Genomic DNA, 144179 nt, shown 5'->3' on the forward strand with positions numbered 1-144179 from the left:
TATTGTATGTACATATACATGCACATATATACTCATACATAAACATATGTTGAGAAATAGGAAGAGATAGCAACAGTGGTGACAAAAATACACTGTGAAAACAAAGGATGTTTTCAAAATATGAAATTAAGTTTACAATCTGACATTCATAAAGTCAGTAGATCATTTTAGTCAGCAGTTTAGACACAACTCAAGAAAGAACTGGTAAAACAAAATAAATTTTAGAAAATTGCTCAAAATGTAGCACAGCAACTTAAAGATTTAAAAAATACAAAAGAAAGGTTGTAAGATAAGGAGGCTGCATGGCTTGGTCCTTCCACAGGCACATCTTTGTGATCCCACAAATATCTGCTGCTCTTTGCCATTCTTCACACCTCAGATGGCCTTCACTGCCCTCCTCATCCAGAGTCTTCTTCCTGCCAGAAAGCGACATGATCACGGAAGCTCAGGGAATGATTGCAAGGTGAGGAAAGACAGAGGAGATTCCAAGAAATACTCAAACAACTCAATACAGCATGTCCCACAAAAGCATGCCAACATGTTTCTGGAATTTTCTGAACTACATGTTACTATAAATCTTTAACTTCAAGATGTTCACCATTCTGTTTATATATATATATAATTTTTTTTTTTTTTAGCGAGTTAATAGTTATCCAAATTGAAGATGATCTAAGTAAAGGTTCTCTTAGTAAAGATGATCTAAGGTTCTCTTTAAACCTGCCAAAATCCACGGGCAACTTCTACCAGCGAGTTAAATATTTGGTCATCCTTCAGTTAAAGTTGTTTCTGCAGTTGTTATAATGTAAGTAATTTTTACAGGAATTTACGGGCACTTAAACCCAGGTACTGTCTGTAACTGTGCTTTATGGGCAATGTAAATGACCCAGGCTTTTCTCCACTTTCTCTGTCTGTTTGCATCACAAATAATTATATATCAAAACCAGAGTTGTCTAGCACTTACTAAATTTTCTTTGCCTGATGCTGTAAGAAGATGGATGTGCTTTTGGGTGCTGGTGCAGTACAGGGATGGATGGCAAGAAGAGGGGTTTTGTTATCTCATCCGGGAGTGAGAACTGTTGCATTGCATAAAATCCATGTTAACTGACTTTTTATGGATACTGTTGATGGTTTTATTACAACTTTCAACGTCCCAAGGTAGAAATCATCTCAAAGAGATCAAAACAAGCTGTTAGCGATGGTGCTTTGGGGGCTGTTGTGGGCTGAATGTTTTCCCTCTCCCAGACTGATATGTTGCAGTCCTTCCCTTCCCCCAGAATTGTCTGTATTCGAAGATATGGCCTTTAAAGGGGTAATTAAAGTAAAATAAAGTCATACAAGCGGGGGCCTATTCTACATGACTGGTGTACTTACAAAAAAGGAGGTTGCCAACATGCAGATTGTGGGGTGACCATGTGAGGACACAGTAGAGATGGGGCTAAGGTGCCAACACCATGATCATGGACTTCCAGCCTCCAAATTTGTGAAAAAATATATTTCTCTTCTTTAAGCCACCCAGTCTGTAGTGTTTTGTATAGCAGCGCTAGCAGACTAAAGCTGATGACATACCTCACATGAGGTTTAGGGTGGGGCTTTGGGGCAGGTGAGGCCCTCCATCTGATGACCCTGGGGGTGAGACCTTCTGAAGCATGTGTCCTGGTCCCCACTCTGCCTAAGACAACTCTCCAGAGACCATATGGCACCAAACTCCTGAGGTCTTTATAAGTCTCTGGGAATTCCTTAGAGTTTAGCCAGACAGGTCCTTTTTCCATTCATTCATTCAAGAAATTCTACTGAGTGCCTATCACATTCAGGAAATTGTGTTAGGTTCTGAAAGGGAATAGCAACCAAAAAACATGATTAAGCACCCACTATGTGCCAGTGCCGTGTCAGGCCATTACAAGGAGGGTGCGTCAAAGTTTCTTCTTCATATAGGTGCTGAATTCATCTCCCTGGGAGACATGCAGAGTTGAATAGCATGTGGCTCTGGCCACCACTGGCTCACTATCTTCCTGTGGAAACGGATAAATCAAAGGTAACTCTAGCACAAGGCTGGAGTTTTAACAGAGGAGATTCATGCCTTGCAGAAGATGTGGGTTATCCCTTATCCAAAAACAAAACTACAACAAATTTAAAGCTCTTAACTAGCTTTTAATCATTATTCTAGGTAGAATCATCCCTCAGAACCAGAACAGGTTCAAAGAACTCCAGGGCTATCACAAGTCAGACAATATTTATAGACATTAAATAGAAATGATGTACAGGATGAGCTTAACTGGTTACAGCTTGGGGTTTTGCCTTTTTTAAATCAGTTGACTGCTGACGACTGCCTGAAGCTTGGCTGCTGTGATGGACTGAGGCTCAGCTACTTGTGACAAGAGTTAGGCTTAACTAAGTTAGGCTTTCAGCTAGTCTATGGACCAAGCCAGGTTACAGTGCAACACAAAAGAGATCAAATACAGAGGCATCGGCAGGCCTAAGTTAAATTTCATTTAACAGAGTAATATTTTGAACATTCCAGCAGAATACACAAGAGAGGACGAAGAAGGAACCTGAGATGTACTAAAAGAGCACCCCTACACGACGGCACAGGGCAAGGAAGAGCCAGATCCTGCTCTGAAGGATATGACAGGAGGTATATAGTCCCCAACAAGTTGACAGCCATGTGGAGCTTGAAACCTCACACAGGGAGGTGAGCGTCCCTGGATCTCTGTCATTTCTTCTGTAACATGAGCCAGTTGTACTAAGCTCCCAGCCTCCAGACTTGTGAGTTTCATGGATTAGTACAATTTAAGAAAATTAGGAGTGTGTGCAATGTGTTTCTATCTTTGCTGTGTCAGAACATTAAAATGTCTAGTACCTTCTATCCCATTGTGTTGGTCAGCGTACTACACCTAAGAACACCACAGATCCAAGGGTCACACAGCTCTGAGATTCTGCCCCCTGGGAAGGGCCATACAAACTATTTTTGATGATTTACGGTTTGTAAATTGGTGGCCCATGGGTTAAATAATCCAACCCGTGGCTGTTTTGTTTGGATTACAATGTGCTTTAAAGGAATTTCAATCAGATATAACATTGGAAAGTGGTTAGATGAATGTAAGAATCCATATTTCTCATTGTGTGTGTGTGAGTGTGTGTGTGTGTTTTACTGTCTGGCAATATTGCCTGGCAGTGATTGACAGGAACCACTTTTTCTTGAACGTGGGTGCTCCTAGACCCTCCCAGCACACTGTAGTCAACTAAGTTACCTGCCTGGTCCTCCTGGGCATTTAGCTGTAAGATCCTGATTTTAATTACTCCCAGTGAGTAATTAAAGATCTCTGTTCTTTTATCAACAAAATGGGAATTATATGAGGATTTAGTGAAGCAATGTAAATGAGTATTTGGAAACTATAAAGTGCTGGTCAAGTGCAAGGGCATAGTTCATAACTGATGGTGAATTTGAGTAAGGCAGACTTCCTTTCACAGGTTTACTGATCCAGGCACTTGGAATATCAGAACGCATAGGGCGGTTCCTTCCTTCAGGAAACTCCTGGTCTACTGAGAGTAGAGTAAGGTTGGCCAGAGAGGACAAAGAATACAGTGAGAATGATGGGCATTCAGGTAGTGTTTGCCTCTGAGAGAGGGACTAAGGCTAACAAGTTGGAAACTTCAAGAGAAAAGGGACCATTATCACAAATCTAAGTTATGGTCAATCTTCACTATTATTAACAGGGATTTTTATTATTCACAATTATTCCTTACCACTGACATCAACTAATGTAACAAGAAACAAGAAACTCCATTCACCAAAGGCTTACTGTGTATCATGCGTGTGCTAGGGGCTTCAATCAGTGTTCATTGAAAATATGCTGACTGAGGTCCAACTTTGTGCCTGAAACGCAGGGTACAGCAATGAACAGGAAGGCACAGTTCCTGCCCATCTGAGGCTGAATGGAGGAGACAGACATTAAACAATTACACACATGAAAAAATATTTTATTATCTGTGTTGTAAGGGCAAGAAAGGGGAAGTTCATGGTCCATCAGGCTATGTGACAGAGGGATCTCTAGCTTAGTCTGGGAAGGTCTGAGGAAGAGGCTTTTAGTATAAAATCTTACAGGTATATAGGAGTTAACAAGGCAACAGAGTGAACTACTGTGTAGGTAGAAAGAGCAGACTTAGATGTACTAACTATTTGGGGCCTTGAGAGGATTATCCCCATGTAAGAGATGAGAAAACTAAGGTTCAAAGAAACTAAATTAAGCCATAATTCCCAACACTGAGATTGGTTCCCAAGTCACATGTCAGATCCCCATGATTTTTCCAACACATATTCCTCCATCCCAGTTTGTCAGCCTTTTATTCTTTAGGGTTTAGAGCATTTCTTGTCATCAGGAAAGAGATGATTTACTGTGATGGGAACCTAGACATACTTCCTTATCACTACATCTGTTTAACTCCTACTTATCCTAGCTCCAATCACACATTTAGGCCAGGAGCAGTGGCTTCTACCAGTAATCCTGGCACTCTGGGAGGCAGAGGCTGATGGATTGCTTGAGCTCAGTAGTTCAAGACCAGCCTGAGAAAGAATGAGACCTTGTCTCTACTAAAAATAGAAAAACTAGTAGGGCATCCTGACTGGTGCCTGGAGTCCTACCTACTTGGGAGGCTGAGGTAGGAGGATCACTTGAGCACAAGAGTTTAAAGTTACAGCACTCTACCCAGGGTGACAGAGTGAAACTCTGTCTCAAAAAGATATTTAAAAAAGTAAAATGAGCATTTAAACATTAATGTCTGCATTGTCTACCCCAAACTACAAGCTTGGCAAAGTGAAGGAAGGGTTGGGTATACTTTTCCTCAATGTCATGTTCTTGGTAACTAGACTGATAGTGGGTATATAATAATTGTTCAGTTAGCATTTGTGGGGGGAAAAATTAGACAGATATAAGAAATATTTGCCAGAATTTGTGAGCAAAGATTTGGACTTGAGTTTTCCCCCAGCACAGACAAGAATGGACTGTGTATAATTTCCCACAAATAGAAGATCAATTTCCGCTGTGACAGTACAAGTGCATCTTGATGGGGGAAAATAAAGTCACGTGTTTGCCCCCAGCATAAAGTCATAGATTTTTGGCAGATGCATTCCACCATTTTGTCTGACAAGAATGTGTGTGTGTGTGCGTGTGCATTTCTCTAACGGTTTCCTTCTGTTTCTGTGGAAAAATGCCAAAATGGTGAAGAGAGGGGAGAATCAAAGAAAGAATTAGACACTGAATTTTCATTAGTAGTGATCAATAAAATTTCTTCATTATAGGTAAACAACTTCAGAAGGAGCAACAATAATAGCAGTAGTGGAAACCGTGATAGTAGTAATGGCAACAATGCAGGCATCATTTAATCCTGTCAACAACGATTAAACCCACAAGGCATTTATTAATCCACCTGTTGTATGTCACAGCATTTCTTTTTTGTAAAATCATTTCATTGAATTCGAATGACTGACTTGGGAAGTGGATAATGTTTCCCTTTTCTGGATGAAATAACTGAACAGAAAGAGAATAAAACATGGTAAAAATCACCCAGCTCAAAAATGGAAGGTACGTAATTTAAACTCAGGAAAATATGAAATTTTTTCTCTGTATTACTCTTCCTTTTTCTAAAGATGAGACTATTGTCTGGGTGTGGTGTTGCATACTTCCCTGTTGGTTAAGAGGCTGAGAGAAGACGATCACATGAGCCCAAGAGTTTGAGGCGATAATGGATGACATCACTGTACTCTAGGCCAGACAACACGGTGAGACCCTCTCACCAAAAAACAAACAAATAAATAAGATGAGACTGGTCATTCCTAGGCTGCTTTTTATTGTTTTCTGGTGAAGTGTCTTTGGGAAAGATGATTTAGTTTCCCCTTTGACTTCATTTCTCAATGATATTTATTTTTTATTGGGTTGAACTGCAGAGTAAGGACTAAAATGCTAGTTCCACAATCAGAGTAGTATTAAAGTATTAAAATCAGACTCACCAAATTATAGGACGTACATCTGATTAGTCAACCACAAAAATATAGTTCATCTGCTTATGTGGTAAGTTTAAGAACAGGCTAACAGTCTAACAGACCTGAATTAAAAATCCACCTGCACTATTTAATAGTTGCATAATTTGTAGCTAATAATTTAACTCCTCTGAGTGTCAGTTTCTTCTCCATAAAGGAGCTTAATAACATTTACCCCAGAATATTACTTGGAGGAATAAGAAAATCAATGTATGTACGATACTTCACCTGCAGACAGCAAGTACCTATTAGCTCATATCCTTTTTTTCTCCCATGAATTCTGTCTACAATTATCTGTCCCACCTTGCTGGACATCTTCTGGGAGCTGTTCCTCAAACAACTTTCATGTTTGTTTTCTTTAAGACTTTGACCAACAATGGACTACATAGTTTCTTTAACCTTTGTTGTCTGTAAAGCATCCCCCTTTTCTCCACAGAATGATTTACTCTATTTATTCCCCTATTGGAGGCAAAGAAAGATGTGAAACTTTGCCCACACTCATAGGAGTTACGGGAGAAGAAAGATGTTGGCTTATAGGAAGATGTGAACAGCTTAACTGTCCCAGTGGAGTTAGGGTGGGAGCAGTTGGGTAGAGGCTTCCCATGACTTGTGATGGTCTTTGCTGATAGTCCAGCATCAGGAGAATTCCAGCAGGCCAGTTTCTGGTTTAGTACAACATTTCGTAATGTAGAGGAAGGCACCTAATTATTCATGTCCCTTCTGACACGTTGCCTTCAAGTACTGGGGTATTTTCGTCCTTACACTTTGTCAAATATGGTTTTAATTAGCTACAACCACAAGAATACCAAAATGAAGGATATTCTTTCCATTTCCATGCCTGAATAACTTTGCAGGGACCTACAGGAGATTAGTTAGAACCTCTAAGGTGCAAAGAAGCCCATGGGAGGCAAGTGGCCACATGATTCTCAAACATGCCATGTGCCCAAGGGTGCAAACAAAAGGAAGCGTGTAGGTGTCTGCCCAGCTTCCAACTGGGTTACCAGCCCCGAACTCGCCATGGCTAACCCAGGCTCCATGGTGCTGGCAGAGTGAACTTCCAAATATTTAGCCATCAGCTTTTCCCTCTCTTCACTGACTACAAGGTTTGCTGCGCTACTCAGAAGTCCTCTAAATACATTGAATTCTTGATTCTTTATGCCCTGATCATTCCATTATTTCTGTATCAAAATAATTAAGTCTACTCATCCTTCAAAACCTCATTCAGATTCACCAATCACCTGTTAGAATCATCCCTGCCAGGAAACCTTCTATGACGCCCTAAACTGACTAGGCGCCTTCTCCCAGTATTTTCACATCCTCACATGGTCTGTCTAGGACATTCTGCATATATGACTGGATTGTAATTATTTACTTGTTTGTCTGTCCTATCAGACTGCGAGAAGCTTGAGGGTGGAAACATGGTTTTGTTTATTTCTATGCTTTCATGGATACCATGGGGCCTAACTCATGTGTAAGGACTTAGTATTATTAAAAATACATAGGCTTGAATTGGATAGATTTAGATTTCCATCTACACATTGGCACTTATTCTCCAGGTAACTGTGGGAAAATTACTGAACTGCCAATCCTCAGTGTGCTCATCTGTAAAATAGGGGTAATAGTAAGAGCTACTCTATAGTACTATTTTGAGGACTAAGTGAGATAATGCCAGCAAAGTATTTAGCTCAGTTCTTGGCACATGGTGACCCCCATTATACTTACTATAAATATTCATTTTAGTGCTCTGCAAATATGTCATAGGTGTATGGTTGACATGAACCATGACGGTAAATGGTTTTAACACAGCGGACTGATGCCAGAATTTGCCCTTTAACTCCACTGACCCAGGAATAACTCTGAGGCTTTGAGCTGTTCATTAAGACTTTATTAAAATTGTTTTAACCTTTGGTGGTTGCCAGAGCTAGACATGCCGGGGAGCTGAGGTTTGCCACAATGAGCTGTGTCCTCCCACGCATCCCCACCTCTGGCAGAGCCATAAAGGGGCCTCGGATGATGGCCAAGGGAACATACTCCTCACTCAAACCTGTGCACTGACGTGTCTTCTGGAAACTGGAAGAAAGGCTCAGCTGTTTGGCTCTTTTGGTGACACTGAGTCTCATAGTAGCTTAAAAATAACTACACATACCCACAAAAACCTGATCTGAACTTAAGTATGGGCTGGTCTGACCTCGCATTGCCCTACAGAGAAGGCATCCCTGACTTGCCCTACCTGCCATGTAGGTGGGCGTATCCTCAGAGACACCATGGATCCTACGATCTGGAAAAATAAATATCCCAGGTGTTCTCTTTGGAACCAAGGACTCAGTCTCAATGAGTGTTCATCTTGCTGGGCGCCAAAAAAATTCCTACCCAAACCAGAGTCTCATTCAGCCAATGATTGGTTTAGAGGACTCTTGAGTGTGATTTTTTTTTTTAAAGTTGAAACCAAGGGGTAAAAAGAAAGAAAGAAAGAAAGAAAGAAAGAAAGAAAGAAAGAAAGAAAGAAAGAAAGAAAGAAAGAAAGAAAGAAAGAAAGAAAGAAAGAAAGAAAGAAAGAAAGATTCTCTCTTTTCTTTTCTTGGTGTTGAAGATGAGAAGATTTGATTCTAAAAGCTGCTAATGGCTTCATAGAGAAATGATTCTTCTAACTCTCTCAGTTCAGCCTCTCCCCCATCTTTCTCAGTCACATCAGACAGAAACCAACAACTTCCTCTTTTGCCTAAGCTAATTCAAGTTGTTTTTCTTCACCTGGCTACAAAATATGTCCTCATTATGATGTAAGGGGAATGGACTGGGTATTGAATGAGGAGAGTCTGGTCAAACAGTGAGTTCTCCATGAACCGAAATGAAAGGAAGGACGGGACTCCTGAGGGCAACACACTCAGAAGTCTCACAGGAATCCAAAAGTGGATCAGATTGTGGATGTTGCCTCAGGCAGGGCATGGGCAGCCCATTCCTTTTCTCTGTCTCATCAATACCTACCTGGGACTGTGTTTCCTTGTGGTAGGACCTGCTTAGATGCTGCATGAACTCACCAAACTCAGTGCCTTTGCTCACACATTTTCCATTTTCAGGGGTCACTGCTATTGGTAAGCCGTAGGTTCTTCCTCCCTGTTTCTTTTTGGTACCACATTTATGCTCTTCTGTAGACCCTGAGCTGCTTTGAACCAGTGGTCGTACTGTCCTTCTCCCTGTCTTAGGGACTCAGCAGAGCATAAGGATGGAGAAGGAAGGGAGATGGCTCCCAAGAGCTATTGTAAAAATAAAAATCTCATCACATCTTTTGATTCTGGTGAGGCTGGTTCACATGTGGCCTTCTCCCTTAAATCTTGTCACATTGCAGTCACTGGGTTAATGCAGACCTGGGCGGAAGTGGAAGAGCTAGATAGGAGGAGGAAGAAAGACATGCAAGAGGTCTCGGGTGTTGTCTTGGCCTCTCAGTACAAATTTGGGTGTTAACTTATTTTGGACTTTTTACTATGTTTGTTCTAGGGATAAAAGAACCAAATTTCTTTTGTTTATCCGACTTTTAGAAGTGTTGTTATTTTAATTTAAAAGTTCTTAAAGAATATTGAATCCAATGATATCATAATTGAAAAGGAAATTCACACCACCAAATGTGGAAGTTATTTATTTTAAATGACCTTTCCTTTATGATCTGGCTCCTCCTTATCTCCTGAGGCTCACTGCTCACTGATCTGACCCACACTGTTCTATCACCTAGACTACCTGTGGTTCTCTTTCATGAGAACTTTGTGGTACTATTTCCCATCTAGAGTACTTACTGTTTCAGTTCCCTAGTGTTGCTGTAACAATTAACCATAGGTCAGTGTGGCTTGGAACAACAGAAATTTATTCCTTCACAGTTCAGGAGTCCAGAAGTCTGACATCAAGGTATAGGCAGAGTTGGTCCCTTCTGGAGGCTCTGAGGGAGAAGTCATTCCACTTTCCTCTCCTGGCTTCTTCTGATGGCTGCAGGCAATCCCTGGCATCCTTTGGCTTGTTGGTGTATCACTGGACCCTACCTTTGATTTCAGTATGTCTCTGTGTCTTCCCATTTTATTATTCTTATAACATCCTTTGTCATTGGGTATAGGGCCCATTCTAGCCCATTCTCATCTCTAGATTCTTACCTTAATTATGTCTGTACAGACTCTGACTCTCAATAAAGTCAAATTCTGAAGTTCTGCTGGACACATATTTTGGGGAGGCCATTATTTAGTTCACTATACTCCTTTCTTGCTCTCCTTTCCTAGTTACCTCCCACTTGCCTTCAAATATGTTTAGAAATTACTCTGCCTTGGAATGCTTCCCTGCCCTAAATCTGTGTTAGCTGCCCTTCCTCTGTGCTCCATCACAATGCCTTGTTTATTTCTGCTACAGCAGCAAACATCTTACATCCTTCTGTATTGATTAATCTGTATTACAGTCCTTCTGTATTGACTATTCTGGTCCTTCTCCTGGTCTGGATACTCCTTGAGAGTAGGGGCTTAGCCTCTCTTATTCATCCGCTGGCCCTAAAACTAGCATGGTGACTGGTGTAAAAGAGGTGCTCTGTGATGGTTTTTTAAAAGGAAAGAAGGAATTATTCTTATTTTTTTCTTTTTTTTTTTTTTTTTGTAGAGACAGAGTGTTACTTTATGCCCTTCGGGTAGAGTGCCATGGCATCACACAGCTCACAGCAACCTCCAACTCCTGGGCTTAAGCGATTCTCTTGCCTCAGCCTCCTGAGTAGCTGGGACTACAGGCGCCTGCCATCATGCCCAGCTATTTTTTGGTTGCAGTTCAGCCGGGGCCGGGTTTGAACCCGCCACCCTCGGTCTATGGGGCCGGCGCCTTACCGACTGAGCCACAGGCGCTGCCATTCTTATTTTTTTATTTTTTCAATGATTGGCTTCCCAAATGTCAGATAGTAGGTATGAGAACCAGGATGACAGTGCCCACAGTCTTTCACAATGATTAGACATTATCATGTGTATCAGTGGCAGGCTAGGAATAGACGGAGGTGCCTCATGTCACCACTTTTTATAGACTGAATGGTGTCTTCCCACCAACACTCATGAATATTGAAGTCCTAGTCCCCAGTGCCTCTGAATGTGGCTGTATTTAGAGGAATGGTGTTTTTAGAGAAGTAGTTAGGTTAAAATGAAATCATGAGAGAGGGCCTATACCCAGTATGACTGGTATGTTTATAAGAAGAAAAAATTTGGAGGCCAGGCGCGGTAGCTCACACCTGCAATTCTACCACTCTGGCTGAGATTGCCTGAACTCAAGAGTTTAAGACAAGCCAGAGCAAGAGTGAGACCCCCATCTCTAAAATTAGCCAGGTATTGTGGTGGGCTCCTGTAGTTCCAGCTACTTGGGAGGCTGAGGCAAGAGGATCACTTGAGCCCAAGAGTTTGAGGTTGCTGTGAGCTATGACACCATAGCACTCTACTGAGGGTGGCAAAGTGAGACCCTGTTTCAAAGAGAAAAAAAAGGAAGAAAACATTTGGGAATAGATAATTACTAAGAGAAGACCATGCGAAGACAGAGGGAGTTGTTGTGGACCATCTACAAACCAAAGAGAGGCCCCTTAGAAGAAATCGACTCCGCTGATACCTAGATCTTTTAAGCCTTGGGAACCATGAGGAAATAAATTTCTGTTGTTTAAGCCATCTAGACTGTGGTTCTTTGTTATGGTAGCTGTAGCAAACTAATATACCATCGAAGAGGAAAACCACTCCTGCTGTGCTAAAAAAAAAAGAACACATGAAATTTGGGGTCAGACAGAGAAGTTTCCTCCCTACTTGGGCAAGAGACTTAACCTTTCCGTGTCTTTTCTGGAAAACACAAAAATAAGAAATTCTTCCTTTAGACTTTTTTAGTGCCCTAGAATTCCAGTCTGCTTTGGGATGCATCTATTTATTTATTACACAATAACATACGAGGTGCCTTCTCTCTGACCCTGGCTGTTTTAGGGACTGACACAGGCATAGAGCAGTGACTATGACAGATATTGACAGGTTCACTGCTTATGTGGCAGTCACATCCTACTGCAGGGAACTAAACACAGCAGAAGTATAAATAAGAAACCTGAAGAAGTGAGCAGTGTGACAGTGAAAATCAAGGAGTGATGTGATAGGGCGTGGCTAGGGGTGGCAACTCCAGATTGGTGCCTGATTTGACTGGCTGTTAAAAAGACAAGAATGTTATCATCATTCACAGTAATTAACGACACCCTCAGACTAAACAGACTGTGTTTCTTCAAATGAAGCAGCTTAGTTCCATATCAGATGCACTGTCTGACTGCTGTGATAATGTTTTCCATTTTACAGAGTAATTTTTCCCATAGCATCTCATTAAGTCCTATTCACAACCCTGAGAAACGTGGGTCAGATAACAACTCCCATTTTCTAGGTTTGTAATTAAAGGCTATGGATTTTAATTGTCATACCTACCATCCATGCCTCACCAAGGACAGGGATCAAATCCAGCAATGCATTATTATTATAATTTTTATTTTTTTGGTCACGAGGTAGTGTGAATGCCACATCCACATTAAGTAAGAGAGAAAAAATATTTTGGAAAGGTTCCATACAGTTATTCATTTGGTGTGGATGCTGTTTGCATCTGTTTTGAGGTGTTGGGCAGAAAGACACTCAGTTTCATTTAAAGAACAATAAGTTCTCCTGAGTCAACACTATCTCCAGTCACCCACTAATAAGGAGCAGAGATAGATTGGAACCGTGGTCTGCTCGACCCTAAGCTCATTGCCAAGTTTGAGTCACAGACTGCCTCTTTGCAGTGTGGTCCTCCAGACCCAGGTTTAGATTTCTATTTACAGCACCTACATCTTTATGACACAATTTTTTTTTCTCACCGTACTAATAGCAACATGGTGTGGGTAGGGCTCTAAGATGACATTTTATAGCCCTTGTACTATTGACTGTTTTCACATCCCTTAGCATGTGTGTTATTGGTGTCTGTCGCCTTGCCCTTCTTCCTCAGGGGACTGTGGACTCCTTCAGGGAGGAACCGCCTCACATTCGTATCTCTACTCCCAGTTTCAACACTTAGCAGACACTCAATTCAAGAACAGAGTGACTTTCCAAAGTTCGGTGAAATCCAGCCATATACGAGGGAAGAATGCAACTACAAATAGCATACCATTCCAAATTGTGTTGCCAAAGGAATCCATGAAAATTTGTGAGCTTCTTCTACAAAGAGATTTAACTAAACCTATAGAACTCTTTTTCTGTAGTGATCAAATTTATGTATGCATGTATTTTTTGAGACAGAGTCTCATCTCTTGCCCCGGGTAAAGTACCAGGGCATCATACTTTACAGCAACCTCAAACTCTGGGGTTCATGTGATCCTCTTGCCTCAACCTTCTGAGTAGCTGGGACTACAGGCACCCACCATGACGCCCAGCTATTTTTTAGAGACAGGGTCTTGCTCTTGCTCAGGCTGGTCTCGAACTCCTGAGCTCAGGCGATCCACCCACCTTGGCCTCTCAGAGTGCTAGGATTAAAGGCATGAGCCACTGCATCCGGCCATCATCAAATTTTACTCTGTACAAGAATTTAATGTTGGAATATATTGTGTCACAAGGTGACAGAAACAAAAAAAGGGAGCAATCACAAAATGAACTATTTTGTGCAGTTACAATTTAATGCTGCATTTGACTGGATGATAGCTTTACAGGATTTTGTAAGGGTTGAGATTTAGTTACAGGTGTCCACTCTTTCAATGAAGATACCTGTCTCAGCATCCTTGAGAGGCAATTCTCCAGTACTTAGGGTCCCTGTGAATGACTGTGGGGACCACAGCTTCAAGAGTTAGAGCTTCCTGCATAGAATAGCCACCTTTCCCTTACAGCTTCCCATTTGCCTTTGTCCTGAGTAGTTCTGTCTTCTTATGCCAATTCTTCTGAGATCGGAAAACAAATGCCATGTCTGTCCTGAACCTCCTCTTCCTCAGTCTGTATAGCGCTGACTCCTGGAGTCCTTCTTACTGCAGACTGTATCAAGAGGCATTGCAGCAAGTTGGTTTAGAGGCTGATGTTTTGAGCCAGAATTAGAATATTGATTTAAAACCTTATTGGCTATGGGAACTTTGGAACATTTTTTCTGTTCTCTGACCTCTTTCATTATCCTCATCTATAAAATAAAATTAGTAATAGCATCTGCATCCCAATGCTATAGAGCTCCTGGGAAGAGGACATGAGTTTGAATATATACATACCTATTCTTAAAACTACATCTTACATGTGGCAAGTTCACAAAACGTTAGCTATTTTCTAAACCTTAGTCCTAGGAGGTTTTGAGGTGGAGATCTGTCAGAGGACCCCTTTAAACAAACGTTTGGTCTCTGCTGTATTTGTTTTCTAGAAAAAGTCAGATGCTGCAAGAATTCCCAAGTGCAATTTTAGAGACGGCTCCCAGGAGGTCCAGCAGACAATGCCTTTCCCGAGTCCCAGCACCGACGAACATTCTCCTGGTATAGTTCTGTCTGAGGCCTAAGTCATCTTAGTATAGCTGGGTAACTTTAGGGGAAAGTCTGAGGATCTTTGTGCATTCAAGGAAAAATTCTGTCTCCCAAAGCCTCAGAGAATAAGATTGGCTGGCCATTTCTCTTGATTGGATTGACGAACCTCAAAAAGAGAAATTATTTCACAGAACAAATAACCAAACTCTTCAACTTGGTGCCTTCTCCCATTCACAGAGCAGTGTGCCTCTTCCCCCACTCCTCATCTTTGCTCTTTTGTCTCCTTTTTTCTTTTAATGATTTCCTTAAAGAGACCATTCTCCCTCCATCCTCTCCCCGCAACTACGTTATCTACCTCATTACCTATAAATACCTTCTTCAACGTCCCCTATAAATAGGGTGACAATATAATATATCATCCAAACTGCGATACTTTTGACAGTGAAAAAAAAAGAACTATTAATAATTAAATCAGTATCACAGACAAACTGGCACTGTACCAGCCTGCTGGGTGGAAGATTGCCCTGTCTGTAAGAGACTTCCAGCCTCCCAACAACCAAAAGGTGGCATTTCTTTTTTCTTTCATTTTTTTTTTTTTTGCTTAAACCATCTTGTGCAGTAAATATTATCACATTTTCAAATAAAGAGATAGATGAATAAGTGAAGGGAGGGAGGGAGAAAAAAATGGAGGGAGAGGCGATGGGGGAAATGACCAACATCATTCAGCTATTAAGCAGGGGTTGAATTCGGGTGATTCCTCAAATCTCACATCCCTATGTATACATCTCAATGCAAACTTTCCTTGGTAAAGGGAGTCTTTCCATAAACAGGTTGCATATTATTCTAACAATGAAGTCAACACACTTTTTATCCTGGAAAAAGATACTCCTAATGTTCTCCCCTCAAATTGCATTTGTAAGATTCTGGTTCTTTGATGAAGCTAACTCATTTCGATCTGTTTCAAAAGATAGCTATTGCCTTTATACACAGGAGAGTATGCTGAAGGGAGGCGGGACTTAGTTAATTTTAAAAAATCTTCCCAGTTACACAGGTAATCTCATTATGTGTGCCACGGACCAGATGCTGGTGGTCAAAACATAAGCTAATAGATTAAAAGCCCAAGTAGCACTTTGGCAACGCAAGTTTGGTTTTCACTTTATTATTATTTTTAGCCACTCTTTCAAAAACCACTGCTACCATCATCGTTATCCGATTATCGCCGTCATTATTGTCTTTATCTCCCCATGGTTTTCATAGCACAATACATATATATTCTGGTATAATTTGGGCTACTCGAGGATATAGGGTTGTTTGACTTTGGAGGGGGGAGGAAACATTTGGCGATTTTCCAATTTGGGGGGAGACAGTTGAAAATCTGTTTGCTTTGCCTCTTCTGGTTTAGTTTTACACTGGCAGATTTATTGAATGTTCAGCAACAGTAAGAAACATAGTTATATTTGCCACTTTCATCAAAGGCTAAGTCTTTTTACTTTATTTATCTTTTCTATTTTTGTAACATTTGTCTCTGAGTTTTATTAAGGCTTTATTTAATTGTGTCTGGTGATAGCCTAATAAGGGATGAAGAAAAGGAAAAGAAATTTAATATGAGAAATGAGGAGAGTATTTTTTTTTTTTTTGGCAGTTTTTGGCCGGGGCTGGGTTTGAACCCACAATCTCAGGCATATGGGGCTGGTGCCCTACTCCTTTGAGCCACAGGCACCACCCCCAAGGAGAGTATGTTTTAATCTGAGGTTTCAGCACTGATACCTTTAGCATCACTTCCTCCAGGCACGTTTTACCTTGTTTGGGGAAATGAAAGAATGTTATGACATTAGTGATTTTAAAACTGTATTCCAAATACAGGAGTATTACAGAGGTGTTACTGAGTGTTACGGAGGTGTCCAATGGAAGAAAAGAGAATCCTGAAGGATCCTGGCCTGACCTGTTACTCACTAGGAACAGCTTGGATTTATTACAGAGATGGGAGTCCGTGAAAAACGTGCTGGTGTGTGTGTGCACGTCTGTGTGTGCAGTGGGGAAGGTGGGCCTACTGTGGGGTGTGAAGAAGAGATAAACATCACTTCCAAAGAAAACTAAGACAGGAAGCATCCTCAACTAGATGATTTCTAAGATCATACCAGTTATGACCTTTTTTAGTTTATTTCATGAATATTCTGGATTAGTTCTCTGCATCTTTATACATTAATACAGAAAAGACATTTAATTTACTCCAGGGTGAAAAAAATCAATAGGAAGCTGAAAAACTATAATTGCAAAAAGTTACACTTTGTGATTCTAAGTAAATGAAATGATCAAGGCAGAATAGTAGTATGCTTAGAATACGAATCAAACTTTCCAATCTTTTTACAATTTTATTCAAAATTCTAAATATCTGTGAAAGCAAAGCTGCTTGGCCCAAAGTAGACGAGATGTCCAGCAGTGCAGCCATCAGCTAAGGCTGGAGATTAGGGTCTTTCCATGGACACTTCCTTGTTGAGGGCTGGGTGGGCAGTTCTCAGGGAAAAGGCTAGTAAAGAACTCGGCAGAATTCCACTGCAGAGCAAGGATCCCTTCTTAATTTTATGCCAAGAGTCCCAGGACCTGCATATAAGCAACCATGTATAAAGTCCACACAGTTACCACTTACTGACCAAAAGTGTGATTGTGGGGATTAATCTGAGGGAATCCTCTGATTCCATATGGCTGGTGCAAAATACCTCAGGAGTGACCACAGTTTCAGAACATGTTTCCCAATTGCATTCTGATCCACTGAGTTTTATGTCTGATCCATGCTTAATTACATATGCATTCCCTAAGAAGCAGATTCTAAGATGAAGAGGGCCATGTTGGAAATTTATAGCAGAGTTTCTTGGGGTCAATACCAGTGGGGCAGGGAAAGAAGCAGTGTCTCTGGGCAGAGAGACGCTGGGCAATTGTGCAGTGGTGACAGGGCCTCAGCTGACCCCACAGAACACTCTGGGGCTGGAATGGCCCTGCAGAGTTGTCCTGAGCTGTGTCTGGAGGCTGGGCACTTATCTTACGTAGACAGGTCACTGGAGGCCAGGCACTTTGGGAAAGGGCATTGTCTTGATAGACGGTATAAGGGCAACCCTCTCCAGCTAAGGGCAGTCCCTGCAGAAAGCTGACTGCATAGGCTGTCAGCCAGTGGCATTTTCTGCAGCTGGGTAACAAGTTCTTTATTTCTGAAAAGGGGATGTGGACAGGCAAGTGCCCACTATAAGCCACAACCAAGTCATCCTACTACGCTCTTCATCCTCATATAGAGGAAGAAACCACACAGAGGCTTGAATCTGATCTGAGCTGTGCGATGCATCAGTGGGGCTTTGCTTTCCAGTATTAAAAGCTACTAGATGACCTCAAGACATACATAAAATATTCTGTGTCCCTTTGGGGTGTCTCAGGGTATAAAGTATGAAGGTCCCGGCCCTGAGTAGGAAATTAAAGAACGTGAGGGATGAAGTGTAAAGTTATAAAATCTGTACTAAGGTGTATTGGTTTATTTTAATTTGGTAGGGCTGCTGTACTACAAACAGAATGGCTTAGACACCACAGAAATTTATCCTCTCCTAGTACTAGAATCCAGAAAGTCTGAAATCGAAGTGTGAGTGGAGCTGGTTTCTTCTAGAGGCTGTGAGGGTAATAGGTGCCACGCCCCTCTCCCAGGTGCTGGCGGGGCTGGGAATCCTTGGCATTCCTTGGCTTCTGGGTGTGTCGCTCTAATCTCTGCTTCCGTCTTCATGGGGCCTTTCCCACAGCGTGTCTGTGTCTTCTCCTTTTCTGTCTCTTCCACTGACATTAGTCCCTGGGCTTAGATTACCCTAATACCCTAATTTTAACTTGATCATATCTGCAAAGATTCTTATTATAAGGTTGTGTTTTGATTTGCTAGGGGTTAGAATCTCAGTGTATCTTCTCCGGGGGACCAGATTCGACCCACAACACTAGGGAATGTGCTATTGCCAACCCTGCTTATCTTTCCCTGAATCCCCTATAGTTTGCATCCCCACCACCTCCAGCACCTGCCTTGAATGTACTCCAGTCCCGACTGCCATCATCCTGGAGTGCACTGTCGTAATCGCCTCCTAGATGGTTTTCCTGCCTCTGATCGCTCCTTCATCTAACACCTCTGGAATGTACTCCTTGCAAAATGCATTATTTTCTATACAATTAAGTCCATATTTCACCTAGGATGAAGGGTCTCGACCATCCTATTTGAACTTATAGCTGCATTTCTCACTGTGTCCCTCTGTCCCCTACATCGCATACTAGAAGCCCTCAAGTACTACTAATTTTCAAACAGTTTTATTAAGGTATAATCGATGTACAAAGAACTAAACCTATGTAATAAGGATACTTTGATGCATTTGGACCTATGCAAATACCCATGATATCATCACTACAATCAAGGTAACAGATATCGCCAACACCACTTAAAGTGTCCTTGTGTCTCTTTGTTTTTCTTTCTTCTTGTTCTGGCAGTAAAAACACAACATGATATTTACTCTCTTAACAAGTGGTGAAATGCACAACACAGTGCTGTTAGCTACAGGCCTAGTGCTGTACACCAGATATTTAGAATTAATTCATCTAGCATAGCTCAAACTTTATACTCATTGGAAACAAATCCCCACTTTTTTCTAAGTCTTCTAAATCTCAGACAAGTCAGAACATTTCTGCTTTCCTATTTTTGATCATGTTTTCTTCATAAGCCGTACAGGTGTAAATGTATATTCCTCACTGTCTTGTATTTTTAAAGTGAGCTTATCTTTCAAGGCTTGCTCTGAGCGCCATTTTATTTTAAACCTTTTGTAATTGCTCCTAGTTGACAGTACACCTCCTTCCTCTGACTCCTGCTGTGCAAGTTTATGGTGTTGGATTTGCCACACTCAGTTTTGTGTCATATTTACCTGTCTATAGCTCTGTCTTCAGCAGAGTATTCTAAGAGTAATAAAAAATTAGGGTGATGATATATTTGTCCCTCTATGTACCGTAAACACCAGCATTCAGGATTTGTTGATTTTTAATTAATATCATCATAACAAAGATTGCAATTTATTTTTTTCGCTGAAATGTTTTTGGCTTAAATTTATTTTTTTGATATTTTTGGATGATCAAAATATAAATTTAATCCATTCATGGGTCGATGGGGACTTGGGCTGTTTCCTTGTCTTGTCTATTATGAATTGGGCTGCAATAAACATTCTGGTGCAAATGTCTTTGTTGTAAAATAATTTTTGATCATCTGGGTATAATCTCATGAATGGATTAACAAATTGTGATATATGTACACCACGGAATACTATGCAGCCATAAAAAGATGGAGACTTCACATCTTTTGTGTTTACCTGGATGGAGCTGGAACATATAGTTCTTAGGAAAGTATCTCAAAAATGGGGGAAAAAAGTGTCCAATGTACTCACTACTACTATGAAATCAATATATAATCACCTACACACTCATATGAATGGCAAAACATAACTATAGTCCAGAAAGTAGAAGGGAAGAGGAGAGAGAAGGGAGGGGAGGGGGCATATGGGAGGAGGGAAGGCATTTAGGGGGACCTCACCTAATGTGCATGATGCAATGGTACATTTCAAAAGTATTAAGAAATGAGTATAATTGTGATGGATGTGTTACTTAGTTCAATGTAAGGATTTCACATTGTATATCGAAGCAGTACCCTTTGATATCAACCCATAAAAACACATACTGTATATCAAAGCAGTAACCCCATAAATGTATCAATGTACAAAGTTATGATTTAATGAAATATAACAATAAAAAATTAAAAAACACTTTCAGAGAGAAAAGATTGTAGAAAAAATATATATAAATGTAAGCTATTTTTATAATACATTATTTCTTTTTCTGCTAAAGAATAGTTAATCATTCATTCCCTTACCCCCAATTTTTTTCCCCTAAGAACAATGTGGATTTTATGTTAACATTGTTATAAAGAATGGGGATAGTTTAGGATAGAGAAAAAGAAAGAATTAGAGAATTTTGTTATTAAGACAGGGCAATCCAAGGTCATTCCTTAATATGTGCTTAAACTGAATTTTCCAAAGACAACAGCATTATACACACCCAATAAAATGATTATGAATAGCTGAACATCCAGAAGCTATTAAGATGATCCGGGCCAAGCAGAATACCCTAGCAATGTATATGCTGATAAAATGTTTTTGGGGAAATTAGTATGGGGCAGTGTGAATTGCAAAAATATGTATGACAAATTGAAAAGATGGGGCATTCTTCTCCTGAAGAAAAAAGCTTCTCTAATCAATATTACATAAAAAAGATTTTATTTAAAACCACAATCTTTATAAATATGGAATAATCGAAGGAAAAGAACTAAAACTATCTAAATCCCTTCATCAGAAGACAAAAAGTGATATGTCATTATATAAATAACTCTCCTCACTCGAAAATTTATTTTTAACATTCTTTCATTTCAGTATGTCAGTAAATCTATCCACATCATTTATAATCATTTTATAGCTTAATTGTGAGCTCTTACTTTGGACACTAATTTTTTTTCAGGGTACTATGATATAAGCCTCATGTATGTCTGTCTGAACATTTCCTATTTCAATCTCCATACAAAACATTCTCAGAATAAAGCTGCTTTGTTGAAGTTCTTACTTGGTTTAGGAATATCAGCCTATTTCATAAAAATTATTTTATTAACTAGTTCTCTACTCTGGGCAAAGCACTGTTCAGATAACTGGCAAGTATACTGAAGAATATAGGTGTAGTTTCTGCCTTTACAAAACTAACATTCTAGTAGAGTAAAGACTGGAATATATATATATAGATAGATAGATAGATAAATAGATAGATAGATAGATAGATAGATAGATAGATACAGATATTTAATTTCAGAATATTAGGGGTACTGTGATTTGTTTACATACTTTTTTTGGTACTGGTTAAGTCAAAGTTATAAGTATGTCCTTCATCCAGATATTCTCTTTTATAATAATACAAATACTTTGATATTTTCATTTTCTCACATTGCTCTGAATGTTGCCAGAGTCTAAGAAGAAATATATAATAGAAACAAGTAAAATATGAAACCAAAACACGTCCCAAGTTTCTAAGTGTAAAGTAAGGGAGAATATTTTAACATTCATTCTTTCAAGAGGGAGAGAAATGAAGGTTTTCTTTCCTCTCCCTAAAGACTAAGGTTAAATGAATCATTTACAAGTTTGCAAAAATTCCTTTTATTTACCCCAGAGCTTCCTATGTAACCCATCGTCTGAGAACCACTGTAAAACATCCTGGCAGCTGAATAATCATAGCAATAACATTTGCTGTATTTTATTTCACCCTCCAAAATCACTTGATTATGCATCTCTAGGGGGGTGTTGGTTAGATTTAATAAGCGAGATAGCAAACTTTATAGCTACTAGCCACATATGGAAGTGTAAAGTCAAGTCTTAACAGGTTATGTTGCAGAAGAGAGAGCACTGTAAAGTTCAAAGGACTACCATTTATCGGGCACCTACTATGTGCCAGTCGTGGTGTGGAGATGTTTTACATATTTTATCTTTTTACTTTTAAATAGTAACCCTATAATCTAGGGTTAATTCCTAATATTTGGAGAGTAATTAGAAAGATAAATTGAAGTGCCTGCATTCTGATAATCAATACATAATTAAAGCTGGCATTGAACACATGTTATTTAGTTCTAAACCCAGAATTGTTGGTTTCCTCAAAGCTGAAGGGAGAGCTTCCTCATAGGAGATACTTAAGCAGATATTGAGAGACACGAGTTGGTAAATTTATTTATTTATTTATTTATTTATTTATTTTTTATTGTTGGGGATTCATTGAGGGTACAATAAGCCAGGTTACATGGATTGCAATTGTTAGGTAAAGTCCCTCTTGCAATCATGTCTTGCCCCCATAAAGTGTGACACACACCAAGGCCCCACCCCACACCCTCCTTCCCACTTTCTGCTTCCCCCCCATAACCATAATTGTCATTAATTGTCCTCATATCAAAATTGAGTACATAGGATTCATGCTTCTCCATTCTTGTGATGCTTTACTAAGAATAATGTCTTCCACTTCCATCCAGGAGAATATGAAGGATATAAAGTCTCCATTTTTTTTAATGGCTGAATAGTATTCCATGGTATACATATACCACAGCTTGTTAATCCATTCCTGGGTTGGTGGGCATTTAGGCTTGTTTCCACATTTTGGCGATTGTAAATTGAGCTGCAATAAACAGTCTAGTACAAGTGTCCTTATGATAAAAGGATTTTTTTCCTTCTGGGTAGATGCCCAGTAATGGGATTGCAGGATCAAATGGGAGGTCTAGCTTGTGTGCTTTGAGGTTTCTCCATACTTCCTTCCAGAAAGGTTGTACTAGTTTGCAGTCCCACCAGCAGTGTAAAAGTGTTCCCTTCTCTCCACATCCACGCCAGCATCTGTAGTTTTGAGATTTTGTGATGTGGGCCATTCTCACTGGGGTTAGATGATAACTCAGGGTTGTTTTGATTTGCATTTCTCTTTCATAGAGATGATGAACATTTTTTCATGTGTTTGTTAGCCATTCATCTGTCATCTTTAGAGAAAGTTCTATTCATGTCTCTTGCCCATTGATATATGGGATTGTTGGCTTTTTTCATGTGGATTAATTTGAGTTCTCTATAGATCCTAGTTATCAAGCTTTTGTCTGATTGAAAATATGCAAATATCCTTTCCCATTGTGTAGGTTGTCTCTTTGCTTTGGTTATTGTCTCCTTAGCTGTACAGAAGCTTTTCAGTTTAATGAAGTCCCATTTGTTTATTTTTGTTGTTGTTGCAATTGCCATGGCAGTCTTCTTCATGAAGTCTTTCCCCAGGCCAATATCTTCCAGTGTTTTTCCTATGCTTTCTTGGAGGATGTTTATTGTTTCATGCCTTAAATTTAAGTCCTTTATCCATCTTGAATCAATTTTTGTGAGTGGGGAAAGGTGTGGGTCCAGTTTCAGTCTTTTACATGTAGACATCCAGTTCTCCCAACACCATTTATTGAATAGGGAGTCTTTCCCCCAAGGTATGTTCTTGTTTGGTTTATCGAAGATTAGGTGGTTGTAAAATGTTAGTTTCATTTCTTGGTTTTCAATTCAATTCCAAGTGTCTATGTCTCTGTTTTTCTGCCAGTACCATGCTGTCTTGAGCACTATGGTTTTGTAGTATAGACTAAAATCTGGTATGCTGATGCCCCCAGCTTTATTTTTGTTACAGAGAACTGCCTTAACTATACGGGTTTTTTTCCTGTTCCATACAAAATGCAGAATCATTTTTTCCAAATCTTGAATGTACGATGTTGGTATTTTGATAGGAATGGCATTGAATAGGTAGATTGCTTTGGGAAGTATAGACATTTTAACAATGTTGATTCTTCCCATCCATGAGCATGGTATGTTCTTCCATTTGTTAGTATCCTCTGCTATTTCCTTTCTGAGGATTTCATAGTTTTCTTTATAGAGGTCCTTCACCTCCTTCGTTAGGTATATTCCTAGGTATTTTATTTTCTTTAAAACTATGGTGAAGGGAGTTGTGTCCTTAATTAGCTTCTCATCTGGACTGTTAGGTGTACACAAAGGCTACTGACTTGTGGACATTGATTTTATATCCTGAAACATTACTGTATTTTTTGATGACTTCTAGGAGTCTTGTGGTTGAGTCTTTGGGGTTCTCTAAGTATAAGATCATGTCATCAGCAAAGAGGGAGACTTTGACCTCCTCTGCTCCCATTTGGATTCCCTTTATTTCCTTGTCTTGCCTAATTGTATTGGCTAGAACTTCCAGCACTACGTTGAATAGTAAAGGTGACAGAGGACAACCTTGTCTGGTTCCAGTTCTAAGAAGAAAAGCTTTCAGTTTTACTCCATTCAGTAAAATATTGGCTGTGGGTTTGTCATAGATAGCTTCAATCAGTTTTAGAAATGTGCCACCTATGCCTATACTCTTCAGTGTTCTAATTAGAAAAGGATGCTGGATTTTATCAAATGCTTTTTCTGCATCTATTGAGAGGATCATGTGATCTTTATTTTTGCCTCTGTTAATATGGTGGATAACGTTTATGGACTTGCGTATGTTAAACCAGCCTTGCATCCCTGGAATGAAGCCTACTTGATCATGATGAATGACTTTTTTGATGATAAGCTGTAATCTATTGGCTAGGATTTTGTTGAGAATTTTTGCGTCTATATTCATGAGTGAGATTGGTCTGAAATTCTCCTTTTTGTTTGGGTCTTTTCCTGGTTTTGGTATCAGGGTGATGTTTGCTTCATAGAATCTGTTGGGGAAGATTCCTTCTTCCTCAATGTTTTGGAATAATTTCTGCAGTACAGGAATAAGCTCTTCCTTGAATGTTTGATAGAATTCTGGAGTGAAGCCATCTGGACCAGGGCATTTTTTGGTTGGAAGAATTTTTATTGTTTCTTTGATCTCAGTGCTTGAAATCGGTCTGTTCAGGAGCTCTATTTCTTCCTGGCTGAGTCTGGTGTGATTCCAAGTATTGATCCATTTCTTTCACATTGTCAAATTTCTGGGCATAGAGTTTCTGGTAGTATTCAGAGATGATCTCTTGTATCTCTGTGGGATCAATTGTTATTTCCCCTTTATCATTTGTGATTGAGGTTACTAGAGATTTTACTTTTCTATTCCTCGTTAGTCTGGCCAATGGTTTATCTATTTTATTTATTTTTTCAAAAAACCAACTCCTTGTTTCATTAGTTTTCTGAATGATTCTTTTGTTTTCAATTTCATTGATCTCTGATTTGATTTTGGATATTTCTTTTCTTCTACTGAGTTTAGGCTTAGATTGTTCTTCTTTTTCCAATTCCATAAGATCTCTTGTGAGATTGTTGATGTGCTCTCTTTCTGTTTTTCGAATGTAGACATCTAAAGCGATGAATTTTCCTCTAAAAACTGCTTTTGCAGTATCCCACAGGTTTTGGTAGCTTGTGTCTTCATTGTTGTTATGCTCAAGGAAGTTAATGATTTCCTGTTTTATTTCTTCCTGCACCCATCTGTTATTCAACAGAAGATTGTTTAATTTCCATGCCTTTGGGTGGGGTCGAGCATTTTTGTTAGAGTTGAGTTTCACCTTTAGTACCTTATGGTCTGAGAAGGTACAAGGTAAAATTTCAATTCTTTTGATTCTGTTGATATTTGTTTTGTGTCCCAGGATATGATCAATTTTGCAGAATGTTCCATGGGGTGATGAGAAGAATGTATGTTCTTTATCTTTGGGGTGGAGTGTTCTATATGCATCTATCAAGCACAGTTGTTCTAGGGTCTCATTTAAATCTCTTATATCCTTGTTTAATTTCTGTTTAGAGGATCTGTCCAGCTCTGTAAGAGGAGTGTTAAGGTCCCCTGTTATTAGGGTATTATTAGATATTGTATTACTCAGACTGAGTAAGGTCTGTTTCAAGAATCTGGGAGCATTTAAATTGGGTGCATAAATATTTAGAATTGAAACGTCTTCTTGTTGTATTTTTCCCTTGACCAATATAAAGTGACTATCTTTGTCTTTTTTGACTTTAGTTGCTTTAAATCCACATGTATCTGAAAATAAGATTGCAACTCCTCTTTTCTTCTGAATTCCATTTGCCTGAAAAATTGTCTTCCAACCCTTGACTCGGAGCCTTAATTTGTCTTTTGAAGCCAGGTGTGTTTCTTGCAGACAGCAAATGGATGGCTTGTGTTTTTTAATCCAGTCAACCAATGTATGTCTCTTCAGTGGAGAATTCAAGCCGTTAACATTTATTGAGATAATTGATAAGTGTGGTAGCATTCTATTCGTCTTATTTTGTGAGAGTCCATTGCTTAGTTTTATCTTTTGCATCAGTGTGGAGGTTAGGTTCTGTCCTTTAATTTCTGAGTTTTTACTTTGCTGCTTATCCATTGTGGTGGTCAGTGTGCAGAACAGTTTGAAGTATTTCCTATGGAGCTGGTCTTGTTGTGGCGAATTTCTTCAATGTTTGTATATCCGTAAATGATTTGATTTCTCCGTCAATTTTGAAGCTTAGCTTAGCAGGGTACAGAATTCTGGGCTGAAAATTGTTCTGTTTAAGTAGATTAAAGGTAGATGACCATTGTCTTCTTGCTTGGAAAGTTTCATTAGAGAAGTCTGCGGTCACTCTGATGGATTTGCCCCTGTAGGTCAACTGGCGCTTACTCCTGGCAGCTTGCAGAATCTTTTCTTTTGTCTTGACTTTGGACAGGTTCATCACAATGTGTCTTGGAGAAGCTCCGTTAGAGTTGAGGCGACCTGGGGTCCGATAGCCCTCTGAAAGCAGTGTGTCAGAATCTTTGGTGATATTTGGGAAATTTTCTTTTATAATATTCTCTAGTATGGCTTCCATTCCTCTGGGGCATTCTTCTTCCCCTTCTGGAATTCCTATAACTCATATGTTGGAATGCTTCATAAAGTCCCATAATTCTGAGAGGGAACGTTCTGCTTTCTCTCTCTTCTTTTCTGCCTCTTTTATTATCTGAGTTATCTCAAAAACTTTGTCTTCTACCTCTGAAATTCTTTCTTCTGCATGGTCTAACCTGTTGCTGATACTTTCTATTGCATCTTTAAGTTCCCTAATTGACTGTTTCAGTTCCTTCAGCTCTGCTATATCCTTTTTATATTCTTCATATCGTTCATCTCTTATTTGATTCTGTTTTTGAATTTCCTTTTGGTTATTTTCCACTTTATTAGCAGTTTCTTTCATTGTTTCCATCATTTCTTTCATTGTTTTCAACATGTGTATTCTAAATTCCCTTTCTGTTATTCCTAACATTTCTTTATAGGTGGAATCCTCTGCAGTAGCTACCTCATGGTCCCTTGGTGGGGTTGTTCTCTGCTGGTTCTTCATGTTGCCTGGAGTTTTCTGCTGATTCTTCCTCATGAGTGATTTCTTTTATCTGTTTCCTTGCCCTAATTTTCCTTTCACTTCCTCTTGCTCTTTAAGTTCTTGTGCCTGTGGAAGTTGCGGCAGATTTAGGCGGATTGAACACACGCGACCACTTGCCGGTTTTCCACTGTTTTAGTCCTCCTCTTGGGGTCCAGAAGTCTCTCGCTGACTCCCTGTATCCTCTCAGGGGTGATGATAGGCAGATCCCACCAGCCAGAGATGCCTGGATTCCTATCTCCCCAGACTCACAGTGCCCAAATGCAAGGAAGCCGTTACTCGGCTGCCATCTTGCTCCGCCTCCTCGAGTTGGTAAATTTATTAAAGCATTTCTTGGCAATTAAGATAGAGAACTTCAAATTCTATTCTAATCACAAGATTGTCTATTTTTGTGATTGTCAGAGAGAGAGAGAGCGCCTTTGCACCAGCCCTTGCTACAACTTTTTATTCTGCAATAGTGAACCAATGTTCCAACTGTTACTTTAGCAAGAATGCATTCTCCATCTTTTGCACACAAGACTTGATACCCAGTTTCTCTGTGCTTCTTGTTTTTATTTATTTAGAAAGCCAAATTTTGCTGTTCACCATACATTTTCTTTTATACTATTTTCTTTCTTCTAGCTTATAGTTATATAAGCTATAGTTATTTTATGCTCTTCTGTTCCTCTTTTACACTCTGATCCTTGAAGAAAAAGTTTCTGATCCTTTGTCTCAAGGGCTTACTGCAGTGCTCAATATGAAGAAGAGATTCAAGGCTCATTTAATAAATACACTAAGCAGGTAGGTATTAATAAGGTGATGAGGTGGGTGCACCTGGAGAGTGCTCCAAGGCAAAAGAAGCAGTGTATATAAAGGGGCAGATACCTTTGGATGAAAGGGAAGATGTGGGTTAAAGAATATAAAGAGTTTTAGTATGTTTGTAGTGGAGGGCATTTATGATAGGCTGGGAGGTCAAACAGATAGATGAGTCTGTATCTAATAAGAAGAATCATTTGGAATTCACTTGAGGACAAGAGGAAATATCTCAGTGAAGGGTTTTTTGCACTTTTTTGGGGGGCCGGGGCTGGGTCTGAACCCTCCACCTCTGGCATATGGGGCCGGCGCCCTCTCCGTTGGGCCGCAGGCGCCACCCGCTTAGTGAAGGGCTTTTGGTAGTAGAATAGCAGAGTCAAATTACTGCTGAAGAAATCTCTCTCTGGTTACTATGTAGAATAGAAGAGGCACACTTGTAAATACAGAGATAAGTTGGGAAGTCATTGCAATTAAGATGAGTGCTGAAAATAATTTTAAAAAAGACTATCTGAGGCAGAATGAATTGACAGTATCAGATGTTGAAGAGGTGTCCTCTCTTGGTTTTTAGCAATGATGGTAAGCAAGAGGTAAGCACCAATGGTGCATCAAGAGTAACTTCCTTAAATGGCACGTGGAAGGTCATACCCTTCCATTGGGTTGGGGATGAAAGGGGAAGCACCATTACCCCAGTTTTAGACATGCTAAGTTAGATTTTATTGTACAAATCCAAGTTAGAGCTGTTTAGTAAGAAGTTGAATATGGAGTTCTCGAACTCCTGAAAGAAAAAAAGAGGGCAAGAAATTTAGACTTGAAGGTGATGCAAGTGCTCATTGAACTTAATCTGGATTAAGATATTTAAAACTTACTGAGATAAAACTGAATACATGACTGTTGCAAGAGGTTGTTTCTGGATGTTATATCAGAGTGACTAACTACTTTTATTGTTCCAAAAAGCCTTATGGGATGAGACATTCATTCCTAAGTCAGGTCATCAAATGCCACATTTGAGTACTCTAGAATAGAATCACATTGATTCACTTTAGTCACGTGGGTTATCTCCAGGGGAAAATGATTTTCACTTTTTAAATGTAGTAGGTTTGAGAAATAAAATTGTTCAGGGCAGAAAGGTCATGGGGAAGAGAAAAGAATCATTACATTCATAATTGGGATCCATGAATGGGTGACGCGATCAATCAATAAAACTTCACCTATTAACTTACTTGCTAATAGAAGCAAGATTAAAGATATCAAGGATCTACTCTCTGAAAAATGTAGACCAGAAGAGGTAAAAGATGAAGGATGGAGATTTGGAAATCAGCAGTATTGTCTGACTCTTCCCCCACCCCCCAGAGAGATCAACTGTACCTCCTACCCCATGCCAGTGTTTCTAAACAGTAAAACACAGCCAGAAATTGGATGGAAAAAATAGGGGATCTAAAAAGTTGAATCCAGAAAACAAACAAACAAAAATCTCATAAATTCAGTATGGCATACCAGGGATAAACACAAGAGGCAAATAGTATTAGGATGCTCATCAGTGAAGGGGGAGAAGAGAAAATGGGGAATGAGTGTCACACAGATCACCTGCTTACAAAAAGGTAAATAGAAAATTGGAGTAGAGTCAGAAGGTGTTTGCCTACAACTCCAAGGTTGTACAAACCAGCTGAAGAATCCCAAGGCTTTATGACAAGTGTGGACTGAAACTCCAGAATTACATAGGAAACCTGTCCCGTTGTGTTGCCCTTCTGCCCTTTGGCATTGATAGAAAATCCCCATTAGAAAATGTTGGCCTATAAAACTATGATCCAAGCATGTTACAAAGACAGAGGACGTTTGTTTAGCAATGAGGGTGGGAAGCTACTTTGACAAATGGTGTTGAGCTGGGCCTCACAGAGGTGAGAATGGGAACGGTAGTTTTTGTTGGCAGCTTGTTTAAAGCCCTGTGTGTCTTGCATGCTAAGGGAGGCAGAGAGATTTCCCATTATGATAGAGTAATGTAAAAGAAATCATATACCTTGGCAAGCCCTAAGTATTTTATACTCCCCTTGAGGCCAACAAGTTCCAGTGTGCACACATACACACTCTTCATGCCTAGGTTATTTACAAATTATTCTGAACTGTTTTGGTCCCTCCTCTCTTTTCCTCTTATGGTGTCAAGTCCATAAACAAACACTTAAGTATGTGATTCTTTGGAATTTGAAGTGTGCGGTCAATGGAAACCACTGCTTTAAATTCCCTGGAAACATGGCTCATAGATACTATATTTAAACACATTTCAGAGTCACCAGGTGGTTGGATTTTTCCACCCAAATTTTCACCTTGTGCTGAGTAATTCACACACACATCCCTTGACCTCCCAGCTTTTTGTAAGCAAATGCGTCACAATCCACATCACTCTCATACCCACTCTGTCAATAATGACATCAGAAGCCCATGGAGGCTTCTCTTCCTGGAGAGAGAGAATTTTCCATTTGTGTTGAGAATAAAAAGTAAAAGGAAAGAGGGAGTGGCCAGAGATAGTCACTCAGTCTCTCAGGGTAGACAGTGTAGGTTGAGGTGTGGAGCATAGACCTTGGATGTAGCACCCAGCATGTAACTATTCTGATGTTGAACACATTTCATTTCCCTTGCGAGCCAAAGACAAGATTTTCTTTCCATTTCAAACATCAGAGGAATATGCTTTGTGCCTAAGAATACCATGAAGACTGGGATGTTTTCTCTGCCCTTGATGGGGTTCATCTAACTCCGGTCTGCACCTGCATGTGCACCTCACACCATTCCAAGAAGCAAACCAGACCGTGGCTCGCCCCTCCTTCATAAAAGAAAATGAGCCTCCGGTCTCTGAGGCAGGAGTCTCTAAGGTTCAGCTGATGGATCTTCACCACTTTGAGCCTCATTAGTTCACATTCTGTGCACAATCACATCTACAAGGACAGGTAAAAGGAATGGCATGGAACCTTGTTTATGCGTTTCAGTGAATGGCAATAAGGCAGAATGTTTTTCAAATGCTCTGTCTGCTCACTTCCATATATAAAATAAATGAAGCATGGTGTGCCTTTTGGATCCATGCTTTCTGCTTCTTAGGAAGCACTGTAGGAAAAGAATGCTTCAAAATCTTAAAACATTTTTCATAGGTTAACAAAGCACAGGCACCAAAAGAAACATACCCTTGGAGATAATATAAAGTGAGTCTTCTTTTACTTAAATCTCAACTGTGGGAGAATAAGTAAAAGAAATTATTTCCCACAATGTTTTACACATATCCTAACTTCACGCCAGGATTAAATGTAGTTTATTGGGAAGAACTATTTCTATTAGTTCCCTTTGTTGTCATTGCTAGCTGTGTGACATGGAACAGATTACTTGCAACCTCTGGAACACAAGTGTTTCATCTAAAATGAAGCTATGCCAGACTTATGATTTTTTATTTTACATGTAAACAATATGTAGTGTTTCTCTGAACAGATTTAGTGAGGTATGATTGACATACAAAACTCTATAGGTACTTAATATATACTATTTGGTATGTTAGCAAATAAGTATTCACTCCTGAAATCATCATCATTATCAATGCCATAAATGGATCCATCACCTCTAAAACTTACCTCCTGTTTTTTTCCATTTGTAGTTAGAGCATGTGACATAAGATCTAGCCCCTTAGCAACGTTTTAAGTATGCAATGAATACAGCACTGTTAATCATATGCCCTAGGTTGTCCATCTGCAGAATTTACTTGTTTTTCATAATTGAAACTTTGTACCCTTTGAGGGGTATGTCTCCCTTTCACCATCTTCTCAGCCCCTTGGAACCAACATTCTTTTTTTTTTTTTTTTATTTCCATAAGTTGACTTTTTTAGATTTGACACATTTAGATTTATGTCGTATTTCTCTTTCTGAGTCTGGATTATTTTCCTGAAGGATAATGATCCCAAGGTCCTACCATGTTATAAAAAATGGTAGAACTTCCTTCTTTTTTAAGGTTGAATAATAACCCATTGTATGCATATATCACATTTTCTTTTCTTTCTTCTTTTTTGAGACAGAGTCTCACTATGTCACCCTGGGTAGAGTACTGTGGAGCAACCTAACTACCTCCACACAACCTCACAGCAACCTCCAGCTCTTGGGCTTAAGCTATTCTCTTGCCTCAGCCTCCCAAGTAGCTGGGACTACAGGTGCCCACCACAATGCCTGGCTATTTTTTTGTTGCAGTTGTTTAGTTGGCCCAGGCCAGGTTCAAACCCACCACCCTCCATGTATGTGGCTGGTGCCATAACCACTGTGCCACAGGTGCAGAGCCTGTATCACATTTTCTTTACGTATTCACCATCAATGAGGATTTAAGGTGTTTTCATATGTTGGCTATTGTGACTAATGCTGCAATAAATATAGGAGTGTAGCAGTACCCAAATTTCAATTCCTTCAGATATTTACCCAGATATGGGATTGCTGAAACAAATGGTAATTGTATTTTTAATTATTTGGAGAAACTGCCATGTTGTTTCCCACAGTGCTGCACCAATTTGCAGCCCCATCAGCAGTGTACAAGAGTTCCCTTCAGTCTACATCCTTGCCAGCACTTACCATCTATCTTTTTGATAGTAGTCATTCTAGCAGGTGGTTGTCCTTTGTTCTTTTAAAAATGGTCATCCCAACAGATGTGAGGTGATACCTCATTATGGTTTGGACTTGCATTTCCCTGAAGATTAGTGATGTTAAACAACTTTTCATATAGCGTTTAGCTACCTGTATGTTTTCTTTGGAGAAATGTCTATTCATGTGCTTTGCCCATTTTTAAAAAATTGATTTATGTGTTTTTTCACTATTGAATTATAAGAGTGTCTTACGTATTCTGAGTGTTAATCCTTCACCAGATATATGTCCTGCAAATATTTTCCCTCATTTCACAGATTGCATTTTTATTTTGTTAGTTGTCTTCTTTGCAGAAGCTTTTAGTTTGATTTCATACAATTTGTCTATTTTTACTTTTGTTATTTGTGTTATTAGTGTCATAGTCAAGAAATCATTGCTCAATTCCATGTCCAGAAGTTTATTTTTTTCTCTCTTTGTTTTGTTGAGTATTATTGTTTTATGTTTTAGGTTTAAGTTTTAAATCAACTTTAAGTTGATTTTTGCATATGGTCCAAATTCATTCTTTTGCATGTGGATATACAATTTCCCAACATTTTTTCTAAAACAGACTCTCTTTTTCCCATTGCATATTCTTAGTGAGGTTGTAGAAGTTCGGTTGACTTTATATTTGTAGGTCAAATTCTAGGCTTTTTATTCTGCTCCATTAGTCTATATATCTGTTTTTATGCAAGTGCCATGCTGTTTTGATTACTTTAAATTTGTGATATGTTTTGAAATCTGGGCACATAATACTCTAGTTTTTTTTTTTTTTTATTGCTCAAAATTTCGTTGCTCTTTGGAGTCTTTGTGATTCCAAATACAGTTTAGAATTATTTTTTCTATTTCCGCAAAACATGCTATTGGAATTTTGATAAAGATTTACTTGAATCTATAGATTGCTCTGAGAAATATGGACATTTTAACAACATTAATTTTTCCAACTTAGAAACAAAAGATTTCTTCAGGTTTATTTGTGCCTTTTAAAATTTATTTTCACCTTGTTGATTAAATTGATTTCTAAATTTTTTTTTAATGCTATTATACATGGAATTGTCTTTTTTAAATTTCCTTTTCAGATAGGCCATTGTTAGTGTATAGAAATAGAACTGATTTTTCTGTGTTGATATTTCCATGTGGCAACTTAACTGAAAAGTTGCTTATTAGTTCTAACAGTAATTTGGTGAAGACCTTAGGGTTTTTTACATACAAGATCATGTCATCTGCAAAAAAAACCAAATAAACATCTGCAAATAAACAAAATTAAGATGACATCATTGTGTTAATCTCAGAAATCAAGCTATAAAGCCATTTGGAGGAAAAGCATTAAAAATTGCTGAAACAACAAATAAAAAGACTCAAAGGTGAGAGAATGACTGAGGCAAAGTTGGTTGAAATGGAGAGAGAAGCAGATAGTACTAGGATAGAAGGTGAAAAAGGCAATGAGGGAAAGAAAACTCTATAGCCCTGTAGCCACATAGGCAATGGTTTGGGTATTTATTTCACTCTCTGAGTGAGAAGATTTCCCTTTGAAGGGTCTGAGTAGCAAGTGCCATGATTTAACATTTTTAAAAAAGCTACGCATCTACCCAGAAGGAAAAAAATCCTTTTATCATAAGGACACTTGTACTAGACTGTTTATTGCAGCTCAATTTACAATCGCCAAAATGTGGAAACAGCCTAAATGCCCACCAACCCGGGAATGGATTAACAAGCTGTGGTATATGTATACCATGGAATACTATTCAGCCACTAAAAAAAATGGAGACTTTACATCCTTTGTATTAACCTGGATGGAAGTGGAAGACATTATCCTTAGTAAAGCATCACAAGAATGGAGAAGGATGAATCCTATGTACTCAATTTTGATATGAGGACAATTAATGACAATTAAGGTTATGGGGGGGAAGCAGAAAGAGGGATGGAGGGAGGGGGGTGGGGCCTTGGTGGGGGCAAGACATGATTGCAAGAGGGACTTTACCTAACAATTGCAATCAGTGTAACCTGGCTTATTGTACCCTCAATGAATCCCCAACAATAAAAAATAAATAAATAAATAAATAAAATGCTACGCTCTCGTATTTATTGCAGCAGTGTTCACAATAGTCAAGATATGGAATCAACCTCAGCATCCATCAGTGGCTGAATATATGAGAAATATGGTGTAGAGATACATAATGAAAAGTGTTTGGCCTTAAAAATAAACGGAAATCCTGTCATTTGTGTGGATGAACATAGATGAGGGATGGCATTAAGTGAAATAAGGAAGATCAGAAGGAGAAATGCTGCACAATCTCACTTACATGGGGAGTTTAAGAAGGTTGGATTGACAGAGGCAGAGTGAGGAGGATGGTGCTTATAGAGTTTTGGGGTGGGAGGATTGGGGAGATGTCAGTCAGAGGATACAAAATTTCGGTTACGAAGAAAGAATAAATTTAAGTGGTCTATTGTACAACATGGTAACTGTAATTAATAACAATGCATTTTGTTCTTGAAAACTCAAGGAGAGTAGCTTTTCAGTGTTCTCACCACAATAAATAAGTATATGAGGCAATTCATGTTAACTACCTCAATTTAGCCATTCAAAAATACATAAATATTTCACATAATGCTTTATATGGTAAGTATAAACAATTTTGATTTATCAATAAAAATATTTTTAAAGACTCCTTTAGCTGCCAGTTTGAGAAGACATCGAAGGGAACAAGTATAGAGGCAGGTTAAATAGAGCACCAGTGATTCAGCTGAGAGCATATAGAAGTTTGGACCAAGGAGACAGGTAAGGAAGTGGTGGTGAGAGGTGATGTCATTTGAGAATTATGTTAGAGAGGCAGACGAGAGATCACAGGTTTACAAGGTTTTGGCCTTAGGAAAGAAAAGAATGGGGTTTTCGTTGGCTACACTGTGGAAAATTATGGATAGAGTACATTCTAGTGTAAGGGTGAAAGGGCAATGTTATACATTCAGTTTTGGAAAGTTAATTTTTAAATGTGAATGGGAGATTTCTGTGATGACTTTCATAACTATGTTGGCAGACAGTTTTGAAAGTCTGGTGTTCAGGTGCGATATCACCCTGCTATAGATAAAATATAGGAGTCATTGCGGAGATGACATTTGAAAGGCCTGAAATTGGATGAATTTAACTGGTGAGTGAGTATAGATGAGAAACTATCCCTGAATTGAGTCCTAGCCACTCAATGTTTAGAAATAGAGGAGTTTGGGAAGAATCTTCAAAGCAGACTAAAGAGTGACCAGAAGAGAAGGTAGAAAACCAGGTGAACCAAGTGTCCTGGTAGATAATGACGGAAGGGTTTCAAACAGAAAAAAGAGATCAGTACCATCAAATGTTGCTGATGGGGAAAGTAAGATGAATATTGAGAATTTCGCATCAGAGATAACAACATGGAAGTCCTCGATAAGAATGGTTTTGATGGAATATTGTGGGTAAAAGTTTGACTAAGAGTTTAAAAGAGAATGGAGGGGGAGAGATCGGTAACTCAAGTTGTTTTTTTTTTTTTTTTTCCCATAAATGGAAATAAACCAATAGGGAGTTGACGGAAGGAAAAATAGGCTGAAAGGTTTTCAGTTATTAATGAGAGAACTAACAACAATTTTGCATGTTCAAGGGAAAGACCTTTGAAAGAGAGAAAATTAGTGATGTAGGCAAAAGGAGGAGAGATTGCTTGAGAAATGTCTTTGGCTAGAGGAGAGAGAGAGGATAGGGGCTACTGGGTTAGTGGAAATCTTGGTCTTGGCTAAGAACTCTGAAGACAGTGAGTCCATCACAGGATAAAATACAGATTATTGGTACATATAGTGGTAGTGTGTGCCTGTAATCCCAGCTACTGTGAAGGCTGTGAAGGCTGAGGCAGGAGGATCTTGTTATGTTGCCTAGAGTTCAAGACCAGCCTGGAAAACATAGCAAGACCCATCTTATACAAACAAAGAAACAAAAATGCTAAATATATATGTATATATATATATAATGTTTATGGTGGGTGAAAGGTCATGAAAATTGTCTCCTGATAAGTTCCGTCTTGCCAGTAAAATAGTAAATAAGGCCACCAGCTGTGGATGTGGATGGAGAAAGAGGATTTGGAGATTTTAGAAAACAGGCAAAAATAAGACATTGAGAATTTTTTTTTGGTATTGATTCCAAACCTTTCATTCAAAGTGCTTCTCAATGGTTCTCCTTATTATGTACATAGATATTTTCCAAATATTTGGAAAGGGCCATTATGTAGGTTATGAACCATCTCTTTTCTGGGGTTAAAATTTTCTCCAGTAACTATTTCATGTAACATGATTTTTAGAATTTTTATGGTTACATGAAGTCCCCTTTGGGGTGTCCAGGTAGTCACTATTCCTCTAAAAATGAAATATTAAAATTAAAGTCAAAGCCTCTGAATGTGTTCTGAGTCCATAAATGATTGGACACCCTATTAATTTGTCCATATAGCACCGATTTTAGAAATAAGACTTAGAGTTAGTCTTATTTCATAAATCTATACAGCAATCCACAAAATTATTCCAACCTTGTACAACTGATTTGTCTGAAATTCAATTCAGGGTCTCATGAACTCTTTTAAAATCATTCTTTGTTGGTTTCAAAGGAAAAGATGTCATTTTATTAAAAAGAAACCTGCATTCAGATGTTTATCACAGCACAATTCACAGTTGCAAAGATGTAGTAAAATACTGAAGTGATTTAAGAGCAGATTGATTTAAGAACAGATAAAGAAAATGTGATACACACACATATGGAGTACTATTCAGTCATAAAAAGGAAGGAAATAAAGTCATTTATAGCAACTTAGATGAGACTAGAGACCTTATTCTAAGTGAAGTATCTCAGAAATGGAAGAGGAGACAGCATAAGTTCTCACTATTAAGTGGGAGATAAATGAGAAGCACACATGGGCTCAAAACAATATAAAGGACACTGGAAACCAAAAAGGGGGAAGGTGGAAGAGGGGTGCTGGGACCAAAAATTATCTATAAGGTACAGTGAAAACATTCTGGCCTACCAACATCCTGACTTAAGCATTATCCAAGGTATCTATATGACCAAAACATGTATACTCCCTCAATATTTTCAAATAAAAAATTAAATAAAATCCAAAAGCAAATTCAAAAAAGAGAAAAAATCCTTGTTTGTCCATTTCAGATTAGCTTTATCATCTGTAAAATTCACGTTGAATGTTGTCTCTGTCCTAGAAAAAACAGGTGCTATTGATTAAAGGACCAAACATTGGGCTACTTTTTTTCTTGGTTTAATTTTTTTTTTTTTTTTTATTAAATCATAGCTGTGTACATTAATGCAATCGTGGGGCATCATGCACTGGTTTTATATGCAATTTGACATATTTTCATCAAACTAGTTAACATAGCCTTCACCGCACCCTCTTACTCTTTTTAAATGCATTTGCTAAAGGAATTTTCCACACAACTGATGAGAGATGCGGCACCCATTTAATAGACCAAGAAACTGAGGAACTGAGAGATGAAGTTATTTGTCAAGTATCATGAGTGAAGCAGCTACCAAACTCCAATTCAAATGCAGGAATGTATATGTCAATGCCTTAGCTCTGTTTCACCCTCCAGGGAAACAATTTGTTTAAATATCCAGTGGAAGTGCTGAAAGTAGAATTGTGTCTTTTGATTTGGCTGCTAATGAAAAATCAGTCCCTTTGTACATTCCCAAGGTCCCATTTTCCCCCAGTTAAAGATGGTAAGACCTTTAACTTTTATCTGCCACTTCTTTGGTCTAATCCCTAAATGCTCTTGCGTTGCCATCCATTTCATTTAGTACTTGCAGGTTTTGTGCTATCTTCAGATTGAGAAACATTTAAATCAAATAGACAGGCATTAGAGAGATTTGGGACACCTGTTGAAAGTTTAAAAGCTACCCCATATAAATCAAATGTATTCACAAGAAGCACATTTTATTATCTTTCTCTTTTTACATTTGATAATGTTTCTTTCTTTCTTTTTTTTTTTTTAACAAGGACCATCCATATTTAATTACAATGGAAATCTCCCATCTTTGTCCTCTTCATCCACGTGCATTTTAATATAATTTCTAAAATAAACAACATGTTTCAAAGGCAATCCCTGGTTCCAAAGACTATGACACCCTTAATAAGTTCTTCCAACTTTAAACCTCACATGGAATTCCCAGATGTCCCGTGATTTAACTTGTCAGATTGCTGGAATCAAGTCACTCATGCATGTTACACCTTAACCTCCCACTGGTATTCCTAGCCTTCTCTTTTGCGAAGAATGACACTTCTCTTGCTTGAGAAATCCAAACTGTCTGCTCACCGTTTATGCACAGCTGGGGCAGCTAAAAGCATCTGGCATGCAACATATGGAATTTAATTTCCTGATATTTACATAGATTGAGGCTGTTTTTGCTCCAGACTTCAGACGATCTCGTTTGCACCAAACCTTAAGGCAAAAGTTTGCAGACAATTTCACGCCCTTCTTTGGTACTCCCCTGTTGTAATTCATTCAGTGACCAAGATGAGAATCAGAATATAAGGTCGGTTAGTACTTCATCATGTTGAAAGATTAAAAGCATCCTTTACTTATTAGCTTTGCTGTGTTGATGGTTTATATTGGGTCTGTTTTCAACTAGGAAACTCAGGGTTTTGGAATATGTGTTTCCTTGAAATATTTTTTATTTTATTTATTTTTTTAAGTCTTTTGTACATAGATCATAAATACATTTATGCCAATTTCAGTGGGTTGATTATTTGTACAAATTGGAGTGTTTACATCATACTAATCAATATAGCTTTCACCTCATTTACCCAATTATAACATTAGGACATTTGTGCTCTACACATGATAGATCCAACTTGTACTTGCAATGTACTCCATAGTTGTGGTCCCCCTACTATCCTCTACTATCCCTCCCACCCCCTTCCCATCCCTCTCCCTCCCCTTCCCTCCTTCATCTTAGGCTAAAATTGTGTTTCATTTTTCACATGCAAGTGTGAGTTATTATAAATTGGTTTCACAGTAGTACTGAGTACACTGGATACTTTTTTTCCCATTTTTGAGACACTTTACTAAGAACAACATTTTCCAGCTCCGTCCATGTAAACATAAAAGAGATAAAGTCTCCAATTCTTTTACTGCTGCATAGTATTCCATGGTATACATATACCACAATTTATTAATCCATTCATGGGTCGACGGGCACTTGGGCTTCTTCCATGACTTGGCTATTATGAATTGAGCTGCAATGAACAATCTGGTACAAATATCTTTATTGACAAATAATTTTTGGTCCTTTGGATATGCACCTAGAAGAGGAATTGCAGGATCAAACGGCAGGTCTACATTTAGATCCCTGAGAGAATATTTACTTCTAGAATTGTTCTAGATGTATAGAAAAGTTAAGAAGAAAATAGAATGGCCATATAGCCCACATCCAGTTTCCCAATTATTAATGTCTTATATTGGAATGGTAAATTTATTTAAATTAATGAACAAATATTGATTTATCTATATCAACTGGAGCCTACACTTAATTTATCTCTCCTTCGTTTTTACCTAATGTCTTTTTTTTCTGTTCCAAGATTCCATTCAGCATATTGTTTTGCATTTAGCCCCAGGGTCTCCTTAGGCTCCTCTTGGTTGTGACAATTTTCAGACTTTCTCTCTCTTTGATGATCTTGACAGTTTTAGGGAGTGCTGCTCAGGTATTTTGTAGAATGTCCCTTAATTGAATATTGTCTGATGTTTTTTTTACCTTCATTATTAGACTAGGGTTGTATAATTTGGGGAGGAAAGTCACAGATTGGGTAATTTATAAAGAACGGAAGTTCATTTCTCACAGTTCTGGAGGCTGGGGAGTCCAAGATCAAGGTGCTGGTGAGGACCTTCTTGCTGTATCTTTACATGGCAGAAGAGCAAAACAAGGAGAAATCACTCCAGCAAGCCCATCTTATAGCAGATTTCATTCTCACACCTCCAGAAAGGCCACATCTCACAACTATGTTGCATTGGGGACTAAACTTTTAGTACAGAAATTTTGGAGGGAACACAGTCAAACCACTGCAGGCATATGCTGTCAACCTGACTTATCAGTGTGGCTGTTAACGTTGAGCACCTGAAGAGGTGCCGTCTGTCAGGCTTACTCACTGTACAGTTACTCTGCGTTTCTCCCCTTCCATTCTGTACTCTTTGGAAGACAGTCACTATGTACAGTACTCGCTTAAGAAGTAAGCGAGGATGGGTGGAGGGAGGGTAATTGGTGGGATTACACCTATGTTGCATCTTGCAAGGGTACATATGAAACTTACTAAATGTAGAATGTGAATGTCTTAACACAATAACTAAGAAAATGCCAGGAAGGCTATGTTAACCAGAGTAATGAAAATTTATCAAATGGTCTATAAAACCACTGTATGGTGCCCCATGATTGCATTAATGTACACAGCTATGATTTAATTAAATGCTATGCCTCCTTGAGAAGAGAGAAACTCCATCGATTATTTGAAATTTTTCTTGGAATTTAACTTTTCTCCTCGGTTTATTTACTTGTTTGGTGATTTATTTGCATCAGCATGGAGTGGTGGCTATTTATCTTGCACTTATGGTTGTACTCTGCTGTACTGCTTGACTTATTTTGTTGCTCAAATTGTTATGGCTTTGACCAAGGAACACTCTTTCAATTGGCTCTTGTGTCCCTTTGATATACTCTTACTATTGTGGGATTTTTTTATTTGTCTTTGCCTTTTTTCTTTTTTTTTTTTTTTTTTGTGCTTCCTTACTTTCTGACATTACAGAGTGTTCCAGGCTCATCTTTTATATCTCCTGCCCTGGCCCTAGAAACAGACAATTCTTTTCCTTAGAACATGGTTCTGACTTGGATGGTTTTAAGAAAAAACCTATACTAGGAATATAGTGGTTACAAGTAGTGGAATTTGGACCCAAGAGGTAGTTAGAAGCAATTAGTAAGAGATAATGCACATCATTATACTATCAATTGTTTACTGTTGAAAATCTCATGCATTTGGTAAGCAAATATTTGTTAAACACTACTATGTTCTAAACAATAAGATAATTGGATGCTGAGGACACACTAATTTGTAAGAGCTGGGCCCTACCCTCAGAAAGCTCACAATCTAATGAAGGAGGCAGGCAACCATAATACACTGAGCAGATGCCATGGTGGGGGTAGGTACTTCCAGGACTAGAAAGGAACATAGAAAAGAGTCATCTAATCCAAGCTGAAAAGATGTCCTGCAGATGCATTTGATGACTATCTGGAAAAATTGACATCCATGGTAAGTCCTTTAGGCCTTCTGATCTCATAAATCTGGAGGTTTCTTCAAATATGTGTCCTCATGATCTCTTCTGAGTCATTGCTTTCTTTCAGAGGCTACTGTCATTCAGAAGAATCTATAATTTTTTATCATATCATCATAAATAAAGAGACAGCCCTCTTTGCTCCTTTTCTCCAGGGTTATATTGGCCATCAGATTTACAGTTTCTTCCTGAGGCACTCTGGAGCTAAGAGATATAGAACCACTCCTCAGGTGGCTTTGGCATGTCAGTGGCTTTGGCATGTTAGTGGCTTTTAAATTTCAAAACTAAACACCGTGATAATTTTTTAAATCATTTTTGAATATCTAAAAGAGACAATGTTTTGATCTATGTTTATACAGATTTTATTTCCCAAAGATGGTTGAAACAATCTATCACATTCTGTAGTTCTTCTCATAATGTAATTTTGATGTTCCTCTGATCAAATGTTTTATATCCTTAAATTTGAGTGGATTATCACTATGACAGAAGTGATGTAGGTAACCTCTGAGGCTAGGCCATAAAAGACAAGTCCCATGGATCTACCTCATTCTCTCTTAAGACATTTACTTTTGGCATCCAGCTGCCCTGCCGTGAGGAAGCTGGAAACAGCCCTGGTGGAGAGACCATGTGGAAAGGCCACGTGTGAGGGCCATGGCTGGGAGCCCATTCAAGACCCTGGCTGACAACCAGCATTAAATGCAAGACATATAAGTAAAAGCTCCAACTTTTCCATCACCCCAGCTGTTAAGTAATTCCTGGCCTGGTTTAAAATCCTGCTCAGCTAATGCTCCAGACATCATAGAGCAGAGACAGGTCATCATCTCTGTGCCCTGTCCCAGAGAATTCATGAGTATATTAAAACAAAAATTTTTATGTAACTATTTTGTTGGGAGAAAGGGGAGAAAGGAGGTTGTTATTATGCAAGAGTAGTGACTGAAATAGAAGTGATCACCTGCTCAGCCCTCCTAGTTAGCCCCTGAAAAGGGAATTGTCCCTGACTTGTAGAGAGTCTAGCACTCTCCATTATAAGCACCCTGATACCTAGTTCTTTTCAGTTTATCAACTTGTAGTGATTGTTCTATGTCTGTTCCTTTGCCTTAGTCATATAGATGTACAAGAGCAGGAGAGTGTGTTTCCTTACTCGTTTCTGTATCTCCAGTGACTAACACAGTTCCTGAAACTTAGCTGATAGTCATTAAATATTTGTTGGAAGGATGGATGTATGCAAGGAGGCATGGTGGAATGAATATGATTGTTGACATAGATAATACATGGGTTTTCTAAGCTATATTGAATATAAATAAACAATATTCTAATACTTTTTTTTCCTCTGAGAATTTGAGGTTGTTTTGACAATCTAATACTGTGTAACAATTTACCCTTAAGCATATTGGCTTAAAATGATGAACATTTTATTTGATCATGATTCAGACAAGTCAAGATTTTGGGTTTGTCTTGGTTGAGTGATTTTTTTGTTTCCCTTGATATTGGTCCAATAGAATCTCATTCACTTGAGTGGCACTTGGCATTGGTTTTGGGGTCGAAGCTCATCTGGGCCTATCAGCCAAGGGTCTTGGTTCTCCTCCATATGAGTTACTGTATATGTGGGTATTTGAACTTCATTACAACATGGCAGCTTTTCTCTTAGATGAAGCATTTCAAAATAAGAATGTGGAAGCTGAAGATCTGTTAAAACTTAGCCTGGGAATTTACACAACATCAATTCTACCATATTCTCTGGGACAAGTCAGATCAAAGGGCCAGATAAGATTTAATAAAAGGGAAAGAACATTACCTATTGATGAGGGAATGACGTGGTCACATTGCAAGATAGCATTTGAGTGGGCAATAGTCTCACTGTTGTGGCCAGAAGTGGTTTGTTTGTTTGATAGATTATATATTAATTTATTTGTATAAATAAAATTATAGCCTATCTGGACCAGTGCTTCTTTTCCCAGGTTTTTTTTTTATTCTCTGGACATGCAGGAAAGCAATGCACTTTCCACCAAGTCTAAACACAGTATTAGATTTAAGACAGAGGACAGGAGTTTGAAGTTTGTATTTATCATTTAACTTCTGTCTCTCTTGACTTTGGGCTTAATAATGAAAACAAGGGACCTAATATGTAAGTCCATAATGAAAATCAATGTTTTATTAGGTATCCTAGTTGTCTTAGAAATGAAATGAGTCACTTATCACAAAAACACTTGAACTCTCTGATATATCCTACAGTAATAGCAGATCCTGGGTTTTATATGCCTCTGGTAGGCTATGAATATAAATCAGCTTTTTTAATTCTTAAAATCTGAGGCTTCAGAATTGGTAGTCCCACTTTACAGAAAAAAAGGTAAGTAATAAATTCAAAGTCAAACCACTAGCAGTTGGTGATAGTGGACATTCAGACTAAGAACTGAACCCAAAGCTCATAATTCAGAGGAATAAGAACAACTTTGTTCTTTTAGCAATTTATGATCCTATAATATGAATAATATCCTCCCATATAGACAAACTCTACATGTATGAACTTGGAGGTGGGCATACCTGTTTAGGAGTTCCAACTCTGAATTTACCAGTTGTGTGTGTCTGGGGCGGTTATGTAACCTCCCTGAACCTCAGAGATGAGAAAGTCTAAACGGGGCAGGGTATTATATACCTCACAGGGTTGTTTTATGAGGTAAATGAAATAAAATAATTATCAATTGTAGTGTCTGGAATAGGGAAAAATTCCCAGTCAATACTGTTTACTTGGTAAAACCATGTGATATTTCTATTTTTGAAGGTCAAAAACAAAAGGATATTGGTAAAGGTCAAAAATAGTACTGACAATTTCCTGTGTTCCAATATAATATTATATATGTGCAATATAATTTTTAGTATATTTTTATTAATAATACTTTAAAAATGATTGAAAAGTGTGTAGTCAGATCTTTATAATAACAAGGGAAGTAAAAAAATAAAGTTACAAAGTAATTATATTTATAATACTGTCAAAAATATACTTAGAAACACATTTAACAAAGGAAATAGAAAACCCATATTCTCAAAACTATAAAATATTGCTGAAAAAATTCAAAGATGACTTAAAGAAATATAAAGGGATCACATGTTGATGGATCAAAGAGTAACTATTATCAAGATGGAAATAATTTTCAAATTGATGTACAGATTAAACACACAATTCTTATCAAAATCTCAGGTAGCATTTTTGTTTTCAGAATCTGACAAGCTGATTGTAAAATTCGTGTGGAAATTAAAAAAAAAAAAAGACCCAGAAAACCAAGTTGGACTCACACGTCTTGATTTCAAAACTTAGTTCAAAGCTACAGTAAGAAAGACAGTGTGGTCCTGTCACAGGACAGAAATATGTATGAATGGAATATAATTTAAGGTCCAAGGAAAAACCATTGAAATTATGGCCAGGTGAATTTTGACAGAGGTGCCAGGGAAATTTAATGGAGAAAGAACAGTCTTTCCAAAGTAGCAGTGAGGCTGAGATTCCAAACTTGACAGACTAGTGCAGGGTCTCCTTGCTTAATTACTATCATGTAGTAATTTTTCATCAATTCCAAAAGACATGTGCTATCTCTAGATTTGCCCCCTCTTTCCCTTCTTTAATTCTGCTTTGATCGTGCTCCTCCACAAGTGAAATGATTTGTGGCAGGAGTTTATATTTATGTAGCTGTCAATGTCATTCTGAAAACTTGTCTTAAGTACCCACCTCCATTTCCCCACCCCTCCAAATCTAAGAACTGAAAAATGAACATCTCCTTCCAGGCTGCAGCATGACTTCAGAGTAGTTAATTTATATCTCCAAACCTCAGTTTCTTATTTTTAATTTGGGGACAAAGATAATACCTCCCTGGTGTCACAGTGGCATTGCTGTGACAATTAATAGGTATACAGCTGACGGAATGTAGCCCATGTTCAGAAAACAGAAGCAATCCTCCTTATGCACCCTCAGAGCCCCAGCTTTTCCAGCATTGTTAACAGAGCAGACTGGCAGACAAAAGTCCTGCTCAGGCTCAGAAAGCTCCCTTTTCCTCAAGCCTTGGAAGCTCGCTCCTCTCCAAATGACCAACTGAAACCAGATTGAAAACCTGGGGCAAAAACATGCTGTGATTGGGAAGAGAGCACATGATGGGAGTTGGCTTGGTCTCCCAGCTTCTCTGGAGAAATTAGAGCAGCTAAAATGTTTAAATCCCCAGCCAGAACCAATGATTTAATTTGATTTTATAGTTCCCAGGATTGCCTTGTTGTGGTTTCCCTATATCACATACAGAGCTGGTCTATCCCCCTGCAGAGAGGGAAGCCAGTGCATGTAAACGTGTGCTGGCACAGCCCTTAGTCCCAAAGAGTCTTCTTATGTGGTCTCCTCGGGCAGTCACATCTGCAAGGAGGCCCAGGCGTAAGGACCAAAGACAGGATATGAACTGAGCAGGGGAAGCATGTTCTTTCCTGCAAGGAGCCTGAGCTCTGGTTTACAGCCTGACTCCCCAACCTTACTGAGCAACCTTAGTCAGGTCTCCTGCCTGAGCCTCAATTGGTCTACATGTAACATGAAAATACTAATCCACACCTGTCAGCATTGACATAAGGATGGAACACCTGATGACCAACACTGAGTGAATCTTCAGTCAGTATTGTTAAAGGCCCACCAGGAAATAACAGGAGATAAATAGCATGCACGGAATGCTGGGCGATCTCTGCTGACCTCATCTTCATCACTATGGAGGATGAGTGATCAAAAGAAGGATGATTCTTTTTCCTTTGTCTGAGAAGACATTCTGTAAGATTTCTCGACATGTCCTGTTCATTTTATTCTTAACTCCGAAATGCTGAAAGATCAGTGATGAGAAAGTAGATATGATACAGTCCTACCCACAGGTAGGGAAACAGGTTCAGAGAGGAAAATTCATCCACTGAAGATGATTCAGCAAATGAGTTGCAGAGCCTAAATTTGATATTTGATGTTCTTTTCACTGGGTCAAATTGTTTCTGGAAAATCATCTGAGATGAATTCAAGGAGATGCATGATTGCACTGACTGGAAAAAACGAGAAGTGTCTATTCCTTTATTTGAGCATTGGAAGGGGATGTATGAAGTGGGGCAGAGGCAGCCTGCCAAGGGCCTCCTGGGACTTGCTTATAGTTTAGGCTTTGAAGGCAGTGGGTGCCATGTTTACAAATATATAAATGACTTGAGGGCACAATTCTCATTCAGCTCACCTTTGTAAACCACTTCCTGGAACGTCACATCTGGCACGTAGAAGGATTTGAGAAGTGGTTGCCTCTTGATTTTAAATCTGAGAACCTACATGGCTGGAGGAACTTCCAAATACGTGTGTACCTTTGGAGTTTTCCCAAGTTGGAAGAAACTCTAAAAACCTACCACCAATCATTCACTTGCCTGAGAATTATTTAACATGGGGAAGTAAGCACAGGAAACGACTTCAGATGCCTTCATTTGAAAATGGTTACTTATTACCACAGAGCTGGCAATAAGTAAACTTTCCTGATAGCTAGTATATAGTGCATGATCATTCGGCATGCCAGTCCCAGTGAGTCTAGTAAGTAGATGCTACATAAACAGAAGTTAAGAGCCTAAGAGATTCTGCCCCTGGCGTGTGCCTCAGCCTCAATTTCTACCCTGTACATATATGTGTTTCAGTGCCCTTGGCCATCAGTACACAGGACATGTGGTGACATGCTGACTTTTGGCCATCTTCATGGTATTTCTGACTTTGTAATGAATTATTAAAAAGAAAAAGAATTAGAACGATCACAAGTGAGATTTGGAATGAATTAGTAGCCCTTGAAACTCTACAGGAGTAATGGAAGTACCCAATATGGATGCATCATTTCATCAGAAGGGGGATCTGTGAAAAATGAAACTGAGCTGGACTAAGATAGCACTAGCTAAAAATAGAAGACCTTGGGCTGGCCTCGTGAATGATGGGCTCCTAACGGATGAGGAAAGCGCTCAACATGTACTGGACATTTCCTAAGTGCCACGCATTGAACTAGATGTCTGACTCTCATCATTTGTCTCGTCTATTTGATCATCATAACATCTTTCCAACACGAGAACTTTCATCACCGTAATTTTGGGTCAGTGACTCACGCTTCAGAGAGACAGGCTCCGTGACAATAGGGTCTGGCTTCTTCACCACTGTGTCCCCAGTGCTGGTAGCATGCCGGCACCTAGGATGTATATTCAAGGATTTTCCAGTCATAAAGCTGGAAAATTATAAACTGGAAATTAAATGGTGACTAGACATGTAGAAAGTCCCAGAGTGACGGCATCACTGCTTCACCCATAAGCTGCTGGTAATTTCCTGCTGGGTGAGGCCTTACTCTACCTGACCCTTGTTGATCTAACTTCCCATTTTTCACCTCTTCTTTTCATTTCCCGTCTTCCAGAACCATTAATTTTGTTCCTATGCCTCCAACGTGCTGAGCCTGCTATTATCTCCCTCTTGCTGTGCCCTAAGCCCAATACAATCTTCCACCATCTTAGCACAGCCAGCTTTTCTCATTTTGTCCTGGTTCCCCCTCTATCTATTGGCATTTATTTACATAAGCTTTCTCTGACAAGCCAGTCCATACTTGCTACTCAGCCACTCACACTCATACCCTGTTTTCCCGAAAATAAGACATCCTCCAAAAATAAGACCTACTTACAGGAAAGATAAGACGTCCCCTGGAAATAAGACCCAGCGCATCTTCGGGAGCACACCTTACAATTAGACACTGTCTTATTTTCGGGGAAACAGGGTATCACTCTTTATATTCATGCTCTAGTACTTCCTCTCTGAAACGAATGCCTACTTACATATATGTCTGTTCTTCATCGGATTCTTATTAGAATATTAGTTTTACAAGAGGAGGACGGTTGCCTCTTTCTTATTCACTGTTTTATTACTGGCATGGAGCACAGGCATTGGTCTATAGTAGATGCTCACAAAATAGCTATTTAATGAACAAATGAGAGAGTACCTGGACAAATGGTTGACGTTGCCCTGTGAATACAGTTCCTGAATGCAGGACTCTGATTCTTTTTGCTTTCTGCACTATGTTCTAATACAGGTTTCCGTCACTGCTGCTCCTCCTAATCCCACCCTTGTCTGTAATGGACAGCAATCTGCTCCCGACATTCTTCCTCTGGTTCTTTCTCTGACTAGTGTTCCAGCATGAAAGTAGCTTTTATCCCATGTCCCAGTGTTCAAACTCTTATACCTTTCAAAATGTACCATTCCTGTCTCTCAGAGTCTGTCTTCTTTCCTCTCTACCTGGACCACCTTGCCCTCTCAGTAGCCACTGTGTCCTTCCCAATGAGTAAGTCCAAGCAGGACCTTCTATATTCAGCACAAATATCCTCTCCTCTGGGAAACTGCTTTTGATCTTTGAAAAGGGTGATGATGCAGCCTGAGCAAGACCAAGACCCCATCTATAAAAAATAGCAGAGTGTTGTGATGGGCGCCTGTGGTCCCAGCTATGGGGGAGGATGAGGCGAGAGGATCACTTGATATAAGAGTTTAAGTTTGCTGTGAGCTATGATGCCACAGCACTCTACCAAGGGCAACAAAATGAGACTCTGTCTGAAAAAAAAAAAAAAAGTAGTGATGACTCCCAGTTCCTGTTCCATATTATACCACAAAGTTTATCTCACAATGGAATTGTACTTTCCTTCTGCTTTCCCCTTGGAAACTATTAACCCAGGGAAGAAAGGAAGTAATTTTTTAACCTATTTTTGAATCCCAGCTAGAGTATAAAGTTGAGTATGAAATGACGACTCAGTGACCAGGTATGAATGAAGGAATGATCAATAAGAAGACATATCTGTGAATATCTGACTCAGGTTTTCCTGTTTAGTTGCCCATTCAGAGTGACCAGTTGTCCTAGTTTGCTTGTAGCAAAGAGGTTCTTAAATAAGAAACTTGCAGAACTAAAGCTTTCTGAGAAAGCCCTGGGAAAATGGAGGTAAGTTCCTTGCCCTAAGTCCACCCGATTTCTTGAGATTGACAGTGATAAGATGGAGGTGAGGTCTCAAGTGAATGTTAATAGACGGCAGCATTGATCAGAATCGCACAGTAAATTGAAACCAACGTCCAGGCAGAGGATAGAACCACAGAGGCACTTCTTCCAATGACTTAAATTTTTAGGGCGGTGTGCTAGCATCCAGAAAGAGCAAACTGGGAGAGAGGCAAGTATGGGTCTCACTCTGACTGCCCCTCGCTGTCTCAGCTTCCTGTCTGTGAAGTACATTTTCCAATGCTCAATGCAGGACCATTAAAAGACTGAGTCAAATTCATTACCTGACACATAGACATGGCTCAATAAAGCACTGTTCCCCTCCTTAGGCTTGAACCACCTCATCTTCAGACTCTGGGGAGGGTTGTTCCAACACGTAGGGTTAAGTAGTTATTATATTTCTAACCATGAATTATTAAGAAGTCTGTTCTGAGGAACCATTGGTTTTATATGTAATAAATACTGGGTTATACATAAAGTATGTCTTCACTCTAGTTCTTTAACTTTTAATAGTCCCCTTGTCATAGTAGTATGCCTGATGTGGTGAGGTTACAGAGAAAAAATCCACAATTTCTCAAAAATCAAACAAAAAACACCAATATCCACATAGAGCGAGTCATACCCTTTTGACTGAGCAATTCTGTTTCTAGGAATTGATCCAAAAGAAATAACCAGGGAATGCAAGTGATGTTCATCTCAGTATTGTTTATTACAGTAAAAAATTAGAAACATCTGAAATGCTTAACAATAGAGATTTGGCTAAGTTAATTACATTTCAGACATTCAATTGAATACCATGCAAACATCAAAAAATTATATTCCTTAAAAGTATTTAAGGACTTGGAAACATGTTCAAGGCATATTATTAAATGAAGAAAGCAGATAACAAAACAATATGTCCATTATGTTTCTAATTTTATAAAATAAATTTGTAAAGGAAAAAATAATAACATTAAACAATACCAGAAGTAGTATCATTAATGACTGGGAATACCGGCTGTGGAGTCAGAACTTCTAGGTTCGAATTCCAGGTCTACAACTTTCTTTTTGTATGATTTTGGAAATTCTCCTTGTCTGTTTCCTCACTGGTGAAGTAGATACCTCTGTTACCACCTTATAGGGTTTTTTGTTTGTTTGTTTGTTTTCTGGTGAAGATAAAATGAGTTGGTGCCCACAAAGTGTTAGACTACCTGATATAGAAGAAATGTTGTGACATTTTAGCTATTGTTAATTTTTAAATGGAAGCCATTTGTAACAAACAAAAGGTGAATCTTCTCCATGCAAATCTGTTCAGCTATTTTTTGCCTAAGGTGGAACTTGACTCCAGAATTTTAATATCTAACCATTATATAATTTGGGAAAAGAATGTTAAGCAATGTTTCTTATTTCATAGTTATAAGATAAGGAATAACTTTTTCTTGGCGATGTTTTGAGTTCTCTAAAATTAACAATAAATGCTTGTTGATTTTATAACTAGAAAAGTATTATGTCTATAATGCATTGTCTACACTACAATTACTTAGATGAAACAAAACTTCTTACCCTCAGTTTTTTCTTTTATCAATCAATTGGCCAAGAACTTTATCTGTGCACCATGACTAGATAAAGGGGTAAGCTACATGGGAAATGCCTGAGATAGTACAAGGTGTCAAATTAACAGTCAGGTTACAGGCACCCTGTTGTGCTTGGCACAGAATTCTACAATCAGCATGAACTCCAGGATCAGACAGAACTGAGTTCAAATCCTGAAGGTGTGAGCTACAGTCCCTTGGATAAATTACTTTGCTTCTCAGAGTCTCGATTTCCTCCACTGTGAAACAGGATAATAACAGCTTCCCATGGTGTCCCAAGAGTTTAGAGCTCTATATGAAGAGGCCATCACTCTTCCAGGTAAACGGTAGGTGCTCAATTATTGGTAGTCATTAAAGAAGATTATAGAATTTTTGAACTCTTAGAGCTACTTAACTGCCCTACAGCCACATGAAATTGGGGAGTCATCATTCCTAAACACTAACCTTAAACTGTGGCAATAAAAATATAAAACCACCAACCCTTGGTTGGGAGGACCAACATCAAAAACTCTCTGTGACTTATCTCCATATTGGAGGAAAACTTGGCCATTGCTCGCAAGTCTGTATCCTCCCTTTAAAAAACAGCTAAAACGTAAAGTGCAGCAGCTTTTTATAAGATGTTAAAAATGCATCAAGGATTAAGCCCTGCCTGCCTTTTGCTGATTTGGAAATGGGTTTGAACACATTCCTTACATCTAGATTGGATTACTATTACTTTTACTCTGCAATACTGCCAGAGCTCCCCCGCCCCCCGCCCTTTTTTTATTACTAGGACTTGCTCTGAGTCCAGAACATGGCAATAGGAATTTACTCTGGCAATTTTGCAGCTCAGTCTGCTCACCAGCCCCTAAATCTCAACGAGTGTTCTGAATTTCAGCCAGAATTGATTGGAAAATTGGCCTTATAATTCACAAGGGTTCAGATTTGAGATCAGTTAACACCAGACTTCTGGAAACATCGGCTGCTCCCATGGGCCAGTAAGCAGTGAGGTTATCAACCTTGAAAACAGAGCTGAAAGTCATTCCTTTCTTCCTCACTCTTAGTTATTTCAGACTTCTCATGCTGCTAAGAACCACTCTGGGAGAAGTACACATTGTGTAGCGCAGGCTAGTTATACAGAAGGGGGAACTTCATACAGAGAATATCTTAAGACCCAGACTGTCAGTTCTCAGGTGGTATAATTGAGCCCTGCAGAGGTGGCAGGATTTGCTGAATGCTATGTACAGAATCGTGTCCTCCCCAAATTTGCATTTTAAAGCCCAATTTCTGAAGTGGTGGTATGTAGAGGTGGGACCTTCAGGAGGTAATTAGGTCTAGATAAAGTGATAGGGTGGGGCTGTCACAATGGAATTAGTATCCTTATGAGAGAATGACATCAGACGTCTCCTTCTCTCCACCATGTGAATACGGCCATCTGCAAACTGGGAAGTGGACCCTCACCAGACATCGAATCTACCAGCATCTTGATCTTGGTCTCCCCAACCTCCAAAACTGAAAGAAATGAAAATCTGTCATTTAAACCTTCCAATGTATTGCATTTTGTAAGCTGGCTAAGCCACGAGTTCCAGCAGACTGCCATTCACATCTTTCGAATCTCAGGCTGTGGCTGGTGTTGCCCCACTCTGTCCTGTGTCATTTATGAAAGGCTGTGGCACCACTCTGGATGATGGGTTGTCTGTGGACCAATTAACCAGACCATCTTCTACTGTGGCCCAGCTTGGAGCAACATGTAACATATCCAATTAAATCAATGGGAGAACAATGTACAATCACCATTTTTCAAATTGCTGTTTCCCCTGGAGCTCTTTTGGCCCCTCACTGAACCCTACTGCCATGCAGAGCAAGTTCAAATGCCTCTCCGAAGTTGCAAGCCCATTTTGGAATGTCTGTTTCTGTTCCAGTTGGATTGCCTTCTGAACGTGCAACTATTTAAACATCAGAAAATCGCTTTCCTGGAAGTGGGAGAAATAAATGAGAAGATGCAACCTGGCACCATTTCCTGTAATGCAGGCTCTGACCCATGCTGAAGTTAGCCTTTCAAGCCCTGCACCCATTTTATGCATGATGCCTGCACAGTCTACGAAGGGCATCTATGTGGAATTGTGGAGTCAAATGACATAACTAAGCAACAGAAGCTTTATTCAAATGTATTTCTGACATATTGGGAGACCCTTTAATTACAGGATCAATATGACTTCACAGAGAGCTTAGAAGGTCACTAACATTACTTGTGAGACATAGTAAAATGTGATGGAAGGAAAACCTGAGAGAGCCGTGTCGAGAGTCCAATCAATAGCCGCTAGATTTTATCTGCATCAAATTTAAGGACATTTAACATCTGTGCCAGAACAGTGCAAAGGCTGAACCATCCAGCTGCTTCCCAGAACCCAAAATTTCACTGGAGATCATCTGTAAGGAATACCCAAAAGACAGCCAGGGAAGGGGTGCAGCAACCCAACTCATAAAAGCTTGCAAACAAACAGATTTCCATGTTGGCAAGCCAAGTCCCAAATGTTACTTACAGCTGGGTAAATTTGACTTTCCAAGTGTTTGTTCTTCTTTGTCACCCATTTTAAAAAAAAGAGACTCACCCAACCCAAGATTACGTGGAAGAAAATTTAGCAATTCCAGGTTGATTAGGGATAGGGCTGTGGAGTCAGACTGCCTCAGTTGGACTGTCATCCCCTCTGCTTGCTGCCTGCACGATCTTACCCAGACTGCTCAGCCTCTCTCATCATTTGTTCTTTCATTTACAAAGTGGCTGTGCCTACCTCATAGGGTGTGATGAGGATTGCATGTGATAATCTATCTGAAGCACTCAGCGCTGTGACTGTCACATAACAAGGACCGAATAAATATAAGGCTACTATTGAAATAGTTTCCTGTTTCTCACTAGAAAGCATTCTGCACATACAGAGACACAACTAATAGATCTGGGGATATGGCAGCAAAGACGGTGTTTAGGAGGTGAGTAGGGGGAAGCAAAGATTGCTCAGCTATGCCTCATTGTAGTGACTAACTGATATGTCTTATTGAGCATTTTCTGAGTGCCTGGCACTATGGTAAGCACTTTATGAATATTATCTCATTTAATTGCTGTGGAATATTACAAAGTGAATACTATTCTTATTTTCCATACAAGGCTATCCAAGCACACATCAAATGATTTACCTTTAATACAAAAGTAAATCAATGCAATTATCCCAAAGTGAGGGTAAGTAACTTACCCAGAGTAAGACGTCCAGGAAATAGCCTCAAATGTGGGACTTTCTGATGTAACTTTTGCTGTTCCAAAATCAGTCACTGAGACTGCTTGGTGCAGTTTTGGCGTGGAACACAATGAATTGCCCCCAGATGTTGAGAAATTTCTGTGTCACCGCACACCAGCATAGTCCTGTATTATATGATGTGCCTCCACCACACTCTACTTGCACATTGTCATAGGAATGGAATGGTGGAGGTCACCATATGCCTGTCCATTTTCACAAAAAGTGGAAGAAACAGCAAATACATAGACAAATGGTACCTGTCCCTTGATGTTCTCTTTCCCCCGGTAAGGCAAATTTACAGAGCTAAGCCTCAAAATACAGTGGGACCTCTGTAAGTTGACACCCCCTGGGATTGTAACAGGTTGCAACATACAAAGGTGGTCAACATAAGGAACTAGGCCTCCTGTACTGACAGGCACATGTGGTACATGGCTGGTCTGTAAAAATTAGGTCAATTTAAGGAGGTGGTCAGCTATGAAGAGCCCATCATATATTCATTTCAGGTGAGTACGGCAAGCATTTCTATAAAGTGGCACATCATGGGTATTACATAGGGCACTCAGCACAGAAAGAGGAATCATACTGCAACCACGTGCAAAGAAAGCTCATGAAAAAATAAATAAGCCACTATAAAGCTGTATATTAAGGCAGAGCAATAAAGCACATAGACTTTGGAAACCTGATTTTGAATCCTGGTTTCAGGATTACACAGTATAGGGACTCAGACAAATCACTTTTCCTTTGCATCTGTAAAATGGATCTACCATGTAATCCCTACTGCACGGCTAGAAGAATGCAATGGGATAAAGCACTTGAACAGTTAAGTCCTTGCACCTAAGTATCACTCTATAGTAGTAGTTACTGTGATTGACTAGCATCTGCCTAGATCTACTCCCGCTTCCCCACCCACTGACTGTGTGTTCCTCAGCAAGTTACTAAACCACTCTGTATCACAATTTCCCCAGGTATAAATTGGGATAATAATAACACCTGCTCATACAGTTGTTACAAAGAGTAAGTTAATACTTTGAACACTATCTGGCACACGGTAAGGATTCAATGTTAGCTGATTACTATTCTTGTTGTGATCGTTTTTGATAGAGATAAGTAAGCATAAGATACTGTGGGGAAATGAAGAGGCACGAAAGCTGTGATGAGGAAAGGTAGAAAAAGTTTCCTAGAAGACGGGGTGAAAGTGAGCATGTACCAGGCTGGGAGGGCGGTGAGTAGTGGAGAGCAAGGGGAATGGCAGGATTTAGAAACAGGTTGTCTCAGATTTTCTTACATTCAGTCTTTAGTGGAGACTTGGCCTCCCACATCTCTTGCTTTTGCTGACTGAAGTTCATGGGGCCTGAGATTGGTTTGAAGGCAAATTCCAAGCTAGCAAGGGAATGAGATGGGGTACAAGGGGAATGCAAGGTCCCCATTTTGAAAAAAGGAGCTGAAGCTATTTAGCTGATTATTTAACGCTGTGGAATGCAGCAAGGTCAGAGACTGGTTCACCTTTTAATGTAACTACAGCCTCAGTGTTGCTTGAAGTCATTTACACCAATGAATGCATGGGCATTAGAGCTAGGTTGACGATTTAGAGGATAAGCTGGTTAATAGAATTAATTTGATATATCTGGTATAATTCAGTGGAACACATGAGTGCCCTTTGGAATAAAAAACTGACGGGAGGGGAACAAATCTTTGCATCAGCCGTTAAAGAAGGATTAGTTGGCCTCCTGAAAGAGTCGGCCCATGAACTTCATTCCTCTTTAGCTGTATGAACAATAGCTGTCTTGATAAATGGCTTTCTTACAAACAGTTTACTGGAAACTTGGACTGTTGGATTGTCGTTCCTTCCTTCCTTTCCTTTCTTCCTTCCCTCCTTCCTTCCTTGTTTCTTCCCTTCCTTACTTTCTTCTTTCCTTCTTTTTTTCTCTTTCTTTCTTTTTTCTCTTGTCCTTTCTTCCTCTCCCTCCCCTTCTTCCTTTTCATTCTTTCTTTTCCTTTTTGCTCCTTTACACTCATTCCATGGTCATACCTGATGACTTATTTCTGAAACCAGGAGGAAATGCACAGAAGGCCAGGTCATTATCCTTTATGGGATGGAGGTGAGTAGGAGGAGGCTACCTGAGGACCCTGGTGAGAACAGTGGCTAGCTAACTTCCTTAGATTAAAATATGGCCTGGCTCAGAACTGCTGGTAGTTGCAAAGCAAGCCAGCCAAGAAAATCTAATATTTATTGTAGTTCACCAAGACATAGATATCTCCATATTTTTCAGTTGAAAATTACTTTGTAGGATGAAGTGTCTTCTTTGTTGAAGATGATTCAAAACAGCAGTAGATTATATTTTGCTAGGAGAAAGAAAAGCTTCTTCCTGCATCTCAGCTCAATTTGTGATGCTGAATAAGGGAGACCTTCTGACCTAGGAATAGGACAAAACTGGTTGGGAAGATGTTTTAAGGTGTTGAGAGAGGTTCTTTTTATGCCACTCTCAGCGATAAATTTCTTTATATCACTTTCATGTAATTTTTTAAGTTGTCAAATTGGGACAGTGTAGAGCTTTCTCAATCTGGGAAAAAGAATTTAGGAGTAAATGCTGATTACTCTTTTAAGTTAGTTAGTTTATTGCCAGCATGATCATCAAAAAATTCTACATCACTGAGAGGACATTTGAGGTGAACTTTAACAAAAGAAAGAAGGTAAGGGAAAGGAAAAGTATACATTTTTTATTTACATAAATGGGTCCAATGGCAAGGTTGTCTGACTTTGAAAATCATAAGAAGTGAGCATCATGGTGCCTAGTTGATAGAAATCATGAAAAACAAACAAAAAACAGGTGGGGGAATATACCTGATGTCTATTTCATTCAAAATAGTATAAGTATTGCATCTTATATTAATTATACTCCTAAAGAAATTCCCTTTCTAGGCCATAAGTTCTTGGAAGACAGTGATTGTTTTCATTTTTCTTTTTTTACCTCCTCCCAGAGTAAACAAACTGAAAACCCTCAGCAAGAGAGCAAGGAATTGCCTGGTGAAGATTGATCTGGGCAACTTCCTTCATTGCAGTATGCCTCAGTGTCTGTAACTGTAAAATGGGGATAATGATGCTTATGTTGCACTTTGAGTAGTGCTCATAAGAATTTAACAACACAGAATTTGACAGCGATCAGCATGGGGACTTGCATCTCATTCTTTCACTAGCTGTCCATGCCCTGCCTCTCTGTTTTTCAACAAAGACCCTGTCTCATGTGCAGGACGTGATCAGTACGCATGACCGTTGCTTTGAGCAGAAGCCCCTGACTTGGACATGGTTGACAGAAGTCTCTACGTGCGTTGCAGCTGCATAGCAGTGTCTGTGTCCTTTGTGGCTGTTTGCAATGCAAACTGCAAGGGGCAGTGTTGTGGCAGAGCGACTTCTCTCTGCTCTGGCCGTGACTGGCCTTTTTCATGACGTGGCAAACAAAATCCATGTTGAATCCAAGCAGGTCAAGGAAGAAAGGAGGACAGAGAAGTGTTAGGAAAGCAAATGGGGAGCAACATAGGAATAACAAGAGAGGGATGCAAATAAATGTGTTTTGGAAGCACTCTTCTAATTCATTAGGAAGAACAGACAGCAGCATTGAGCTAATGCCCCCAAAATAGATTCAAGCAAACATTTGCCACCGATATGGAAAAGAAAAATCTTTCCTAATACTTCTTTTTAAGTAACAGTGAAATTTGGGACTCTGGGCCAGGCAGGGTATTGCTCATCCTCCCCAAGGCTCTCTTGGGTACCACTGCCAACTTTCAGACCTGGCTTGTGACAGGAGAGCCTCTGAATGCTGCAGTTTGGATTTTGCTTGTGGCTTAATTTTTATATGGGAAGTCTTCTCATCCCTAAGAAACCATGCCTTGCCTAATCGAAATCAGACCTAAGGGCCACACATATGTGCAAGAATTCATGTCATCTTGCCTTTCTTGGTGATCTCATGGGTCTGTCTCAAGGTGAGGGAAAGAAGTAGAAACGGGGATTAAGCGCGCTGAGTCTTTCTCCTTTCCTTCTACCTAGACCAACAAGTTACAACCTGAGTACTCTGGGTTGTTGATATTAACAAGAAAATTAGAGTTAGGACAAATGAGTTTGGGAAATAGATTTAACAATGAAAAGAGGTCTTTTTCCTTCAGGACACGTGGATGGGCTGAGTGTATTGTTCTCAGTCCCCCTGCTGGTTGTTCTACCAGCATCATTTGACACCTTCTTCCCCCCTGCCCTTGAATCCCTTTCTCCAGATAATGCCCAGGTTGCTGGGCTGTCTTGGTTTCCTTCTTTCCCTGGCCTCTCTCTCTGAGCACCTTTCCTGGATTTGTCTTCCGCTCTCCCACCTGGGGAGACTGGACCTTAGTCTCTGGAAGCCTGTGCTTGCTGGGTGGTCTTCTTAGTTTATGAGTCTTCAATACCAGGTATAAACTGGTGAGTCCAACATTGTTTTCCTACCTCACTAATTATCTCCACAAGCATACTTTCCATAAGTCACATATATGTGTAAATATAGAAATGTATTGTATACATAAATACTTCACGTGTAATATCACATATATGTGTAAATATAGAAATGTATCGTATACATAAACACTTCACGTGTAATATCTGCTGAACTGAACTCCCTTCATGGTTTCTCTATATAGTTTTCCACTTTTGATGAATGATACCACTGTTTTCCTCATCACTTGGGCCAAAATGTAGAAGTCATCCTTGATTCCTGCCACTCCTCAACACTGTCCATCCAGTTCCACCCTGGGTCTTAACTGCACTGCCTTTCAAGTAGGTCTTGACCCTGACTATAATTTATCACTAACATGATATTCCAAGCCATCATTGTCTTTCACATAGACTACTGTGATGACCTTCTAACTAGTCTCCCTGGGACATGATAACTTTTCACAGTCAATGAACAACACTGTGTGATTTAAAATAAAGAAACAAAAAAACAAAACAGAAATCAGATCATGTTACTTATTCCCCTCTTCAAAACTTCCCAAGATTTCTCCATCTTACTAAAAATCAACTATGAACTTTTTCTCACATACTAAAAAATCCCATAGAATCTGAGCCCTGCTTGCCTCTCTGACCTTATCTGCTACCGCTCCTCCCTTCCCCATATCCTTAGAGACGCAGCAGTGTCTGCGCTACTTTGAACAGGCCAAGGTCTGCCTGGGGCCTTTACTCTGGCTATACTACTGAGTGGTATCATTCTGTTCCATGTCCTTAATTGGCTTCTTATCACAAGTTCACTGAAAAATTGATACTTCTTCCTCTCTGAGCCTCAGTTTTTCCCTTGTCTATAAGCTGACCTCCAAAAAAATTTTATTTACTTTTATAAAGGGGAGGTGCTCTATTGACAAGCATAGCAAGAGCCATGACTTGCGGATTGCAAAATGTCAGCACAGGATGGTGCCTGTGGCTCAAAGGAGTAGGGTGCCAGCCCCGTATGGTGCAGGTGGCAAGTTCAAACCCAGCCCCGGCAAAAAAAAAAAAAAAAAAAACTGCAATAAAAAAAAAAATGTCAGCACAGAGAGCAGTGTTTTAAAAAAAATTATGAATACATAATAGTTGTACATATGTAAGGGGTATGTGTGATCTCTTGATACAAGCAATAATGTGTAATGATCAAATGAGGGTTATTGTAATATCCATTGCCAAAAATATTCATCACTTCTTTGTGTTAGGCACATTTTAATTCCATTCTTGTAGGTATTTTGTAATATATGATAAATTGTTAACTATTTTTTCCCTACTGTGCTACTGAACACTAGATCTTAGCCCCTGTATCTAACTGTATTTTTTTTTCTTTAATTGTTGGGGATTCATTGAGGGTATAATAAGCCAGGTTACACTGATTGCAATTGTTAGGTAAAGTCCCTCTTGCAATCATGTCTTGCCCCCATATAGTGTGACACACACCAAGGCCCCACCCCCCTCCCTCCGTCCCTCTTTCTGCTTTTTTTTTACCCATTAACTCCCCCCTCCTTATCCCCATCTCCCCAGTTCCTCTTTCAGCCTCTGGTAACCATCATTCTTTTCTCTTTTTCCATGAGATCAATTTTTTTTTTTTTTAGCTTCCATGTATGAGTGAGAACATGTGATATTTGTCTTTCTGTGCCTGGTTTATTTCACTTAACTCAATGTCCCCCAGCTCCATCCACATTGTTGTAAATGACACAATTTCATTCTTTTTATGGCCTAAAGATATTTCCTTGTTTAGATGCACTTCATTTTCTTCATCCATTCGTCAATGAACTCTTAGGGTGATTCTGTATCTTAGCTATTGTGAGTAGTGCTGTAATAGACATGAGAGAGCAAATATCTTCAAGAAACTTATTTCCTTTTGGGGGGATATATACCCAGAAGCGGGATTGGCAGAGCCTATGATAGCTCCATTTTTAGTATTGTGAGGAACCTCCAGACTCTTTTCCATAGTGGATGTACTAATTTACATCCCCACCAGCAGTGTACAGGTATGGAGCAGAATTATGGTCCTATACAATAGGATTAATTCATATTCTCAATAACCAGATCAAACTTAAAGACATTAGAAATTTAGCACTATAATTCACCATGGCTTTTTTCATTTCTGTGTGGAGTAGCTTAGTCATTTCAAAGTGAAGACATAATGTATTGTAAATCTGGCTCTATTCCCAGGTTTACTGTGAAAATGTTTCATTCCTTGGTTAGATGTCTGAACTAAAGTTGAATCATTTATTTGAGCAAGGCAATGTTTCTGGGGCTTTTCCAGAAAGTTCATAAGTAAACAGATTTTCTCCTCAATTTATCCCAGTGAGACCTATTTCAAACTCTGACCTCTAGAAGAAGATTACTATTAATATGTTTGTCAACCTTCTGACGTGAGTAAGATTATCCTAACTTTACAGATGAAGAAACTGAGGTTTGGTGAGTGAAGCTGACTTCCCCAAGGACACAGAACTAGCAAGTGCTATGGCTGATCTTTGAATTTTTTTTTTTTTTTTTTTTTTTAGTAACTCTCCCTGCTTGCTTATGAAGCACTGTGCTCAGTTTAGTTATGAAATTTTACGTGTCCTGGGGAAGAAGTTTCCATCACTAGTAAGAACATTTCATTATGTGAAATATGGCTGAAGGCCATGGGTCATTAATATAAAGAAGAAAGTTTCAGATGGCTTTGCTGTTTGGTCTTTATGCCTCAGAGTATTTTTTACAAAGAAGAATATATGACCTTATACTGTCTTAGATTAGAATGGTTTTCCTTAAGAGGTAGTGGTTTCCCTATCCCTGGAGATACATCAACTTAGACAAGACAATCTCTTGTCAGAGATGTTATAGATAAACATGCCTTCCTGAATCACTTAAGTTAGACCAGCTATTCCAACACACACTGGGCCAGATGTCCTTTAGCGGCCTCTGAACATGTTCTTCAGTCAATTCACTCCATAGCAATGATTCTGACTTTTAGCATCCCAAGGCAGAGTCTGAGATGAGGACCGGGTGTCCAGAAGTTGAGTGGGAGGTGATCCTAGGAGGCAGGAGTGAGGACGGGGAGGGAGAGATGGGAAAGGAAGAAAAGTCAATCAATCGTGGGCTGTTGGGCTATTGACTATTGTGGTTCTCTTGTCACCTGTGTTGGGATTATGTGAACTGCTCCTACATCTGTGCTTTCCCTGATTCATCAACTTATCCCCTCCTGGGAAAGACTGTGCCTGCAGAGGAGCTGAGCAGGCTTTGCAGTTTCAGGGAAGGCCATGAAGAATGAGGAGAGATGCTGTATTGTGGTGTGCCCCTGAAGGTGCATTTTCATTGCGTTTTGCATGAATTTTGAATTGTCCCTCACAGCTACACTAAAGTAAAAGATAGGCTTTTGGGGGCACCAAAGCATTTGCTATATACTTAGCCTTTGATTTAGTTTTAGGCTGGGATCTGAAGCAATGAGGAGGAGTCCCACAACAACAACAAAATGATTCGTTCACTCTGGCCTTCCTATGAGAACATGATTAGCTGGTTCCTATGTTAGACAGAACAATGCCCTCTTCCCCCCCCCATAAAAAAGCATAGCTCCCTTCTAATTCCTGGAACCTATGGATGTGTTAGATTATATGGCAAAGAGGAACTGATGCTGCAGATGGGATTAAGTTTGCTGATCAGCTAGACTTGAGCTGAGAATATTATTCTGGAATATCTGGGTAGGTCTAATACAATCAAAAATGTCCTTATAACTGGAAGATAGAGACAGAAGAAGAGAATCAGAGAAATGGTAGCATGAAAAGGACATTGCTGGCCTTGACGCAGGAAGATGGGGCCAAGTGGCAGGGAGTGCAGGCAACTTCTAGAATCTGGAAAACACAAGGACATGAATTCTCCCTTCGCACGTCCTGAGGGAATGCAGCCCTCAGAGCACCTCGATTTTAGTCCATTTAGATTTATTTCAAACTCTAAACTCTAGAAGTATTAGATTTTTATTTAAGCCACTAAATTTGTGGTAATTCGTTATAGAAGCAATAGAAATTAATGCAGTGCCTTATTCCATAGTAATTTAAGGGAATCTATGGAATGTAATCCAAAGAGGATTACTATTAATTCATTGGTTACCTTTGGCTAAAATAATGCTGCTGCAAGAAAAACCACCTTCACGACTATAGCTTCCACCATTAAAAATATACTTCAGGCAGCAAGCATGCTGACATTTATTTGTAATATATACATGAGTATGTCTACCATCACATAGCCTGGCTTAGCTGGGCTTGGCTGGGATACACTGGGCCCTAGGCTTTGGGATGGGCTCAGGTCAGCTCTAAACATTTTCATTGCAGGACTCAGTCTGCAGAAGCTCCCTGAGACATACTGTTCTGGCAGAGGGAAGAAACTCCACAACACTAATGTCAATTTGCCATGTCTCTTAAGGAAAATTTGTTGAAGTTGACAGTTACTTCTGCCCACATACTATTAGCCAAGTAAGTCATAAGATTCTGCCAAAGTTATTGAAACCAGGAAAATTATTTTCACCCAAAAGAAGGATGGCAAGATGGTGGTGGGAAGGTAGCATGGGGGAATGAATAATACAATCCCCTTCAGTCACCAAGGACTGTCAGTGCCTATGAAGTTGTGAACTCACCAATCTCCTCTGCAGACAGGTCTTGTCATGCTCTGGTCAAAATGATTGGGTTTTCCAAGGAATGGTCCACATCTGTTAGGCTAAAATTGCCTAAAAATACTCATAGAATTCTAGTTTGAAAAATCACAAGGAAGTATAATCCAATTACCATTTTTTAATAGAGAAAAACAAGGCTTAGACAAAGGGTTTTTCAAAAATCAGACAGTTGCAGAGCTGATAATAGAACAAAGATCTCTGAATTCTCAGTTCAGGGTTCAACTTACAGTCTTCCTACTTCTAAAATCCTGCTTCTGAGCCCCCCACCAACTATGTTACTGCTGCCAGTCCTTTGGGATCTATATACTAACAGTGCTACTGAATTGAAAAAGGTGAGGTTGGTTATACCAGCATCAACGGACAAAGTCTTCATTTTTCTCCTCTAAAGCTTAGGTTTGAATAAACCTTTATTTTGGCTGGGTCTGGGGAAACCCCACTCTGCCTCAGCCTGAGGTTCTACTTGGGTGCTGTGGAGCAGTGATTCAGAAGAAAAGCACCTTCCAAACCCACATACGTTCCTTGTTCTTCTTTTTTGCCCTGTACCAGTAATTTTTGGACTGGTAAGAGATGGCCAGATGCAGCGTGCTGGAGACACAGAAGTTGTCTCTCTGGCCACAGGTCAGGACAGGCTTTTTCAGGGGCTTTCTTGGACTTTCTCTCCCTGGAAAGTTTCAATCTTCCAGAGGGGGGAAAAAAAAAAAGAACAGATTTATTTTCTATGCTTGAGAAGCTCTTTTGTTATCCTTTTGTTCCTCTTCTTAACCATAGTAACACCCTAGGTCTGTTGTCATCTGCTCCAGGAAGTCTTCCCTGATTTTCCTGAGCACAGCGGAGCAATGAGTAGGCTCCTAGTGTCAAAGGCACTGATACCCACCTGTTGGCGACTGAAGTAGATTGTGCAAGTCTGGTCTATCACTTGTCATATTGTGTTATGTTAAAAAAAAGTTATTAGCCACTTCATCACCAAATTATGTCCTCTTCCATTGCTAGGACATTATTTGTCATTATGTCCTGAGACATAATTTAGTACGTCTGCCATGTAGAAGCCAGTTAGTAAATACTTGTCTGATTAATGATGGAAATTATTGTATCACTTCTTTTATTTTGGCCAACAGCTTATGATCACATCACATAGTGAAATGTACACAAGAGTAATTAATTAATTATCCCTGAATGAATGTATACATAAATGAAAGAGATGTGAGCATCTTCTCCGGGCCCATCCCTGCTCTACGCATTACATCTCCATACCCAGAAGCAGGGACAGATCCACACATCTGCATGTTCTCATGAGGAATGCTTACTTAAAAACTTGTTCAAAAAATCAAAACAAGGAAATACAGGTAAGGAAATGCTGTCATGGGACTTTGGGTCAACTGAGAATTCACATGTTGGAAGTAATTGCAAATGTGATAGTATTAAGAAGTGGGCTCGGGCGGCGCCTGTGGCTCAGTGAGCAGGGCGCCGGCCCCATACCAAGGGTGGTGGGTTCAAACCCAGCCCCGGCCAAACTGCAACAAAAAAATAGCCGGGCGTTGTGGTGGGCACCTGTAGTCCCAGCTACTCGGGAGGCTGAGGCAGGAGAATCATCTAAGCCCAGGAGTTGGAGGTTGCTTGAGCTGTGTGACGCCACAGCACTCTACCGAGGGCAATAAAGTGAAACTCTGTCTCTACAAAAAAAAAAAAAAATAAAAAAGAAGTGGGTTCTTCGGAAAGTGATTAGCTTATGAGGGCTCTGCTCTAGGACAGGAGACTAGTACCCTTATAAAAAAGGCTCAGAAGAGCTTGTTTACCCCTTCCACTATGGGATGACAGCGAGAGGGCTCCATCCATAGGGAAAGCACCCTTACCTGACATCAAGTTGGCTGGATTGGCTGGTGCTTTGATGTCGGATTTCCTGGACTCCTTCAGAATTATGAATGATAAATTTATGCTGTTTCAAAATTTCCCATGCTAAGGTATTTTTTATAGCAGCCCAAATGGGCTAAGACAGAAAATTTTCATGTTTAAAAAATTACTCATTATATTACAATTCAAAGATAACATTTTTCATGTTTTTTTGAAAATAATTCCAGAAATTTTTAATTGCATGCATTTTTTTCTTTAAAAAATGTGATCATATCATTGTTGAGGTTTTGTTTTTGAGTTGGAATTCGTAATAGATCTTTGTTAACTGTCTTGTGAGTATGTTGATGACAGTTGCTCTTTTCCCTTGGCAATGAAGTTAAAATTGATACAGTCATAGCTGTCACTCTTTTTTAAACATGATTTCTACTATTGATGTTTTACAGAAAAATGTTTTGAAATGCCAAGGTTATAAAAATATTGATCTCTATTTTGTTGTGGCTTGGTTCATTTTAACATTTTTCTCTCCTTTCTTTTTCTTCCCTCCTTCTTTCTTTTTCTCCCTCTTTCCTCTGTTCCTCTTTCCTTCTTTGAGTCAGTGATAAATTTTGTCTTATTTTATGAAATAAGGCAAGGAACTAACTTTATTTTTTCTAATAGTTACTCATATTGTTTTATATCAGTCATAAAATAGTCATTCACTAATAGCCTGTGGTGGTTTCAAATGTTTTAATAATTTTAATAATTGTCTAAGTTGACAACATATAATGTGTAAAAATATTTTTATGTCCTCTTGATTAATGATTACGTATTATTTATTTATTTATTTATTGAGACAGAGTCTCACCTTGTCACTCTCAGTAGAGTGCTGTGGTCATAGCTCACAGCAACCTCAATCTCTTGGGCTCAAGCCATTCTGTTGCCTCAGCCTCCCAAGTAGCTGGGACTACAGGAGCCCACCACTATGCCCAGCTATATTTTAGAAGTGAGGCCTAGCTCTTGCTCAGGCTGATCTCGAACCCATAAACTCAGGCAATCCACCTGCCTTGGCTTCCCAGAGTGCTAGGATTACAGGAGTGAGCCATCGCGCCTGGCCCTTCATTTCTTATAACAAACACTGTAACAGTGTTATTAGTAGTAGTGATAATGGAATCTGTGTAGCTTTTGACATTTAAGAGAAATTATTCAATTAAAGTTACAGTATTCAATGTAATAAATGGCTGTTAAAGTTAAGTAATCTTAAGACTGTTTAATAAATATTCATATTTCCCTATTCTACTAAGTTTTCCTTTTAAATTAGGCAATAGATAAGCATGAGAGAACATAAAATGTTAAGAGAAATATAGAAACAAAAATTGTGGCAGTTAAGTCAATTATTTAAAAAGTCAAAGTACTATCAGGTTGAATCTTAGAAAGAGGAATGTTTATTAATATACTGCCTATAAGAATTATTTCTAAATAAAGAGGGCACACAACAAAAATAAAAATAAATTTTGAACAAAAGCATTCGTTTGGAACTCAAAAAGCAAATCATGAAATGAATAAGAAAAAAGACAAAGAAGCCACTTACCATCTCTTTATTATTAAATGACCTATTCCCCACCTATAAGCTATTTTTTAAGTTCTTAGGCCTGGCATTTAAGAACTTTCCCAAAACATAACTACTCATCGCTTTTCAAACACAATGTGGGACTTCTTTTTCCATTTCTTTCACTTAGAAAGTTTTTCAGTTCCTGTGGTTCGCTTCCTTTGTGACATCCAAACTTGTGTTTCTCCTCCAGGGAGCTTTTAAAGTCACTCTTCCCTTTCGTCATTATCCTGTCCTTTGAAACCCTCTATTCCCTCCTGCCAGAGTGGTTCTGGAGGAACTCAGAAAGTGTCACTTGTCTCTGTATGTCCCAGTTGTAGGCCGTCCTGCTCAACCTCATTTCTCTCCCAGATTCCTGCAGCAGCTCTTAACTGGTCTCCTCATTTTCAGGATTTTAATTCATTCTTCCTCCTGCAGTCTACCCGACCTTTAGATAATGAATACAAGACTATACACCACTCTGGCTTCTAATCATTCTTTGTCTTTTATTTGTCCTTGGGATGAAGTCAAAGTTTCCCACCATGTCCTTCAAAGTTGTTTTTTCCTTATTTCTTTAAATTTGGGCCCCACTTGTTTTCCAAGTCTCATGGATGACGCTTCCTTTCAGTTTCCCAAATTTGCCTTGTCTTCTCTCACTTTCGAATCGCTTTTACACCTTTCTCCTCTAGCTGGGAGACTCCTCTCCTCACTGTTCATCTAACACAACCTACAGGTTTCAACCTAAATTAATTTCCTTGCCTCCTGATGTGATCAGGTAACCTTACTATGTGGTCTCATGGGACTGTGATCATGCCATCTTCACAAAAATGATTAGTTGCATTTTCAAAAGTACATCTTGATAGACACATAGAAGGGACTGAATAAAATGTTCTTAACTAATATTTCCTAGTATCTAACATAGGCCCTGGCACAGTGAATTTAATTCAAAAATATTTTTGAAAAAACAATAAAGCATGCCCTGGTGTACATCTTCATCAAGCTCCTTTTTTAAATAATACAGACAGGGACAAATTAATGAACATTTATTTGGAAGACATCATTTCAGAACTGTAGCTTCCAAATGATTTGTGTTTGCCCAGTAGTTAATCAATGAGTTCCATTTTATTGGTCTAAAAATAAACAGGGAGTATTACATTGCCAGAAATGATCTCAGCTCACCTCCAGGAGGTTAAGTCCTCTTTGGAGGCAATTTTTGTTGCTCAGCTGCAGAATGGAGGTCCCCTCCAGCAATTTCCAATTAGCTAAAGGGGTTTAGGGATGATTTTGGCAATCTGACCCAGCTTGGGCATGAGTGTGTCTCATTTCTTACTGTGCACATCTTGCCATTACTGAAACTGTGAGTCAGGCTGATAGCGGCCAAGCAAGTGGCTAAACCAGCATGTCCACGGAGATCAGAAGTGTCCTTGGTTAAAGTCTTAGACGCTACCCACTGGGGGCAGATGTCCTAGCAGTGATGTCACTTTCTTCCTATTCAGGTCATAGCTAGACAACAGGCTTTGGGCAAGGAAAGAAGTCAAATGGAAGTTATGAGTACCTTAAGAGTGATTATTATAGGGAATGGTTATATATGTATGCATATATTTATTTATGCTGATTTAGTTATTAGAGAACCCAAGAAATATGAATTCTAGTTCTTCCTCCTTCATGATTCAATGTACAACCTTGGACAACTTAGAACCTCTCGTTTGGATCTCTGTTCTCCCATCTACTCTATGACTGTGTCAGAAAGGTAATCTGTCAGACCCCCTTTAACAACTTTGTTCTCTTAATTATAATGGAACATGGTAATGTTGATTTCATCATGTTTAAGATACTGACGAATCCTTTTAAAACATGGCCAGCATCTCAATGGTTCTGTTTAGTTGTTTACTACTACTGCCTCAAAAAGCTCTGCATTCATCAAAATTCAAAACTCTTGCCAAACCGTAGTGGAATTTAGAAAGGAAGCTGCGTTGCCTTCTGCTGGTTGACTATGGCCAGGTTTAAGCAGCATGGAATTGGAATTGGGAACCAGAATCTAATGGGGGAAGTGGAGTTTTTAAGATGGGTAAAGAGGTACAACTTAATTCAAGATCCTAATTTGGAATTGAATTTTTGGTTACTTTAGACTCTCTGAAAGTGAATTATTAAAGAACGTTATGATGCCACTGACCTCTTTGAAATAAGCTTTCCTGAGTTTTACAACGTAACAGTTGATGACCTTAGGAAAGTCATCTCCAATCCTGCAACACTAATATTCATGGAAATGTTACATGTCACAGAACATAATCAAGTTGATGTTTTTTGCTTTTTTTTTTTTTCATTTGGACCCATTACAATATCTTCAGCCTCCTCTCCTGCTACTCTTCCTCAGATGTCACTATTAGTCTGATGTGAAGGGGACAGAAAAGAATAGAACAAAAATGCAGAAACTAGCATTAATTGAATACTTTCTGTGAACCAAACCAATGCTTACCTCCTCTAACCCTCACAGGAGCCCCGTGATACAGGAATTTTAATGACGAGGAAAGCTAGAATTCGGATTACATTTAGGAAGGTTATATTGAACAGGTTTATCACTGGGGGTAAATAGAATTACTCAGCGGCTTTTGATGAAAGTAACATTTTAATCTCTTGAATTTGTTTTCAATTTTTTAATTTATTTTGATGTATTTAGTTTTAAAATGAAAATGTTCAATATATTTGCCTGGTGTCAATTGGGGAAATTGGTGGCATTAAGAATATAGATCTTACTCCAATCTCTTTTTAAATTTTTTTTTTTTTTTTTTTTTTTTGGCCGGGGCTAGGTTTGAACCTGTCTAATCTCTTTTTAGATGTTCTTCTTGACTAACTTCTAAGGGTTGTTAAATGAATCAAGTTTAATGCCAAACAAAACCAAAAAACCAAAGTATTTTTTGTTTCAGCATGTGCCTTAGATATTGGTGCAAAGGAAGTTGAGAGGAAATATCTTGGGTGTTTTTTATCACTGCTTTGCCTTTGCTACTGCCTTGCTCCGACTGTGGATTTCCACTGGGTTCCTAGTCATGACACCTACTGCGGTTGGCCTTTGCAGCCTGGGAGAGCAGGGCGTGGGTTGTGCAGGAGCTCCTTCTGGCTTCATATTGTACCATGTGAACATCCAGGTTGACCCAAAGGCTTCTATTAGGATTTCCTATTAAAACACACTGTGCTTCTCTCAATAACAGTTTAGCCTTTTCCTCTTACCATTGTGCCTTAGGAAGAATTTTATCTGATGACACACAATGACCATATTTTGAATAACAAATTGTGATTGGGGAAAGCACATTATGGTGACGCCTTCTCAATCAGTTCAAGGGCTAGAAACTTATAAAGATTATTTAATAGAAATGAGTTTTTTAAGTGCATTTAATGTGATAAATTTTTAGTGACAGCCTCATTCCTGGAGTGGCACGGGGAGGAGCAGGGAAGAAAGGAGGAGGGAGAGGGACGATCTTACAGCTGTCCTTACGATGGCAAGATCTACAATAAACTAGTGCTTTTTTGTGTGTCTTATTGTTACATGAATCTTTAATAATGCTTAAGTCACGTTATAAGTGTGCCTAGATAATGTTCATTGTACCCATAAGGAACGTAATTCCAATTTAATAGTGAGTACATGTGGAGTTTGTTTTTACCTTCTTTAGATACTTCTTTTAAGATAATAGTCTCCAGTTCCATCCAACTTTTTTGCAAAAGGAATTGAGTCATCCTTCTTCATGGCTCAGTAGTAGTATAGCACTTTAGCCAGGCATGGTGATGTGCACCTGTAGTCCCAGTTCCTCAGGAGGCTGATGTAGGAGGATTACTTGGGCTTAGGAGTCCCAGTGTAGCTGGAACAACATACCAAGACACAGTGTCTATCCAAAAAAAAAAAAAAAAAGGCAAAGGAAAAAGTAATACGCTAAGTGAAAAAGTAATACACTAAGTGATAACATTGTGGACATCTTGAATAATCTATACGAAGGAAAACAGTCTTTTCATAATCATACATGTATAAATGTTTTTTTGCCTTAAAAGGAAAATATCCCAGTGAACAGCACTATACATAGTTAAAAACAAATTTTTGTTATCTCAGACATTTTAGGTGAAAGACATTTAGAAAGGTGATCTATTGATAAGCAAGCGGTATTGTAAATATGTGTAAAGGTCTAAATAAAATTTCTTTATGAAATAAGGGGGTGGGAATAAAGCATATTTCCAAAGGTACGTATTATTTTATAAAATTAACAACTAAATGAGTAGACTAAGTAGATATGTAACTATTTCATCTACATCGCTAAAATTCATTAGTTTCATGTAGGTTAAAGTTGCTTGAATTTTCTTGCTGGAAATACAGAGAACTGCTCTGCGTCTGGAGCTTCTTTATGTGTGGACAAAGGGCCTAGAAACAGCAGTCCTCACCCAAAGGTGGTGAACCTTCTCGTGGAAGTAGCAGTCATATTAATGGTTGGAAGATTAACTTGCATATGATCAAATCTCTGGCACCTTAATTACCTTTTTGATGACAAGGAAAATGCTTCTCAGTTCTCCTTGTCCATTTACTCATTCATTCACACAGCAATCAAACTTACAATAAGTACATAGAGAAGCAAAGCAACTAGGAATTCAGAGATGAAGTGCACAGGGCCCTCCTTGTAAGGATTTCATATTTTAGTGAATTGATATCAGTATCTGTATCAGAGGGTCTCCTCCGAGGCACTGTTGACCATGTAAGCAGGATGATTCTTTGTTGTAAGGTCCTATCCTGGCCCTGGGCTAGATGCCAGGAACACCCCTTCCAAGTTGTGGCAACCAAGAAAAGACTGTGTCCAGACATTGCCACCTGTCCCACAGAGAGGAAAAATTCCCACTGGTCTATATAAATATCCATATCAATATCTTGCTTCTCTAACAAGAATAAGCTCTTTAAAAACTTTATATTTTCCTTATATTATCTCTCTTATACAGTGTCTTGTGCAGAGACCACTGTATCTTTACTCACCACTATTTCTTGATAAAACTTTCTAAAATGATAGTTTTTTAGAGACTGAAAAAGTAAATTGTAAGAACTAATATGTAACTTAGTTTTTTGTTTTTGCTCTGAAAGTGTTCCCTTGTGAATCCAAGAATTTGGTTACAGTGAGCAGAGTCATGCATTAGGGAAAAAGAGAGAGAGAGAGGAAGAAAAAAAAAAAAAGAAAGAAAAGAGCCTTCAGATTCTGTGGCCCTTGTTAGACTTCTACAGATCTATTGGTATAAATGCACAGTGCTTTGAAGTTTCACAAAGTTTTTTAAAAATGTAGATTATCTTTTAAAGAAGGTATGTTAACTCAAACTGTAGTTGCCAAGTAGGTGTCTTTAGGGACCTATCTTAGTCAATAAAAAGGAGTGATTGATAAGAAGTTTATCAGTAGTTGGTGTGTAAAGTAGCCTGATCTCTTAAGGTGTTTGAACATTCTTTCCAATGATACGAAAGTTATTTATTTACTAAGCCAATCTTTTTTCTCAAAAGAATGCAGGGGTAAATTTCATTCATTTACACATCTTCATTGAACATTTTATGTACAATTTTTTTTTAAGATTTAAAAAAATAAATAACACATTCATAAAATTCTCTTTAAAATGAGAATTACTTATTAATTCTCTTAAATTAGCCTTCTTTAAAATGGAAGGCTAATGTTTGATTTTTATTTATTTATTTATTTTTTGCAGTTTTTGGCTGGAGCTGGGTTTGAACCTGCCACCTACAGCATATGGAGTCGGCACCCTACCCCTTTGAGCCACCAGCACTGCCTAATGTTTGATTTTAAAAATCTTTTGGCCAGGCATGGGAGCTCATGCCTGTAATACTAGCACTCTGGGAGGTGGAGGCAGGTGGATGGCCTGAGCTCACAGGTTCGAGACCAGCCTGAGCCAGAATGAGACCTTGTCTCTAAAAATAGCCAGGTATTGTGGGGGGCACCTGTAGTCCCATCTACATGGGAGGCTGAGGCAAGAGAATCTCTTGAGCCCAAGAGTCTGAGGTTGCTGTGAGCTAAGACACCAGGGCAGTCTGTTGATGGCGACAGAGACTCTGTCTAAAAAAAAAAAATAAATAATAATAATAATAAAATAAATAATTTGATTCTCAACAATTTTAGACATTTCCACAGGAAGAACCTTACTGATTTTGGAGTAGGGGTAAGTAGGAAACAGATTGCAAATGTGGGAAAATCTCCACCAGATGTTTGACTTGAGTTAAACTTTTCTCCACCGGTCATTTGGCAAGATCCTCAAAAGACAGATACCAATCTCTTTCTTACAACCTACGCCCTATGCTCTAATATTCTAAATACTAACACACCAGCATAACTCAATTTCTACTATCGAGATAGTATCAGCGAGGTCCCCTCTCACTCTTTGCTCGCACACCATGACACAGTGACCTATTTGTCCTGTAAGCCCCTTCTCTGGCTCTCTCTCCTTTGCACACAGGGATCACACCTCTGCTGTACATCTGCAGGGCATGTTGCTCGAGCTGCAGGAAAACTAAAAAGTAGAAGTACACTTCACCTGGTGGCAAGCTGTGAAAAAAACAGATTACCAAGTGGGGCAGGCCTGGTTTTAAACCTAAGTTCTGGCATTTTTAAGCTCTATGACCTTCAGCAGACATTTAATCACTCTAGCCCTCTATTTGCTCAGCACTTTGGGGGAGTTAAATGAGAAATATATAGAAACCTCTTATCTCAGTGACTTCTACCCAGCAGGGGCTCATTAATTTTGTTATGGGGAGTGGTCTGTGATGTGCCGAGGCTCCCCCCGAATTGGACTCATGTCTTTGCCTTCCCAGGGCCATAAAAGTGGAGGAAAATTTCCTTTTACTCATTTGACAAAAGTTTACTAACTACATCCTGTTCCGTAGTCTCTGATAATAAGCAATGTACATAAAATGAACATGAGTCCTCTGCTCCCACCTTATAATCAGTTAAATCATAAGTCACAGAAAGGAACATAGGGTTATAAACAGAAAATGGTCTACCAAGTGGGAGGGAGCTGGCAGGTTATTATAAGAAAAGATATTTTCTGTGTGTTCAAGTGAGTATTCACTAATTTGAACTGAGGGAGCGGGTTAAGGGAAAATTCATTGAGGTGACTTTTAAGTGAAGACCTAAAGCATGAAAGTATGAATTAGAATTGACCAGCTTTGAGCAAGGAGATGGACATTGCTGATGGAAAGAACTGTAAACGTGAAGGCTCAGAGATAGAAAGAATCAATCATGTTCCAGAACATTGAAAGGCAATGTGGCTGAATCTGATGAACAGAAAAGGAAGGCAGTGTCTTTCTGGAGAGATGAGAAAGGTGGATGGACATCAGAACACGCAAGGCTTTGTAGGCCATCCACGGAAGGATCTTGTTCTGTATTCAAGAAGCAATGGGCAAATATTTTTTAGGAACTAACAAAATTTTAAGGAGCTAACAAAAACCAACAACTATTTTTAAACACCGTACTGGCTATGAAAAATGTACTGAAAGGGAGCAAGTGTGGTGGTAGGTAAAACATCAAAGATTGCTGTAGTAAGCCAGGAGAGAGGTGACAGTGGCTTGGATGAAGATGGTAGCAGAGAGGAATAGTCCTCACCAGTATGCCTACCTTCGGCAGTGCTCAGTTAAGATGATGGAATCATAATCGTATGTACCACCCGCCACCTGCCAGTCTATCACTGAGGCTGGGGAATCACCAGAGAACATGGGAGTCAGTCGGAAAGAAGAGGTAAAATGTACTTTGCAATTAAATGTGTGATCCCACTCAAACATTCCACCTTATGCATCCAGGAAGTCTTTCTTTCTTTTCCTTGTCAAACATTTATAGTTATGAGGATCTATAAGAATTGCTAGGCAATGATACCTGTTGAGAAAGTGGTTGACTTCTACAGAAAACAAATTAAGTCTTTTCCCATTTCTCCTCTTTCAAACTAGCAGGATATGCTCAGCAGACACATCACGGAGAGAGGTCAATTTGCCAATCTGCCTGTTCTGATGGACTGGGAACTTGCAGGCTCCCAGAGCCAGAAACTACTGTAGTTTCTGCTCTATCTCTGGATAATCTAATTACCCAGGGGATAGAAAACTACGTCTGCCTGATTTAGCAAAAAAAAAAAAAAAAAAAAATTCTCCTCTCTTTTCTTTCAACTGCCACCATCTTCTTTGACTTGTATTTAAAGTATGTTCCATTTCTTTCAGCCACTTTGTTACAAATTTATTATCGAGACTGATGATGACATCATCTGGAGAGGGACCAGGGCTGTGGTCATTCAGCTCCTCTTTCCACATTACATACGCAGCTTCTTCTCTCCCTTTTCATGTCATTAATTTTTAAAAAGAGGGCTTGCTTTAAATATCCAGAGTGGTGCTTTCAGCTGTGACACAGAGAAGGTTTCCCCTTTCATAACCCACAACACATGCCTGCTTCTGACTGAAGGCTGCTTGCCCAAGTGGGCATTTGACATCCCTCAGAGTGTCTTCTGAGAAGTCCTTGGTCAAAGTCATGCTAAAGGTAATTGTGAACTTTGTTTCCAAATTGGAAACAAACTGGAGATGAAGCAGGAGACTTGGCCTGGAGTTTAGATAGTGGGCTACAAGTCAGGAGATTAGAACAGCTCTTTTTTAGATTTATTGCAAGATGTCAGTAATTCCTTTATATCTCAACATCCTTCTGTATAAAATACAAATGGTTCCAACTCTTTTCTCCTACTCACAGAGTGCAGGAAGGCTTGGAAGAGGTAGCATGTTTTTTAAAGGCACTTTGAGGCATATACATTGTACAAGCATAAGTTGAACAGCAACTGTAATTCAAATCACAGGTATATGGTGGTGGATAAAATGGCCTATGTGCCATTATGGAACTTATAATATAGCTGGAGAGGCAGATGATCTACAGGTAGTCAAACAAATAATTATATAGTTACAAAATAACAAAAATGCATTGAAAGTGTTGGAATTTCATGATATCAGGAAATGGAGAGCCTACACAGAATGGTCCAGGAAGGCCTCTCTGAGAAGTAGACATTTAAATCAAGGTTGAAGTTGAGAACGAACCAGCCAAGTGGAAGATGTGTGTGCATGCATGCACACAAGTGCACACATCAAAGGGAAAAGACGGGTATTTTGAGAATACCAATTTGTGCAAAGGATATTAAGCGAAAACGAGTTTGGGGTCCTTGAGGAACCCAGGACTAAGGACCTTGGGGTCCTTGGTTGTGGTTGAAGGCCATTGAAAACAAGGCCGAAAAGCATTGCCTGCAAACAAGGAGTGATAGCTCTACATTTTGCAAGCAACTGAGTAAAAATACTTAAGTTTCAATGCATCTAAATAAAAGCTGAAACTTTCCAATCAAATCCCTGAACATTAAGAACATGTTGCCAGGTATTGCAAAAATGAATGAGTCTTGGTGCCTCCTTCTCAGATAGCTCTCAGGATGTTACAAGATTTAAAGACACCAGAAGACATACCTCATTGCAAATACTAGATAAAAATAAATAAACGCTAAAAAGAAAAGTGGATATCAAGTGTTATGGAGGCAAAAAGAAAGAGATCACAATCTTTTGGAGTAAGTGTGCATATGAAGGAAAGCTTCCTGGAGAAGGCATTAAAACTTGTCTTTAAGGATGGGTCAGATTTCTACCAGTGATTCTGCCTTTTCTCACCGTGCATAATCTGCCTGTTACTTCTTTATTGACGTATCTTCTGCAACCAGCTGTAGTGTAAGAATAATTAAATGATGCGAGGTCAGGACCACTTTCCTACTCTTGTTTTGGTTCTCCTCTTCTATGATAAACTGAAATTCAGAAAGCAGAAAAGGAAGACGAGAAAAAGTGAGGAAGTCCCTGAGTCTAATTCTGTGCTATCTGCTCATGTGAACCCTTTTACCAGGAAGTATGGCCTCACCCCACTGTACTTCCTGCACATTCTTCAAATTAATATAGTTATCTCTTTCGTTCATTTATTTACATACTCATTAAAAAACACACCAACCCTGTATGTTTTAGGCCATGTACTAGACATTGGTGATGCAGAAATGGATTAGGATGTCTAGCGAAGAGTCTGAAGTACCAGAGACACTCAAGAAATACTTTTTAAATAAATAGAACACGTGGGCTTAAGGATGTTTTAGGCAGAGGAAATGCATATGCAAAGTCATAGAGGGCTGGGACATGTCACCAGAATGGACAGTATCGTATTGGGCTGGAAGAAAGAACATAAAGGAGAGGTCTGAGGAAAGTAACCCTAGAGTGATAGATGGGGACTGGACCGTATAGGCCTTTAGTAACAAGCTGAGGATTTTTAACATTAGCTTTAAGACTATGGAGCATCTGTTAAAGGGTTTAAAACATCTTAAAACAACAACAGGCAAACCTAATGAGACAATAAACAGGAACCAGAAAACGATGGAAGGAGTTGTGTGATCTGTATTTCAGCCTGTCTCTGCAGTGTGCTTGTACAGAGAAGAGGAAAGTCTCTCTTCTGCATGTATTCTAGAATTTGCCTAAAAGGTGGTCTGATTTTGGTTTTGAATGGAAAACTCTTATTGTTCCCAGTGTGTATACTAATTTAAATTTTTATTCTTATTGACTCCTGGCTGATCAAATAAAAATATTGTCAATCAAGATTTTTTTTATTTCTTTTTTTTTTTTTTTTGGCCGGGGCTGGGTTTGAACCCGCCACCTCCGGCATATGGGACCAGCGCCCTACCCCTTGAGCCACAGGCGCCACCCAATCAAGATTTTTTTTAAAATGTATTGTTGGGGATTCATTGAAGGTATAATAAACCAGGTTACACTGATTGCATTTGTTAGGTAAAGTCCCTGTTACAATTGTGTCTTGCCCCCAAAAAGTGTGGCACACACCAAGATCCTACCCCCCTTCCTCCTTCCCTCTCTCTGCTCTTCCTTTCTCTCCCTCCTCCTTTCTCTCTCTGGTCTTCACTTCCCCCATCCCTACCATGTCATTAATTATCATTAATTGTCCTCATATCAGAATTGAGTACATAGGATTCATGCTTCTCCATTCTTGTGATGCTTTACTAAGAATAATGTCTTCCACTTCCATCCAGGTTAATACAAAGGACGTAAAGTCTCCATTTTTTTTAATGGCTGAATAGTAGTCCATGGTGTACATATACCACAACTTGTTAATCCATTCCTGGGTTGGTGGGCATTTAGGCTGTTTCCACATTTTGGCGATTGTAAATTGAGCTGCAGTAAACAGTCTAGTACAAGTGTCCTTATGATAAAAGGATTTTTTTTTCCTTCTGGGTAGATGCCCAGTAATGGGATTACAGGATCAAATGGGAGGTCTAGCTTGAGTGCTTTGAGGTTTCTCCATACTTCTTTCCAAAAAGGTTGTATTAGTTTGCAGTCCCACCAGCAGTGTAAAAGTGTTCCCTTCGCTCCATATCAATGCCAGCATCTGCAGTTTTGAGATTTTTGTGATGTGGGCCATTCTTGCTGGGGTTAAATGGTATCTCAGGGTGGTTTTGATTTGCATTTCTCTAATAATTAAGGATGATGAGCATTTTTTCATATGTTTATTAGCCATTCATCTGTCTTCTTTGGAGAAAGTTCTATCCATGTCTCTTGTCCATTGATATATAGGATTGTTGGCTTTTTCCATGTGGATTAATTTGAGTTCTCTGTAGATCCTAGTTATTGAGCTTTTACCTGATTCAAAATATGTAAATATCCTTTCCCATTGTGTAGGTTGTCTATTTGTTTTGGTTGTTGTCTCCTTAGCTGTACAGAAGCTTTTTAGTTTCATTAAGTCCCATTTGTTTATTTTTTGTTGTTATTGCAATTGCCACAGCAGTCTTCTTCATGAAGTTTTACCTGAGGCCAATACTTCCAGTGTTGTTTTTAAGTCGAATACCATTTATTTGAATGTGGCTGATGGAAAAGAAATACCAAGTTAGGGGACCACATACTTCAATTTGCCCAGAACACATTGTCTGGTGTCCTATTATACCACCCAGTTTACCAATTGTCCAAGAGTTTTCTTTCTTTCTTTTTTTTTTTTTTCTTTTTGAGATAGAGTCTCACTTTGTCACCCTGGGTAGTGTACTGTGGTGTCACAGCAACCTCAAAATGTTGGGCTCAAGCAATCCTCTTGCCTTAGCCTCCTGAGTAGCTGGGACTATAAGAGTCCTCCACAATGCCTGACTGTTTTTTGAGATAGAGTCTTATTCTTGCTCAGGCTGATCTCGAACTCCTGAGTTCAAGCAATCTACCCAGCTCAGTCTCCCAGAGTGATAGGATGATGGGGTGAGCCACCACACCCAGCTTGTCTAAGATTTTTCATTGTTAGTTAGGTATTATTGTTAATAGTTGTCTTTACATTAGCTGGGATGGTGTGGAGAACTTTCACATTGTATTCCAGACTTTACCGTGGCCTTATCTGGTAGTGTGAGACACACACTGGACATAGAAGTCTTTCTTTAGCTGGAAGTTAAATCTGAATAACAATCATGTGTAGCCAATTTTTATTTTCAGACCTTTTCAACACTTAAAATAACTAACAGCTTCCTTTCCAAGTCAGCACCCACACAGGACTAACTAGGAAGAGCCTAAGCTTCCCTGTCTCTTGAGGTGCTGGAAAAAATATTCAATAGTCCTGCCCTTGCTGGCCACTTCATCTACCACGCAATAATGCCTTAGCCCCTGCCACTGCCTAGGAGCTAGAGAAAAGAGTCAGGCGGCACAGCGAGAAATAAAGAGGAGATGTGTGCTTGGTACAATAGGTGGGAAATAAAGACTGGGTAGTGTTTCCATGCAGAGTGGTCTGAAATGCCCTTGCTATAGAGGTTTTATTATCATTTATGATTTGATGTAAATCTACAGCTATCTGTTTGGCAGTGATCCTTAATTTTGTCATAAAGCCTACCAGTATCAAGAAAATTAAAAGAAAACAAGTGGAAATGGATCTTTAGTAAAACAGAAATCAAAGACTGTATTCCTAAATCCACATCAAAATATTTTTAGAAGTTTTTTTGAGATGGTGAGATGCTGATGCCTGAACACGGGCAATGGCAGAGGCATGGTTGAATGTCATCTTAGAACATCTAGATTTGCAGCCACAATCTTTTGAAGAAGTGTTTATTGTTAATTGTATAAATTTATATTCGGTGCTGGATTGGAATGATAACAAGAAGATGTGTAATTTGTAGCACCTAAATTTAGCCTCACAAATAGAGATACTTATTTGACAAGTTTTTGTCCTGTAAAAATATTTTTTGAAAAAGCCATCTGGCTAAACTGAGGGAAAAAAATACCTGTAAAAAATATTTGGGCTGAAATATTTACACATTTTAATGTGAGAAAAATAGAGCTGATATTTCCACCTATTTGGCATAAATTTCTCTGAGCTTCCCAGGTATCTTGGCAACTATGGAGTGTATTTTCTCAATGTTAAGGTCTATTAAGAAAAGTCAATTGAGGGTGTCAGAAATTTTAAATATCTTGACCATAATATAGAACTTTGAGAAAGACCACAGAAATTTTGTGAAAATATTAAAACTAAAGGGACCTTAATGAAAGCAAAAACAATTCTTTAAAAAATCAGTGATACTACTTCCATAACTAAAGTTATAGATGACTGCCATACTATGATTTAGTTTATGACTAAACATCATACTAGCTAAGTATCTACTAATAAAAATTAATGTTTTATTGTTCATATGATCAATATATGGCATTTAAAAAATCCCGTAAGTATATGGAAACTTAAGCTATTTTTAAAAGCAATTTAAGTTTTGCAAATAATTTATGTGAAGAATGATTTTACAGGTTTTCCAGTATCCTAAACCCAATTCATCAGGCAATAAGTGTTTTAAAAATTGTATAATAGTTTAAGTAGCTTTAGCACTCCTTGTGCTCTCCGAAGAGTCCTAGTGAGCACTGTGAATTATGTGGTTATTCCCTTTAAAGGTCCTTTGATCTTCCTTTGTTTTCTTTGACCAGGTGTAGGTTATGTCTTAAGGCCAGAATTGTTTGTGGTCCTTCTTGTATAACAGATGTGAATTAATTTAATGAAAGACTTTTTTCCCCAATCAATCCTAGATGCTGCCCTCCCACCCCATTCCAATAGTCACCTATACTTGGAGAGTGCTGGGTGAACGTGATCTCTGGAAGGGTGTCCCAGTGGACAGCAGGCACAGTGGTCTTACATAAGTAAGGACTTATGCAAGTCCTCTTGCTCTGAGGACTTCCTAACAGCAGACATGAGGACCCTTTTCTAGACCAATTCCAGACTTCTTTATTTGGACATGAAAAGTGAGGAATAAGTTGCAGACTGCTTAGGTTCATCAAAAGCCTGTATGCCTTTCTTCCTATTTGCAAAACGAAGGATTTAAATATAGTTTCATTTTCCTTCCGTGTGCATTCATAAAATAAAGAATCGAAGATAGGTCTATTTTTTAATTGCTTAGTGTTTTACTACTATCCTCTTATAGGTATCTATCAGTTCCTAAAAACTACTCTAAAACTTTTTTTGTTCATGATTCCAGGAGTCAGAAATTTTGGTTGGGTGTTTTCTTCTGCTGGCTTCATTTGAGGTCACTATGATGACTGCGGTTAACTGGTGATTTCGTGAGATCTGGAGGGTCTCATTCTCACCTTCAGGTCTGGCAGCTGGCAAGCTATTAATGAGGATGCCTCTCCATCAGGCGGGCGTGAGCTCCTACACATTGTGATGTCAGGATTCCAACAGAGATAAGAGTGTACCCTGTGATGCGTAAGTACTTTTCAAGACTCTGCTACTGTCACTTTTGCTAATGTCTTATTGGCCAAAGCAACTCAAAATTTTTCCAAGCCTAAAATCAAGGGATGGAGGAGAACAAGACAAAACAAAACAGTAACTCCCCTTCTTAATGGGAAGAGTGGCAAAGAAGTATTAAAAGGGGTGGACAAACAAGGATAGTGAAATTATTGTAACCATTTTGGCTAGCAATTTAGCACATTGTCTAATTTTTCCTCTCATTTCAAACACCTTAAAAATCCAATAATGGCAAAATGCTGACATAAAGTACAAATAGTCCTGTAGTGAGGAACATCTCCGGGCTAATTCTTTCAAGGGTGAGTTGCTCCTATTACAGTGTGGGGGTTATAAATAATCCCTACCAACTCCACAGTTTGCTTGAGCTAGATTGATATTGTGGATACAGAAATGCCTTATAAATTACCAAAAAGATGAGAAAGATTATTGTTAATCAGTATCTAGCACAAACCTTACTCCTCCCAACACATCTTTTTTGGTATTTTATTTCTTATTTTATGAGCCTGCAGTTTATTGGCAGTTGGAGTCTAAACCACATATTTGGGCCCTTAATTCTCTGCTGCCTTTTGTAGTTATTCAGTTGCCACATTCAACAATTCAAGATACATGTGCTAAATATCATCTAAGTGTCATTGGGAAGACAGAAATAAATCAAGCATAATTCTCGATTTAGGGGAGCTTTACTCCACTTCCTGACCATGGCTAGCTTGTAATCTCAAGCATGCTTTTTTGGGAGTTTAAAATTAGGTGTTCAGACTGAGCATCTGAAGACCCAGCCGTGATGCTTGGCTGTTTCTCTTGTTCTGAATGATGGTTCCTGGTCTCTTTATAATTCTCTCGTCTCTACAGATACTACATATGTATGAGTCAGACTTCCTTATTTACTTCAGGTACTTGATCTTTCCTAGCCCCCTTGGTAGATAAGGGGCAGAGGCCATGCATGAGTTATTCAATTCTGTACCCCGATACTTGAGATACGAATTATATGTTGAATAGAAGAAAAGAAAAATTCATTCTTACATCATACTGCCACTATTGAATTTTTTCCCCAAACTTTTATTACTTGTGTTCTGTCTTCTTGCAAGAGAATACTTTCAACCAAATATTAAGAAATGACTCTAAGAGTAACATAAGCATAAAAGCTGAAATCACCAAGTGGGTGTTAAGTTTGGTCATTGGAAGCAGGCAAGCAATGTCCAATGTGCGTCAGATGGTGAGTTAGACTAAATGAACGTAATCTCTACGCTTTGTATGATATTCTGTGATCCTGAGCTCCCTTAGTAGTGATCTGATTTCCATGTCCAGTGTGATTTAACACGATGTTATTAGGCAGTCTGCATGTGTGTGAAGGGAGACCCACAGTGACGTTTCTGGTACCTCTACTAAGATCACCACCTCTTTATCTTTCTGGAGAAATTTATGCCAACCATCATGTAACTGGAAACTTTTTATGAGGAATTAGTGTTTCATGCTAAAGTGAGACAACCTCATAAAATATTACCAAGTGCTGTCTTGAGCTTCTTTGGCTTTGGGCACAAAACTATTTTGAAAAATTTGCAACCAGAGGCAGGCTAGGAAAGCACAATCCTGGAGTCTGAGAATGTGCATGTGGATTCTAATCCTGGCTGTACCTAGAGGCAGCTGTATGACTTTAAGCAAATCATTCCCCTTCTTTGGGGCCCACATTTCCTTGTATTACTCTGAAAACAAGGATGTCATTTTAAGGGAAGCAGTGTCCCCTCAGAATTCAGCAGCCCACACTGAGCCTCCTGAGTGCTCCAGGAGCTCTGAGCATCTCCTGGTGGGTGGAGGATGGTGACATGTTTCCACAAGTTAGGTAATCTCATGCCTTCCAAGTCACCATTGATGAAATTGACCAGAAGGAGACTGTTTCAACTGCCCTCTTCATACTACTTCCAGTAACAAACTTGGAGACATCTCCAGGAATGGGTGTGACCTTTACTGGACCTGTTTTTCTCAGAATAGCTTTATGGAGAAGGTCTCCTCGCAGGCAGATGCCTGCTTTTATCACACCATATATCAGTGAGTGAATGACTGTGAAATCCCTCCTTACTGTGCCAGCCAAATGGATAAACAGGAAAATATAGTCTTCTCATGGCCAAATCACCACTGGCATTTATAATGCTTGAGGAGGAGAGGGAGCACATGCTCACAAATTGTTTCAAGATGCATTCATTCATCTACCAAGCATCTTCTTGCACATCCCCTTCCTCCAGACAATGTAAGTGGGGGGAATAAGAAAGTATAGGGATGAAATGATGTCTTAGCTATGTACCAAAGAGCTCAGAGAGAAGTGGGAAGTATAAGATGTACAAAAAATAGTTTATTTTATCCTCTGAAAAGGTCATTTCCACATCGTTTACTATTTATTTGTTAATTATCTGTTTGCTCATCTGGAAAACTATGACTCTTCTAAGGAACGGACAATGACATGTCTATTTCCCCTGGTGTCCCAGTCTGAGCTGGCTGCCTCTATTTCCCTACTGGGTGTTATGTCAACCACATCCTCTCTGTGGTCCATAAAACAAACAAACAAACAAAAAACAACAAGAGGTGATGACTGAGGATGTTTTTTTTTTCAACTTTGTGTTCATTAATTTATTCAAAACATTTCGATAGGATTCTTAGTATGTGTAAGAGGTACAAGAGGTTTAGCTAATGTCTACAGTGTGGGGTGGTTGCAATTTTACCTGTGTAGTCAGATGTCTCATAGTGGAAGGGGCATTTAAGCAAAAACTTGAATTAGGTGAAGGATGCTGCAGGTTGGTACTACAGAACGATCATTATGAGCAGGACGAGCCAGTGCAAAACACAGGTGGGAGTGTGCCTTGCATAGCTGAAGAGCACTAAGCAGGCTGGGATGACTGGATGGGTCCCAGAAGAATGTGGACTTAGATTGCACAACACTTTGTAAACCATTATAAATTCTTGACATTTTTCTCTGACTGAAATCCTCTAGTTCTAGCATAGCTCTCTTGGTGAGCAATAAATATATGTTGAATGAATATTGAATAGATAATATCGATGGAGGAATAGCCTCATCAAAATTTCTGGTTCTTATATCTAATTCACCTAGATACTGAGTAGGGTCTGTTTCTGTCTTGGATGGGTAAGGGGACTGAAGCTAGGTGAAGGGTTTAGGCACTTACATGCACAAATTTTCCATACTGGAGACTGGAGAGAGAAAAAGAGCCAAGTAGACTGGGGTGGGGGATCAAAGGATTGACAGATAGAATCATGAGGAAGCCAATGTAAGAGGCCTTCTAGGCAATAACACTGGGAGTAGGATTTGAAAGAAAAATGGAAATTGAGACTATAGGAGGAAGAGAGGGACACTCAATGGAAAAGGAAAAGAAGTATATGCAAAAGAATGAAGGATAGAGAACATGTTCAAGGATGGTCAAGTATTTCTGAAGCAAAGGACATGTGAAGGAGAAAAATAGATGGCATTTTTTACATATAGACTGTGGTTGGTACTGGATCTCAAAGACCTTGAATGCCAAGTTCAAATACCAGTGGAGAAAGGAGACCCATGGATAGCTCTTGAACAAGTACGTAGAAAAACCAAGGAATCAATAGCAACCAACTTTGCTATAGTCAATGAGGGAGAAAACTAATCAAAGGGCTGCTGTGATGAGGACTAGTCTGAGTCTTTGGCTGAAGTAGTAGGAATACTCAGAGAAGGGTACCCAGGAAATAAGAAGAAAGGCAGATCCCCATGACTTAGAAACACATCGTATGGGGAAAGAAATTCTCTCAGCCCACATTCTCTGCAGGTTTTCGTTGTAATTGTTTATGTTCAAATATTAATCAGCACGACTTGTTCATTTCCTCTGTCTACTTTCCTTAGGGAGATAGTTTAGACTATTTCGAAACTCCCACATTTTCAGAAATGCATATTCAATGCATGCCACAACTCAAGTAGGTACTTCTGAAAGGTAAACCTCAACCCAGGAGGATTCAGAAGTTGCTGGGGTATAAACATTTTTCAGAAATCCCTAGAGTAGAACAAATGTCAAGGCAGCTGGAAAGTATTTTCTCATGTTAAATTTTCTTTGATTTGTAATTTATAAGAAAAAAAAAAAAGAATGAGATGGTCCTGAGACATTTTACTCAAGAGAAGGCAGTGTAGCAGGCAGTGTAGCATGGTGGTTGGAAATACACACACAACCTGGGTACAAATCCCAGCTGCGGTACTCACTAGTTATGTAATTTTGGCCAAGTTCCTTAACATATCTGTGCCTCAATTAGCTGACAAGTAAGAACAACCCTTAAAGTGTTGTGCACACTCAGGTAGGTCCACATATCGTGATTATGACTAGCCAGAATTTGGGTAGTCCCTATACAAAAGCACACATGATCATTGCTGATACTAAGAAAGTAATGTGGTGGGTAGGACACAATCATATTCGCGGAGTTTGAAAGACACTGATGTGAGCACCTGCACCTGCAGTAAAGCAGCCTCTTTGCTTAGGCTCGCTTATTAGGCAGGAAGGACTGTCTCTAGGGCATACAGCTAGTGAGTGTAACAGCTTGGAGATGGAGCACAATTAATCTATTGCCTCCACACTTGAATATATCCTGAAAATCACAAGGGTCCACCCCCCTATACAGTGGAAACAGAAGTTCAAGAAGATTAAGTGATTTGCCCACAATCCTAGAGCTAATTAATGTAAACCTACAACTTGTACCAGGTGTGTCTGACATAGTGGCGAAGACTCCTCTTTCTTTTCCCCCACAATGCCCACATTCTCTCCAAAACAAACCCAGTCCAGAGTCCTCTTCCCATTCACTGAAAGCTGCAGCATAATTAAAAAAATCCACTTCTTTCTCTGCCTAGTCATTTTTCCCCAAATGCCCTGTGGATTCTTATCCCTGACTTCAGTGTGAACTTTGTGTTTCATCAGTGACAAGATCAAGACTGGGGTGTGCCCCAGCTGCTCCGTAAGCTCCTACCGGATGTGATTCACCAACAATAACATCCTTCCTCCCAGCCAAATGCCAGCTCTCACTTTCCACCTGAGGCCCGGTTTTCCTAGGTCGAGTTTCCTGGTTAGACAAACTTGTGTGCAGTGTGTGGGATGGAAGGGGGAGGGTTAAAGTAGCCAAACCACAGAAGGTTACTTCTAAGCTTAGTCTCCCCAAGTTCCAACCTCCTCATTCTTGCTTTTGTATTGAAAAACATGTTCTGTCCAGAAAAATCCCCAGAGAGTTGGCTGCCAGGTTGTAGGAGTAATTACCATTCCAGAATTAACACGAAGCCAGAAAACACCTTGTTGGGAGCCTGGAATATGATCTATTCAACTTAAATTAGAAGCTCAGCACTCCAAAGTTGGCAAGTGATGGCCATCTTCAACCTTCTCTGGTCTGCCCACTGTGAATTTTTTGCACTTGATTTCTAACAACTTCATCTATTTTTCAAAACAAAAATATATGTATTGATTGCTTCCTAATATGAAAAGTGATTTATGCTTATTTTAAGACATCCAAAGAGTACCAACGTATATAAAGTAGATACTAAAAGTCCACCACCCATAATTCTACCCCAGAATAACCACAATTAATGGATTGAACTTAACAGACTTTTCTTCTGGGTATATATTTAACTGTGTATTTTTTTTTTTTTTAGGAAAATAGGTTTATATATATATAATGTCTTGTAACTTATTTTTTCCTTTAAAATAGCTTGTACTTTTCCTTCTTTCCTTCCTTCCTTCAATACTTACAAATTTACTTTTTTCTTTTTAAATAGATTCATATATTTATCACTTTTTGTTTTATTCATGATTCTTTTTTCAACAGTATTAATTGAATACACACTATGTGCCAAGCATTGTGTAGGGTAGGTGATTGAGTGGAGGGTTTTCTTAGGGATGGAAAAATAGAAATAACATAAAATTTAATATTGAAATAATTTTTAAGTTTGCAAGTTAGAAACAGTAATGACATTTACATTATTGCGCAGCCATTACCATTATCTGTCTTGAGAGTTTTTCCATCTTCCACAACTTAAACTGTGCGTCCCCTGGACAATAACTTCCCATTCTCCCTCTCTCCCATTCATAGCAATTATCATTCTTTCTGTCACCATGAATTTGACAACTCTAGGTATCTTATATATGTGATATCCTGTGATAATTATCCTTTCGCGTCTGTATTTATTTCTCATAGCACAATCTCTTCAAGGTTCATCCATGTCGTAGTATGTGTCAAAATTTTTTTTCCCTTCTTAAGAGTGAATAATATTCTATTACAATTACCTACGACCTTTTGCTTATCCTTTTATTTGCTGATGATTATTTGAGTTACTTTTACTATTTGGATATTGGGAGCAATGCTCTTAGGTACATGGGCGCAGGTCTCTGCTCCAGTCTCTGCTTTCAATTCTTTGAGGTATATGCTCAGAAGTGAAATTGCTGAATGATAACATATCTCTATTGTCAATATTTTTGAGCAATTTCCATATTATTTTTCACAGTAGTTCTACAATTTTACACTCTCAGTAACATTGTGCAAGTATCTCAATATCTCTACTTCCTCACCAATGTTTATTGTTTTTTATTTTTAATATACTAGCTATCCTAATGGGTAGGAAGTGATATCTCATTGTAGTTTTGATTTTCATTTCCTTGAAAAGATTTTTAAGCATCTTTCTGTGTGCTTATTGGCCAGTTGTATTATATATATAGATATATCTTCTTTGGAAACATATTTATTGAGGTATTTTAGCCATTTTTAAAATTATTGTTGTTGAGTTGTAGGAGTTCTTTATATATTTTAAATACAAATCCCTTATTAGGTATATGAATTGCAATTATTTTCTCTCATTCTGTGGTTAACTTTTAACTCTTGATATTGTCCTTTAATGCACAAAAGCTCTTAATTTTGTTAAAATTTAATTCATCTATTTTTAAATTGAGTTTTAAGTAGGATATAAGGTTTGTCCCTGTGTGGAATTTACATTCTAGTGGAAGAGACATAAATTGAACAAGTAATTCCTTACCTACTTGGTCTGATAATTAAAGCTGTGAGTGCTATTAGTGTATTGTCCAAGCTTATCTCGCCTTTTTGGTGAGAGAAGACTTCTTGAAGACCTGAAGGTGAGCTAAATAGGAGTTAGGAAGACAAGCATGAAAGGATTGTTGAGGGAGAGGTTTCCAAGAGAAACATGCAAATGTGTTAGGCCCTGAAGAAAGTAATAGGAAGGAAAATTTCCTATTTCCTGAATGATAACATATTTCAGGAAATAGGAAAGGAAATAGGAAAGGCTGCCAAATTTGGATAGAGCAGAGTGGAATAGACTCAAAACAGATTAGACATGATTTGAAAGCCATGCATTTATAATCATGTCCAATATGTTGCAAGTCATGAAAAAAAATAAGAAAGTGTGCATGAGAAAGGGGTGAGGGATGGAGTGGGTACCAACTCCACTTTCTTTTTGCTCTTGTTAAAAAGAAAAACTAGGAGCAACACTAGCCTTGGAGATAATCACACTCAGGGACTTAAATCATGCTGCCTAGACTCTCCTTAACACTCATGTCTATTTTTCTTTTGACCACATTATTCATCCTGCAGATGGACTCTTTCCAGGTATTAGGGGTTGAGGGATTTTGGACATATGTGACTCCAAACATCTTCCTAGCTATAGATTCCAAAGGAAGCAGAAACCTTTCCTCTCCTCTCTCAAGTACACGCAAACCTCTGTGCCTTGCCTCTGGCCCACACTTGATCTTCAGAATCAATACCAGCAAAGTAGCATCATCCTGGAAACTATAGTAAATGCAAATTCTCAGGCTCCACCTTATGTGTGCTGAATCAGAAACACTGGAGTGAGGCCCAGAAACCTGTGTTTTCAGGAGCCCTCCAGGTGATTCTGACATATATTCAAATTTGAAAACCTGTTAGACCAATCATTGTGTCTAAGGAGATAGGATACAATTAATGAAAACTTCTTGATCACAGATCACCCCTATGTCCTAGAGAACAAAGTCCTGCAAATGGTAGTCTCTATGATCTCCAGAAGAGCCCTTCACCAAAAGCAAAAGCATGTTTTATTGTTTTATTTGGCCCAGGTGAATCTGGAACCCAATTCCATTGATCCTGCATTCTATTACTAGGTATCTACCCAAGAAGAACAAAAATCATTTTACCACAGAGACATTTGCATCAGAATGTTTATTGCAGCTCAGTTCACAATTGCCAAATTGTGGAAGCAACCCAAACACCCATTAACCTATGAATGGATTAACAAATTGTAGTATATGCATACCATGGAATACTATTCAGCCACAAAAAGATGGAGACTTTACATCTTTTATGTTTACCTGGATGGAGTTGGTACACATTCTTCTTGGTAAAGTATCTCAAGCAAGAAAAAAAAAGTATTCAATGTACTCAGTACTATTATGCAACCAATATGTAAACACTTACACACTCCTATGAATGATAAAACACAAATGCCGTCTATCTAGAGGAAAGGGTAAAGAGGGGGGAGGGGAGGGCAATTAGTGGGAGGAGGAACGGCATTTGGTGGGATCTTGCCTAATGTGCACAATGGCAGGGTATATTTCAAAATAACTGAGAATAAATTTTAAAAGTCTTACCACAGAAAACAAGTTAAGTGAGGTTATGATGATGTTAATCACTTTGATTTAAGCATTCTACATTGTATATCAAATCATCACATTGTACTTCATAAATGTATACAGTTATGATTTTAATTAAAAATTAATTTAAAAACAAATTAGAATAGAAATTGCTATTATGAGAGGCAGGGCAAGGATCCAGACAGACTGAAATCTCAGATGTCCACAGAATCACGGCATACATTTGGGATTCCAGGCTGAATACAAGGAGACTCTACGAAAAGGGTATTTTATTTTTTTATTAGCTGAAGAGATAATCAAACTTGCATATAAATTATAACCCTGGTTACTGTGTGGCATTCTTACTGGGGAGTCAGGAGTAAATGTAGAGAGAACAGCCAGGAGGTTATCACAATTATCTAGAAGGGACAGTGAATAAGTAGAGACATACTTAGAAAAGGGATTTAGTAGCACTCATTGATCAGTTGGGCTTGGAGTGTGAGGAAGGGGGAGGTGTCTGGTCTGATTCCATCCCTAGGATTTTTTTTTTTTTTTTGCAGTTTTTGGCCCTGGCGGGAACCCGCCACCTCCTGTGTGTGGGGCTGGCGCCCTACTCCTTTGAGCCGGAGGCGCCGCCCCCATCCCTAGGACTTTTATACACCACTCCCTTTGCCTAAAGTCTCCCTTGTCTCCTCTCTTTACCCGGCAAAATGCTGCTCCTTCTTCCTGTCTCAGCTCAAGTGTCTCTCCTACAGGGAAACCTAATCCTCCAGCCTCTCTCCTAATGCTGTTTAATTTCTCTTCACATCACTTCTCACAGTTTATAACATTATATTCATTCACTTATAAAGTACTTCCTTTAATATTTTAGTTGCTCTCAGTGCTGTATAAGGCTCAGAGCAGGAGCTGTGTCCTCCCCAGAGACAGGAAATCTTAGTCATTAAGCACACAAAGTGGAGCAAGACTACGAGGGTTCAAATCCTGATTCTGCTACCAGCTGGCTGTGTAACCCAGCTGTGACAGCTTCTCAGTGCCTCAGTGTCCTCATCTGTCAAATGGGGATAACACTATTTCTACTTTGTGGGGAATACATTAGACAGTATATGCAAAGTCCTTAGAAGAATACCAGGATTATAGTAAGTGAAGTGATAGCTACTTTAATTTTTCTCTTCTCTGTCTCTACTACTTCTCCCTGTGCCTGGCACCTCATAGCTACATAGTATATATTTGAAAAGTAAATGACAATCTTTCAAGTGTGAGTAACTGTGTGGATGTGGGCACTCTGCGTGGAACAGAGGAAGTCCTGAAAGATGACCACTGTGGGGAAAGCAGGCAGGGGGTCAGGCCGGCAGTGTTGGACATTTAAAGTGGAATCCAGCTCCCATAACATCAAAAAGAGATGATAAGAACAGTTGGAAGTGTGGATTTGAAGCTCAGAACAGAGGCCTGAGGGGTTTGTTAGTTTCTTTGAATGGCCATTGTAAAGAACACAGACAAGGAGGTTTAAAACAATTTGTTCTATTACAGTTCCAAAGGCTGGAAGTCTGGAATCAAGGTATTGGCAGGGTTGTGCTCCCTCAGAAGGCTCTGGGGAAGGATCCTTCCTTGCCACTTCCAGTGTCGTATACTCCCAAGTTTTCCATGGCTGGTGTTCACATCACTCCAGTCTCTGTCTCTGTCTCCTCATGGTCTTCCTAGTCTGTGTCCAAATCTTCATACACCAGGCGTGTTGGATAAATGGTGCAACCCATTCCAGTGTGACCTCATCTTAACTATTCATAACTGCAATAATCCTATTTCCAAATAAACTCACATCTGAGGTGATAGTGGTGTTGCTTCAACTCGTCTTTGGGGGTGGGGCATAATTCAACCTCAACAGAAGCGATACCCATTGGGTATTTACTGGCATTTGGAAGTCCTTTGGAGAAATGGCAACAGAGAAGGATAGAATTGTGGTTATGCAGTCAAATGTTCTTCCACTGAACTATACCCTCTGCGTTGTGGTTATAATCACAAGTTCCAGAGTCAAACGAAGCTGGGATTTATGCTCCACTCCACACCTCCTATGTAAGACCTTGGGAAATTGCCTGAGTTTTCAAGACTTAGGTTTCTTCACTTACAAAGAAGGGATAATAAAAGTATTTATCTCTAGGTTTCTTGTGAATATTAATGGAGGAAATGATTGTAAAGTGTTCAGCATAGCACTTTTTTTATAGGCAAGCGTTCAGCAAATTGTATCTGTTAGGAAAGATTTTGGGTGGAAAGAATCTAGCTTGAGAAGGAAAAGAAGAGCAAAGGATAAATTTAACCAAAGGAAGCACCCCATTTTAGTTAGAAATGACACAAAAGAGCAAGCGGGATGATAAAAATACTAGAGACTATTTCCTGGTGCTTTGAATTTGTATATATATTTCAAGAATTGAGCTCTGCACCTGGCTTAGGGCAGATGACTCAATATGGGGTTAGCTGCTAAGTTGAATGAATATTGAGGACATATTTAGCCACCAGAAGAGGAATATTAAGGGCAAGTAGGTAGAAAAAGAGAACTGAAAATTACCCATAAATCTCTGAAAGGCTCTCTGGCAGCAGAAGAGAAATTATACCTATCCTGTGAGTGTAGAACAGTGATTTTCAACCATGTGCAGTGAGAGGATCATAGGTGTGTTGCACAAATGTTTAAAGGTCATTAATTAAATTTTTTTTAAAGAAGTTCAAAGCACAGTAAGTATATTCTTTTCACTCTTTTTTTTTTAATCAACATAATTTAAGTGTACCATGGAAGCTTAACTGTATGTTCTAGTGTACTGTGAGACAAAAAAGGTTGAAAATCACTGGCATAGAACTAAAACTGTGGGGTAGAAATCAGAGGGAGAATCATTTTTACTCAATCCTAGAAAACATTTACTGAGGCTCTCATTCCTTGATACACGTAAGGAGATATGGTTAACACTAGCAAATCATTTATACAAAACATCTTCATCCTGGAAAGATGGGTTGAATTAAAGGTCTGATAAATTTCTTTCCACCTGTGAATTCAAATATGTGTTAAAGAGACCATAAATAAACTACCTTTATTAAAAGAAATGAACATGATAGAAACCATTTAAGAAGAGACGTTAAGAAGTATGAGAATTTCTTCCTTTCTAATTTAGTTTTTAACTCAGTCTTTATTTTCAAAGGCCAAAGGTACTAGCCATTGATTTTATATTACATTTATTCTCCTTTATGTTAGATTTTTATGAAGAAGGAACCAACAGCCTTTGAGAAGCACTTCTGATTCAACACAGTGATCCTTAATTCTTTAAGTAAAAGCTAATGGTCATGTTAATTACCTCAAATAGAAGGAGAGCCATGCCAGGCTAGTAAAACACATATTACTTCCCATCATTTTTAGATAAGGCATAAGACAAAGACTGATTGTTATCTAATATCAAGGGAAAGCTGATGATTTTCAGAACTGTGAAGGACAAATTGAGAGAGGAAAAGTAGTGAGGAGATTGAAAAAAAGAGAATAGGGAGGTCCATATTTTGAGACCTCTTCTGAAATAATTTCCAGGATACACCACCCAGCTTTATCAGTTGCTTGGATGCTGCTGGCAGATGGTTCTAAGTTGCCAAGCCTCCTGGGGAACTGTCTTGGTAGAGTGGGGCCACTTTGCCCAAAAGTGTCTCTTCCCTGGGGCACCCTACAGGCAATGATCAATCAATGGGGGCATGGAAAGGTCTGGCACCCTCTCTTCATTTGGGGATATCTCTGAAGACCTATCTCAGCTTCCAAGTTCTCCACAAAGTTGTTTAGAACTTCTGTTGGATTTTGTGGGCAACAAATTCTTCATCTGTCCAGTGTTTTTGTTTGTTTGTTTATTTTTTGTTTTCTTTTTAAAAATCAATGTATTTATTTGACACTATCAATGAATATTTTTTCCTGTAATTTTATTTTTTTCCATGGACGGGGGTGGGAGCTGGAGAGGAGGGATTGTTTCAGAATGATTCAAGTGCATGACATCTCTACCTGAGAGCATCAGGCCTTAGATTCTCATAAGGAGCAGGCAGCCCCCATTCCTCCCATGCACAGTTTACAGTAGGGTTCATGCTCCAAGGGGAATCTAATGCTACCACCCTTCTTATAGGAGGGGGAGCTCAGACAGTGATGAGAGCAATGGGAGTGGCTATAACCAGAGATGAAGCTATGTTTGCTCTCTGGGGCTCACCTCGTGCTGTATAGCCAGGTTCCTAACAGGCCATGGACCAGTACGAATCTGTGGTTCAAGGGTTGGGGATCCTGGTGCTGATACACACTTAGGTTGTTTACATTGTTTCCATGTTTTGGCTATCGTAATGCAGCAATGACCATGGAGTGCAGTTATCCTTACAAGGTGGTGATTTCATTTCCTTTAGTATATCCCTAGGAAAGGGATTGCTGGGTCACATGGTTGTCCTGTTTTTAATTTCTTTAGGAATTTCTACACTGTTTTTCACAATGACCAAGAATCAACATCTCTGTAACTGTCTACAAGGGTTCCCTTTTCTCTACATCAATATTTTTGCCAATAATTTTTAACTCTTGACTTTCTGATAATAGCCATCTGAACAGATGTGAGGTCGTGGGTATGATCTGTATTTCCCTAATGACTAACATTGTTGAGCACCTTTCTGTAAACTTGTTGACAACAACTTTTTGTCTTCTTGGGTCCTTTGCCAAATTTATAATCAGGCTATTTGTTTTGCTACAGTCAAGTTGAATAAACTCTTTATAAATTCAGAATATTAGTCTCTTACCATATACATGGTTTGCAGATATTTTTTTTCTCATTTGTAGGTTGCTGTTTCACTTTGCTGCCTTTGCATTGCAGAAACTTTTTGGGTGGATGTATTTCCACTTGTTTATTTTTGCTTTTATAGTATGGAATTTTTGTGTGGTATCCAAAAATATTATTGTCAAGGCCAATGTCAAGGAGATTTCCCCTGGGCTGGCTTCAAGGAATTTTAGGATATCAGATTGTGCCATTATGTCTTTTATGCATTTTGACTTGATTTTTGTGTATGGTGTAAGATAGAGGTCTGATTTCACTCTTTTCCAGACAGAAATAAAGTTTTTCCAATAGTTATTTATTAAAGAGATGAGATGATTTTCCAGATGTGTCTTCTTTTTGTCCTTGTCGAAAACTGGTTGACTGTAAATGCTTAAATTTACTTCTGAACTCTGTCTTATATTTCAGTGGCCAATGTGTAAATTTTTATGCTAGTATCATACTCTTTCAATGTGTAAATTTTTATGCTTTCGTACTCTTTCAAACACAATGTTTTGTAAAATAAGTTGAAATAAGGAAGTTTAATTACTCCAACTTTGTTTTTCTTTCTCAGAATGTGAGGTCTTTTGTGTTTTTCTTATTGTTGTTTTTCTTATTTCTGTGAAGAATGCCAGAGAAATTTTGACAAGAATTGCATGGAATTTTTAGAGAGCTTTGAAGAATATGGACATTTTAACAATCTGGATTCTTCTGGTCCATGAGCGTGGGATATATTTCCATTTATTTATGTCTCCTTTAATTTCTTCCAACCATGTTTTATAATGTTTGTATCTTTCACCTTGGTTAAATTTATTCCTATGTATATTTGATGCTATCATAAATGAGATTATTTTCTTGGTTTCTTTTTTAGCTTGTTGCTATTTTTATATAAAATGTATACAAATAGCATTGTATAAAAATGCTTTTTTTGTATCCTTCTACTGTAATGAATATATGCATTTATTAGCTGTAACAAATTTTTTGTGGACTCTTGGAGATTTTCTACAAATAAGATTATATAATCTTCAAAATAGAGATAATTTTACTTCTTTTCCAATTTGGATACTTTTTATTTTATTTTATTTTTTTTCTTGTCTGATAGCTCTTGTTAGCACTTCAAATGCTATGCTTAGTAGTAGTGGCAAGAGTAGAAATTCTTATTTTATACAGAATCTTAGTGAATACATTTTCAATTTTTCCCCATCAAACTCAATGTCATTTTTTTTTTTTTTAGTAAATGACCTTTATTTAAAAAAAACAAACAACTTTCTTTCTATACCTAAACTATTGAGGCTTTTTATTAAAAAATGATGTTGAACTTTGTTGAATGCATCCTTCTACATCAACTAGATAATTATGTGATTTTTAGTTTTCATTCTGTTAATGGATATGTCACATTAATTGATGTGCATATATTAAACCAGACTTGTATACTGAGAATGGATTCCACTTTATCATGATGTGTAATTTATTATTATTATTATTTATTTTTTTTGCAGTCTTTTGGCAGGGCTGGGTTTGAACCCACCACCTCTGGCATATGGGGCTGGCACCCTACCCATTTGAGCCATAAGCACCGCTCCATGATGTATATTTTTTTTAATGTGTTGTTGAATTCAGTTTGCTATTATTTTATTGATATCAATGATCATCAATATCATCAATGATCATCAGAGAAATGTACATATACAGATTTTTTTTCAATTGTGATTTTATTAGGCATCAAGGTAATGCTCTCAGAAAATGTGTCTGGGGGGTGCCTGTGGCTCAGGTGGTAGGGTACTGGCCCCATATACTAAGGGTGGTAGGTTCAAATCTGGCCCCAGTCAAACTGCAACAGAAAAATAGCTGGGCGTTGTGGCGGGCACCTGTAATCCCAGCTACTTGGGAGGCTGATGCAAAGAGAACCACCTAATCCCGGGATTTTGATGTTGCTGGGAGCTTGTGACATCATGGCACTCTACTGAGGGCAATAAAGTGAAACTCTGTCTCTACAAAAAAAAAAAAGAAAGAAAGAAAGAAAAAAGAAAATGTGTCTGGAAGTGTTCTCTCCAGGTCTATTTTCTGTAAGAGTTTTGTGAGTATTGTTATGAATTTTTCTTTGAATGTTTGGTAAAATTTATTCATTAAGCATCTGGTTCTGGGCTTTTCTTTGTTGGGAGGGGCTTGGTTACTTCTTTAATTTCTTTACTTCTTATTATTCTGTTCAGATTTAATCTTGGTAGATTGTATTTTTCTAGGAATTTATCCATTTCCTCTAGGTTATTCAATTTGTTGGCATATAATTGTTCATAGTAGTCCTTTATGATCCTTTTTATTTCTGAGTCATATATTATAATGTTTCTCCTTTCATTATTTATTTTATTTGAAGCTTTTCTCTTTTACTCTTAGTTATTCTAGCTAAGAGTCTGTCGATTTCAGTTACTTTTTAAAAAAACCAACTCTTGCTTTTGATGTTTTTCTATAGTTTTTCTATTCTCCCTTTGATTTATTTCTGTTCTGAGCTTCATTATTCCTTTCTTCTGCTAACTTGGGGGTTTAGTTTGTTTTTCCTCTTTTAGTTCCTTGAGATGTAACATTTGGCTACTTATTTGGAATCTTTCTTCTCTTTAATACAGGCATTTATTGCTATTTTCCTCTTAGAAATACTTTTGCTGCGTCATATAGGTTTTGTTATGTTGTGCTTTAGTTGTCATTTGTCTCAAGATAGTTCAAAATTTCCCTTATGATTTCTTCTTTGACCTATTTCCTCTGTCCAATCATGCCTTTCCTTCCACATGTGTGGATTCTGAAAACATACAACCTAGTAAACTTTCTCTATGCCTCCTTCTCTGACACCTTCTCTTCAGTTAAGAACTGATTTTTCTGTTTATTTTACAGCAGAACTGAAAAGATTATTTATATTCAATATTTCCATTTCCTGTCTTTTCATTCTGTCTTGAATCCACTCCAACTAGACTTTGTTGCCACTGTTCTTGTCAAGGTCACCACAAATTTATTTTGCCAAATCATATGATTCCCACCTTAGATAATGTCTCAACAACATCTGTCATAATGAATCCTCTTCTTCTTCTTCGTAGGCTTTGCTGGTTACCTAGGATATCACATTCACCTGGTTTTCCTCCCCTCACTGGCTGTTTCTTCTCAGTGTCCTTTTGCTGAATCACCCTCGTCTTCCCAATCTTTAAATGTTGGAGAATCCCAGAGCTCTATCCTTGACTCTCTTCTTTTCTTATTCTCTAGGACAAAAGTCAATAAACTTTTTTTCTATAAAGGGCCAGATAATAAATATTTTAGACTTTGGGGACAATACAGTCTCTGTTGTAACTACTTAACTCTGCCATTGTAGTGGCAAAATTGTCACACACATTATGTAAACAAATAAACATGGTTTCATTCCAATACAACTTTATTTACAAAAATAATCTGTGGCCAGATTGATGTAAGGGCTACAGTTATTACCTAGAACCCCTGTTCTAGATAATTTTATCTGGTGACATTACTTCAAGTATCATGTCTAATTTTCCTAATTCCAGATCGAGATATTTAAGCTGCTGCTTGATATCTTTTAAAAGTAATATGTATTGGGCGGCGCCTGTGGCTCAGTCAGTAAGGCGCCGGCCCCACATGCCGAGGGTGGCGGGTTCAAACCCGGCCCCGGCTGAACTGCAACCAAAAAATAGCTGGGCATGGTGGCGGGCTCCTGTCGTCCCAGCTACTCGGAAGGCTGAGGCAAGAGAATTGCTTGAGCCCAGGAGTTGGAAGTTCCTGTGAGCTGTGTGATGCCATGGCACTCTACCCGAAGGGCATAGAATGACACTCTGTCTCTGCAAAAAAAAAAAAAAAAAAAAAAAAAAAGTAATATGTATTAAAAGAACCCTTTTGACTTACATTCATATAACTCCCCATCTTTTTCTCTTGCAGTCTTTCTTCAGCATATAGTATCTACATTCACACTGTACCTACACCCCCTCACTGTTGTCTTCCTCCATTATCAACAAAGTTCAATATATTCAATCTGCTCATATGCATTATTTCAATAGTAGTCCACTGGTCTTTTTGCTTTTCTTCTAATCTATTTTGAGTCCAGTCTTCATATGATGTCAAATAACACCTTGACATTTTTCTGCTTAATATGTTCAATGGCTTTCCATGTCACTCATACATTTTCATCTTTTTACCAAGGCTCTGAGGACCTTGGATGATCTGATCTTTCCCCATCTTTCTGTTGTTGTGGTATATTATATATCTTCTTCTTTTTTTTTTTTTTACTGTAGAAAATCCTCAGGATTCTTTATTTCATTCACTTCCTACTTACAAGGTGAAATTTCAATCTGTAAAAGTTGTTTTTGCCAATTAAGTCAATGGCTCAGAAGATTGCCTTGTCTCTGGACTAGATGGGACATGTTCCAGAATATTCCACTACAGTTGTCTTCCCTGGGATCGCACCACTTTATTCTAACTGGTGATATTTCTTCTTGATAACTTCCTTCCACCTACACTGGTCTTACTGTTTTAAGAATCAAGCAGCATGTTCACTTTTTTTTTTTCCCATGGAACATTTGTATTTGATAACCTCTCTACTTGGAATTATGGTTTCTCCCATTTCTAACTTGCCTTAATTCCTTACATCAGTAGAGTGTTTGTTTAAATGTCACCTCCTCAGAGAAAGACTTCTTGACTCTCTATGTATATTCCTGCCATTATTTCTTACCTTGCTTTATCTTTTAAAATAATACTTATGAATATATGAAATTATATTGTGCATGTATTTCTTTACTGTTGATCACCTCCTTTTACTATAAGGCAGGTTTGAGAGGGCAAAGACCAATATGTCATTTGTTTCCTTCTCTGTGATATATATACAGCTATGTGGAATATTGTAGGAAACAATAAAAATGAGTTATTGTTTTCCATTTAAACACATATATCAAGAGCACACATTTTTCTTTGTATGTATTATCATGACTGTAAAAGAATAAACCCAGGAGTACTTAGAGAAGAATAGAGAAGGTATAAATAAGCAGATGAGACATGACAACAAAATTGTGGAAGATGAGAAGCAGATAGAAGAATGAAAGCCATTATTATCAGTGGGGAGGAAATGGAAACTCAAATGCACGAAGAAGCATTGAAGAAGATAAGAAGAAGCAAGCTGATTCATACCACAAAACTTTAGAAAGCCTCAAGGATGCCACCCAGTATCTCACAAAGGAGAGGTGAGGGGAAGGCTGAAGAAAGGGAGACTCCTTAGAAGTTTACTTAAAAAATTTTATGATTTCAGATATCTGTTTTTTGGCCAGAATGCCAGATACTGCCCTTCCCTCAAACCTGGCAGAGAAGACACGGAAAATTTACTCTCTGCAGAAGTAGAAGCAATGATACTTTGAATATGAGTACCTAGGGCAAAGCTGAGGTTGGGATGAGACATGTATTGAAAATGGAAAAACCGTGTAAAAATCTGCAATCTTAATGTTGTGACTGCCAAGCTCTCTTTTCTACAACTAGGCTTCCTTTAAGTGGCAGGCTGTGTTTATATACCCCAAATGAGGAGAGTAAAAGATTTATCTCTAAGAAATGTAATCAAACTAAAAATGTACAGATACTTTGTATTAGTATTTGAGAGAACCCCAGATGACATAGTCAAGCACGTCCTTGTGTTATCATCATTCACTGAGGTCTACCAGTGAGAAAGTTCCATTGACACAACTTGATAATCTAATTACTCTTCACTACCTTAACTCTTGCAGACTAATAGTCAAAGATTGCCAGACATTAAGTAAATTCTCTAACATGAAACACAGAAGCCAAAACAAAGTAAAAATGAGAGCTCAAAGATAATGGAAATTCTCTGGAGAAGAAAATTAAAGAGAAAAAGGAAAAGAAACAGAAATATACAAGTATAATGTCTTCATAGAAATTAGACAATATATCGTCACATAACTAAAACTGCAATAAAAGCAAACAAAAATATCTTAAGAAAGAAGAATATTCAGAGAGTAAGAATAAGCTCCTAAAAAATAAACATGACAGCAGAATCAAAATTTAAATAAATGGGATATAAGAAACATGTGTTAGTTAATTTTATGTGAACTTCAGGGTCCCCAGATATTTGGGCAAACATTCTGGGTGTTTCTGAGAGAATGATTTTGCATTAGATGAACATTTTAATTAGTTGTGTAAAGCAGACAACCCTCCATAATGTGGGTGGGCCTCATCTAATCCATTGAAGACCTGAATAGAACAGAAAGACTGACCTATCCCTGAGTAAGAGAGAATCCTCCAGCCAATGGTCCTCCATTCATTTGCATCATCAGCTCTTCCTGAGACTCTGCTGTCCACCTTTGTACTGAAACTGCACCATCAACATTTCTTGTTCCAACCATGTGTGACCACATTGCAAATTTGGAATATAGACAGACCAAATGGGTGGATAGACAGATTTGTTGATAGAAATATACACACATACTCATCCTACTGGCTGTGTTTCTCTGGAAAACCCTGACTAATAAAAAAATATATGAAGAAACAAAAGAAGAAAAAGATAAAAACAGGAAAATAAATTAAAAAATACGATCAAAATGAATACACCATGAGCTAATATTTTGTAGTTCCAGAAACAAAGGCCAGACCAAAAGAAAGAAAGAAATGTATCAGCAAACAAATAAATATCACTTGAATATTTTTCATGTTAAAATTGTCCACTAGGTCTACAACACAGTAGATCAGAGGTGGAAAACTGTGATGCCTCAGTCAAATGCAGCCTGCCACCTGTCCTAAAGTTATATTGCAATAAGTCATACCCATTTGGCAGAGTTGAATAACTGACACAGAGAACTTGTGACTTTCATAGTTTAGAGTATTTATTACCTAGAGCCTTAGAGAAAAGGTTTACTGACTCTTGCAATAGATCCAAAGAGTCTCATGCTAAGTCACCACAAATTTTCAGAACACCAGAGATAAAAAAAAGAAGGTACTACAAATTACAGAGGGGTACATGGGAATATACAAAGTATGAGAAAATAAAATCTCATTAGAATTTTTCTTTTATTTAAAAAAAAACAGGATTAGAAGACAGTGGTGTAATACACTTAAAATTTTGATGGAAATGATTGTTAGCCTAAATTTCTCTGTGAAAAAAAATCTATGAATATTACTTTTTATGAGGATAGATTCAGATATCATGGTCTTAAAGATTTTTCTTCTTCATTTTTTCCAAAAATATATTGGAGGATGAGCTCCATAAAAGTGAGGAAGAAAACTCAAGGAAACATGGGTTCTAATAAAGAAAAAGAAAGGAAAAATAAATCACCAGGATGATGGGGATAAAGAATGCCAAGATAACAGATGATTAAAATGCTCAGAGAAAGATAGTCCACACAGGATCCACAAGACAGATGATGCTAGAAGATATATATTCTAGTTCAAAGAAAATAGAACTTGTCCACAGAAAAGAAGCCATATACTGTAAAATAACTTAAATAAGTTTATTCTGAACCAAATTTGAAGACCATGACTTGGAGCTGCACCGAAGAAGACTTGAGCAAGTGGACTTGTGGTGACCAGGTTTTAGTTTAGTGTTACACACATTTCAGGGAGACAGGAATTACAGGTAAAGTTACAAATCAATATATGGAATTCATATATCGGTTTGGCCTGAAAAGGTGGGACATCTCAAAGTGGGGGCTTATAGGTTATAGGTAGTTTTAAAGATTTTTTAGCCGACAATTGGCTGAAAGAGTTAGGTGTTGTGTAATGGACCAAGAGTCATTGAAAAGGAATGCTTAAGTTAAGATAAGGGTCTGTTAATCAGAAGTGAACTGCCAGACATATGCCCAGACCCAAGTGGCTTGTTATGTACATTGAAAATCTGCAGGTATGTTAATGAGTCACAAAGGACATCTCTAAGAAGCTAGGGCCACCTGGTAAGGCATGTCTCATTTCCTTTCTCATGGCTAGCGACTCAGATTTAGGGATTCCCCTGGCCAAGAAGGGGTCAGTCACTGAAGGGGGTGTGGGGGGCTCAAGATTTTATTTTAGTTCAGACACTGATAGAATAACAACTGGTTTGGATCACACTGGAGGGAGATTCATTGGAAGGAGTTCTGAAGAAACAATACTTAACTTCATGTGTGAACTTGACTGGGCTAAGAAACGCTCCAACAGTGGTAAAACATTTCTGGGTTTGTTCATGAAGATTATTTTCAGGAAAGAATAGCATTTGAATTAGTAGACTGAGTAAAGATCACCCTCACCAATGGGAGTGGGTTTCATCCATTCTGCTGAGGTCCTGAATAGAACAAAAAGGCAGAGGAAAGCGAATTTTCTCTCTGCTTAGACTGGGACATCCACCTTCTCCTGGTGGAGAACAACTTGATGCTCCTGGTTTTCTGGCCTTTGGTCTTGGAAGGAGACTTAGACAATTGGCTCTCCTCATTCTTCAGCCTTCAGATTTGGACTGGAAAGCCATCACTGGCGTTCCTGGAACTTCAACTTTCAAACTGCAGGTTGGAGCGATTTTCCACCCTTCATGACTGCATGAGCAATTTCCCACCATGATCTTTTTCAGTATATCTACATGTATCCTATTGGTTTCCTTTCTCTGAACAACACACACACACACACACACACACACACACACTAATTTAATGGTAGATACTTTATAAATTAAGCAAATTTTGAAATGAGTCAGTTATTTAATGCTCATAAAAACAAACACAAAACTATACCAACACATAAATGTGATCACTGCGTAAAAACTGGTAGTTCAATGTCTTAGTCCATTTGTCCTTCTATAGCAGAGTAACTGAGATGGAAATTTTTTTTCCCATAGTTCTGGAAGCTGAGACATACAAAATTAAGGAGCCAGCAAGTTTGGTCCCCTGGAGAGGAGGAATTCTGTGTCCTCATATGGCAGAAAGGTGGAAGGGCAAGGGACCTGATACTGCTGCTTACAGCTTCTTTTTAAGGGCCTGATTCCACTCATGAGGCAGGAGCCTGCATGGCCTAGACACCCCTTATTTTTGAGGCAGTCTTACTTTGTCACCATCGATAGTGTGCCATGGCACCATAGCTCACAGAAACCTTGAACTCTTGGGCTCAGAAACCTTGAACTCTTGGGCTCAGAGATCCTCTTGCCTCAGCCTTGCTAGTAACTGGGACAACAAGTGCCCACCACAATGACTGGCTGTCTGCTAATACTATTACATTGGCAACACTTGAATTCGGGGAGAGGGGGGACACATTCAAATCACAGCACTCAGCCGATTACAATGTTTACATAGTCATAACTGTGTAAGTAGTGAATTCAATGTTATACAATAAAACAAAGAAAGTTTGTGCAGTGGCAAAATCCTCAACCTGGGTGTATTGAAGACCCATTAGTGTGTTTTAAGTATTTAAACCAGAAATAATGATATAATACTGTGATATATTATACCTGTAAGGGACTGGTGTGTGTGTGTGAGAGAGAAAACATAAATCCTCATTTTCTTTAAGCAAAAATTTAAAAGAATATGCTATGGCCACAACCTATATCATATTTTCAAAAAGGTAAGAGAGTTAAAATGTGCCTGCCAATTCTAGAATGATAATTCGGGGTTAAAAAGGGTTCAAAAGGATCAATAAAAGGACTTATTCCTGTGGCGGCGCCTGTGGCTCAGTGAGTAGGGCGCTGGCCCCATATGCCGAGGGTGGCAGGTTCAAACTCAGCCCCAGCCAAACTGCAACAGAAAAATAGCCAGGCGTTGTGGCGCACACCTGTAGTCCCAGCTACTCGGGAGGCTGAGGCAGGAGAATCGCGTAAGCCCAAGAGTTGGAGGTTGCTGTGAGCCATGTGATGCCACAGTACTCTGCCGAGGGCCATAAAGTGAGACTCTGTCTCTACAAAAAAAAAAAAAAAAAAAAAAAAAGACATAATGTCATGCTGTGATAATTTTTTTAAAAAATTGGTTAAAGAAAAATGGAATAAATCTATCAATCAAATGAGATAATTCTGAGTTTTCCTGGAGCAGGCTGAATTTGTCCAAGCCAGGTCTCCACAACATTTCCTTTTTAAATAGCAATTAAATGATAAAACACACATAGTATCCAGTGGCTAGTAAGCCTTAACAAAAGCACAGCTAATTTGGTCATTAAAATAAACAAAGGGAAAATATTCCTTTGGTTAATAGGGATGAGTTTGGTTGTAAGAATGAATTTGTTTACAAAAATTCTGCTTTCATAAAATAATTGTTAGGCTTCAGGAATGGCAATAGTTTTTCTGCCAGCTTCAGTGAAAGAAATGGTAACTAGACTAACAGTAGTCCCTCCCCCTTCCCTGTCCTCAGTCATCAACTTTCTAGACATTCATCACTTAATGTACTGCTGGGAACGCTGCAGGAGCTCAGGCAACAATTGCCAACTGACCGTCTTGCTAAGATGAGCTGTGGCACCACTAGAGAGAAAGAAGTAAAATTGATTTGTAGGAGGCCAGCATTTACAAAACACAATTCCATTGAGTTAGTTACAACTATTCAATTTCCCAAATGAAAATAAAGGGCTTACTAAGTAACAAATTACACTTTCAAGAAAGAAAAATATATATATATATAGCCATTAGATAATACTGCAGTTTTGCTCTGTTTTATACGTTTATAGAGTGCCTTTTTCTTTTTTTAAAGATGCTGTATTCTGCTTTAAAAATATGTCCCTTCTCTGATGAAATGTATTCTTTCATGAATTAAAGCCATTTTTTCCCTTTTCTTCAGGAACTGGTTGATACTGAAGACATTTATGACTCACCAAAACATAATAGCTTGTGACTCTTGCTCATAGAAGCCCATATGTCTGAGAGACATGCTTTTATAAACATGAGTATAATTAGAGTTTTATGGTGCTGATGAGCCTCTCTGTTCAATCCAAGGATCAAAGACTATGAGTTGCTTTGCTTTAACCTTTAGGTTTTTAAAACAGAAAACTATGAAATCCTCAGAAAGGAAATAGCAGAGGATATTAACAAATGGAAGAGCATACCATGCTCATTGATGGGAAGAATCAACATTGTTAAAATGTCTATACTTCCCAAAGCAATCTACCTATTCAATGCCATTCCTATCAAAATACCAACATCGTACTTTCAAGATTTGGAAAAAATGATTCTGCGTTTTGTATGGAACCGGAAAAAACCCCGTATAGCTAAGGCAGTTCTCTGTAACAAAAATAAAGCTGGGGGCATCAGCATACCAGATTTTAGTCTGTACTACAAAGCCATAGTGCTCAAGACAGCATGGTACTGGCACGGTACTGGCACAAAAACAGAGACATAGACACTTGGAATCGAATGGAAAACCAAGAAATGAAACTAACATTTTACAACCACCTAATCTTTGATAAACCAAACAAGAACATACTTGGGGGAAAGACTCCCTATTCAATAAATGGTGTTGAGAGAACTGGATGTCTACATGTAAAAGACTGAAACTGGACCCACACCTTTCCCCACTCACAAAAATTGATTCCAGATGGATAAAGGACTTAAATTTAAGGCATGAAACAATAAACATCCTCCAAGAAAGCATAGGAAAAACACTGGAAGATATTGGCCTGGGGAAAGACTTCATGAAGAAGACTGCCATGGCAATTGCAACAACAACAAAAATAAACAAATGGGACTTCATTAAACTGAAAAGCTTCTGTACAGCTAAGGAGACAATAACCAAAGCAAAGAGACAACCTACACAATGGGAAAGGATATTTGCATATTTTCAATCAGACAAAAGCTTGATAACTAGGATCTATAGAGAACTCAAATTAATCCACATGAAAAAAGCCAACAATCCCTTATATCAATGGGCAAGAGACATGAATAGAACTTTCTCTAAAGACGACAGACGAATGGCTAACAAACACATGAAAAAATGTTCATCTCTATATATTAGAGAAATGCAAATCAAAACAACCCTGAGATATCATCTAACCCCGGTGAGAATGGCCCACATCACAAAATCTCAAAACTACAGATGCTGGCGTGGATGTGGAGAGAAGGGAACACTTTTACACTGCCGGTGAGACTGCAAACTAGTACAACCTTTCTGGAAGGAAGTATGGAGAAACCTCAAAGCACTCAAGCTAGACCTCCCATTTGATCCTGCAATCCCATTACTGGGCATCTACCCAGAAGGAAAAAAATCCTTTTATCATAAGGACACTTGTACTAGACTGTTTATTGCAGCTCAATTTACAATCGCCAAAATGTGGAAACAGCCTAAATGCCCACCAACCCAGGAATGGATTAACAAGCTGTGGTATATGTATACCATGGAATACTATTCAGCCATTAAAAAAATGGAGACTTTACATCCTTCGTATTCACCTGGATGGAAGTGGAAGACATTATTCTTAGTAAAGCATCACAAGAATGGAGAAGCATGAATCCTATGTACTCAATTTTGATATGAGGACAATTAATGACAATTATGGTTATGGGGGGAAGCAGAAAGTGGGAAGGAGGGAGGTGTGTGGGGCCTTGGTGTGTGTCACACTTTATGGGGGCAAGACGTGATTGCAAGAGGGACTTTACCTAACAATTGCAATCCATGTAACCTGGCTTATTGTACCCTCAATGAATCCCCAACAATAAAAAAATAATAATAATAGTAATAATAATAAAACAGAGGGCAAGGAGGGATATTTACATTACCAGTTATAATAGATATGACTTCCAGTTGGGAATCAACTATGGGTTTTATTAAAAATGTATTAAAACCCATTTTAAATGTATTAAATAGGTTTTATTAAAAATGAATTTCTGTCTAGGTATTGGTAGAGATGAGGATAAAATAGCATGATCTTCGGCATAATGAAAATATAAGCACATACACAGAAAATTGTGTAATCTTGTTAAAAAAAACTATAATGAAGTGAAGCAAAAGTTGTAACAGGATGACCAAGATGAACATTTAACCAAACCTGACTGCATCTCTGTAGAAAGGAGAGAGAAAGAGCAAGTGTGAGCTCCGTTAGGGAGCATCTAGACCAAATCAAGCCTGTGGGATGCATGTTGAACACTCACTTCTTATTCCCAAAAAAACTAATAAATATTATTATTACATCCATTTTTTAATCATTGGGGAATTATTGAAGGTACAGTGAGCCAGTTTATACTGCTTGCGTTTGCTAGGTGAAGTCCCTCTATTAATAGTGTCCTGCTCCCAAGAGGTGTGTCACAGTGTCACACACCATGGCCCTACACCCCTCTCCGTCCTTCCCTCTCTCCCTTCTCTGATTCCCTCCCCCCCACCAGATACTAGCATCAGTTGTCCTCATATCAGAATTGAGTACACTGGTTTCTTGCTTCTTCTTTCTTGTGATGCTTTACTAAGAATGTATTTGAACTCCATCCAAATTTATACCAAAGACGCAAAGTCACCATCCTTTTCAGTGGCTGTATAGTATTTCATGGTATACATATACCATAGCTTGTTAATCCATTCCTGTATTGGTGGGCCATTTTCAAAATGTTCAAACAGATGCTTAGAGTGAAGTGACTAATCTTCCTTCTTACTTCTGAAGCATTAAAAGTTCTTAGGGAAACCAGCTGTAAAATATTTTATAGCAATACCCAAGCAAAAGGTCTAACAGAAATCCACCATCCCTGTTGTGAACTGAGCTGCTTCTAAAATTAAGTAGAAAATATTTAAAGCAGGATAATATTTTAATTAGTTGGAATTAAAATATGAATATCTGGTTTTAATAAACATCTATTGGTTTTTATTGGTGACTGTTTTAAGCGCTTGGAAATTTATATATGGATAAATATAGCATTAACTTTTGAAAATATCGTAGATGATGTGGGGTGAAACTTGTTGAGTTTACCCCCTTTCCCTTAATGCTATCTCCAATCCAGCAGCCCTTATCTTTTATATATGCTTTTGTAATAGACTTTTAATAGCTTACTCATCCCATATTTTACCTCCTTTCAACCTGCTCAGGGTAGCCAGAATCATCTTTTGAGAGCCCATGGTTACATGTGTAACTTTTCAGAAAGAAAAGTAAGTGTATCTATGGTTCCATTATTGTCTCTAATATCAACAGAATTTGATGAAGACAGGAGAGAGAAACACACACAAAAAGTAAAATTAACAAAATGAAAGTGGAAAATAGAATTATCGAAAACTGAATTAACAGCACCATCTCCATTGGTGGAAATAATGTCAGAGCTAGGGAGATGTAAGGAAACAGATTTAAAGAAATGAAAATCAATTAAAAAATAGAAAAGAAAATATTTACTAAAGATGGACAGTGGAAGTAAAACATATCTATAATTGGTGCCATTGAGAATCCATGAAGACAAATCAAAGAAAAATAAATAAATTAAATATTTGATCATGTTGCTCTCTTGGTTAAAACATATAACTACTTTCAGTTCTTGACAAAAAGAGTCTAAAGCCTTTCTGTACTGAAAAATTTCCTCACATTGTGCCCACGTGTACCTTCCTATGGAGGCTTTATTCCTTTTGCCTTTTACTTCCCATTTCCACTGGCCTCATTCCTGCCTTGTGGCCTTTATGTAACATACGATGCTGTTGCATGCACCAGGAATGGTTCCCATCTTAGCACCACCATGAACATTGTCTGTGGTGGGGAACTTTCTGTCTCCTAAGGAATTCTAATTTATTTTCAGAGAACACCTAGCCATTAATTTAACAATTATAACTATTCCCCCACTCCCACTAGATAGGAAAGGCACTGATGGAAATTTGAGGATTTCATGTACATTTTAATATATACTTCAGCCTTTGCAAGGTATAAATTTTGATGTATTAAACAAATGAGTGCTATTATCAAATATTTGATTTATCTTATTTTTATTTACCTTAACCACATTCTCAGTGACACCAGGTATGTGTATGTTTTACCTTTTTTGTCTTTCATAAATATTTTGTTTTCTATATCTTTAAGCTGCTTTTCATTTCTTTAGGTCAAGTTTTTTCAAGCTTGCCTAGCTCTAACATTATTTCAGATGCTCAAAACAAGTTCTTGAATGAATGGGTAAAATGATGATTGTAAGAATAAATGCAATGATAATAAATAGCCAGGAAAAATAGATAAAGAGTAGTGGAGAATATTGGTTTAAAGAAAAGGAATGTGAGGCTGGGTGTGGTGGCTTATACCTGAAATCCTAGCACTCTGGGAGGGCAAGGCGGGTGGATAGCCTGAGTTTAGGAATTTGAGACCAGCTTAAGAAAGAGCAAGACCCCATCTCAAAAAAAAAAAAAAAAAAAATTGCAGGTTGTTGTAGTGGGTGCCTGTAGTCTCAGCTACTCAGGAGGCTGCGGCAAGAAAATTGCTTGAGCCCAAGAGTTGAGGTTGCTGTGACCTGTGATGCCATGGCACTCACCCCAGGGTGACTGAGTTAGACTCTGTCTCAAAAATAAATAAATAAATAAGTAAATAAATTGATTAATTAATTGTGAAAGTTCATGACAGGAGTATTCTAGGTACTGTGTGGAGTTAAATCTGGCTGGAGGGATTAGGATGTTTAAGGAGTAGAATGTGGCAGATACGGTGGCTAGAGAGGTTAGGGGCCCTGTGCCATATGTTCTCATAATTCAAATATGGATTCATGATACTGAGTGTGATGGAAAGCCATGAACTATTCAGAGAAGGGTATAGCATGACTATGTTTATGTTTTAGAAACTAACTCTGGCTGTTGAGGGCAGAGAGGGGAACATAGATTATGGGAGTCTTATTAATCTTGCCCACATAAGGTGGAACGTACAATAGACATTCAAGCCAGGACTATTGACTTGAAGAGAGCTGTCCTGACCCTGAAATGTTTTTATGAAAGCTTTCCATTAGTCAGAATGAGGGCAGTTTCCTCATACCCCATTGGAGCTTCTGAACCAAGGAAAATGTCTCTCATCTGTTTCACAGTTCCAAGTTGGCCAGGGATCATTGATCATTTTGAATGACAAATATGCATTTCAGGAAGTTCATAACAATGTATGTGACTATGCCATTGATACCCTGTTACATCTCAGAGTCCAACTCCTAATTTTAGAAATCCAAAGCCACTTAGCTAGAGCTTGCTTGGTCTCAGACTTTCAAGGAATTCTTCTCTTGAGTGCTACCAGAAAATATTCATTCATGGAGTTGGTGCCCAACCTGTGCTGCATTAATTGTATTCCATCCTTCCTTGTATGTTGTTGATTAAACAAAGCTTGGGAGGCTCTCTAAATCCTTTGCTGAACCTCAAGAGATTCTACACTGAACTTAGATGGAATAATAACCACCATTTCCCCAGAAGCAACTAAAACCAGATTTGGCATATTTAAATCCATTCATTTTGTAATACACAATTTGTATGACTATCAAGGATATCAAATATGTAATCAGACCACTTATTAGCTATATGATTTTGGTCCAGTTACTTACATTCTCTTGGCTTCAATTTCTCCAACTATAAAATAGGAATAACAATAACACTATCTTCATATGGCTGTTGAGAGTATTAAATGAGAAAATGGTTGTAAAAGTATCCAATATAGTTTCTAATCCATTTATAAAAGAGCTCAATAAAATGTAGCCATTATTATTTTTAAGATTATTGTTATTGTGATCCCATGTCAACATATAACTCACCGTCTTCAACAATCTACAAATGTTTGAAGAATTTAATTTTCTGATTTCTGATAAAGTAGAATGCATTTTTTCTAAACATAGAAGGCAATATAAAATAGGCCACAACCATTTGTAATAATAGATGTCCATTTAGCAAAAATTTGCTAAATCAGTGGATAAATTATTTATTAAATATATAGACTGGATATTGGGTAAAGATATTTGGGAATGTAGAATTACAGTACTTAGATTAGCTCTTAGAATTTTCATAAGGCTGTATGGTTTTGTGTGTGTGTGTTTGTTTTGTTTTTTGAGACAGAATCTCACTTTTGTTGCCCTGGTAGAGTGCTGTGGCATCATAGCTCAAAGCAACCTCAGACTCCTGGGCTCAAGCGCTTCTCTTGCCTCAGCCTCCCGAGTAAGCTGGGACTATAGGTGCCCATCACAATACCCGGCTATTTTTAGAGACAAGGTTTCGCTCTGGCTCAGGCTTTGTTTTTGTTGTTGTTTCTTCACCTGCAGAATATTAACTTAATATTTTTCAAAACAAAACATAAAAGAAATTCTATGATTTAGTAAATATGGGAGTGTCTGATAATTTTCTTCAAAAGAACACACCAAGGTCTTAAATGTCCTGGTGTACAATGTGATTATCTAAGAAGGAATTATGATATGCACCATTTACCAAAATTTTTGGCCTTGAACCATCTTTTTTGTTTAGCATTCATCAACACCTCATAGAACAGCTTTTTGTGAAAGTCATTCTAGGACTTACTATATGAGACGATAGAAAGAGTTGTGTCTATTGAATTTAGGAGCAACAATTGTTAACTTCTAAGTTAAGAGGCCATAAGAAATGCCTATGAAAACAAAGGATTGGGAAATTTCTGCCCAATTTACTTCTCTCTACATGAGATGAAAAATGCACGCTTTTGAAGAGAAGCAAGTGAGAGAACTAAGTTGGGCCATGGTGAAGATTTAAATTCAGAAGTTGTGATGATTGAGTTTGAGTGTCAATTTAACTGGCTGCCAACATAGCTAGTAAAGCATTAACTTATGCTTGATGATTCTGTAAATGCTGAGTTTGCCCTTTTCTACTGAAAAGGAGACCCATTTGGTTTAGTATTTGATTAGAGTGACTGGGATGCCCCAAATGTGTCTGTGAGGGCTGTTTCTGGAGAAGGTTGATGTTTGCTTGGTGTACTTAACTTAATTGTGGGCAGGCACCATCCAATCCTCTGGGAGCCCACAGAAAACAAAAAGCAAAGACAAGGCAACCTTTTGCTTTCTTTTTCAGAGCCAAGGCACCTTCCTTCTCTTGCCCTTGGATGCTAGAATTCCAGAACTCATGCCAGTGGCCTCCTGAGTGCTCAGGCCTTCAGCCTTAAATCTGAACAGTTTAAACATGAGAGTTACACTATCAATTTCCTTGTTTCTAAGACTATCAGGCTTGGACTGCTATCAACTTCCCTGTTTGGAGGTCTTTGCTCTTGAACTGAGCCACCCTGGTTCTCTGGTTCTCAGGTACTGGCTTCCCTGTTTCTCTGGGTTACAGACAGCCTATTGTGGGACTTACGATGGAGTGAGCCAACTCCCCTAATAAATCCCTTTTCATCTCTCTTTTTCTCTCTCTATATGCACACGTGCACACACATACACACACTCTTTCTCTTTGTCCAGAAAGTATCCAGCCATGCATGTCTCTTTTTTTTTTTAAACACAAGGCTAAATACTTTCTGGATTGGCCTGGGATATATGCATATGCATGAGTAGAAAATCTTCTATCCGTTCTGCCTCTAGTTCTGTTCCTGACTAAAACAGAAGACAAACCTCAGTACTTTGATGGCCAGCAACTCCTTCCTATATGAGGTCTTTACTTCTATAACCATCTCCAAAGGAACATGGTGCTTTCTATCATCCTTGTTAAAACTGATGAAGATCTGGCCATGGACCAACTTTGGCCTAACCTAGGACTTTTAAGATCCTCTCTGCACATAAAGCAGAGAATACTGCATGGAGTGCAAAGGCGATATTCATGAAATTTATTTCCGAGTAATTCCTGTTTCCCAGCTATTTCTTTAAGAAGTCAAAGTAAGACAATAAGAATAGTTGGGAAGAGATATTTATACTTCCTCGCTATTCTTACTTATTTCAACTTCAAATGAGCACTCCTTTAGGCAGATTCTCCTTTTGATTGTTCCCTGGTTGTTAACTTTGCAGGACCGTTTTCTAGGTTTAGCCCAGAACATTTCCTCTTGGAAAAAAACAGAAGAGCAACTGCTCTCATTTTAAAGTCTCATGACCTGCTGGATATACTTAGCTAGGTTCGTCTCTACCAACATTCCTATGGGTAATGTGAACACGAAGGAATCTAATCAGGTTAATGTGCATGTATGTATTCTTTGAGCAACCACATCAGCAAGACTCTGTACTTAATACAACATGTTCTCACTTGTTCTTTCCACACTTCATATTAATATTTCAAATTATTACCCAAATTCAGTATTTAAGAACAATTTACCAAAAATCTCCATGTTTATTACCAACAATCTTTACGGTCTACTTGTAAAATATTGGTGAAAAGCTGCATCAATCCTCTAGATTCTTCATGTTTTCAAGAGAAGTATTTAATTCCCAGGAAATGACAAGATTTGCTAAGGGTTTAACAAGATCCCTTCTGGAATCTACTTCATTCATTCAACATATCTTCGTTGCGTGCCTACTGTAAGCCTGACACCAAACTGGCTGTGTAATAATAAACAAAACAGAAACCTCATTGTTTGTTTCACAGGGCTTACAGTTTAATGGGGGGAGAGCAAATTAAGTAGGCAATTAGGCAAGTAGGCATGTTAAATACTAAAAGAGATATCGGAGCTGGTGGTTATGGGAGGGCATGAATGGATCTTCCAGTTTTGCCCATGAGTGGGAGAGGAGTACTTAGGGAAGGCTTTTCAGAGAGGGTAACTTCTAATTTGGGGTAGGAAAAATTAAAAGGATTTTGCCAACCAAGTATAGGACAAGGAGTGAGTATGAAGGAGAAGGGGATCCTACAGAGCAAGAGTCAGAGGCCTCAGAAAATGTTGGGGTTGGAGGAAATAGTGTGCATGAAAATCTGCAAGGCATGATTTAATCTGAGAACCCCAGTAAGTAAGGGTGGAAGAACAGAGAAAGCTGAAGAGCTATGTGGGGCCACAGCATAAAGAAATCTTGGTGCTATTCTGAAATAGAAGACAGGTTCAAAATGTTCCTATCACATAGAAATAATAAATACTCTAGGTTGTAGATATCTCTAATACCCTGACTTGATCATGGCACATTCTATGCATGTAAAAAAGTATGATATGCATCCCACAAATATGTACAAATATCACGTATCAATAGAAAAATTAAAGAAAATAAAAAGAAAGATTGTGGGAAAATGGCAAGGTCTTTGAGTATACTGGGAACCCATTAGGGTGTTTTAAAGCAAAAGCATGACCTGTTTGGGTTTGCATCTTAGAAATTTCCTTCATAATCACTCAAAATGAGAGGTGAATGTCCAGTTTTCAATGAAGGATAATGAACCAGGGAAGACTTGTAGGAGGTGTCTCCTGAGTTTTCTCTCTAGTCTCAGGTTCTCTGAGAGCCACCTGGTGTCCTTCCTCTTAACAGCTTTTGGTCAGCCCCTCCTGAGTGACCAGGCCCACCCACAAACCCAGCTATCTGACTGGGTTTCTTTAACATGGAAGAGGCATTGTCAGCAGCTGACAATATATCTCTCTGTGTTTCCATAGTGTAGAAGTCAAAAGCCTTAAATCACTAGACAGGCTGGGGGAGAAAAGGTTGGAACCACATTATTTGATGGACATGAGGAACATAAGCTTTTCACTTGGGTAGTGGCACAAGCAGTCTCTCTTGGCCCAAAAGGGATTGCATGGAGCAAGGAAGGTGGATACCTGTCTCAAATGAGTGACTGATCCAGACAGGGGCCCTGTGGCTGGAAAACAAATGCCCTGGATATTAGCTGGCTCTGATCCAAAAGCTCCAAAGCCCTTTTATATCCAAGGGAGGCCATAGCTCTCCCCGGGTGTGGCAATTTCCAATTACTTTAAGAAGAGGAAGAAATAGAGGAAATTCGACAAAACGACAGCTCGGCCCTTCTGGGAGGCTTGTCCTGAATGCTCCTCACCTCTGAGCTCCTCGTGCACTGCCCACCCACAGACTCCTTTATGAAGTTCAGCCAGAAGAGACCCCAGCCCCCAGAGGGAAATGGCCTAATTAAAATTACACTTTACGCTGCCAAATTGGATATGCTAGTCTCAGCTACAAGAATGTCTTGGAAAAGTATCTGCAGTTGAGTGAGTCTTTCCCAGAAGAGACTTTGTCTTGTAAAAAATGGTAAATTCAGCATATGGAGGGAAGGGGAAATCTGGGTTTTGAATTTTCTGCTGGTCCATGGCTCACTTCTCTTGCTTTCTTTCTGGACTCCTGTTTCTCGTTATATGCTATGCATTTCTGCCTCCTTCCCTTCGCACAAATCTTACAAGGGTGACAAGAGGGAATATTAATCATAAAGTGCCATGGTTGTGTGACACAGAGGTAAAAGGTAAGAATATTTGATATGGCAGGATTTGTGTCTCGACCTTTTAGTAACTGGGAAAGGTGCTTTATCACTTGAAGCCACAGTTTTCCCACACCTGAAATGGGGGTAGAAAACAGTTCACACAGTTCTCAAGTGGTGGACACATTCTAAGAACTAGAGAAATGAAAGCACTTATGATTATCAGGGTTTTTGCTGTTGTTGTTACCAAACCATTATCAATAGAAAATTGGAATAAAGCTTTAAGAAACTATGAATTATCCTTAAATGTCTTGCTGTTATCTGTTGGATCTTAGAAAAGTAATTTTTGCCTCCATAAATATCAGTGTTGTCGCCTATAAAAAGAGGAATTTGGAATAGCCACTCTCTAAGAGCTCTTCCAGCTCTAGAATATTCTGGAATTCTAATCTTACCGAAGATTAACAATTTTTGCTCATTTATCCACTCATTTAACAACTATTTCAAATCAAACCCACTATTTATGCAGACATTATTGGGTAACATGCACTTTACTGACAAGTGTATATAGACTATCTCCTATAATGCTTGTAACAATACAGTTTATAATCCAAACATATTTCTGTTTTAAAACTTCTGTTGTTTTTCTAAGAAGTAATCTTCTTTTTAAAAATTTATTAACAGGGTGATGCCTGTGGCTCAAGGAGTAGGGCACCAGCCCCATATACTGGAGGTGGTGGGTTCAAACCTGGCCCTGGCCAAAAACTGAAAAAAAAAAAAAAAAAAAAGCACAAAAAAACTCAAAAAAATTATTGACATTCTCATTGTCCTATATTAAATCTATGTTCTCTGGACAAAAAAGAATGATTTTAAACAAAGTTTTTAACTGTAATAGCAGAGAAAATGATTACTAATATTTATGAAGTGCTTTTTATTTGCCAGATACCACTCTCAATTCTTGCCATGATGTACTGGACACATCCTGTGCAGCACACTGGATTCTCTTGGTGCCACTGTCTCCTGTACTTCAACTGTAATGCCTGAGATATCACACTTCTTCCTCAAGGGATTTCTCACAAGCTTGCCTCCAGGGTTGTGCTGGTTAATTTTATATGTCAGTTTGACTGGGCTGCCAGTTGCCCAGATAGCTGGCAAAACTTTGCTGGGTATGTCTTTGAAGGTGTTGTGTATAACTAGACTGAGTAAAGAAGGCCACATCACTGATGTGAGTGGACATCATCAATGTGTGTGGACATCCCTGATGTGGGTGGACATCACTGATATGGGTGAACATCCCTGATGTGGGTGGACATCACTGATGTGGGTGGACATCACTGATGTGTTGAGGGCCTGTTAGAACAAAACAGTGGAGGAAGAACAACTTTCTTCTTTCTTCAGCTGGAACATCCAGTTTCTTCTGCCTTTGGGCTTCTTTTCTTCTGGTTGTTAGGTTTTGGGATTCTAAGACTTAGACTAGTGGGCTGTTCTCCAACTCAAGCCTTCATACATGGACTGAGAGTGACACCTTTGGGAGAACTCCATCCCTCGAACTCAGGCCTTTGGATTTAGGGATTTAGGCTTAATTATACTACCAACTTTTCTAGTTATCCAGGTGGCAGATGGAAGATGGTAGGATTTTTTTTTGCCTTCATAAACAAATGAGCCAATTTCCCTAATACACATTCTATCCCCTTTCTTATTTTATCTCTCTTGCTCCTCCCTGCCCTACTGGTTATGTAATGTTTCTCTGGAGAACCCTGAGTACTATAATGTGTAAGAATATCTGCTTGGTTCTATATGGCTCCTCTTGCGGCTGACCAGCAGCTTCCCCAGAAGGGCAGTCTCCACCTCTTAGATGCATATGCAAAACTAAACTTACTAACTTCATGCCTTGAATTTCAGGGTTTGTTTTATTTTGTTTTGTTTTTTGCAATTTCCGTATATGAGTGAAAATACACAGCATGGGATATAGGTTGGGGTACAAAGTTTTCTCAACAATTGTCAAAAGTGATACATGTAGCAAATTCAGAGATATTAACTGTGAAAAGCAGAAGGCAAGGGAATAAATTCAATTTCCTTTCTCTGTCACGTGGACTATTCTGACATATGGATTCTTTATACTACCTACCAGCCTGAAGATGGCTCATCTGACCAAGTATATCGTCTCTTACCTTACACTATAAAACAGTGGGCAGCATAGTAATGTGTCACTTTGCATTTCTGTGCACTCTTCTGTACCTCACTTTCCTTCTCTTATGTTCTTGCAACCCAGGGATTGCATCTTCCAAAATTAAGCATGAGCACATAGTCCTTAAATCAAGCTCTTCTTTCTGGGCAACTTGGGCTAAGACCACAGGATATGTTTACTTCTCATGGTAAACCTACAGCAAAGGAACTATTTTTTTTTTTTTTTCAAATTCCAGAGGAGAACAAATGTTGAAAGATATAAACTGAATTGGTCAACATCTCAAAGTAAAAGAAGAGTTAGTATTTCAACCAAGGGCTGCCTTATTTTCAAGCCAACATTCTTAAGCATTATCTCATACATAGTATCTATTATAAAATAATTTATAATAAAACATATAATCAGTTAATATTTATCGAATACCTCCTGTGACTAAGATACTCTCTAGGCTGTGAAATTATAAATAAATAAGACAAACACTATCCTGTCCTGTAAGATGCTTAATAATTTTTGAACACATATATTAGGATAAGTAACAGGAGTTAGTGTATGTGTAAGGAACACTAGAGACTCAGTGGGTTAGCAGAACAAAATTTATTTTCCATGCATATCACAGTATAATGAGAGTAGGAGTCAACCTCACAGGTATAATAGATGAAACCAAGGATGAGTTCAGGGTAGTTGAAGCCAAGTAGAGGTGTCTACACTATTAGAGGGACAAGGAGAGAGGCTCTAAGTTTACACAGAGGTTCTGAAGAATGAGTAGCAATTGGCCAGGTGAAGTATATGTGTTAAGAGAAGTTGTTTTCAGATTTTAGAAGCATTTAAAGATTTTTTTTAAAAGCAGCTTAGATTTATAGAAAAATTGAGGAAAAACTGTAGAAAATTCTCATGTATTCCTCTTATCCTCCTCTTCCCCCATTCCCTTTTTATTAACATCTTGCATTTGTTGGACTGATGAAAATATATGGATGCATTATTATTACCAAAAGTCCACAATGTATATTAGGGTACACCCTTGGTGTCAACGCTTCTTCTTTAACAAGCCCCGGACAGGTAACCTGCACGCTGTGTGGAATGAGGAAGCAGTTTACTTCTTCCTCCAGCTGCTCCTGCTTTGACACATGTGGTATGCATTGCCAATTTGCTCTCTTACCAGACAGCTCTGATGCTGAACTTTTCACTTTTCAGAGTCTGTTCATGGCTACCCACTGTTTTGAGAACCAAGTCTCAAATCCTGATTTGCCTAGTTTTGAAGGCCCTGTACATGTGGCCAACTTTTCCGGGCTCTTCTCATATGGATCCCCTCTTTGTATCCACTATTTCAGAAACATTTACCTGTTTGGCAATCACATAGCAAAACTTATGTAAAACAATTTATTTTCCTCCTTACTGTTATTTTAACTCTTCCCTCTATTTGGGATACTCTTTTCCCTGTTGCTACGTAATCATGTTCTCCTCAGCTTTTAAAGGTTAGTCTCAATGCCAACCCTCAGATTCCCATGATTCTTCCCATTGTGAGTCTCTCTCTCCTCTGGACTCACCTAGTATTTCATCTTCCTGCTTCTTATGATATGCTGAGCACTTTGGAAATTGTATCTTATTTAGTTCAAGAGTTGTCCTCTCAACTGGAAGCCAAGCTTACACATTTTCGTCTTCTCCATAATACTTAGCATAGGAGTGTTGTAGATATGTCATCTGGTGATCAGGACCTTCTATATCCTCTTCTTTTACCTCTTTTTTTTGGGTCCATAGAGAAAATGCTTGCCCAGATCAGACCAGGACACAGAGCACAGAATGGCTCCCTCCAGTCTTCTATCTCCAGTGCTATGCAGTATCCTTAGTGTAATGGATGCTCAATAAATGTAGAATGAAGCTTTCAGTTCCCCACCTCTGATTGCACTTGCAGAACTCTATGATTTTAAATCATCCCTCAATAAATTCCCCCCCCTATGAAGTAGTTGCTGCTGATGTCCACATAGATTCCCTCGCATCCACTGGCAGCTGTGGAATCTGGGCTGCTAACAGCTCAGAGCACTCACAGCCGGAGAATTCCCAGTGGTCATTGTTGAGTCACCCTACTCAGATATCCTGGAAGATAGCCCTTGCCTTCAACCCACTTGGGAACTCCACAGGCAAGAACTGACTAATACAGGGGCATGAAATTGAGTCCCATTGCCTCATAATGGATCAACTCTATGTCACTAGTGATGATTCACTTGGTCTAGTGGACCATTGTCAATCTTTACCTTCTTCCTTTGCTCTGTTAGCAGAGGTCTTAATACCTTTCCCCACAGGAAGGACTCTATTACAGGGGGATTTTAGAAAGCAAGGGGAAATTGCCATGGAGATACAAATGCGTACACACATACACACAGCATGTCAACGTATCATAAAAACAAACAAAAAATGTCTCTCCTCCAAGCTTTGTTTAGTATCAGCCTGTCCATCTAGCAATGTTTTCCCATTTATGTGCCCCTCTGCTCTTCTCATCTCCAAAGAATAAGTACGATCTTTGATTTGTCCTAGTTGTGATTTCTCATTCCTCTTAGAATCAGAAATTTAGTCTAAATTTTTGTCTACCTCTTTGTAATTCAAGGCCAAAACAAGTTGCCTTTTATGTTTTTCTAAGAGTTTTTAAATTTGTATTATAGCTTCTACATTTCTTTTCTTCTGTATATATACATATACATAATTTTTTTTTCTTAGCCTACAGCTGAATCCCTACTGGCTCTCAGGGACCATGGGGTAGTAATTTGAAGTGGCTTGGTGGAGAGTTCCATGGCAGAGACCCAGTTTTCTCTTCCAAAGGGAATGGAAGGAGAAAAATAGAGCACCCTGGAGGCAAGGATCTTGAAAACCCCCTTCTCGCTTAGTGAGAATGAAAAAGTTCTATTCATGACTTTTACCACCAGGTTTAGGCCACTGCTGAAAAACAACAAGGAATTTGGAATATCTGCTTAAAATGAGTGTAAATATTTACCCACATATGCTGAAATATTCTTGTGACATTTAGTCTGATGCATACTGCCAGGAGAGAAGGAAGCTCCTGAGCCAAACACAGGAATTTTTTATTTTTAATCTTCCCTGGGAGTAGAGCAAACATTTGCAATGATATAAAATGTATTAAATTCACTGACCCTGTAATTCATAACTGGTTATGCATTGAGTACTATCGTCTTGTTCAGAACTCCAATGTTTGCAAAGTCTACATTCCTGACTCTTCTCATTCTTCTTCAAGAACATGAACAAGGTTATTCATATTATTGTCATTATTATAATTAAACAGGCAGAAATATATACATGTGCTTATCTTACTCTAATAGCAATTAAATTGTGGTTATTGAATTTATGACTCTATTTATAGAGTGCTTATCATTGAAAAAATATTTTCACATTTGTAATCCAGGACATAGTAGGCATGCAAACGTTTGTTGAGTCACTCATACTCACGCATCCTTTCGTGCTGTGTGACAGTCCATTTGTGAAGCACTTTCCATGCATTTTCTCATTTAATATGAGGATAGATGAACTGACAGGGAAACCATTGGTTTTCATTCAACAGGTGGGAAAACTAAGGCTCAGACTAGACAAATGACTGGAAAAGGCATTTAACTATCATGTATTAAATGCCCATTATGTATCAGATACTGCTAGAGATTTTATATTTAAATTGAATACCCATACACACACATACAGATACTATCTGCCTGTGCCAGAGTATTTACATAGAGTATTACGAAAGGAAGGCACATAAGTAATTAGAAAATAGCACAACTGGTAAGCACGGAAACAGGACCACAGGGAATGGGTACCTAATACTACCTGGTACATGGTGTATGAGGCAAAAACAAGGTCAGACACTGTTTACTGAATAAAACTGAGATCCATTTAAAGACTGAGTAGGAGTTGAGGGCAAGTGTGTATGTGGCAGAGGGTGAGGACAAGGCCTGTGTTTATGGAGAGAATCTTGGGTAGTGAATGTCGACATCAGGGATTAAAAAAAATAAATGCAGGGGAGAACGGTGGAAGGGCTCTGCTGTCAGATTGTAGGAGGATCCAGATCATGAAGAGCTTTGAATGCCATAAGAAGGTGTTCACACCTCACAGCCGGCAAATGACAGAGCCAGGGCCTGAGTTCCTCGGTTCTACTGAGTTCCCTCTGCTACTCCCAGTGATACCCCTGCTCTGTGTGCACTTGCATGTGTGGTTGGGTGCATCCTTGGGAATCTATGTGCACACACTATTTCTTCATTTTAAGGGCTGTGGAGGGACTGGATCTTCACTGAAGGACAGCATAAATCACAGAAATGTTTCTATTTGAAACACTCTTAGTGGCTTAAATCAGGTTAAGAAAAGTTATGTCTAGAAAAGCAGGGTTGAAAATTCCAAAGGAATAGATAAACAGAGTAATTTGATAAAAGTATTTGTAAGTTTCTTGTGGCTGCTAAAGCATTTGGATAATATGTATTCTTTGTAAGCTGTGAATGTTCCTTGTAGACATATTTATCAGGATGCTTTTATTGATTTATATAGTTTTAAGCTAGTAATGCTTTTCTTTAGGTCTTGGAGAAGACTTTCTTGAATTCTGCATGCTAAACAAATCCTCTAGATAGGCATTTTTCTTTTTAGTACTCTGTACTTCCATTTCATGTAAATTACAATTATAATTTTATTTACCATTTATGTAATTGTTTTCATGTTCATGTTCATTTTTTTTTCAAGTATTTCATATAGTGCCTGGTATTTGGGAGGATGTGGCTCACTCAATAAATGTAGGCACTTCCTAAATGTAAACAAATGAGTGAAAATAAGACTGAAATGGGATAAATAGATTGTCATGATAGTCAATGTTGTCTTTAAATAATTCACCAACATTCAAAAGATTCCACTGGTGCTTTCAGAATGTGAAATTAACCTTGCAGTTTTAAGAATGACGGCTTTGGTTAACACTGATAGTTCATGTCCTAGGTACCAAACTCTGAGCTAAGAATTTGTATTCTTTTCACAATAATCTTGTAAGATAGCAACATTGGCTGAGAACCAAGATTTGTGCTCTCCTTCCATAATAAGAAGTTGTTGGTAAGTGGCTGTCTTTCTAGAGACTACTTTCCAGCTCCCCTTGGATCTAGCAAGGATAATGTGTATGTGTTTGGTCAATGCAACATGAGCAGAAGTGGTATGTGTCGCTTCTGGGTAGATGCACTCAAGTTTCTGGCATTCTGTCCCCATGGACTCTCTTCTCTTTCTACAGTTAGATCTGAGATATGTCTTGAAGGTGAAGGCAGTAAGCTGGAGAAAGCCTGGGTCATTGAAGGACTGGATGGAGAAAAAAGTCTCCAACATTGCCAACTGGTATTGACTAGGATATATGAAAGCCATAGTCTCTTACTATAACAAAATGCCACTAGAATTTCCAGACTTATCTGTTACAATGCTAAGCATTACTCATACTAACTTATTTAAGATATTATGCCCATTGTACAGAGGACAAAAGTGAAGTTTAGAGAGGTCAAGTACCTCTTCAAAGTTGCGTGTCAAATAACAAACAAATATTATCAGGAGTGACTACATAGTTTCATGGGGTGTGTAAGTGGGATTTATGTAGCTTTTTGGAAGGGGGTAGCCCAGCAGGGGAACCTAAAACTAAGGTTGTGTATTACATTAAACATGATTGAGAAGACTTCAGTGTCCAATACCAGATAATGTGACTATAGCTAGGGAAGGTGATATGAGGTTATAGTAGTCCCACCTCAAAGCCAGCTTGGGCATAATCACACATCCCAAACACATTACATAAATACCTTTAAACATAACATTACAAAAAAAAAATAAAAGAATAGGTGTTATGCTCATTTTACAGATGACCAATTGGAGTTTGAAGGAGACTTAGTGATTTGGGAATCAAGCCCAGGTGTGTCCAACTCTTCATGTCTCTATCGTAATGACACTATACCCAAAAGGTCAGACTTCATTAGTCTCCAATTCAGGGGTGCACATTCAAACCCCTCATTTGCTCTATTCAGAGTTCTACATGTTTCAAGTCCATGAGCACTATTATTGAACCTTTGCCATATCCCAGAATTTTTATAGGCTATGTAATTATTTCAGATGTTTATGAGAATCTAGGCTGTTAGGCATTATTTCCTTCATTTTACAATTAAAGAGAGTAAGATTTAAAGAAAGAAAGCCGAGCTTGCCTAAATTCCACTTATTAAGTAGGTAGCTGACCTTCAATTTGAACATGGGTTGGGTAAACAGAAGGCCAGAGGAGTTTTCATAATAACATAGAGACAGAGGCTGAGGAAAGTCTTACAGAGTAGATAGAGACTATTATTGGCATTAGTGGTCCTCAGACATCACTTTGCGTGAGTCATCCGGGAATTTACTACACTGCCGGGTTAAACTTTAGAGATTCTGATTCTACATGTCAACCGTAATAACTAGGAATCCACTATTTTACCAGCTCCTCAGATCAATGTGCTGCAGATGGACATCAAATTTAGACCCTAGTGATAATCATTCAGAGCTTTCAGCCTGGACATTTAGTGAGGGTCAGACTTTGAAATCCTTTATAGCTATTCCCAGCACTGAGGGAGAACATGACACATCTTCTGGAAGGAGGTAGAGGCCTGGAGCTTCCAGTCCTGAGCATTCTGCATTTGGCTTCCATTCTCCGTGTCGATTAGGCCTTTCAAACCAATTATCATTATATATTGCTGAGATTTATAGTCCCTGGTATTTGAGGTTACAAGACTTCCGTTCTCAGGAAAAAGTTCCATGCCATCACTTCTAATCAGCTCAGCACAACGTCTGACTTCCCCTCTGTAAGAGGGCACACTGTTCCATTAGAGTATTAATAGATAGGCAGAATGGCCTCAATCGCAGTGCTTGGGGAAACATAAAAATTGGCTTTGGGGAACCAATTTTTTTAAAAAACTGTCCTCCCTATCAAAATAAAGTCAATGATTCAACAAAAATGAATACGAAAAAAATCCCTAACTCCAAATAAGTATAGTACCTACTAGAAAATCTGTCTGTCCACAGGGCCGACAAGATAGTCTTCCCTAGGTTGGCTATGGCAAGGAAAGGAATATTCATTCCAAGTTCAAAGCACAAACACTGTGAAGCACAGTGTCTAAACTATACATTTATTTAAAATTTATTAAATTCTATGAATAAAGGAATAAGCAGTAAGTATAAGACAGCTGGCTATCTACCTTTTGTAGGCATTATTTCATTTGTTTGTTCATTTATCCATCCATCATTCATCCATCTATCCACTAACCACCATTTACTTAAATAATTTTTAGTGCTTACTATTTGCCAATCACTGTATTGTGGTCTGGAGATATTCAAATATTCTGTCTTCAGAGAATTTATAGTTCACTCTAGAAAGATATGAAATGCTTCCTTACTGCCTATAGAATTATGAATATCCTAAGATCTTCTTCCCTATGTCCCTACCATACATTTTCAGTCTCATTTCTCAATCCTTTTGTCACATATAAACTAATCTAGAGTCCTTACACTTTGGCCTCCTCAGACTAAAACGTCCTTCCTTCTTCACTTCAATCTGTCTTAGTCCAAACTCCATGCTTTCTCTAGTGCTGTTGAAAATCTCCTGTCTAGTATGTCCTGACCCACCCATTAGGTACAATAATTCCCTCCTCTAAATGGTCACAATAATTCTTTATTCTGTCTCACAGATTTTTTTTGGGGGGGGCAAAAGATATTTTTATTTTTATTATTTTATTTTTTTTATTAAATCATAGCTGTGTACATTGATATGATCATGGGGCATCATACACTAGCTTCATAGACTGTTTGGCACATTTTCATCACAATGGTTAACATAGCCTTCCTGGCATTTTCTCAGTTACTGTGCCAAGATATTTACATTCCACATTTACCAAGTTTTGCATATACCCCTGTAAGATGCACACCTGTGGTGCATCACAGATATTTTTGTTAATTTCTCTTTTTACCTCATGAATTCTTAGCTCCTGTGATTGAAAAATAAAAAGGCCTCAAGATTCTTCTAACCCTTGTATTATCTCATCCAATATTAAAAGCTCAGAAAGTTTGGTGAATTCAATGAGGCATCCTTAGGAAAGTAGGATTGAATTCTGAGCAAGGATCATCCCTTGCTATCAAACCTCTACCCTAATTCTGAGTCCTTTTGCCGATAACTATAGCAGTAACAATAGTATTGGTATTAACAATTTCTTGAGAACTTACTCTTGCTCGCTATTGACCTAATTATTTTATGTTTTTTATTTTACATATCCTTAATGCTACCTTGTTAAGGTAGTTACGGTTCTCTTCATTTTCAAGATTAGTGTCTGCTGCCTAAAGCAATGCACGGATTGCTTGACTCACACTGCTGTGAGCCCTGGGTGGTGCTCTACAGCCTCTGCTCTTAACGACTGGGAGAGACCTCCTGCCCACCCTCTCCCTTGTGGCTTAATTTCACAGTCTGTAAGATACACGTAGAAAAACATTCTCTCTTATGAGAGCTGGCTCCCGAGATCATACTGGTTCTGAGAGAGTAAATGAGGAAAAGGAAACTTGCTCTTACTTCACTGTCTCCCTTCTTCCCTCTTTCCTTCCCTTCTTCATCACCTCCCTCCCCTTCTCCTTCCCTCCCATCCCCTCCCCTCACCTCTCCTCTCCTTTTCTATTCTTTTCAATGGGAATTTGAGGAATACTCATATATATAAGGCTCATTCTAGGCATGAAAGAAGCACTAGGGAAATTAAGATTTAAATGCTAAGATTATGTATAGTTAGGCATGTTCATATGTGCTTTGTTATTTTAATTTTAAAAAGGAAACTTGGTGAGAGTTCTGCCCTTTATACAAATTAGTCATGGCTAAATGCCTTGCTCAAAGTTATGAACATGGGAGGTGGTGTCAGCACCCAATCCCAATCATCCTCAAAGCCAGGGTTGTCTCCACCTCACATCAGCAGACCAAGCACATAATGATAGCCCAGCGTAGCCAGAACAAGAGCACAGTGGACATGAGTACACGATTCTGTAGGTGCAACTTCTCCTTGGGACCAAGAGGGCTGAAAGTCAGAGAAAATCTACAGTGGAGGAAATTAGACCCAGAAAAGGAAATAACTCACCCAGGAACATGTAGGATTTTTTGTGTGTGTGTCAGAGGCCAGGGTTAGTGTTGAGACCTTCTGGGTTAAGTCCAAACGATGTAGCAGATGACTGGGCTGCTCAATCTCCACCATTTTAATTACATAAACTGAACTTTTAGGACTTGCTTCTGCACAGGACCAAATTACACCATTATTCCCTCCTTGAAAAATATAACCAATCCTTGAAATTTAAGGACAAATCCCAGATTTTTTGATTTTTGGGGGGTTAGATGCATTAACTTTGTGCATGAATGTGTAAGAGGGTGAGACAAGGGGAGGCAGGAAGAATAGGTGGTTTTCTATCTAGTTGTGGCTCTGAGATGCTAAGAATAGTTTGTTTGGGGGGAAGGCTGGAGGGATCAGAAAATGGAGAAGAGACAGTGTTTCACTCTTCTCTGCTCATCCCTTCAGAAACGCTCATCCTGTTGGGCTTCTTCCCATATGTTCCAAGCATGTTTGGCCTGGCTTGGTTTCTCCTTGAATTAACACAGGGCCCCTTAAAAAAAAAAAGTTCTCCTTTATATAATATAGAACCTGGCAGGCTTGAGAGGGAAAGTTAGGGAGGCTTGAGAGGGAAAGTAGCTACCCACTTCCCCAAACCGAATGAAAGTCTGGGCCTGTTTAACTGTTTTTGCAAATAAGCATCGATTGGTGTAAGGCAAGAAGGGTTGGGCTTTGCCTTCTAACTTGAGAACATGTATGAGGAATTCACAAGCTCTTAGAGTGCAGTGTGGCTAAGAGTGAAAATGTGACAAGGATACCCTGAAGTCTAGGAGCCCAGTTTGGGCTATTTCTTCTGGAAGAGGAGGAAACCTTATTTTACTGATTTTGTGAAAAAAAAATTTTTTTTTTCAAGAACAAAACACTTGGAGAAATTTCACAAACAAAACACTTGGAGAAGTTGTGATACAATGATAACAGCCAAGAAAGTTAAGTCAAGAAATGTGGGTTCTTCACGTGGATACAGAATAAGTCACCATCACTCTCTATCATTAGAAAAGTATTGCATTAGGTCAGATCAGAGATAGCTTACTGCTAAAGATATCTGTGCTCATGGCAGACATCAACAATCTATTGTGACCTTTTCTTAAGCATTGCAAGAGTCTAGCTTAGGATTCTTCTTAACACATTTCACTAGAGAGCAGTTGTCTACTAAAATACGTTGTTCATCTCCAGACTAGATCATGATTTACATTGTACATCTTGTTTGGAATTTTTTTTAATTCTGTAACCAGGGAAGTAATATTTTTCTTCATTCTACCTACGCATTTTAAAACCTTTGGAAGACGTGTCCAGTCCCACCCAAGAAGTGGACATGTATTTTGGCTGCATGTTTTGCAAGAAAGCATGACTATCCACAATTGACTTTCAGCAACTTTATAAAATTTGGTATTAGTGTAGATAAAAAACACAAATGTTTGGTGACTGAGCTGAAAACAATTTGAAGTGATGCATGTGATCCATCTCAATCCAAACACTTCCAGTTGCCAACCTCACATTTGTCTCTCTAAACATCCTTTCTTCTGTGGTTGAATCCAGCCATCCAAATGAGCAAAGAACACGCTCCAAACATCATGCAGACTTTTCAGCCTTGTTGATCACTATAAATTTTGGCATTAAGAGGAATGAAGAATGAGGAGGTGGCAAATAAAAATACACAGATATTCACACATCCCTTTCACATATCCGGATGGGATAGAATTCAAAGCAAAGAGAGGGAATGGAGAGGACTGGTGTATAGGCAGGGCAGGAGCCCTGGACTCAGGTCATAGAAGAGGTGGGTTTTGAACCACAGTCGATCTCTACTTTGTTAAGAGACTTTGAATCATTCTCTTCTTCTGAGCCCTCTGTCCAGATCCTCTTCTGCCTCATTTCATGTATCTGCTTCTCACCGTTTATACTTCTGTATCTTTGATTGTTTGAAATTTGGGGAAGGGGAGAAATGCCCCAAACATCACTAGTCTTTCTCCACTTAATATCCTAAGAAATTAACTTTTCTTTGTATGCCCAGTGCCTCGATTGTATCAGCAGTAACTTTCAGAACTTTTCATTTTATTACGGGGATACACAGCAATGTGCTTTTATCAATAAACTTGCCATGAGCTGGGCCTGCTTTAGGTCTCCCACTTCACTCTTCCCTGTTAAAGCCCCGCCATCCAGCATACCTTCATTCTCTTCTTTTATTCCACCTCCTTCAATTCCTCATTTTATCTTTTCTCTATTCTTCACAGAATTTCTATCTAAATCCCATGCATTCTTTAGAGCCTAGAGTTTTTTTAATTCTTTGTTAAAACATAACTGTGCAGATTAATGCATTCATGAGGTACAATGTGCTGATTTGATATACATTGTGGAATGCTTACATCTAACTGACTAACATAACCATCTCGTCACATACTTATTTGCTGTGGTAAGACACCCCTACTCTGTTCTTAATAGTTTAGAAATGTATCATTGCATTATGCACATTAGGTTAGGTCCCCCCAAACAGCCTCCCTCCTCCTGGCCTCCTCCTTCCTTCCTGTCTCCTTCCTATTGCCCCCTTTTTTCTGGACTATAGTTATGTTTTACCATTCCTATGAATGTGTAGGTGATTATATACTGATTTCATAGTAGTATTGAATACATTGGATACTTTTTTTTTTTAATGTTTTCTCTTCTCCATGAGGCCATTCTGAGTTAGTGCAGGTTGAATTTTTGCTATTTGTTATAAACCTGATCACAAACAATATTGTTGTCTTTATAGCTATGTCATCCTTTTATCATTTTTTTATGTATTTATTCCCTACTATCCAATAGGATTTGAGGATGCACACATATAATTGAAAAGAAGCCCTTGTTAAATTTTAAGTAATTTGGTAGATACGCTCACATGTGCTCTTCTTTCTAACCACACCTATAGGACATTATTTTCTGTTTTTTTGAGTAGGATAAATGAAATCAGTAGCAATTAAGGTCATACATGTAGTAACTGACAGAGCTGCCCTTGAAACTTAGTGTTGTGTGACTATAAAACGATGAAACATATGCTGCTTCTTCTGGGACCACATACTTCATCCTCCTTGTGCCACAAATTCTTTAACCAGTAGGTGGAAAAAGCCACATGTAAAGAGTTGGAAAGAAGTAGGGGGTGTTAGTAATGGAAAGGCAAAACAAAAGCATATTTTAAAAAAATTTTTGATTGAATAGAGTTACAGCAGATTGAGTGCCAGAATTATCATTGAGCTTCCTAAAAGCCTTTACAAGGAGGGAAACACATGATGGTACTTACCTTTTGGTACATAGCAGAAGAAATTACAGATAGGTACCCATGTTATCCTAGATCCCACTTCTGAGAGGAACTTGTCACAATAAATACTGAGAAATACATTGAAGATATTCTCAGTAGTAGTAAGATCAAGAGTCTGAAAAATGTTCTTTAAATATCTGGGTTTCTTTAAATAGCAGCAACTAAATAATAATTCCCAAAAGAAAATATTTTAGGGATCCAAAGAATATGGTCCAGGGATGTGACTCTCTACTGATCTAGCTTAACCTATAGATAAAATGTGGAGAATTTTAAAATTTGAATAGTTAAGAAGTTTTTTTTTTTTTTTTTTTTTTTGCAGTTTTGGCCGGGGTTAGGTTTAAACCCACCACCTCTGGCATATGGGGCCAGCACCCTACTCCTTTGAGCCACAAGCGTTGCCCTAGTTAAGAAGTTTTTAACCGAATATTTGCTTGAAATGGTAAAGGGATTTTCTTCATAATAAGGAGATGCATATATATTTTTTCATTTTTAGTGTGAGAAAAATTAATTATTATATAGTTATATAAGTGTATGGTTAGCTTGCAAAAGATTGTTTATAAGATTCAGTGAGTGATACTTGTTAAGTAGCAGGGAATTCTAAGAGAAATAATATATTGTGAAAAATCATGGCATTGGGTTGTTTGGGGGTAGCAGTGGTCAGTAAAGTCTTCCCAGAGGAGGTGACATTTTAGCTGACAACTATTGAATAGTTAACAGAAACCAGGAGCATTAAGCTCCACTCTGGAAGTAGCTTCTAGATAGAAAGAGAGAGCTTAGAAGATGAAATGACCAACTATCTGAGTCACAGTAGAGGTGACATTTGAAATAAATATTGAAGGGTGAGTTTTCCCAGAAGGCAAGGGGGGAAGGGCCTTCCAAGGAGAGGAAATTGTATACATAATGGCACGGAAGCATGAAACGTGAAAACACAAATGCACACTAGGTAATTTTAAGTTGCTCTGTGTGGCCAGAGTCTGCTCATGTAGGAAAGGGGCCAAAAAACAGGCTGGAGGTCAACAGAGTCAGTTCATGAAAGACCGCATATAAAGTTCAAAGGAGTTTGGGTTTTGTAATGTATTTTAGCAACTGATAGTGAAAAGTGCCTGGAAAAGTGTGAGGCTGGAATCAAAGAAAACTAGGAAAGAAGCTGCTGTGATTATCCAGGCACAAGTTGATGATCTAGAACTGAGGAGTTGGGATGAGTGAGATGGCGCAGGAGGCAGGCTGGGATTGAGAGATCTCCAGGCACAACGTTCAACTGAATCTGGTAATTGAGGCTGGGTCGGGGTGTCAGAGGGAAGGAAATTCAAGACGACTCTCTAAGTTCTAAGAAACATGGGAGGAAGCAATACATCTGTCCTGAAGTCAGAGTATTCCAATAATTTATGGGGTTCAACTCAGGATAGGAGGCCCAATGATGTATTGTTAAATGAACAAACCTTTCTGGCTTGGGTGACCAGGAAAATAGTGATGTTGCAGCCAGAGACTTGACTCATGTCACAGAACTGAAGACACTCACTGATATGTACAGGGCTTCTTTAGGGTTAAGATATGTTTGTCCAATTATTATAGTAATGAAACATTTACTGAGTTCTTCCAATGTTCTAGGCACTTTGTTAAGCACTGTACAAATGGTATTTCAATTAAAGGTCACAAGTTATGACCACAATGGTAATAGAGGAATTCCTCTATGGGGAATGAATGATTATTCCAACAGTGGTTTTATGGATGAAGAAACTCAGGCTCTGAAAGGTTAAGAGAATCAACCAATGTTGCAAAGTTAATGAGTAGCAGAGCCTGGTAATAGACCCAGACCAGTGTGATTCAAAGCTTGTACTCTTAATCATGATGCTTAGAGATTGAGAGAGTAAATTGCTCAAGGTCACATAATAGGAAAGGGTTTCAGAGAGGCTGGAGCCATCTCTTTCTCTTAGGCCACATGTTTTGCTGAGAAGGCTGGTCAAATCCTAGCCTTAAGTATTACTAGAGGACAGACCACAGATCATGCACAAGCTGTTATGGAGAAAATGCACAACTGCATAATTTACCAGGCAGAGAAAAGCAAGTCTTCTGTTTCTGTTAATTCTTCGAGCCAAGGAACTGCCTAGTGCAGTGACTTCACTTCTAATGATGGGAAAGTGTTAAAAGTAGAAGAAATGAGAAAATAAGTAGGGCTTTTTTAGTGAGTATCAGAACACAAAAGTGAGTCCATTTTTATTATAATTTTCTGGCAACCAAAAAGACTTAGAAGGTGCACATTATATTAGTGAACAAAAGTTTTCGTAGAATCCTGGCATTTTCCATATTCCTGGATAACTATTGAGATATTAAGAAGAAACACTGGGGTTCATGAACTCTCATAGTTGCACATGAACCTCAAGTTTCTGTATCAGTGGAGAAGGAGATTGTATGAGAGGTGAGGTCTCAAAGACCAGGAAATTTCTCCCTTTGACTCTGTCATTGGCAAGAAAGACAGTGGATATTTGTAAAGGAAATTCAGAGATCAATAACAGTTCAGAGGTGATCTTAATATTATCTAGAACATAATTTTACCTACAACTGTACTTCTTGCCTCTTCTTGAAGATTTCAGGTGTATACTTCTTTATGAGGAGTTTCATTGTTTGCTGGACAGTTCTAATTATTACAACCAAATTCCTTTATTGCTCAGAGTCTGTTAAACAGTAACTTTAGTTCTTTCCTAAGTACATTTCCTTTTTTTTTAAATTCCACTATGCTCTTTTACTACCAGCTTTCAGAATAAAGAGGCATAGTCATGAATATGACAAGAATATAGATAAAAACAGATTTTATTGAGAGGCGGAGCATGATGACAGACAGGACGGACATGTAGCCCACCTCTCCCAAGTCGTCAGGTAAGAGGAAGAGGGGTCTGGACCTTTTCCGTGCGTGGATTATTGGTGTGGACGGACAGTTGGAGATGCTCAGCGAATTGGCAGATTGCTGTATATGAGGGGTAATTTAAAACCACGGACTCTGTTGTAGAGATTTTTCCCTTCTTGGCCATGCTGGCCAGCAGGCCCCTCCCTTACGGAGGACAGCAGCTTGCAATTACTGGCAAAACCCAATTGTCGAAAATTTATTCCTGAGCTGAGGGTGGCAACCAAAAGGAGAGCCGCTCAAAATGACAGGGACCTGGGTAACCCAATGGAAAATTGAAGGGAAAAGATTCCGCCCAGGGAACAGACATTTTGAACTATCCAAAATGGTGGACGCCTTCCCCCAGAACAACAGGAGTGATTAAATAGACCAGAGCATTCCTGGTGGGGAATGTTGGAGGGGGCTGTTAGTTCAGGCTGCGCAGCGAACTGGCGGGTGGCTGGACTCAAAAGTCCTGATTCAAAAGGGAAACTGAACCACAAAACTGAGAATAAGGTCCCTGAGCGCTCCAGCCGCAGAAACTGGCTGCAGCGGTGGGCCCCTTCAGCAGCCGTGCAAGCCACCAGCAGCTGCGTAGCCAGCAGCAGCCAACACCCTCCCCCACAGCCGATTGCAGTCGCCAGTTTGCAGGAGAACGTGGGAGCAGAGTGGAAAGATTTGTGAAGTGTGGACTCCTGCACTGATTTGGGAGGTCATATAGGAGTGCCATCTGGAATAGAGCAGCTGAGGTTGCACAATAGTTAGGTGACAAACTTTTACAGAAACTCAAAAATGGCGATCAGCCAGGTAGGGTGGTTACCGTGGTAACAGTATAAACAGTGAATCAGGTATAAGCCTGGGAACCACTCACAGGGCCACCTGGTGTCCAGAAAGTATATTGCATTATAAATATATTCCTACGAAAGTTGATCCCTACATCATACATATAGATGTATATTTCTACATATATAGAAGAATAATATTTTTGTGGTTGGTGTCTTTTTATTTCTTTTCTCTCTCTTTTTTTCTGTTTTTTTCCTCACCATTTTCTTGGAGGAGCTATTGTTAATTTTTTTTATCGATTTATTTTTTATTTCTATTTTTTTATTTTTAATTTCTCCTTTCTTCATTTTTAATTTTTTTATGAACACCACTTTTTTCTTTTTTTCAATTATTTTATGATTATCACTATTTTTATTGCAGTTGTTTCTTGTTGTTGTAGTCATAGGTGTTGTCTGTATGTCTATGTGTCCCCATCTGTTTGTGCATCTATGGACTTGTGTGTCTGGTAGCCTTTGTATCTGTTTATTTGCTCATTTGATATCAATGAGTTTGGAATTATGACCTGCAATTCTGAGCTCCTAGCACTCCCCTCCACTCTCACGCTGAGGTCTGGAGGCCTGTCCCCCAGGAATCCAGATTCTTGGGTGATTTCTTGAGAGGTGTAAACAGGACCTGGAGTGCAGCTGGACAGTGCTGATTCTGCAGCACAGGAGTGAGGAGACGACAGTCAGCTGAGAGGGAATCACACCGGTGTGGCAGTGCTCCGAGGTATAGAGCAGCAGCAGTCTTTAGCAATAACAAGGCCCACCCCTAGATATCCCGAAGCCACTCCCCTGTCTTCCTGGCAACCAGAGGAGGCCAGGCATCTTCTCAGATGACAGCCATCATGGAACAGATCTGGGACTGAAACACAGGCCCCGAGAGTAAAGGGTTTGCCTGAGGCAGTACTGATCTGGGTGGAATGTGGGGACTAGTAAATGCACGCACAGAGCCGGGAAACTCCCACGGTGGGGCTGACCCAGAGGACCACTTTACTGAGCCTAAGATGCACCTGGCCCTCAGGGGATCATCAGCCTATAGACAAAGGAGGACAGGAGGCTACTGCTGACAGCTAACAGTGCTGCGAATACAAACCTGCAGAGTAAAGACAGGACTGAGGCACAGGTTCTGGGAACTCAAATCAGCCCCTCCTCTGCAGAGGAATTTAGCAGGGACAGAATCAAACTCCCACAGGGTTGTTCTGTTCTGCCAGAAATATCAATCAAAGGCAGGGCTGGAACTGAGTGAACACCCCCCAGCCTCCATCAAGCACCCAAGTTTGACAGGCCTCACTGACCCCTGCTGGATAGAGGCAGAGAGCAGCAGCCTGGCTGAGCAGATACATACCTCCTTGTGATTTAGGCAGGTGCAAACCTCTGGAGTATCTGCTCACTGGAGACAACTGACTGGGTCACAGCCCTGCATAGCTAGCAGTGACTGGGTGTGACAGAGCTACAAGATGGTGAAGGAGGCATCAATTTTCCAGACTAATCTATTTTCTGGGTGGCTCCTCCAGGCTTCACAGAGCAACGGAGCAAGACATATTTGAGTTGTCACCAGACCCTTGTGTTCCAGTTGCCAGAGACATTTTAAACTCTCCCACCTGAGACAGGTGCTGACTGAGACAATTGATTTGGACCTTTGAACTGAGCCAATCGCCTGAGGACTATTCAAGTGGTGCCCTGGGTGTGTGGTTGTAGGAAGGTTTGATTTTCCTTTTCCAATTGTTGCCTATGGGTGGCGGGGTGACTTAATTGCCGGTATTTCTCCACAGCTGATACTTAACTCCAGAGTAACTGTTTCACTAGGGGTGAACAGAGACCAGCTGAAAAAAAGAGAACCACTTAGCCCCACCACATCAAATAGGTCCCCAACATCTCAAGCCATAGCACTGCAGTGGTCCTCGACAAGGCTCCAGGGAAAAATCAAATGGTGTAAAGTAATCATGGAGTGCAATCAGCGGATAAACTCTGGTAACATAAATAACTAGAATAGATCAAACCCCCAAGGAAAGATATGGCAGATGTAACTGAAGATACCATTCACAAACAGCAGGCTGAGATATCAGAAATCGAATTCAGATTTGGTTTGCAATCGAGATTAACATAAGGGAGGGAAATTTGGAATTAGAAATCCGAAGAGCAATTCAAAAGTCAGAATTAGAAATTCAAGGAGAAATTCAAAAATTGTCTCAAGAATTTAATGAATTTAAAGACAAAACCACCAAAGATTTTGATGCACTGAAGCAAGAATTTGTAGCCCTCAAAGATCTGAAAAACACAGTAGAATTCCTCAGTAACAGAGTCGAGCAAGCAGAAGAAAGGATTTCTGACATTGAAGACAAAGCCTTTGAAGACAAAGCCTTTGAACACTCCCAAACTCACAAAGAAGAAGAGAAATGGAGAGCAAAAACGGATCATTCTCTCAGAGAGCTCTGGGATAATTTGAAGAAGGTTAATATCTGCCTCATTAGAATCCCTGAAAGTGATGAAGTGGCCTCACAAGGCACAGAGGACCTTATCCATGAAATTATGAAAGAAAATTTTCCAGATATGTCAACAGATTCTGAAATCCACATAGCAGACTGTTTCAGAACACCAGCATGACTCAATCTGAATAAGACATCCCTAAGGCATATCATAATTTACTTCACTAGTGTCAATACGAAGGAGAAACTTCTGAAAGCAGCTAGACGCAAGAAATCTATTACCTACAAAGAGAAGAATATTAGAGTAACTGCAGATCTCTCTGCTGAAACCTTTCAAGCCAGAAGAGGGTGGTCATCGACATTTAATCTCCTAAAGCAAAAGAACTTTCAACCCCGGATCTTGTATTCAGCTAAACTGAGTTTCATTTATGATGGAGAAATTAAATACTTTAATAACATTCATATGTTGAAGAAATTTGCCATAACCAAACCAGTTCTCCAGGATATTCTCAGACCTATCCTCCATAATGACCACCCAAATCCTCTACCACAAAAATAAACTCACTCAGAAACTTTTGATCAAACTCCAACTTCCACAGTGGTGAAAGCATTAAAAATGTCCACTGGACTTTCAAAAAACTCAATACCCAAAATTTTACCAGACCTATCAATATTCTCCATTAATGTGAATAGCTTAAACTGTCCTCTAAAGAGGCATAGGTTAGCTGACTGGATACAAAAACTCAGGCCAGATATTTGCTCCATACAAGAGTCACATCTTACCTTAAAAGATAAATATAGACTCAGAGTGAAAGGATGGTCGTCCATATTTCAGGCAAATGGGTAATCAGAAAAAAGCAGGTGTTGCAATTCTATTTGCTGACATAATAGGCTTTAAACCAACAAAAGTAAAGAAAGATAAGAATGGTCACTACATATCTGTTAAGGGTAATACTCAATATGATAAGATTTCAATTATGAATATTTATGCACCCAACCAGAAAGCACCTCAATTTATAAGAGAAACACTAACAGACATGAGCAACTTGATTTCCTCCAGCTCCATAATAGTCGGAGATTTCAACACTCCTTTGGCAGTGTTGGATAGATCCTCCAATAAGAAGCTGAGCAAAGAAATTTTAGATATAAACCTAACCATCCAACATTTGGATTTAGCAGACATCTACAGAACATTTCATACCAACAAAACTGAGTATACATACTTCTCCTCAGCCCATGGAACATACTCCAAAATCGTTCACATCTTAGGTCACAAGTCTAACCTCAGTAAATTTAAAGGAATACAAATTATTCCTTGCATCTTCTCGGAGCACCATGGAATAAAAGTTGAACTCAGTAACAACAGGAATTTGCACATTCATACAAAAGCATGGAAGTTAAATAACCTTATGCTGAATGATAGCTGGGTCAGAGATAAGATTAAGAAGGAAATTGCCAAATTTTTGGAATAAAATGACAATGAAGACACGAATTATCAGAACCTCTGGGATACCGCAAAGGCAGTCCTAAGAGGGAAATTTATAGTACTGCAAGCCTTCCTCAAGAGAATGGAAAGAGAGGAAGTTAACAACTTGATGGGACATCTCAAGTAACCGAAAAAGAAGAATATTCCAACCCCAAACCCAGTAGAAGAAAAGAAATAACCAAAATTAGAGCAGAATTCAACGAAATTAAAAACCAAAGAATTATACAACAGATCAATAAATCAAAAAGTTGGTTTTTTGAAAAGGTCAATAAAATAGATAAACCTTTGGCTAACCTTACCAGGAAAAAAAGAGTAAAATCTCTAATCTCATCAATCAGAAACAACAAAGACAAAATAACAACAGACTCCTCAGAAATTCAAAAAATCCTTAGTGAATATTTCCAGAAACTTTATTCTCAGAAATATGAAAATCTGAAGGAAATTGACCAATACTTGGAAACACATCACCTTCACATCACACTTACCCAGAATCAAGTGGATATGTTGAACATGCCAATATCAAGTTCTGAAATAGCATCAATCATACGAGATCTCCCTAAAAAGAAAAGCCCAGGACCAGATGGCTTCGCATCAGAATTCTACCAAACCTTTAAAGAGGAACCAGTACCTATATTACTCAACCTGTTCCAAAACATAGAGAAAGAAGGAAGACTACCCAAAACACTCTATGAGACAAACATCATCCTGATCCCCAAACCAGGAAAAGACCCAACAAGAAAAGAAAATTATAGAACAATATCACTAATGAATATAGATGCAAAAATATTCAACAATATCCTAACAAACAGAATCCAGCAACATATCAAACAAATTATACATCATGACCAAGTTGGTTTTATCCCAGTGTCTCAAGGCTGGTTTAATATATGTAAATCCATAAGTATAATTCAGCACATAAACAAATTAAAAAAAAAAGACCATATGACTCTCTCAATTGACGTAGAAAAAGCATTTGATAATATCCAGGATCCCTTCATGATCAGAAAACTTAAGAAAATTGGTATAGAGGGGACATTTCTTAAACTGATAGAGTCCATCTACAGCAAACCCATAGCCAATATCGTATTGAATGGAGTTAAATTGAAATCATTTCCACTCAGATCAGGAACTAGACAAGGATGCCCATTGTCTCCACTGCTCTTTAACATTGTGATGTAGTTTTAGCCATCACAATAAGAGAAGAAAAGGGTATCCATATAGGGTCAAAAGAGATTGAACTTTCGCTATTCGCAGATGATATGATTGTATATTTGGAAAACACCAGGGATTCTACCACAAAACTTTTAGAAGTGATCAAGGAATACAGCAGCGTCTCAGGTTACAAAATCAACATTCAGAAATCGGTAGCCTTTATATATACCAACAATAGTCAAGCTGAAAAAACAGTTAAGGACTCCATTCCATTCATAGTAGTGCCAAAGAAGATGAAATATTTCGGAGTTTATCTAACAAAAGATGTGAAAGATGTCTATAAAGAGAACTATGAAACTCTAAGAAAAGAAATAGCTGAAAATGTTAACAAATGGAAAAACATACCATGCTCATGGCTGGGAAGAATCAACATTGTTAAAATATCCATACTATCCAAAGCAATATACAATTTTAATGCAATCCCTGTTAAAGCTCCACTGTCATACTTTAAAGATCTTGAAAAAATAATACTTAGTTTTATATGGAATCAAAAAACCCTCAAATGGCCAAGGCATTACTCAGAAGTAAAAAAACAAAGCAGGAGGAATCACACTACCAGACCTCAGACTATACTATAAATCAGTAGTGATCAAAACAGTATGGTACTCACACAAAAACAGAGAAGTAGATGTCTGGAACAGAATAGAGAACCAAGAGATGAATCCAGCTACTTACCATTATCTGATCTTTGACAAACCAATTAAAAACATTCAGTGGAGAAAAGATTCCCTATTTAACAAATGGTGCTGGGTGAACTGGCTGGCAACCTATAGAAGACTGAAACTGGACCCACACCTTTCACCATTAACTAAGATAGACTTTCACTGGATGAAAGATTTAAACTAAAGACATGAGACTATAAAAATACTAGAAGAGAGTGCAGGGAAAACCCTTGAAGAAATCGGTCTGGGTGAGTATTTTATGAAGAAGACCCCCGAGCAATTGAAGCAGCTTCAGAAATGCACTACTGGGACCTGATCAAACTAAAAAGCTTCTGCCCAGCCAAGAACACAGTAAGTAAAGCAAGCAGATAGCCCTCAGAATAGGAGAAGATATTTGCAGGTTATGTCTCCAACAACGGTTTAATAACCAGAATCCACAGAGAACTCAAATGTATAAGCAAGAGAAAAACAAGTGATCCCATTGCAGGCTGGGCAAGGGACTTGAAGAGAAACTTCTCTGAAGAAGACAGGCGCACGGCCTACAGACATATGAAAAAATGCTCATCATCTTTAATCACCATCTAACTCCAGTAAGATTAGCCTATATCACAAAATCCCTAGACCAGAGATGTTTGCGTGGATGTGGAGAAAACAGAACACTTCTGCACTGCTGGTGGGAATGCAAATTAATACATTCCTTTTGGAAAGATGTTTGGAGAACACTTAGAGATCTAAAAATAGACCTACCATTCAATCCTATAATTCCTCTACTAGGTATATACCCAGAAGACAAAAAATCACCTTATAGCAAAGATATTTGCACCAGAATGTTTATTGCAGCCCAATTCCCAATTGCTAAGTCATGGAAGAAGCCCAAGTGCCCATTGATCCACAAATGGATTAATAAATTGTGGTATATGTACACCATGGTATATTATGCAGCCTTAAAGAAAGATGGAGACTTTACCTCTTTCATGTTTACATGGATGGAGCTGGAACACACTCTTCTTAGTAAAGTATCTCAAGAATGGTGTGGCATCTGTGGCTCAGTGAGTAGGGTGCCGGCCCCATATACTGAGGGTGGCGGGTTCAAATCCAGCCCTGGCTGAACTGCAACCAAAAAATAGCCGGGCATTGTGGCGGGCGCCTGTAGTCCCAGATGCTCGGGAGGCTGAGGCAGGAGAATTGCAAAAGCCCAAGAGCTGGAGCAACCTGTGAGTCCTGTGACGTCACAGCACTCTACCGAGGGTGGTAAGGTGAGACTCTGTCTCTACAAAAAAAAAAAAAAAAAAGTATTTCAAGAATGGAAGAAAAAGTATCCAATGTACTCAGCCCTACTATGAAACTAATTTTTGTGTTTCATATGAAAGCTATAACCCAGTTGTAACCTAAGAATATGGGGATTGGGGAGACGGAGGGGAAAGAGGGTGGAGGATGGGCAGAGGGAGGGTGATTGGCGGGATTACACCTGCGGTGCATCTTACAAGTATACACGTGAAACTTAGTAAATGTAAAATATAATTGTCTTTACAAAATAACTAAGAAAATGCCAGGAAGGCTGTTAACTAGTGTGATGAAAATGTGTCAAACTGTTTATAAAATCGATGTATGGTGCCCCATGATTGCATTAATGTACACAGCTATGATTTAATATTAATAAAAAAACAGATTTTATTTATTGAACATATCAAACCCTATTCTAGATGATTTTTATACCTGGTATGTTATTTAATCCTAACTGCAACTCTGAATGGAAAATAATGGTTGCTTCCATATTATAGATAAGAGTCTGAAGTTTCAATGTGGTGTTAAAAATGTACCTGGTTGCTCAGTGAGTAAATAATGTTTGTAGAATTTTAATTTAGATAGGTCTAATTCTGATTCCAGAGGTCAAGCTTTTTCTGTTATACAAAACCGTCTCTTCAGTTTTATCTGCTTGGACTTTTTTTCAGCTTTAAATTTTTTCCTTTACAAATATAGCTATATAGGTAGAAAAGGAAATTCAGTAGCAGAGAAAAATATGTCTACTCTTTAGAAAGTTTTATTTCACATTATGTTGAGTCATTTTGTATAATAAATTATAAGCAGATGAAACACATAAAATGGCACTTTTAAGAACATTGTTTGGTGTTGATGTTAAGAAAATAAACATGAAAATAATCTGGGCAAGTGAAGTTAAAATTATCCCTTTTACGTCTCTGCTAATGAGATGTTTTTGAAGTCCAGTATGGCAGTAGGCATCAAAAGCCTATTGTTCTGCATGTAATCTAATAGGACAACTTGGTTACTCTTTTATTCACATATTCAGTTGATACTTAATTATTGAGCATCTACTGTATTAGGTATTTTTTGAGCTATTTGGGGCACAGTAATGAAGGATTCATGAAACTTCATTTCTAATGTGGGGAAACAAGAAAGTGCATTTCTAATGTAATAAGAGGGTTATGACATGATAAAAAAAAGCAGAATGTTGATGGATAAAGGAGAGAGAGGGGGATAAAGAAGAACTGTTTTAGAATAAAATGAGGGAGAGGCTCATTTGAAGATCTAAATCAAGAATTTTTTGGAGGAGAAAACAAACAAACGAACAACAACAACAACAACAAAAACAGTGCAAAAGTCCTGATGTGAAAAATATTGTTTCTTCTAAGGTACAGAAAAAGGGCCAGTTGCCAGATGTGGTGGCTCACGCCTATAATCCCAGCACTCTAGGAGTCTGAGGTGGGAGGATTGCTTGAGCTCATGAGTTCAAGAGCAGCCTGACCCAGAGCAAGACCTTATCTGTAAAAATAGCCAGGCACTATGGTGGGCACCTGTAGTCCTAGCTACTCAGGAGGCTGATGCAAGAGAATTGCTTGAGCCCAAGAGGTTTTTTTTTTTTTTTTTTTTGAGACAGAGTCGCACTATGTTGCCCTCAGTAGGCTCACACCTCACAGTAACTTCAAATTCTTGGACTTAAGCGATTCTCTTGCATCAGCCTCCCAAGTAGCTAGGACTATAGGTGCTGGCCACAACACCCAACTGTTTTTTTGTTGCAGTTGTCATTATTGTTTAGCTGGCCCAGGCTGGATTCGAACCCGCCAGCTTTGGTGCATGTGGCTAACACTGTA

The sequence above is a fragment of the Nycticebus coucang genome, chromosome 2 (genome assembly GCF_027406575.1).
Source record: "Nycticebus coucang isolate mNycCou1 chromosome 2, mNycCou1.pri, whole genome shotgun sequence".
Classification (NCBI taxonomy): Eukaryota; Metazoa; Chordata; class Mammalia; order Primates; family Lorisidae; genus Nycticebus; species Nycticebus coucang.